Raw genomic sequence first — 144179 nt, 5'->3', positions numbered from 1 at the left:
ACTGCACCTCGATTGCTTCGTTACGTCACGCCGTCACTCTCTATAACCAGCGAATTGTGTGCGGCCGATAAATTTCGTGCGCACACTAAGTGACCTGATATGTTTGCACGAGGGAGGATAGGGGTTGCAGGAATGTTTGCAATACGGAAAACTGCTGAGAGGCTGCGTTCACCATGCGTTGTTATATATAACCGCTGCGCGAAATGCTCACGTATTTCGTCAAGAATCAGCATGGCTGCAGCAGCGATTTCGGCCCATCTTTTTTGTAAAAAAAAAAATAAAAATAATCTTGAAATATTTTTTAAACCACAATCGGCAGTTAATAAACACCAATCTGACGAAGGGGATTCGTTTTCTCTTTTAGAGGTGGCGCTTGTAACGACCGCCAAAAAACAACTAAGGCACACGCGAGGAAGACGTGATCGCACACGCGCAACCGGCGGAAACTTTGAGCGACTTCCGGTCAGCTATTTGAGCGCCATCTCTTATCCGTTGGTATTCTATTAAGAACTTCCGCTTTACGCCGGAAAATGTATTTAATTTGTTGCTGCTTACAGATTTCAAAAAATTATCCTGCTAAGGTGAAACCAATATTTTGGTTAGCTAAAGTTTCGCTCTCATACTTTGTTCTCATTGGTCGATCTTTTTTTTTTGTTTTTTTTTGTATGTAGAAAGTTGAGAACAGTTCCGCTGGTTCCACGTCGGCTGCCAAGGTTGCGGTTGCGTCGGCTGCTGGACGGCGTTTGTGCTATCGGTGCGGTGGTGGTTTTCGTTTGCGGCATCGGGCAGTGGCGTTGACCTGTTGGTTATTCGTCTATTTCGTCTACCACTACGCCGAGGGAATGACACCTTGCCTATTGCTCGACTCAGTGGTTCTCTAGTTCCGGTGGCAACAGCTCTGCCAAATTTTTTTGGGTTCTTCAGTGATGAAAGGTAAAGGCGGGCTGCTATAGTTTTGTTTATTCAGTTTCAGATTGCCGAAAAATTGCTGGTGCGTGTTTCATTATGGTAGAGTTATTGTCGAAGGTCAGACGAGAAAGCGCATTTATGTTAAGATGAGCGTTGTGGGGGGTATCGGTGTTAGAGCATCGCAGCTCCGTAGCACCTGCGTAGAGGAGCTCGCGCTGCAGAAGGAACCTGCGAGAGACCGAGGCGATCGAATCACTGTGGCTATATACTGCAAAGTTAAGTGTGTGATTGCAAGTCTGTGAATACTTGAATAGCAGTTTCGTGTAGATATTGTTACTTTGTTGTGCCATGAACGTTCTTTTTCTTTTTTCTATTTTTCTGTAAAAGAGCGTGCCTAATAAAAAGAGAACTTGCAAAAGAAGTTTGGACTTGTGCTCGGACTGGCGATGTGCACCCATCTAAGTCGCGAACCACCAGCGGCTGGGCGCACTTTTCATTCATTGATTGACGATCTAATGAGAAGTGGCTGTCACTGAACATGCACTGCTGCCGAGCCGATCTCAATCGAGCGACGCAGAGTCAAGTGCAATCGTTTCGGAAGCGTCGGACATCCGCAGAAAAAGGTAAACACGCTTTCTTTCGAAAAAAGACATTGCCATTACATTGTTTTGTAGAAGAACAAAACGACGGCATTGGGAGCAGTTTCCTCTTCTCTCAAGATCAGCGACAATAGGATGCAAATTCGTTCGGAGTTCGGAGGCTGCTCCGAACTCCGAATGAACTTGCATCTTTTGGTCGCTGAGGGTGAGAGAGAGGGAGAGGAAGAACAACACTTCTCACACCCTCTCTCATAACCAAGCGGTTGCCATGGCGACGGCGCGCGTATTGTTTTTTTTTTATTTTATAGGTTTCACGCGCATTATGGGCCGCGTGTGTAATAAGAGCTACGAGCAGTTACCAGAAGCATTGATTGTCTGCAAGCATCTCTGCCTCTCCGGCCGCTTTTCTCTTTGCCAAATGACGAACGACGCATGCGCGCTTACAGTCGGTCTGCTGAGGAAGCGTCCGCTATTAAATTGCAACGCCCACCAAGGTTTGAGTTGGTTCCTCTCTTATACACAAATGCTCTCTAGGGCAATGTTCCAAATCTTACCCGAGTAACCTGCCTCCTACGTCAGCGGGTAATACCACGTGACATCGCGAGTAAACTATCCGCGAGTCGATTTTGGAACGGCCGGGATAATAACCTGGATACTACGCGGATTGGCTTCGCCTTGGGCTACTGCAAAAAGAAAACACAGCAGCGGTGGATGAAAATAGCAGACGATACTTTTGATCACGAAGAAAGCACCCGAAGAAGCGATAATATTAATGACGACGCATTCTTTTTTTAGGTGGATCCACCAGCTCCTTTTACTCACCTTCCCTTTGAGCTGTATATTCAGATAAAAATTATTTACTCCTTACAGTTAGATATCAAAATTAATCAGCGCGATCGCCCTAATTGCATATTCCACGCATTGTAATTTGCACCGATTATGTTTTGCAGAAATTGATTCCACACGGTGTAGTGGTACAGCGCGAGGGTGCTTTCTCAAGAATGATATGAAACTGATGTTCGCTTTGACGCGAATATGATTATAATAAAATCATCGAAGCCTTCACAGCTTTACACGCGTTATCCTCTCATTATACACACTCGGGAGGAATCAAAAATACTACCTTATCATTTATTGCGTTCAAACATTTTCAGCCTTGAACGCCGAGGACGAGGATGCGAAGAAGCTCCTGTTTACGCTCGCACTCTGATAATAACAAGTATAATTCAACGGGGAAGGTGCACGGTCTGGATGTAATTCAGTCAATTCGTGCGTTGAAAACAGCAAATCGCAATAACCATGCATGCTGCACCTATTCTTTGTTATTTCCAACGACCGCCACCAAAAACAACGGAGCAAGCGAGCTTTGACGGCCGTCGGCGCAGAAAGCAGACGGCGAGCAGATCACGTGAGGTATTTACTCGCTTTGATCCGACGTTACCCCCCGATCGAGGAGGGTAGCTTGAGTAATCACTCCGGAGTAAACAACCCGCTTCTGCAACGTGAGTTCTGACGTCATCGAGTAAGCTCGAGTAAGTTTTCGAACGCCACGGTACGAAAACTTTACTCCGGAGCCGTGCTCCGGAGTCCGGAGTCGGATCGAGTAAATTTTGTAACACAGCCTAGATCGGAGGTTAGTTTGTGGCGGCCTCTGTCGGCCATTGGAGAACCCGCAGATTGTAGTCGGGCCGTGCAGAGCAGCACCACCTCGGTGCGTCCTCTAGAGATATGTTTAGAAGTTATCGCACAGCTCGATAGATGGCAGGACGAGCCCATGCTACCCATTTCACTCTCCTTTTTGTTCGTAAATTGTTTGTGGCACACCACTCGTTTCGAAATAATGTGCCTAACGAAATGTTTTTCGAGAGCGGAATTAGCGATGGTACATACGAACATAGGCGTAGACTAGGGGGGGGGGGGGGGGGCGGGGGGCAACGGTTCTCGTGCCCCCCTGGTGAAATCCGGGGGGGGGGGGGGGGGGGGTGGTGAAAGACCAGAGCACCCCACCGGGCCCGGGCCATGATCCTTACCAAGACGCTGTTTACGTGCCATGGAACGAGCTTCTAGGAGCAGCATGTGAACAAAATAACACCCACGTTGCCTTTATTGACAAAATACATAGGAAATAAAATTGCAGCGTGTTTTCGTTAGCTTCAATCTCCAGTTCTGGCAAAAAAGTAACGCGCAGCATCCCGTCCTCCCCCCCCCCCCCCCCCCCCCCCCCCCTTTCCCCCCCGGGAAAATGGAAAGTCTACGCCTCTGCATACGAAAAGAGATTTTCAAAATAGAATACTTTCAAAGTAGGATGAGGACAAGGTTGTTGAAGAGTGTGTCTTTCTGAGAGCACGAATTCGTCTATTTTTGTTTACTTTTTTTTTGCGATAAAATTGTTATTATTCATAAATAGAGACTCCCAAAGATAAACTCCCCGTATTTTTTTTTTCTTGCAGCCTCTTCGACCACAAATCACATCTCAGCATTATTTCAACGAAATACTGCCTCATTAGATTACGATACAAATTAAAAGGATGAGCTGGATCAACTTTGCAAAAACGGGTGTTCTTGACGAGAGTGAAATTATGGAACGACAAGTTAACCAGCAAGAATAGGATGTCACATGACTTATTATATCTTTAGATAAATATACACTTTTCAGCGGGATGAACACTCCCGAAACCCTTTTTCTCCCTGGTGTAACTAGATCTTGGTTACAACTTGTAGAAAGTGACGGCCTGACGTAACACCTATTAACCGAGGTGCAGCCGGGGAGAGCGGGGTTGGAGCGTGCTTGGGCCGCTGACGGAACGCTGCGAGGCGGTGTGTACGACTGGCCCAAGGTGGGTTAATATTTTTTAATGAGCAATCCCTGGATCGTCGCCTCGATGCAGCGTGAACGAGGGCGGGGGAGGGGGTGGGGGCTTAACTATACTCGGCGACAACTTTTGTTGGCAATGCAGTGGAAGTTGACGAGAACCCGCGCATAGCCTTATCCAGTGCTCAAAATGGGGACAGGAATCACGCGTATGCAACCTCCACTGCATTGCCAAGAAAAGTTGTCGCCGAGTATAGCGCCGCAGTGATACCCTTTTGTCTTCCTTTGCACGGCGCCGAAATTGGTGAAGGAGGACGTTGCCGGCGGTTTTCTGTTCACAGTGGGGATTTGGCGCCATCCTGGTGCGACGTTGCAAACTCTATAAACGTGTGATCCAACCATGTCCTAGGTCAGCGCATGTAGCAGGGAATTAATGCTAATACATTAATAGAAGTTACAGACCCCGTCCTTAAGTTCCCGCACCGCACTGTGTCAAGACCATATAAAGGTCAACACGCTGTTGTCATCTCCCACGGCTGTAACGGTGTTGAGGTTGGCAGCGTGCAAGCGCAGTCGCGTCTCCTCCCTCAAATCTGATTCCTGCGAACACGAAATGCCCACGCTTGGTATGGGAAAATTCATGATTGCCTGTACAGATCGTGTAGATGTTTACCGACGCGAATACCGGAGGGCACGAGAATGACGATACATATTTAGCAATGAGTCGTGCTTGCCCTTGCAACAGAGAACGACGCGCCGTACATTGTGCTACGGCGGCTAGGGGGCGACTGACAGCGTGTAGCGAACAATACAGCTCTCTTTCATTCTTATGGTCCAGAAGGTTCATGTCGGGAACGAGCGGCCACTTGGGCGATTGAACAGCAGCATACCGGCAGATGTAGTAAAAATTGCAAACAAAGCAGCAGGTAGTTGTAATAGTCCCTTTTCAAAAGTGCGCGCCGTCTAGTAGCTGCTTCGGCAATTATCAGAGTCCGCCATTGTTTGGGCATGCACTCGGAGCAGTTATTGGACATGAGCCCATTTAGCGTTCGGTTTGAACTCGGTTTAAACTCGTATCGTGAATGAGGGCTGCGTCAACGTTCGGCGACGAATTAACTGCACGAAGACGATTCGTGCGCAAGAAATGGCGACTGCCAATGCTGCTTGAAGGGGTATTTGAATAGGGCCTATATATCAATCCCTGCGCCGCCGCCGCCGCGTGACTGCCGCGTGTGCCGCCAACTCGCAACCACCCGCACGTAGCTTTTTTTTTTTTTTAACGTGAAAGGTTTTAATGCTATTTGCTCCGGATTTTGTAAAGCCGCGTTTTGTGACTCAGGTGCCTGTGACGCCAGATAACGTAACATTACTTCATGTCACGTGACGTGTACACAAATTGAGTTTACCCGCTAGTTTTAGCGGAAACGTTGAGGTCACGTGACCTAAACACAAATATGATTTTCCCGTTAAGTTTAGCGGAGAAAATAATGTCCCATGACTTCATGTTACGTGGCACACACAATATCAGTTTCCCCTTTAAATTTAGCCGAAAATTGACGTCCCGTTGTATGTTCATATGCACCATGCGCAAATTCAGTTCCTCGCTAGATTTAGCGGAGAAATTGTCATCAGATGACCTCAACACCAATTACTTTTTTCGCCTAATTCAGAGGAAAATAGGACGCGACACGACTTTGCTTCATGTGACTTATACACACGTTCAGTTTCCCCGCTAGGTCTAGAGGGGAAAATTGACGTCGCGTGACCGCAACACAAGTTCGGTTTCCCCGCTTAATTTCACGAGCAAAATGATGTGCTATGACCTCAGGTCAGGTCACCTATACAGAAATTCAGTCTCTCCGCTAAATGTAGCGGAAAAATTGACATCACGTGACACTAGGTCACGTGACCTATACGCAAATTCAGTTTCCCTTTATATTTAGCGGGAAAATCAAAGTTAAGTGACCTACACATAAATTCAATGTACCCTAACCCGTCATTCACCATACTCGGCGGGTACGGGTTGACCCAACGGGGAAAGTCAATGGGCCAGTGCATCAATGAGTCAATGGGGTGGAGAGCAGTGGGTTTAGTCAATGTGGTGGAGTCAATAGCGAGTAGACAAGCGGAAAAACCTGGAGGCACAGCTCGAGAAAAAATGCCAGGACGTTAATAGCGTATATGATCTCCGCCAGCCGTGGACTAACATGGGTAATGATGCCTGGTCGCCAGATAAAAATGATAACAATTCTTAAAAATATTATTACAAATACCAAAGCTCTAAAAATCGTCAAACTTGGTGTACATACTAAGTAGTTTATGAGCATTTCATTTCAAGAATAATATACCTGTTTAAGTTTCGTGCCCTGATCGACAGTCTAGCTAAGTATAAAGGACAACAACCTTAAATAAATACTAACATAAATAAAGAAATAGTAACATCATTACTGTTCCTTAGTGTCATAGCTCAGTTAAAACATAAATACTTTGTTATCCTTATTTTTCGTCACGAGTTTTTGACCGTGGTCTTTGTCGTCCGAAATTAAATCTTCGTGGTCATCGTTCTTTTTGTCACGATATCGTGGTCGCCTTCGTTGGTTGCCGCTCGTCGTAATGGTCAAAATTCAAGATTAAACTTGAACTTAAACTTGAACTTGATCTTCAACTTGAAATGCTACAAATAGCAGCAGCAAAAAGTTTGAGTACAGTACTGGGTGCCACAACGGAGCCCGCTGCGCCCGATATTATTCAACTGAAACATGAACAGGTTCGTCACCACTGAAGCCTAGAGCCTTTCGTCATGCGGACAACAGCGGTCTGATTTTACCCTATGAGTCACGTGAAATTGCTGTAGAGATAATGCACACAAATAGCAAAAAACGTATATCTAAAACTGGTTTTCCAACAACGTTACTACTGTGAAGGGTAGCAACACGAAACTGGTGTGTTTGAAATGTTCCCATAAACCGCATACTCTAAACCCTAAAATACATTTGTAGTCGCACCAACGCGTGCTATGTCAATGTATCCTACTGATATTTGACCCAGCTGTTAAATATCTTTAATGAAATAAGTTTACACTGGCTTAACACAACAGTAAAAAAATATAACAACCACACAGACGTCTCGCAACCTATCTTTGTTTCATTATCTGTATGAACTGGCCCGGTGGTGTGGAGAGTACAACCGGTCGACTCTAATCTAACAAGTCCCCGTTTACGGGGACTTGTTAGATTAGAGTCGACTTCGGTCTCCTTTCTTTCAACTTTAACTGTTTTTTTTTTTTTTTTTGTGTCGAATAGCTTTCCATTATTAGCCCTCTATTTGACAATCAGTGTTTTTGTTGGATATGTTTTGTTTTATTTACTTTGTCAAATATTGGTTTGTGTTATTTAGAGTATAATTGGTTGGCCAGAACGTCAATTGTCAGAATGAAATTATTTTTCTTGAATGGAATCATTTTCTTTTACGTTTGTTGCGTACGTTGCGCGCATCTGAATTACGCCCCCCTACAATCGTCGAAAAAGAGCAGCCGCCGCTTTTTTTTTTTTTGTTGTAAATAGGACAGAGCTTCAAACAAATGTTCAACAGCATGTGCACAAGCGGAGAAAACTAACAGCTCCAGCTAAAGTTGTTGTACTGATGAGGTGCTACATCTCTCGTGAAACAACTTCGACACGGGATAGCGAAGCATTGCTCGGTAGTAAATGTGCAATGTTACAATTGTGACATTGTCAAGCGCTGTACAAGTGAGGCCATCCAGTAGCAGAATGCCAATCATGTACCTATACATTTCTGATATAGAAGACATGTATCCAATCGATTCAAACAAGAACGGGAGTATTGTGGCATTTTATAAGCTCCTACGTTATCACAGATGATTTTTATTAATTCAGAAGCGCCTTCAAACTATTTCAAAGCTAAAGGTAAAAAAGTAGATAACAAAAAAAAGAGGACATTAAATCAACGACAAAAATAACGCAGGGGCACCGTCACACAACCAGGTCTTAAATAGGCTACGGCAAACTGAGTGCACCAGTTTCCTGAAACGGTATGGCGCTCGCGAGCCAGGTTATTTAATTACCTTCCACTTCGGGAGCGGTATTTTTTTCACCATCATAGAACTATCTGAAGTTTTTGTTCAAAGCTGAAGGGGCCGGTCAAAGGGCAAGATTGGTTGAATTGAAAGACACTGTTTATTTAATAAATGCAAATAATGAACATTGGGAATTGTGTATTCACCATATTGGACAGATAGCTTAATTAAAATTTCCTGGTGCACAATGACAACAGACATGAGCACCGAAAAAAAAATAAGAGTTAGTCTTTGGCGAAGTCAGGCTATTCGGACTAAAATATAAAGCGCTTGCATGTGCGGTCGCACAAGCGCAGGAATAAAGGGGAGCTCCGCCAATTTTGTATAGTCTTTGATTTTACTTGAAATTGGCAGACCGCATCAATATCTCTTTCTCAACGGATAGCCAAATATTTGACGCAACTAAAAGATTTTCTCAAAGCTATTGAATTTTCAAGTTACGCCGGCCGCGCGAGTTCCAGGAGTCGACTTTCTACTGACAACAATGAAAAGTCCATACTTACCTTTGCCCGTGTAGGTCATTGGCGGGCACGCGGACGAGCAAAACTGGGCAGCCGCGAAGCGTCGTTCCGGGCGCCAGCGACCGGGATTAATTTTTCACAGCTTCAATGTTGAAAGTTTCTTTGCAATGCAAAGCAATCTCTGCTCCGAGGTAGACTTGAATTTTTACTCTTGTTTTCGTGTGAGAAAAAAATAATGTGCTCCCTGGCAGCAGAAGAGGCCAGCCACATCAAAAGACATTTTCGCGGGCTATGTGCCGAGAGAACTAATGTCAGGTGGAACATTCTCACTTATGGTCGGAATACTTTCTAGCCGCGTGCTTCGAGTTTAGTATCCGTGGGGAGCTGGAACAGCTTTAAAAGCAGCAAGCCGAGACTCAAGCTGGCTGTGACCACTACGACATCCGTACAAACAGGAGCGCTAATAATATTTAAAAAAAGTTTGTGCTTAGTCTAGTACTACAGTCAACATTTAATGCAATCACATTTGTTGATCGCCACTGCTTCAGTGATTCTTTTTTTCATGAACATTCTATCTGTTTTGGACATCGTATTTAGCACGGGATACACACTTAGTTCCACTTACGTGGGCGATCAATTGAAGAGGAGAAGCGAAACGCCGAAATACACTTTAAGTTTAAGTTTAGACTTATCTTTCGACATGTTGCTTTTCGGTCTGGTATTGCGGAGGATTAAGGAAGAGGTGTTGAGCTCCATTAATATAAGACAAAGTCGTTGCCTGGGTTGCCAAATGATTGTCGTGCAATATTCTCTCACAGAAGGGGTGATGAAAAAGTGTCTATTTTGTCCTAGGGCGGAGAAGAGTTATATCGGACTAAAACGTTTTTAAAAGCATAAAATTATAAATGGCGTTGAGGGGAGGCATGCATATTTACAGCTGACGGAAGCTATGCAGAACCAGAACTTAAATTTAAAGAAATTTTATATAATTACCTCTTTCTCATTTGCACTTGTGGATGAGTTTATGAGCTAGCTGCATTGTACTCCGACAATAAAAGGAATAAAAAATATGGGTACACGTGTTTAAAAGCTTTTCTTTTTAACTTATTTTGAATTAAGGATTTTTTATGTATTTCTGTACACTACGCACTGTTGTATATCTTCCATCAAAAACATTTTTATTTGAAGATGAATAGTGTCGTTTTGTATTTTATACGCCTTATTGCGCCTTGTTGTTTGGCTTGGTGGTTGCGCAGTTTATCGATTTAAATTTTCTTGTGAGCACGATATTTAATTTATTTATTGTATGTGTTTCTTTAGCTACCCGAAAAGCCCTTATAGGCATTACATAGAGGGGGTGGGGGAGCGATGATACAAGTTCGGTACAATCGAGTCAGGTAGAAAAAAAACTATTACATAGTCATCATAAACCGCGTTAAAAAGCAATAAACAACATAAAATAACACTTGACAAAAACAACAGAAAGCGGCACTATATAAGTTTATACCTATTACTTAAAGAACTAATGAGCATATTATGGGAAGCAATTAATGTTGTTGTTGCTGAAAACGTTTTATTTAGGTATAGCAGAATAGACGCTGCCGGTTGCATACCTTGCCACGAAGGGGAAGAGGAGATGTATATGGCAGGGGTGAGGAGGTGGAAGAACTATATGAGGCCGGCTACACCAGCCGTTCTGATGTAACCGAACAGCGGGTCGAAGACAAGCTTCCTTGCTTCATTGGGGCCTGGTAGTGCCGTCCAAGCCTCGAGCGTCTTGGGTCGACTCGCTGGGCTGAGCTAGGCTAAGGCAGCCTCCCTCTCTTGTCGTCTTGCTGAGCACTCCCACAGAGGGTGATGCAGAGTGGCGAGAGGATCTAAAGGCTCGTCGTTAGAGGCTGTATCGCGGGGTGAGGCCTGCGGTCCGCTCGGCCTGAGGCGGCCTGAAGGGATTAACGCGAATTCTCGGGGCAGGTGGTACCATTCAGAGATGGCAAGAACTAAAGGGGAGTTTTTGAACAAGTTAGTGCGGAAAAAGACGGGCGATACTTTAAAGTGATGCTCTACGCGAGACGAAATACGATGAGCAGGCTGAATGAATGAGGTACTAAAGGGAGTTGATTCATGATAGTGCTTGTAGAAAAATGACATTTGAGCAATACCTCTTCTGCACTGCAGTTGCGTTAGGTTGAAGTTACGTTTTACGTTAGACAGACTGGAAGTACGGGAGAACTTGCGGGTTGTAAATTTTGCAGCTTTATTTTAAAGTGCCTCAGTATGGTAGGTTAAGTAGAGATGATGAAAGTGCCATATGATGAATGCATTTTTCAACTGCAACCCGACTAGTGTGGTGTAGGCCACGAGATTTGTTTCTTTGTTAGCTTGAAATGAAGAGCATTTAAGGAAACCAAGAGTTCTGGAGGCTTTGCGGGTTACATATTCATTATGGAGGTTCCATGTTAAGTTAGCTGTTGGGTGGACGCCAAGGTATTTAATTAACGTAACTTTTTCAATGCGGTTCTCTCCAATCATGTAAACGTGATGAGTGATTTGTAATTTCGGTGTAATAGTACAGCTTTAGTTTTGTTAGTGTTGATTTGCTTTAAACATGTGGTGCGCCATTGCTGGACTACGCCTAGATCCTGCTGGAGTATGCGAAAATGCCAGGGATCACAATCGCGCCCCCCCCCCCCCCCCCCCCCTAAAAAAAACAGTCATCCGCGAACAGACGTATGGCACATTGATGTTAGGGTGAAGGTCATTTACATACAAAGGAAATAATACTGTGAAACTACATGAACACTAAACTGTCTTATGGTTTACAGGAATAGAGTTCATTCCATTCTATAAATGGCACGAAAATTAAGCCTAAATGTGCTAGGTCACGACCCAGCAGGCGCATGTTCGCAGCTTTAAAATGAGTACAAAGCACGCGCCACACACACGTACGCTGAAAATGGCACCGATCAGAAGCGCTTTTCTGGAATGGCATAGAGATATTTAATAAATAAGTTGGGTACTGAGGAGCATATGCATTCAAGTGAGCGATATGAAGGTGAACAGCCCTCTTCTTGTTTTTGACGCTCTTGCGACTTTTAGAACAAGCTCTGTTCCAGAAGAGGGCTAGAACGCGAAGTTAAGACGCCTACGCCACGTACCATTTCAGACGTTGAGAGTTAATATATAGATTTATGGAGCCGTAAAACAGGCACGAAACCAGGTAGGGTGTTCACCTTCATATTGCTACGGGTGTGCTTACAAATTCTGGCATCTGCAGCAGTGACTTTTCTAAAATAAAAATCTGACACAAGTGTTTTGCAGATGTTCTTTAGAAACTTTAACATTCAAACCGCTCGTTTTACCTTCAGGTTAGACAAGCGGTGCGTGTTCGGCGCCTGTACCAACATTATGAGCATTCTCCGTGGTGCTTGTGTAATTTGTAAAAAAAATGTATTGTGTGACTCTTCGACCTTTCTTCGCCAACGTTACTACCAGGTTATGATTAAAAATGAGTATATTCGCAAGCTAGTTCTCGAAACTGGTGACCCGCGTACCAAGTTGAAAACGGTTTTCCTAAAATCCCACTTCCTTACCTTTTTTTTTTTTTCAACGCTATAACAAAAAAAGTTTGAGTGACAAAAAAAAAGAAAAAGAAAACCGGCGTCGGCGGCGTCACAGGAAAAACGTGATTGGACGACAGGGTCATGTCATCCCCGCCGCACGACCTTATGCGGAAATTTAAAGAACACACAACGCTTACGTGAAACGTGACGGCACACGTGGAATGAAAGCGCTTAAAACATGACATGTGATGCGCATTCAAGGTCTAAGTGATTTATTTGCCATAAAGAAAAAATTGAAGACGTTTAGGTGGGATTCGAATTCACGACCTTTCGATTGCAAGCCAGATACGCTACTGAACAAGCCACGCAAGGCTTTTTTTTTATTAATATTTACCAGGTTACGAAGGTGCGATTGCAAGGCGAATGAAAAGACTAAGCGAACGGGGCCCGATGACGCTATTGCGTTGCACTCTTAAAAGCGGAACTTAAACGTCCTCCAAGTTTTTTTTTTTTTTGGTGGGGGGGGGGGGGGGTTTATAGTTCAGTACGTAGGCCAAGGTCCTAGCTACTTTCTGCAATTGAAGGATATTATAAACTTAAAAAAGCACCAACGCTCTGTTTTCTCGGTGTTAAACGCAAGAAAGGTGGACCCGAGCGTCCTATTCCCGGCCGCGCGCCTTGCCGCTCGTCGCCGCCTGTGACGTCACGTTTAGATGCGGGGAAAACCGGGAAAAACTTGGGAGTACGATGTTTCGGTGACGGCAGCAAACGAAAAATATCACGTTTTTTAATTGACCATAGTGAACCGGGTGGTACGATATTGCATTTTGGAATCAGGCAGCCATCCGCATTCAGATGATGCGTTTGGATTAGGTAGCACCGAAAATTGGCAAAGTTCCCCTATAAAGGGGGAGTGCGACAATTTGATGATTAAAAAAATTTGCATCTCGTCATTTTTAGCTTGTTTATCGCGTCCCGGAGGATAGAGAGAACATCTCCGTAATTAATAAATGTCGCGATTCCTCTGCATAATCGCAAAGCAAAAGTCGAGCTTTTTTCCCCCACCTGCAGCCGGAAGTGGCAGCCGAAGGAACTACGGCGAAAAGCTTACGTGACTTCTCTCGGTTCTAAGCTGCAGCATAACTGCCGCTAATGTTAGCAGAGAGAGGAAGAGGAAGCGCCCTCCGAGCGACCACACGGGAACCTACGCAGCACTCTGAATGACGTCACTAGCAATGCGACCAGTAGTGACCCTGAAAGGGGGAGTGCAACGATTTCCGGACTTATTTGAAAAATTTGTGGCAGTTGCCTTCTGACACTTTTTTAACTAAGTAACAAAAAAGCGATTTCTCCTGCGTGTCCTAGTTGTTGCGTAAAAAAAAAAAAATATTGGCATTTCAGGCACCCCTCAACTCAATCCCAGTCTTCAGGGTCACACCTGGTCGCACTCCTAGTGACGTCATTCGGGGTGCCACGTAGGTTCCTGTTTGCTCTCTTGGAGGACGCTTCCTCTCCCTCTCGTTGCTGACATCAGCGGGCGTTATGCTTCAGCTTAGAGCCGAGCGAGGCCACGTAATCTTCTCGCCGTAGTTGCTTCGGCTGCCACTTGAGGCTAAAGTTAGGGGAAAGAGCTCGACTTTTGCTGTGCGATCATGCAGCGGAATCGCGACATTTTTAATGAAAGAGGTGGTGTTTCTATTCTCCGGGCACGATAAACAACGTAAAAATGACGAGATGCAAATCATTTTAATCATGAAACAGTTGCACCCCCCTTGAAGATTGGGAGTGAGTTGAGGGGTGCCCGAAATGCCAATATTTATATATTTTTTTTTTTTTTTACGCAACAACTAGGACACGCAGGCGAAAACGGGTTTCTGTTCTTTACTTCAGTAGTGTCCGAGGGCAACTTTCTCACATTTTTGACCTAAGTCCGGAAATCGTTGCACCCCCCCCCCCCCCCCCCCTTTAAGTGCTCGAAGTCTGGGTGTTTCCTTGCAATGGAATTTCTTTTGTCCTCCGTTCAAACCCTTAGTTGCTATTCGAAGTACAGACAGCAGGTAATCAAACTGGGGGAACGCGTGGCCATCCACGCAGGCTGCTCCACCTGGACGGCCCCTGAGAACTTGTGAAAATGCGCCGGGGTGCGGGGGTGCGGGTCCTACTAAGATGTGTCCGACCTTCGCGCGATGCGTCAAGGGCTTCAGCGTTTCAACGGTGGCGCGCTGTAAGCGCCGTCACACGGGGTGTTTTTGTGTCGCAGCACTGTCACCCGGTCGAAACCGGGCGACAGCCCGGTTTCGACCGGACGACAGGCGAACGGTTTCGTCCGAAGAAACAGGGCAAAACCGGCGGCCGCTTAACCTGGCTATAGCTCTGCTATAGGCCCTGCTCAGGCAGGGTGATGATTCGGTGGTTACCACAGAGAGAGTCAGCGAGCAATTCCCCGCTTTTTATTAGAATCGACTAATAACCTCGCACGAAAACATGCGCACTGCTTATAAAAACCGAGGCATCCGCGGCCGTCTGTTGCAGCATTTCTTTTTTCATTTTTTTTTTCTCATAAAGAGTAGACCTGCATTATGGCATTCGCAGCAAGGCATACGAGCCCGAAAAACAAGAGATGTTAATGAACGAGCTGTGGGAGTGGACGTATGGGTGTGCTTATATATTATATACTAAATATTTGTATAGTAGCAACCTTCAGTTTCGTGTTAGCACTCGTCATGTGTCCCAACTTGTTCTTCTCTCTCGTATGTCGCGCTGTTTTGCTATAAGAACAGCTATTTATAAAATTACAATACGTAAACCAAACAATAAGAACTGCACACGCCAGGAGAAGACACCATAAGCGTGCTCCGCTAGTGCACGCGCGCAAGCAGCATACTGCTGCTCCTAGCATCGACCTTCTAGCGCCGCACGCAAGCCGTAGGTGTCAACCGGACGACAGTGCGGCGACTCAAAGGCACCCCGAGTAACGGCGCTTACAGCGCGCCACCGGCGAAACGCGGAAGTACCAGACGCCCGGGCGAGGGTCGAACACATCCTAGTAGGACCCGCACCCTCCCACCCCGGCTCATTTTCATTAGTTCTCAAGGGCCCTCCAGGTTGAGCAGACTGTCGATGGCCACGTGTTCCGGCGTTCGAGTTTCAATGCGTGCTGACTGTACATATATTTTCTTGTTTTCGAGCTTCTCGGTAATTTTGTTTTGATAACAAATTTTTACATATAAACAGACAGAAATACATGTGCATAGTGAGATCGGTATCACGGAGTTTCCATGCACGTAACTTAAACAGCCTTCAGATGGCTCTGTTTTTTGCTGCGTAAAACATACTGCGTATGTGTCTCAAGTGTCGATAAATTGCGAATTTGGACGCGCGTGTCGATCCAAAGGTCCTTGGCAAGCTATTTCGCTTGCTCTACGCGTAAGCAGCTAGCATCCTATACGTATTGAATGATATCGTATATCTCTGTTTATTCTGATAAGTTATAGGTGTGCTCTTCTCCTCCGAAAAGAAAACTTAAACAGAACAATGTTTCAGCGTTAAGAGTCTGGCAAGAGCGCATTCCTTATCTGCGACGTTCATTTTTCCCAGAAGATTAATTTCTTAGGTGGAGTAGCTCATATCAAGACTGAAGGCCTTGCAGAGAAGAGGAATTTAGGTGGTGCCAGACGCATGCTGCAGAAGGTACGGGCATGAGAGCATGGACCGGAGCAATATCGGCTTATGTGACGTCAATGCACACCATGTATTATCACCATTGACATCCGCAAATATTACAGCTCGGGCCTCGTGAGGCAACGCTCATCGTGGGCGTTTGGCCTTGCTCCTACCCTTCGTGTAACAAAAGGGAAAATATAGTAAATAATACATGCATTCATACCAAAAATTCTTCTTGGGGCGTTCATTTTTTTTTCCAGTTCAGGGTCATGCTTGCGTGTTTTTTTTTTTACCTTCAGATTTTGTGTTTTGGCTATCCATGTGCTAATTTTTGGTGTCGGACAAAGCATCGGTGTATATAGCTATTTATTTGAAAAAAAAAGAAGGTTTGGCCCTGGCATTCCCAACCTCCGGGTAACATTCGAGAAAAACCCGGATACTTGGAAAACTCCCCGGTACCGATAAGAGAACGATATGAGATAGGGTTCGTGGTTCCCGATGGAAAAAACTGTCTCGCACGTAATGGACGGGAGGGCTGTGTGACGTATCAACTTAAAATAAACATGCAGATGAAGACCTTTCCATGAAGCCCCATTTTGTTTATTCGATGAAACTTTTAGTTTAGGCGTTTTAATTTTTTTTTTTTATCGTGGTACAACCAGTTCGGGGAAACATTTCTGGGTGTTATTCGTAGTGACCAAAACCACGAAGCCCAAGTTATACTTCCCATCTTTTGGAGTTATGGTACTTTTTCCTCCTACAAGTTGTGGGACAAGTTGTGGGACTCCTACAACCAGTAAGGGTTTTCCAGAAAACAAACAAGTAAAATGGGAACTCCACAGAAGAGCCAAATGGCATCGATTTGGGCACTATGTTTCCTCGCGGAACGTCGGAGCTCGAAGCTCCGAAAACATTCGGACATATGACGGCTGCAATAACGTAGCGTGTTTCCAGCAAAAAGTCAGGAAATGGGCGTTGTAGATGTTTACCTATATTTAGGACAGAACCATTGGGTCACCCGGGAACTTCATATGAACTAGTTATGATCGACGAACTGGTGTGAAAATGCGCGAACAATTTACCGGACGACCGCCATGGTTTGGGCCTTCTCTCTCAAAATGCCAGCGTGCCGCAAACTGGGAAAATTCTGGTCAATAAAACAGTGCTCAGAGGACTAGACTACATCTAAATATATATTTGGTTTATTTGCAGCGGTACACTTTCTGCTATCTCTTTTAGTAATACCAAGCAGGAATCGGACGTGGATTGTGTAAAGGGCTTTTTTTTTTTTTTGTCTACTGTCTTCATCACCTTTTTTTAGTGAGTTCGAGCGCGCGATTCAAAATAAAACTGGAATTGTTCGAATAAATAAAATAATTCGCACCCCCCGTTACTCACAAGCATATACTTACGCCCTTTCACCGGTTTTGGTCGAACATATATCTGACGTAATATCACTTTATCGCTCTGCTTTGAAACGGCTTTACGATGTGTGGCAGAAAAGTAACGAAGCTGGCAACACTGTGCACGAGCCGACAATGCTGATGCATTTCGCTTCATATGTTAGGTTACCCCCTGCTCTAGAATCCGTGAGAATTTGAACTTGCTATAGTTGCAACGCGATTGTTGAGAGCATCCCAAGTAAAGTTGCCTTTGCCAGGTGGGTTACAAAAATAGACCAGCCAAATGTTGAGCCACGTAGTACCATTTAATCAAAAATCAGACCAATGGTCACTTGTTTTTTGTTTTTATTTCGACAGCCAGGGGACCGCCCACAAAGCATTTTTTTTTTTGCCTCCAGAACAACCCGTCTATCAAACATTTGTTTTTCTTCTTTTTTATTGGGAAGTCTTTAAACGGCGCAGGATCAGGATTTCACGTGTGCGACAAGGCATTGCACGTACTTGGATGCTGCACCACGACCACGCCCTATGTCACACGGCAATCTTTATAAATTTATTTTTGGAAGGAAAAGGTATTCCTGTAGTTCTCAAAGCCCCATATTCGCCGGATCTCAGTCCTTATGAATTATTTTTCTTTCCCCGGCTCAAAGACCTGGAAAGAGCGACATTTTGGTACTTTGGATAATAGAGAGTTTTTGTAGATCGTACGCTGCGGAAAGCGGGCCCAGCGGGCGCGTTTTGAATCCCTGCTTCGACTTGACGGCACGAGCTCCCGTTAGCCAAGCCGAGTTCCAGCGTACGATCTACTAAGAGTACCAAATATCGAGAAGAGCGTGACCGACGAGCTGAAAGGCGTTCCAGTAGAAGCCTTCCAGCACTGCTACGAACAATGAAAACAGCGCCTCCGTCGGTGTGTAGCTGCCCCAGGGGACTACTTTGAAGGGGATAACCCTGTTTCGGAAAAAGAATAAAACACATAGCTAATAGAAAATCAGTATCATTACTGTTTTGCCATAATGCCCCTTGGGGCCTTGCGGGTAATTGTGAATAATAAATACACTTGTTGAATCGGACTCTGTGGCTCATCGCTAACGTGAGGCGCTTTTCTGGTTCTGCTTGTTCGATCATTAGACCACTCATTGAAGTATACAATACAACCAGATGAACGAGGAATGATAACTGAAATAAACATCTTTGCAACCATAGGATAGGAAACACTCACCAGTCACTATAACCCTTGCTGGCATGACACGCGGTCTAACATGACGGTCTGCACAGATGGGTCTCGTTTAAAGGGCAAGTCCGGTCAATTTCAGGAAATTTGAGTTAATGGTTGATTATATATGCTGAGGTAGTTATAAAATGTAATACTTATTTTTTTTTCCAAGAAAGTATAACAGATTTCGCTTAATCTTTTGGTTAAAGTTCGTCGTGAACCGAAACCGTAACCCTGACTGCGGGGGGAGAAACATTGCTCTTGTGTCGTCACCTACATTCCCTATTTCCGTGATGCAAACCGTGACGTCACCTACCAGGCACGCGGTAACGTTAGCTTGCTGGCGGGCTCAGCTCGGAGCAAGGGCGGAATTGTTATCTGCTACGATCGGCAGTCTGCTACACTTGACGACGCCGGCACAACCATGGTTGCGGCTTCTGTTTTTGCGTCGAAAAAGACAAGTTTCCGAAGGATTTGATTTTGAATCATTAGTAGAAATTGAAGTGTTGTAAACCACGCATAAATATGTCCGGAGGGGTTTGTAAAAGTGCCGTGCTGAACTGGCTCCCCCGTGCGTTACGGACGCAGCAGGCGATGACGCGTGCTCACACGCAAGCACAGAGGCGCATGGCTGTTCCGCTAACTACGGGGTGAACGACTAGCGCGCTGCTAGCGCCACCTGTAGAGAGAGAGAAAACCTTTATTTTCGCTCCAAGTCCGGAGCTCCGCCACCTGTAGGCTTTGCTTGAAAAGGTACAAAGCAAGCAAGCAAACCTTTCTGATAGCCATGAGCATAACGTAGGAAGCGGAGGGTGTAAGCAGGCTCAGACAGCACACGACCACACGACATCGGGCCAACATTGGTATTTAATTGTCAAACAATGGTGCAATGTTGGGCCAAAGTGAACATCGTACTACCAATTTTGGTGGTACACTGGCATATACTGGTTTACATTCGCCTGACTTGACCACTGGCTTACCAACTTTGGCAGTCGATTGGCTTAGGCTGGCCAACATCAGCTTATCTCAGCCAACCGCTTACCAATGTTGGCAATCGATTGTCCTAGACTGGCCAACATTAGTCAATCTCAGCCAATGGCTAACCGACGTTTGGCAATCGGTTGGCTTAGGCTGGCCAATATTGGCCTGTCTTACGCAATTGGTTACAAATATTGGTAATCCGCTGGTTTAGGCTGGCCAACATTAGTCTATGTGAGCCAATGAGTTGCCAGCATTGGTAATCGATTGGCTTAGGCTGGCCAACATTGACCTGTCTTAGCCAATGGGTTACCAACATTGGTAATCGATTGACTTAGACTGGGTAACATTGGCCTGTTTTAGCCAGTGGCTTACCAACCTTATAATTAATTGGCTTAGTTTTTTAATGTGCTGATCGCGCACGCTGAGAACAGACTTTAGCTATGACTCCGGGGGGAACGATTCTTATGTTTTCACACGCACAACAAGTTAGCAACTGAATTACAACGCTGTATGCATTGCGAGCTGTAGAAATTTTGAACGTCCACGAAGAAAAACGCCGTAGTCAGTGACAGGTTAAAAGTTAACGCTGGGGAGAAGGTCGCCTCCTCCCGATCCTTTGCTCTGCAAAAGTGGAGAGATATGGGGGGAGTTTTGCCACCTGTCACCGACTATGACTAACGCACGTCATCCCAAAACTGAGTTATGCTCAGTATACTCCACACCAGACTTGTACACGTTACTGAAAAATAGTAAGGAATTACATTTACAATTACTCAAGGCTAAATTGTAATTTATTACAATTACAATTACCCTCCCGTGAAAGTAACTGACCCTTACCCCAAAAAGTAATCCGTTACTTTCGTGGCGTTACTTTTAACATTATTGTCCTTAAGTAAGAGACAAAGGGAAGAGGGTTATTCAAGCTCTTATTGTTGCAACCTTTTCCATTTAATGACCTAGAGTATTTTGAGCAACAGCTGGCTCTCGAATGTCTCGTCAGACATTTTGCATTATCTCTTGCTCAATATGTCGACTGCTACGCTGAACACCATTTGAGCTGAGGCACTGGATGGGAGTGCCATATTGTTCCTCACGAATGCTTCATGCTCTGCATTGAGCTTTTTCAGCGAAGCAAGGAAAGTACTATTTACCCCGAGCGTAGAGCAAAGCTTCGTCGTTGCAGCCGTTGCCTGCTATTCGAGAGATTTAGTAGATCCTTCAGATACCTCCGATACGCGCGATAACGGTAGCCGATAATGATATGATACATACGCAAAGACGGCGGCGAAGTATCGGATATCGTTATCGGAGTCATCAGACCCATCTACTAAAATTCCCCATTCTCTAAATCGCGAAGCTGTAGAAGTCATCAATAGCAAAAAATAGTTGTAACAGTAAGCTGATAATTAAATAATAAATAAGGTTTGGCTCGATATTGTTCTTCCTTTGGTTCTGAACAGTTCGAGCCTCACTTGAGACGTTGGTGAATAAAAAAAAGTTTCCAGTATATAAATATAAGAAATAAAAGAAAAAAAGGACACTCATAACAACAATTAAGTAGAACGTCGGTTAAAACAGGGAAATGTAAACGCACGTTCGCCGTGTGTACCCTTCTTGGTGCCGTTCAAAAACGCACGGAGGACGAACTGACTGCAGTTTGCTCCGGTGTTCTCCAGATAGACGCCCACTGATGCCACAGGCAGCAAAGTGTAGAGTACTAAGTAAGCCGCGCTATGGCCCCACTCCCGAATTTCACTCTCTCCTCAAGCCCAGAATATCAAGTCTACGTCAGCCACCCTTATGTTCTATTTGTAAAAATATGTGCTTAAGCTAAGATGCGTCCTGCTGGGGCAAAACAGGAAGAATAAGAAAGGAAGAAAATTACCATTTTCTAAGTGCTCGCAAAAAGCTGACTCACAATAAGGGTAAAGTATGAAGGCACTATAGGGTAGGGAAGACGGAGCGTTGTCTCGTGTTGTGAACTTATGAAAATGGTCGTAGTCACTATATACGAGAAGGACATTGTTAATTCTTTTCAGTGCACTTACCGCCTCGAGCTTCTCGAGGAGGCGAACAATCACTTGGCATCCACCTCTCCCCGTCTTCGATCGCAAAAAAAACAAACAAAGGGACTAAAAAAAAGCGGATATAACTTGTTCCCCCCCCCCCCCCCCGTTTTTTTTTTTTCGTGAATTGTTCATTTGGATTTTTTGACATTGATGTTAGAGTCTTAAAAAAAATGATAGATCCAGGGGCTTGGTGATGCAAAAAAAGGCTTTGCGGAACTGAAGTGTGCCAAGCCTCCCTTTGCGCTGGTCGATTCGCGTGACAGTGTCACTGCGCTTGACTTAAAAAATGAAAAAAAAAGGAAAAAACCTTTATTTAGAATGGGGGCGGGGGGGGGGGAGGGTTGGTTCTGACAAAAAATGTAACGGATTACAAGGAATTCGGTACGTCAAAAATGTAAGGGAATTACTTTAAAATTACTCTAGAAAATATGTAATTAATCCGTTACAAAATTACTCATAAATGTAAGGGATTACAAGTAATTTCGTTACTTGTAACGGATTACGTACAAGTCTGCTCCACACCAAATACAAAATGCACGCTTCCTTCGATTTGTCTGTATGTTTACACGGCAAAAAGCATAGTGCCTCTTCTCTTATGCCAATTTTAGTGACGCAGCCGGGAAACCTTTCCAAGGGGGCGGGGGGGGGGGGGGAAATGAAGGGGGAGGCAGGGTTTAACCCCGAAATCTCTACCCGCCTTCCCAGTACCTACGACACCGGTGTATTGTCAGCTGTATGTGATCTTGAAAATCTCAAAGCAACCCGCTTTGCTGAGCCGCAAAACACGGCCCATAATTCAGATGAACCGGACAAAATAAAAATGAATAAAAAAAAGCACTAATATTTTTTAGCAAAAAATAAAAGCTTAAAACAAATATCCAGCGATTAATTAAGCAATTTCATGTCTTCACAAATAAAAAATCACGTTGAATTAACAACTCGCACAGCCTATGATGGAGGTAGGAGGTGACATAGGTTTATGCGCCTTTCAATCTGCAAAGAAAGGTTATCTCGCAACATATAACAGCAGAAGCTGGGGCATCATGTCTGCTTGCCCAAAAATGGCTTCAAAGTGCGTACAAAATACAACAACAGCAGTAATGACTACGGTAGTGACAACGCCCGCAGAAATATAAACTGTATTAGAGCCAATGGGTTACAAACTTTGGCAATCGATTGGTTGAAGCTGGCCATTTTGCCTGTCTTAGCCAGTGGCCTACCAACGCTGGTAATTAAGTGGCTTAGTCTGACCAACAGTGGCTTGTCTTAGCCAATGGGTTGCTAACATTGAAAATGTGTTGGCGCAAGGTATCAGAGTGCCTCGTTTTCGGGAACCGAGCTTTAGAAACGAATAAAGTACTCTACGCAATGAAAATCACTGTTCTAAGAAAGCAGAAGGCGTCTTGATAAAGAGGCTGCTAGGAAAACGCTGTATTTAAGTAAGTTATTCATGAATGAAAATCTAATTGGCAAACTTTATTAAATACTTATTTGAGGGCATAAGTGTCAATTAGAAAGCTGTATTTTGAATAGATTCTTGATCAAGGAGTTCACATGGTAAACCCCAGGCAGCACGCTTCCTTAGACTAGCTATGGGGCCAAGATTGGGCGTTGGCCGTACTAGACTGGACCGGGACTGCCCAGGGAACTCGGTGAACTGCCACCATGGCGTCTCACTGTATTTACCGGGCACCGGAATTACACGGAACTGCCAGGGAAGGAATTTTCTTGGCGCCTTTTGTCTCTTTTTGGTCCGAGCCGACCAGGGTAGACAGGCGGGCGGCCACCAACATTTAAACATTTTGTGGCGCGTCACTGCATTCACTCGCCCCAGGATTCCAGGGAACAACAACGGAGTGGTTTTGGGTGTAGTTTATTGGCTTTGCAGAATTCGGTGCGCCAAGAAACGAATGGCGTTGTCACGAAGCTCTCTAGAAAAGCGCAAGTCTCGAAAATCAAAAGATGAGTTCATTAGTGTCGAGTGCGAGCGCAATGAACGCAATGATAGTGCCAACAAATTGATCCCTCCATGACATTTACAACATTCATGTCTCAAATCGCCACATCTGAAACTGGAAAAAACCTGCGAAATAGTTTTTCTCTGTTTCTTTTTCAGCCTCACGCATTGTCGCAACGGTTCACGTACTTCGCGGATACTCTGCTTCAACTTAGAATGAACCGCAGCACATGCTACGGGCTCTCTTGGCCTATCAGGCGCCAAAAAGGTTGCGATTCTGCGCGGGAGATGTGCCAAGCGCTGGAACGGCTCCGCAGGCGTTTGCAAGGTCTCAACGACAAAGCAGCCTCTTGTAACACCAGTGAGATAACGGTGCTCGGAATTCCCACGCTCAGATTTCAGCAGAGCGAGCGCGGTCGGCGAGATCGAGGCGCAGTCGGTTCTCATGCCGCAATCGCTACGCATTGCTATGAGTCTATAGCGCGATATAGTGTAGTTACAACGTGTAAAAAGTAGTCCTCACCTTGACAGGGGCGCAAGCAGTGGCGCTACGTCCGTCGACGCCCAAGTCGAGAATGACGAAATATACGTTAAAACTCTTTTAACACCCGAAACAAATGTTTAATTACTTCATCGTGAATTTTGCACCACCTTAGGGACGTCCTATTACCTTACTGTTCCGCAAATTTCTCAAATACGCAGACCCTATTGGTGATATCTTTCTTTTTTGTTTATTCTGCGATATGATAAGTCGTTAGCCCTTTCGAGCGCAGAACGCCTACGTGTGTTGTCATAGTTTTGTTAGATCTGCGTTTTTTTTTTAACTTTAGCTTTGGGGATTTTTGCATCTGTGTTGCATATATGATTACACGGTTTAAGAAATGGCACAGTTTTTCTTACATGTACACAACCCTCGCGAAACAAAAAATCTGTTATTAGTGTGCTGCGAAATATGCGGCTCAGCTTATTTCTAAGTAATTTTTGTTTTTTGTAATTTCAGTTTATTTGGGGACATCGTGCGCAGAAAAAAGACGCGGTTATTTAAGCATTTTAGTTTAGAGTGTGGGTTTTACGGCGTAAAACATACCATCTTCATACCTCGCGTTATTGGTTAACATTTGGGAAAGGCAGTTCCTTTGGGACTCCAAAAACTATCTCGGCAAGAACTTTTCTTGGCAATGCAGTGGAAAGGAGGAGAGCCTGCACACAGCTTTATTCAGCGCTCAAAATGGGAGAGAAAGCGCGGGCCTGTACCTTCCACTGCATTGCCAAGAAAAGTTGTCGCCGAGTAGTTTTCGTGCTGCTGTCCTGTTCACTCGGTATTAAAAAAACCTATAACACGCCAGACAAAAAAAAAATTTCCTGCTAGGCGTTGAAGTGACATGTCAGGACATTACAAAAAAAATGGTTTCACTATAGAGTTGCGTAGTTGTTATATAAAAAATAGATATACGAGGCCCAATTCAAAGTTCCCGCCAGTGCACTGTGACGTAACAGTGTACCGCAAGGTGTCAGGACGCTCAGAAGGGAGGCATGGTCGTACGCCACTAAAGGTGGGTTCGCAGTAAGTCACGTGAGCTTCGCTCCTCGTGCTCTCCGCGACCGTGCCTAAAACTTTTTTTTTCTGCTCTTTGTACGAGCGAATGTAGGAAACAAAGTTTCAGTTCCACTAGCTCTTTATCGCTGCACCGTTGGTTTGTTTGCGGGCTGTAAAAGTTCAGGACGAAGAGTCAGTGAATCGACGTGATGGAGGTCAATGATGAAAGCGTTGCGAGTACAAGCCAGTGTACGAGTGCATGCCGCCAGTCCGATGATACAGAGCTATACTGGGCACTAAAGAAGCTATCAAGTTTTGAAAAAAAAACTTAGAACGCTCGCAGAAATTAGGATTGCTAGCGTACGACCCGCCCAATCACAGTGCTGAAGGTTCAGACACCGAGGTCGTCGAATCGTCGTATGCTCTCCAGGCTGAAGATGCCTGCCGTCTCTCGGAAATGCATGCAGTATGATCTCTTCTTCAGTTGCTGAAATACCGGGACAGTGCCTCACACAGCACCTTCTAGGCATTGTAGTTGATCATGTCAATTCACTGACTCCTCTCCTTTTACCTTTACAGGAACATTAAGCGATGAAAAGCAAATAAAAGAAACATTGTCTGCTTGGATCGCTCGTGGAGGTGCGGAGAATAACAAATATGTTTAAAAAAATATTACACCCGCTCGCGGTAAGCACGAGGAGGGATACAACTCTCGTGACTTCCGGCGATGCCTCCCTTTTGACCGCTCAGACACCTTGCGGTACACTGTTACGTCACAGTGTACTGGCGGGAACTTTGAATTGGGCCTCGTATTTATATTTTTTATAAAAAAACTACGCACCTCTATAGTAGAACAATTTTTTTAATGTCCTGATATGACATTTCAACGCCTAGCATGAACAAAAACATTTTTTTTTTGGCGTGTCAGAGGCCCTTTAACAGCAGAGTAGGCGCTATACGTATTTTAGGCTAAGCGTGTCTCCGGTTACGATCACGTGACTATAGTCTCCAAGCGGGTCACACGGCACCTGCCTGAAGGACACTGCTTGGTAGACCACTCACATAGCATCCACTGCATTATCGAATTTGGGACGAACTCACAAAAATAACCACTGACAAATCCTCTCGCTGTGTTCATTGCTGGGATGACCCTCGGAGGTAGTCCTTTTGTGGGCGCATCCGCCTGGGGACCTTGAAGAAGCAGGATGCAGGCGAAATGCTGGAAATGCTCCTGACCGCTCCAGCAACCCATCTGCTTCCCCCTTCTAGCATTCCTTTCCCTGGCCATGACTGAACTCTTAGCTGTGGCCTGTGTGGCTCAGTGTTTGAAAAGTCCTACACGTATATCAGCAACTAGCGATTTCTTCGAAGAAGTCACAGAAATTCTCGTGATGTGGTTTGGTTCGGCATATGACAGCTTGTACCGCATCGTGCTGAATCTTCACAGAGCCCTACCCTCTCGTTTGTGTGTGTACGTGGCTGTTCTCCAGTCCGCATATTGACAAATAACTTGGAATACATCTTTCAAGTCCGCTAACCCGCTTGTCGGGAACGAGTGGCCGCTCTTCTACGGGTACTCTTCCAGATTATCTATAGAATTAGGCAGTGTCTATTCTCCCGGCAGCCGGGACAATATTTTTTTTTTCGAAATTCTACGAAGAGTTGCCTCCCATTAGCTGCCTGAAATCATGCAACTCCCGGTAGAATACTGACGTGTTCTCCCGGCTGTTCGGGGAAACACGTTTCATAGACAACTTCTCATGGACACGTTTCGTCGACACTAACATATCACCAACACTCGCTACGCGAATTGCACGCTGCGGGGAAATTTTTTCGCGGAAGTGGATATTTTGCCGGCAGCCCGGGAAAAGGATGTCGCCAGTGTTCGCCTATTGGGTCTCGTATAAAACGAATTGTGAAAACGGCTATGTGAAGCTGTAGAATAGCTCACTGGTAAGGTGTCGGTCTCATACACACCGGGACCCTGATCCAATCCACCAGTGTCGGCTTATTTTTTTTCTCGAACATTTTTTAAGCATTTGACGATAATTAGAAGGTTTTTTTTTTTTTTTATTGACATTGAAAAAAAAAGCTAAAGTTGTGGACGAAACTTTGCTGAATTAAATGGTATGGGATTGCGCCCTTCCCCGGTGTGAATGAACGTCATAGCCCGGGGAAAACAAATTCCGCCAGTTTCGGACGGCGCGTGTATCACGCGAATGGCGCGTGTATCACACAGTCTGCGACTGCTCATTAGAAAATTATTAACCCAATTGTCCCACCTGTACACGCCGGTTCCCAGCGACCCGATGGCGGTCCAAGCTTCGCTGTCCTCCATTCACCCCCCGAAAGGGAGTCTCATACCATTTAATTCAGCGAAGCTTCGTTGACAGCATTAATTTTATTTTTTCAGTGTTAATCCTAAAAAAGAAATGCCGTAGGTATCGCCATATTATGATTCGAAAATAAAAAGTAATCCCACACTGACGATTACACCAGGGTCCCGCCGCATAAGAGAAGGACACCTTACCAGGGATTTAATCTATAGCTTCAAATAATTGTTTCCATAATTCGTTTTATACGAGAACCAATAGGGGTCAACTGCCGACATTTGTTTCCCCGGGCTATTTTGCCGGCGGAAGAATATCCACTTCCTTTTTTCGCGGGTGTGTCACCGTCCGGCAAACCCGTCCATGCAGCTTCGCGGCGACGTTCTGCGACGGCTCAATACAGGAATGTTACCCCCACGTCCCCCCCCCCCCCCCCCCTTTACATGCCAATTGCGGCGACAATTTGGAGTAACTTGTTACCAGAACAAAAAGAAAAAAAAAGAGCTAATCATATTATTTTGTGAAACAATCTGCTGATGAAACGGCGTGTCAATAAAACGATCTCCCAATGAAACGTCATTCGATTAACTCATTGCCACCGCCAATGAGAGGCGTCTGTCAGGAGAATTTTAAGGAAAATATTTTTCCAGTTGCCGGGAGAACAGACAATATGGCCTAGAATTACCCCGGTTCTGTTTGCTTCGTAATCTTTTCTGCAGTACAAAAGCTTTGCAATACTTCTTTACATTTGTACTTCTCGTTTACGTTTGTACTTCTCTACGGAACATGTTGTATGTAATAAACTTCTAGGAGATATGAAGAGAATATTTTGTGTCTGTTCTGCTTGTTTACAGACTCATGTGCAAGTACTTTTTCTTTACGCTTATCCTTCATGTATTAAATAGGCTAATTCAGTTCGGGACGTTTTAAATAAGTTTCATATATCCAACCTTCCAGACGATACCCATTCAGAGATAACAAATAATTCGCATGGGTGCCAGATGCTAGCTCGAGAGCGATTCATTTCAGTAAGCATTTGTCAGCGGATGGATGCCGCGGCTAGGCTTCTGCTAGAGCCAGTAAGCCTGCAGCGCCTTTCGTTTTCGTAGCTTGATCGCGTCTGTTAATTTGCTTGGGCATGATATATTCAGTTACATAGTTCAGAAAGAGCTAATGGTGGCCAGTCATGCTTGACTTTACGACGACTTGGTTGAGGTTCCGGAAAGACTTTCGATCCATTTTGAGCCAAGCTCTTCAGAACATCGCGATGCTGCAGAAACAAGTGAACTTATGTAGAGCCTTGGCCCATTAACAACGTGCTGCTTGGGAGTTTGCTTTACTAAGACCAATGTGGGTTTGAAAGCGTTGATGTTCGACCTTCGGATCTTTTCGTAAATGCCATCAGTGTGAAGCTAAAAATTGAAGAATCGGCAGCTTAAAAAATGGTGCTGAAGTGGCTGCCAGAGTCTTGCGACAGGGGAGGCGTCAGGAAGAGGCGTTCGGAAGCCGTAATGGCTCCCCAGCCCCAGGACTCGCCCCAGGACCCTCCCCAGAACCAGACATAGGCTCCCCGCTGAGCCTCCTTCCTAGCCCCTTTCAATAAAAGTTCCGGAAAAGTATTAATTGATCTTGAATTAGTTGCTTGATCACCAAATAAAATAGTGCATAGCCAAAGCATAGGAGGACCTTGCCATTTTGCCCAGAATGCTTGTTTTGTTGTGGGCTACCAAAACAAAACAAGCCAGGAGTTCTTAAAACGCAATGTTGGAATAACCAGGATTTAAACGCATTGTCATTATTGCATAGCCAGCATCAAAGACGTGGCATTAACATTGAGACATGCCAATGAATTAGCTTGAGTGCTAATAACGGCCTATTCAATGAATGAATTTGTGTGCCAATGATGGCATAGCTATTCAATTAGTGTGAAAGCCAAAATTGGCATAGCTAATGTCATAGTGTGGACGCCAATGATGTCTGAAGTATTGGTTTAACGATGGCCCAACAAAGGTGCTAATGATGGCTGAAAAGTTGGTTAAAGGAGGGCCTTACATTGGTCCCTATGGTGGCTGGAACACTGGTTGAACGATGGCCCAGGGTTCGCGCCAATGATGGCTGGAACATTGGTTGAACGATTGCCCAACGTTGGTGCCAGTGGCTGGACCAACATTAGAAGAAGTTGCTCTTGGCCAGAATGCCAAAGTTGGACCAACCTCTGAAGCCAGTGTTTGCCGTTGTTGTCCCAATGTAGGTCCAACATTGCTGTGCTGCCTGGGTGGTGGTCTGCGCCGACACGGTGATTTGACTGCACTGTTAGCTTGTACGCGCCTTGCCCTCTAGGATTATCAGGTTCTTGTAATTTCGCACACCTCAGTCTTTGCCAGTTTTATCCATCTTTATGCGAAATTAGATGGAAGTATATGGTGTCTGGTCTATCTAGACGACACTAAAGGAATCGCACTGTTTCCTTAATGTGTAAAAAGATCGGGAGGAATATTCAAAGAACACTAAAAGCTTTTGTACATTGGGAGTTTGTACATTGGGAGACTGGGAATGAAATTTGAAAGAAAACGTGTAAGAAGGCAGAAAGAAGGGGCAGGCCAACGCCTTAAACTCAGCTCTGGGAATGAAATTTGAAAAAAAAAGTGCAAGAAAACAGAAAAAAGGGGACAGGACAACGTCTCAGATTCAACTCAGCTGAGTTTGAGACGTTGTCTTGTAAATTTTTTTTTCTTTTTACACTATTTCTTGCGAATTTCATCATCAGTCTCGGGATTTTGCATCATGATCAACATACAACAGTTTGCCTGCACCTTGAAAATTTTTTTGTGTGTAATTGCTTTGGAGGTTTCTTTTCTGGGGCGGAAGAAACGCCGAGCATAAAGCACAGAAGCCCCCTCCCAGATATTTTGGACTGTTGAAGAAAACAATACGGGGAAAGAGGGCAATAATTCGAGCTTATTTTAGATCGGAAAGATCGGAAACAAGATAGGCATACAGATAGCCCCGTCGGACATTGACGTTATCCACCGAGTGCCAACACAGGATAAGAACAAACCTAATGTGATTGTGCGATTCACCACCCACAGCACTCGAAATAGGATCCTGATGGCAGCAAATACGACTGCGGCTGAGCCCTTCTGATTTCGGATTTGAGCATGCGAGTCCTATCTACGTGAATGAACACCTCTGTCCAGAAAGCAAAATTCTACTTGTAAAGGCAACAGAAAGAAAAAAGGCCAGCAACTGGAGGTTCTTGTGGGTAACACATGGGAAAATCCTCATGAGGAAAGCAGTAAACTCTGGCGTGGTTCCAATCTGCACAGAAACTGACCTTCACCTTATTGCATAAACGAGGACTTACACCGTCCTAAATTAGCCGAACAACAGATGTTCTCAATTAAATCGGTTAATTAAGCTCATAAAAATGAAATATTCTCTGTGTTACGTTTAATATACGGAGTTTAAACAAAACTATGGACGCGCTTTGAGCAATACTAAGTCAACATGAATTTCACTACGATGTTTTAACATTATCTGAGACATGGCTCAAAAATAATGAGCATATTAACTTTTCTGGGTATAACTGTATATCTCTTCCGAGGCCAACGACCACAAGAGGTGGAGGGGTTGCTCTACTAATCAAAACAGGACTGATGTTTAAGAAATGCAACGAATACAGCTATACACAAAGTGCTGAGTACGAAATTCTTTTCTCAAAAATTTCGAATAATATAATGATCGGAGTGGTATACAGGGCCCCGGGATCAAGTATGAATAGTTTTCTCGGAAAACTGGAAGACAATCTTGGGCACAAATGACGGTACGGTAGGGCAAGGTAATAATCTGTGGAGATTTCAATATAGACGTGTCAAGGTCATTAAATAACGAGTATCTACTCTTGTTGCAATCATTCAATTTTACAAACCCTAGAAATAATCCTACTCGATGGGGAAACGAAACTCCCTCGGTTATTGATCATATATAATGCAACTTTAGCGTGGAGGATTTTTTATAAGGGGTTCTACATGTTTCCTTGACTGATCATTCACCAATAATATTATTAACGAGAATACCTGTGGTTTCTAACCACAAACATTATAAAAGTTACACAATAAAAAAGATTATTTATAAAGAGCTAAGTAGCAGGGTACAGGCGCTCACGTTTGAGGACATTACGTCTGCAGACGTAAATGAAAATTATAGATGCTTTCATAACAGGCTCCGCCAATGTAAAACCCAGTCTACATCCAATGAACGGAAGGGCTACTATAGTGAACCAATCTGCCCATGGATGACAAAAAGTATATTGGAAATAGTTAAAACAAAAGACCATTTTTATAGGAAAATGAAACAACACAGAAATAATGCATATTACCCTAACCAATTTAAAGTATACCGAAATAAGGTAACTGCGCACATACGGCGACGGAAAAAAGAATACTATTGCTGTAAGATCAAAGAATGTGGAAATGATATGATGAAGGTGTGGCCACTTATAGATTCCGTCGTTCAACCTACTGTACAAAGTCCAATGATACCGGATCTTGCGGTTACTGGCTGTCAAAATCAATAGGACGTTGCGAATAAATTTAATGAACACTTTTGCACTGTAGGTACTATACTGGCTAGTAGCCTTGCAGAACCAACAGTAAGCCAGCCTTCTACCTCAGTTACGAACTCTTTCAGTTTTTATGATATAACAAGCGAGGAAATCATATCAATGGTAAAAGGAATGACGGGGTATAAGGCGCTTGGGAAAGATGGTATATCTACAAAAATGATTAAGGACAACATTCATATTCTTAGTAAGCCTCTGGAAAAAATATTTGACCAAGCGTTTTATAGTGGGACTTTTCCTGGCCTCCTGAAAATAGAAAGAGTAATACCAATATACAAGGATGGGGACATAAATCAACTGTCTAATTATCGACCAATTTCAGTATTGAATGCTATCAATACCATTTATGAAAAGCTAGTAGCAGCTAGAATGTTTGATTTTTTGACTCGAAATAAAATTATAACAGAGGAACAGCACGGATTCCAAAAAGATAGATCTACAAGTACTGCGGTCTAAAATGTAAGTCAATTTATTAACACAGCTTTAAATAATAATCAAATTTTAGAAGGCATTTGTTTAGATATAAAAAGGCATTTGATACCGTTAATCACGAAAAATTAATTACTAAGTTAGAAAGATATGGCTTCCGTGGTTTTTCTTTGGACTTTTTCAAGAGTTATTTATCGTCGCGCTCACAACAAGTAAACATCGGGGATCAATACTCTACCAATGAGATGGTGCTCGCAGGAGTACCACAAGGATCTGTGTTGGGGCCGATTCTTTTCTCTTTATATATAAATGACTTCCTAAAGCAGTTGGAAAATTAAACGTAACAATGTATGCGGACGATACACTATTGCTGGCATCTGGTAACTCCTGGGGTGAACTTGAAGGGGAGATTAATCAAAACCTCAAAGAGATGGAGAGTTGACTTTTGAATAATAAGTTAACTTTAAACTACCAAAAAACAAATTATATACTGTTTGCTTCCCCAGGTAAGGTCACTCCAACAAAGGCGCAAAATATAAAAATAGGTAATAGGTCCATTCAAAAGGTAGAACATATTAAATATCTAGGAGTGATTCTTGACTCTTGCTTTAACTGGAAACCGCACATCGAAACATTATGTAAAAAACTGGCCTATTCGGTTTACACGTTACTTAAAGCCAGAAAATACTTTAATCCTAAAACTTTAAGATTGATTTATTACAGTTTTTTTCATAGTCACATACACTATTGTGTAGTATCGTGGGGTTTTAAATAACAAAGCTATCTACAACCGATAGTAGCGCTACAAAAGCAGGCATTGAGAATACTAGAATATGCAAGTTACAACGCCCATTCAGCTCCCTTATTTCAAGAACAACAAATAATGCCATTTCATGTGTTAAGAGACTATAGAACTGTAATTCTGGTGCATAATATTGTATTAAATAATATACCACTCCCATCATGTATAATTGTACAATCAGGTAGAGTCACGAGGAATGTTCTTATAAATAACTTCAATACTCCGCCCTACAGCTATACTTATGATCAACGTCGAATACAGTATGTAGGTACAAACATTTGGAACTCATTAAGCACGAACATAAAAGAAAGTAAAACATTTGCACTGACTGTAAAAAATCATTACTTGGAAATGTTGTAAAACATGCATTTTATTTGCGAGGCACAAGCACGAGTGCCAGGTCCGACCCGCATGTCTTATATTGGTACCTTTGTATGGATCCAGAACTAGCCTTGTTGGCTAAGGATCCAGATGCAATATGCAGTGATTTCGGTGTATACAAATTATAAATAAAGAATAATATTATTATAAAACAAATCGGAAATTATTTATGCATATGTATAGTTACTGTCGCTCTTCACTGCATAACAGATCCCGTAGATGGTGATTATTAGAAACTCGTTGTCAGAAAGCACTACTCGTCACACGCTCGGTGACTCGGAAGTTCAAAGCTATGTCTTTTCGACCTCAATAACTGTGCCATTGGTAAAAAATAATCATAAAAAGCTGGAGAGGAAAAAAAAACTATCAGGAACCCGCCGGAAGTGTTGTATTCTTGCATATTCAGAGGCCCAGAACTATGAAACAAGTTTCTCCTACCGAAATGAGTACAGGCCAAAAGAAACCCGTCTCAAGAACATAAAATTAGAATTTTTTTTTATGACATGCTGAACTTGAACATTTTTAGAAATCTTCCCCCTTAAGTTAATTTATTCCTCAACGTGAAAAAAATAAATACATTTATTTGCATTCTGCAGATGGTAATGATATGTACTGTCTCTCGTGTAAATATAGATGCGATACCTCGAAAAATTACCAAAGTTTAGGTTATAATTGCCCGTAGGTGCATGTTTGGATATCTCTTTAAAACTCGTCTTGAACAAGAATAATCATATCGTGAGACGACACTTACTTAGGTTATACATAGATCATTCTTAAAAATTTTAACATCTCTACCATAAATAGTTTCGGCTATAGCGCGCTTCAAATATGGCACAAACGACAATTGTCAAAAACCAGTCGCCCTTCCCCGCTCCTTTGGGAATCTATTTCTTTAAAACCAAGCGTGCCAGATGATTGAAATAAACGGCATTGTCTTTCCCAAGGAATGCGGCTCCGCATGTGGGGAAAGACGAAAGGACATCAAGGAGTACCTCCGACGACCCCTGTCGGTAGGTATTTGATAGGTGAATAGCCATTGTTGGCCGTGCCTGCTAAGAGTGCTCTTGCACAGACTTCGCAGTTAGTTCATGCTGAGGCGAGACTAGGTGTAGCGCCATTTTCACATCCAAGACAGCAAAACCGTTAACATGTCGGCTCCAAGCGGCATGAGGATAATACCCTAAAGCTACTTCGTGTGTGGTCTATAAAACATATAGTGCCTGATGCCAAATCTGCGAATTGCTGAATAGTTTTGAGCCGAGATGGTGGACATGCCGCAAGGCACGCGCATGCGATTGCATCCACTTTGACAGGTGTAATGGGCTACCTTCCCACATCGCCATTATTTCACATCTGAAGGGCTGGCCCGTCACGCTCCTATTAACCAGGTCCTCGTCCTTGTAGAGGCACCGGGCCAAAAGGATAAGCAGCGCGAGTCGGACTTCGCCTTATCTATGGCCTAGTCGAATTTTTCTTCTGGAAGGGAAACCCCAGTCAGTGCTACATATCACAATGGCCTTCTTATCTGAAAGTCATTGTGGCCGTATCTCGAATCGTGTGAGTTCATATGACGGCAACATAACCAAAGCTGAATAAATCAACATTTGTCTATGATACATGTGGCTTCAGGAGAAACTGCGTATTACGCGGTGCTGTAGACGAGAGGTCCTTTTTTGTTTGTTTCCTTTTTTGTTTCGCTTTTTTTTTTTGACAATTAAGCAAATACTACAACAAAAATTGTCAGGATGCTTTTGTTTTTGAAACACTGTTTAAAATGTTTTTGTTTGCTTTTGAGGTCGAAGGCTGAGACGACAATATTGAGAAAGTATATATCTTAAAAGTAAAACGGTTCAACACTGGGATATTCCAGACGAACATCTAACACCCTTACATGTCGTGTACGCTTATGTTGGTAAGCTTGACGCGTGCTCCGTATTTTTTATTTTAATAGCAACACAGTATATATTTCAGGACTAATCGCCGAAACGGTTTGTGAGGAGAGCCTGCTAAAAGGTAGATCCCAGCAGACACCATAAAAAATTTCTCGTACGCTTTCTATGAATTTCTACATTCCCGTTATACTCCCAGCCTCTTGAGCCAGGTAGAACATTTCTTGCTTCAAAATTTTATATTCGCGTTGAAATTTCTGGCATTAGAAAGCCCGATAAAGCCATCGTAATGCCAAACTTGACCTTCTTTTTTCATATAATCTGGATATCTTGGCAATAATTCGCCAAACAAGTATCAAAGTTAGGCTTCACTTATGGTTGTTCGGTATTCATTTGGTGACTTTGTGCCTAAGTTGCCAAACAAGTGCCAGATTTAGGCTTTACTGCTCCTAATTTGGCTGCCATTGGCATCTTTAGCTCAAGTCTCTTTGCAAATTATTTGGCGAGCCACTGAAAAGCCATTTAAAAGCCACACAAAAAGTACTCTGGCGGTAACTAACGCCTTGGAGCAAACTCTCTTAGACCCAAGGCAGTCCACTAGGATTGCCAAGCCTGTGCCAAGTTTGGTGCTTCTTTTGTACACTACCTCGCTAACTATTTTAAAATTCTTTGCGCTTATAGCAACTATTGGGCTTTGGGATCATATGTGACAAAAAAGCAGACTGCTATTGTAAAGACCACCGCACGGTGTGATTTTTAGACGAATGTTTGGTAAGTGAAGTTCTCTACTTTCCTCTGATGTGTCCATACTCTACTTAACTTTCACATGCACGTAAGCTTGTCCAGTATCTCCAAAATTAATTAAATCATAATAAAATCTAATTTTACTGAATATAAATGTTTTATTGCGAAAATAGGTGAATTACCTTTCAAAATATCTTAAGAAGCAGCAATCCAGAATCGTATCTTCAATTCTCTTGTCAATCATATATATCAAGGCACCAATGTGCAAACCAAAATATATACGCGCTGGGGTCAACGCAGGGCGTTGAATTAACCGAAGTAATATAAGTAAATATTCGACACTGTTAAAGCAAAAAAGCAATCGCCGCATTTTTTTTTTTTTTTTTTATTTCTCATTGAATTTTAAGGTTATCATCATCAGCACAAGAGTGCGGAATAAAGTGCATGATTTGGGGCACGACATCCGATACTTTTTCGCGCTAACAGCATTCCGCAGTGCGCGTTGGAAATAATGTCGCCCTGGGTTATAAGCGCGATAAAACTGTTGCTTGCCCTTGATGCCTTGCGAGCAAAATAATTCATTAATTTCTATACTATTTAAAATTATATTTGATGTTGAATAAATTTGTGTTCAAGGCTGAGAAGGAAAAAACAATTTTTCTTATTCCGGAGAACAATAAGTAATATTTGGAGAAGGCCGTGCACTAAGCATGTTTTCTAAATGCTAAAAATAAAGGTGTGAATTGATGGAACTGTAAACGCTGACTGAAAAAAAGTATTACCAAACAAGGTAATGAAAACATGGGCGCACTCTTTTACACTGCTTGCATCTGTTTGATTAGAATCACTCGATCGGTATTTTGGATATTTCGACTTTGGACGTGACGTGCATGTCGTGGGAAGTTACAGGTACACAAAATGAAGCAAATGGTACATAACGGTGAATTATCCCTAAAATTGGCAGTGTGTCTGCAGAGATAGCTCTTATTTAATTATTCCGTAATGTGCTTATTGGTGTATTCGGCCGAGAGATATTTATCTCTGGTGAACACCGAGTACATCATATAGCAGCGAGAATGAAAGGACACGAGAAGGAGTAGGCCAGGGTGTAAGATAGACAGGTGGGGAAACGGCCCATAGAAGCCTACCGCGGCGCCGTGACCGGATTGTGTACTCGTCTGCTTGCGGGTACCCCCGATTTGCGATTGATGGTGCTGCGGCGAGAGGAAACAAAAATCGGAATTGGATTTGCGTGGAACTCTATGGGAGAGTGTGCAAAATAAACCGAGAGCACGAGAGTCCTCCATTGAAAATACACGAGAAGCCATCTCCGACAGTTTAGCCGATCGCCACCGGTCGCCCAACCGGAGTGAGAGTTCGCGGTGCTCCGCATAGATGGCGCCACAGAAAAAGAGAAAACCGAGGGGGACACAATCCGGTCGCTCATTTGGCTCTCGTTTCCCCTAGAGTGCCTTCATGTGCGCTTCGCATAGAGTGATGCCAACTGCCTGTTTCCCTTTCCCACACCCTCTTCCACCGCCATTTTGTTTCTCTCATTGTTTCCCCGTGCGCCGGAAAGTGGCCTTTGTGTCCATCGGTAATCCCATCCGAGGGGGAAAATGCTAATCCTCCCTCCGTGGGTTCCACAACGCTGCTCCGAACTTCTGAGATAAGGTACTTGTTTCCGGGGGGGGGGGGGGGGGGGGGGGTATAAGCCCTACGGATTATCGCCGAGGAACAAAATGACTGCTGGTTTGTCGGCGAGTTGTATTACAAAGCGTGGCATCACCCTAGCAAAGCGCACATAAAGGCTCCCTAGTTTCCCCACCTGTCTATGGCTACATTTACATGGATGCGACTGCAGCGCATCGGATCCAGTTAACGAATCGAATCGGTCCATGTAAACATGGACCGATTCGACCAGCGGATCGGATTGGATCCGATCCCAGCGGATCGGATCCAATCCGATCCGCTGGGACGGGGTGGTTTGAGATGGTCAATCCGAATCGAGACTCTCTATGTATACGCTAGCGGATCTAATCGAGTGCTCGAGCGAGGCATTACGGGAGCCTTGTTTAGCCTGCCGCTAGGCAAACCGGACACCTCGAAAACAATCTGAAGGTCACGAGATTTGCGTTGTGATCCTTTGACACGAGGTGCCGCTGCTGGTCGATCCGAATCCATGTAAACTTAGTGGTTGAAGTGGATCCGATTCGCTAACTGGATCCGATGCGCTGCTGTCGCATCCATGTAAACGTAGCCTATCTTACACACTGGAGTAGGCGGTGCAGGGAATCCAAGCGAGCATTCGCACGACAGAGTCGGAGTCTCTGGGGTCTTTCATTCGCGGCACGGCCGGCGTCCTTCGGGGACTAATCGAACAAAAGGCAGAAAAAAAAAAAGAGAAAGCACCTCACTCCTGAATGCCGTCAACTTTAATCCTTCCCCAAAAGCAGGCGAACAAAGGAGGGGGTCCTGTCGCTTCGGCGGGACGACGGATATTCTTTAAGCCTGTCACAGATTCTCCCGGGTTCCCTGTGAGCTCGGGAGATTAGCGATCATCGGAGCACGTGGCCTCAAAACTCGACGTTTAATCCTCTGCACGGGGCCACACTACGTCGTGCGAATACGCCCTTCACACGAAACTTTGTATTCGTAGAACCTGGATATGCTTCGCCAGAAGCCCTCTTATCTGTAGCGATTCATTTCACTGCTTGAACATCCTTTTAGAGGGCTAGAAGCTTTTACAGGACCTTCAAAAAGCGAGTTGCCTTACGGCTGCACTCAGGTAAAGGGCGACCTTGAAGTTGTCAATTTCGTTTGAAGGGCAACTCTGCTCAAAGCTCGGACCAAAGCAAATAAGTGTTATTGCTATAATAAAAAAAGTAATGAGCACAAGTAAAATATTACGTAGAATTGACGTGGTAATGCCAAGTCGAACTAAAAGCCGAGAGCCCTTCAAAGGGCGTACTACTGTTGAAACAACTTTGGCAAAATACTGTCATTTTCGTAAAGGCGGTGCTCTTCAGTGGCCGTCAGATCTGACAATTCGAGCCACGTTCTTTTGATAATCTTGTTCAGGGAAATTGAGACGCCGTGCCTCGAGTGTCTCGGACAATGATACGTATTCTTGCGAAAACGTTACATCACCGCCATCGTCGCAGCTTCTTATCATTTTATTGCCGCCCTCGAGTTTTTAATTTTGGTTTCACCGTACATCGCTCTGTCGAGAGTCCAGGTACAAAAAAAAACCGTTAATGGAACAAAAACAAAAAATATATATACACCTAATTTATTGGCGCAACATATTTGAGAAAAGGTTTAACACTAAAGTCTAGAAAAAACAAAAGAGCGAATTTTGTTCCTTAATTGAAATCTGTAATTAGAGTCACACATGTCCCACGTATCGATTCCACCGCTTCAAATCTTGGTGAATACCAGAAGTGAAACTACCTTTTTTTTTTTTTAAGATTCACGTTTGGGTATAAATGTACTGGGTCGCACTGTGCCTATACTTTGTTTCACCTTAAATTTAGACGCAGGAGACGCTACGAGCTGATGGAATCAATCATACAATCAAACGACGAATACCATGAGCAAACCCTCATGGTGTTTGTTGTGTTTGTGCACGTGTTTTATCATTGTTCAACCAATCATAAACGGAAAAGGTCCAGCGACTTGCACTTTTAACGCTGCTTGATTGGTCCCATTATTCCGTAGCGTCGGCTACCTCTGAGCTTAAGCTGAAACGAAGTTTAGAGTCACTGACTGCGTACCTTATCGCTTCCGTCTCCTCAATTCGTTTTTTATATTTTTTACTGTCAAATCGCGCAGGTCTATTAACCGTGGAGATATAGCAAGATGCCGGGGCCTCAACACGCTCTGCATTTTATAAGCTCTCAGTACTTATCGTGAGAAATCTCTGAACACAGTTCTGGCACAAGGGCCGGCGTTCACGTGACAGAAAAACCAAGGCAAAGTTCCAGTGCTATAAACACTGGTATTAGGGTTGACATAGATAGTTAACCTTTAGCTAGTAGCCATGACGGGAGGCTACCTATTTAGGCTCTTATGGGTTCGCTTCCTTTTTCTTTTCCTTTTTCTCCGATTGAAACCGTGGAACAGCCGTCATGCCATGCAGCCCTAATAATTTTTAAACGCAGTTTTTTTACACAGTATTTCGCAGTGTGTTGAGTTTATGTGCAGGAGCTAATACAAATGATCTCAAGGCATGGCCGACATGAACAAGCTTTGGCACACGAGTGAAATATACTTGAGCGACATTAAATGTCAAACTTCGATACCTAGGGTGAGTTCTTTAAAAAAATGTTTTTGAACTCTGCACCCAAGTGAAAAAGGGCGGGGTTGATACAATTAGGCATGTGTGCAGCCATGTAAAAAAACTGTTACATCATTATGTACAGCATACGTTTTTGAAAAAAAATATAACTTCGTCTTTTTTAAGCAAAAATACGGAACGTATTGCCAAACAGTCAGTACTAGCGGTCCGGTACACTGACCGCAATTTCAAAGCCTGCCGTTATCTTATAAAAAGAAATGCAGAATTTTTTTAAAAGCTTCAATGGTAAAGGTGCCGATTTCCGGTACCTGACGCCATTTGTTTCCACGTACCTCTGGTCGTTGTGGGCCACAATTTTCATCTTGACATTGGGTCATTCCACGCCAAAGGACCCAGGCTTAAATTTGACCCTCAAGAACTTGGTAAAAATGATATATTATTGGTGATGCAAAACTACATTTTCCAATTAAGTTTTGCTATAAACTTTCAACGACACTGAAACTGGCAAAAAACCGTTAAACATATATGTATTTTTTTTAATTTCAAATCAGTTTGCGAAAAAATAAAAACGTTTTTAGTAGGTAAATATATATATATATATATATATATATATATATATATATTAAATATTCACCATGCATTTTATGTAGTTCCGAATGTTTTTAAGGATTTAGATGTGTTTAGAAGTTTTCTAAATGATTATATTCGTTTTTTATGCAAGCAAACCACACGCTACTTGAAGGCTGAAACGTTTTGTGGTAGTAGTGAAGGAAAGAAAGTATATATAAAAACATTTTTACAAAAAGTTATTCTGTTTCCTCGAAGAAGTGTAAAAGATTAAACATATGGCAAAATATTGTTTTCAAACAATAAACTCCTAAAATTGGTACGTCTAAAAATATATAATGAACAGTTATGGATAGTATAGCATTCAAACAACAAAAAAGCAAAGTTAGAAAAAGTTTCTTTTTTTAAAGCGCCAACGGAATTTTTGAATTTTGGTTTTTACCAGTATTGAAATTATGGCAAAATATATAGCTTTCTAAATGAAAACCAAAAGGTGTTTGGTCCCAAACTACATACTTTACGCCTATATGTAGATTGTAACTAAGACAACAAGCAATCAAAGGTTGAATGAACTATTATTTTTTAAATCGAGAAAAATAGTTCATTCTTATTAATGGCCAAATGCCACCCCATTCAGCTATTAAGCGCATTGCAATAGAATGACTATATGTTGAATATTGTACATTTTGTTTAGGAAACACAGTACCCAGATTTTCACCACCCATTTTTTTTAAAGATGCTTTGTTTCCTTTTCTAATTACACAAGGAGTTTTAGGCCTACATATGGTAGCGTGTTTTTGAAAATAAAAGGTGAACATCAGCCTTTTATAAAGTTTTAACAGATCTAAATCCAAAAAACACTCAAAAATACGTCACAAAACATAGTGGATACTTTAGAATAACATGTTTACCAACTAAAACGGTGTTTATTTCGAAATATCGTTTTAAACTTTAAGAAAGTAAGTTTTTTTACCTCTTTGGACCGCTTTTCCGAAAAATCCACTGTCGCAAAAATAGTTATAGTAAAAATATGTTGAGAAAGGTACTCTTACATCGCCAATAGCACACTCAATTGGTTAATACCGAATCCGTTACGGTCAAATTTACACCTGGACGGCTTGACGTGGAATGACATATTTGGTATTAATATAAATCGCTTATTGCTTTTGAATGCGATCACTGCAAGCTCTAAAATTTCGGCATCTTATCCGGACCAGCTAAATTTGGGCGAAAACTCAGTGTTCGGCGATGCGCAGTTTACCTTTGCGGAGAGAAAAAAAAACCTGTGTTTTTATTTCACACATTGTAGTAATATTTGTACTATTATACTAATATTGTACGGTACCGGTTGTCGAGATTAAATAATCAGTGTCAGGCATGAACAGTTTTTTCTTGTCAAAATCAACTTTTATCTCTGTGTAAGCAAGATGTGGTTACTGCAGCTGTGGGACTTTGAGGATCTTGGATTAAACCAGGAGGGCACTGGCATTTTACTCTCTTGGTATGCAAAGTATTGGCCACGAGAACTATCGGGAAAACAGAGTTTCAGTATTATAAATGAGCAGAACGTAAGGGCACAAGTGAGCTGGTGTATATCAAACATTTTAGTGAAAAAGCAGAGACTGAGGTATAGACAAACGACGATAAGGAGGAAAAGGAGAACGTCTAAGCTAAAACTTTATTGAGAATAATATCTTTTATATAGGGGTGGAAAAAAATGAAGGAAAGGGAACCCTTCTTCACACCACCTCTCTTCACAGAAGACACGACACCACCTCCCTCCACAAAAGACACAACACCAGACCTCTAACAACGGCGTCAAACCAACAAAACAACTGGCAGCACCAAAACTAACACATCATTAAAAAAAAAACGCAGGGAAACCACAGATTGCACTGGCCTTTTTACTGAGAGAGTCAGCTATAAGACTACACAAAAAAACACAAACAAATAAAAAAAAAAGAGAAATGTTAACGATACCATTAAAGATTTAGAAATCGTTTCGATTCCGGATCTAAAGACCGAAGAGGGCATCTTCACTGCATTCCCATGCTTCGTTATCGCGATTGACTCTTTCAGCAGGCGCCTGTGGTCGTTGCTTTCTGTTACATTTCTGGTCGTCGAGTTCCATAATGGCACGCGATTCCTACCTCCCTGAGTATGCTTGGATACTTCGGAATATGTATCCTTGTTTTTGACACATCGTGTATGTTCGCGTAGTCTATCATTAAGGCAACGCTTCGGTTGACCTATATAGCACAGACCACAATCAAAACGGATCTTGTAGACTATACCTGAAACACATGTAACACACTTTTCCCTGTGTTTTTTTAAACAACCTTTCTGGGCGGAAGCGAACGGAGTTAACCGTTTCAAACTGCTATCTGTGCTAAACACCATGCGTAAACCAAACTTATCACCGACTCATCTTAAATTATGTGAAATTTTGTGGAAAAACGGTACGACTACAAACTTCAGACGTTCTCTTTTTTTAAAATATTGAGGTGGGCTAGTTGAATATGCATGATATAAAAACTAAATAGCGCGAAGTTTTCACATAACATAAAAACATTTGGCGTCTAGATATAACACCACTGTTATATTTTCAGCACCAAACAAGCTCAAGAAGCTGTGTCCAAAGGTAAATACTCCTCAAGATCGACAAGTTCAGTGCACCATCAAACACAAGAAAAAGTATGTACCTTGACAAAGCCAGGTAATTTATGAAATACCATTCACTTGTGGCAAGATATACGTCGGTCAGGCAGATCGCTGCGTCAACACCAGGTTGCGGGAATACGCCACCTCACTCAAGTCAACTCCAGCGGGGCATCTCGCTGTACATGTTCGAGACAGTAAATGCAAACCGATCCTGACAAAAACCAAAACCCTACAACGATTCCGAGATAAAACTTCACGAGAAATATACGAGGCCTTAACCATCAAGGAAAAGGAAGACGCTTGTGTGAGTGCACTATCGGTGGAATTAACTGAAAAAAGAATTATTTTACCTTCGGTGGCGCTTGAGGTTGATTGAGCGGGAATTCCTAGTCTTTTCAACATCTTCTTTCTTTAAGCTATAGTCTTTTTTTTTATTTCAATATATTCCCCGAAATTAATTTAGTTACGCTGTCCCCTTTCTTTCCTTTTCTTTCCTTCTTTTTTATACCTTTCAATTTTCTCCTTTTATTATAAATCTTCTTTCTTCCTTTTTTCGGTGTACTTTTTTGGCACTTACTTCTATTCTTTTATATTAAAACGCCAGTTGTGAGTTAGCGCTTGTCCTTTATACATGATCGGTGTCATGTCCTTTGTCTAACCTTTGCGCTATTTAATTTTTATATTAGTTTTCCTTCTCTTCCTTGGCGTCGTCTGGCAATACCTCAGTCTCGGGTTTTTCACTAAAATGGTTCAGTGGTATAATTTACCTAAATAAGATTATGTACGCCAGAGGTGGATCTTGAGGTTCACAAGTATAAATCGGCACAGCATATTTGTAGGTTTGAGGAAAGAGGTTTCGTAGACGCAAATACGGCATTACCGTTGCTCATTACTTTCAGAAAGAAATAACATTAGTATGCATTTGCATTATTATCTTTGAACGCTACACGACTTCAATGATGTTGGCTCGATAGGAGTGTTCTTATCAAGAATATAGCTGCGAATACGTTTGTCTCGACCTTCAGGATCCAATATATGCACACCGTATTGCCTTTGTCGTGCAATACAAATCAGAGGGTCAATTATTTTGGGCTGTTGATGCGTTTTTATTACTGCAGTTCCCAGGGAAGATGACATAGCCTAGGTAACAAGGCATAGAAACGCCTCACTTCGTACAAGTTGGGCAATTATTGGGCCCTGACTTGAGTCTAATATAGTTTTGCTCCAAGCATAGAGGTAAAAAGCTTCTGGAGGCGACATGATGCCACCAGAGGTGAAGCCGGAAGTGTGGAGTGACATGCCCCCAACGATGACCAAAGCCACTGTTGTTTTGGCCAGCCTCGGGCGCCACCCGGGGGTTGTTAAGAATGGAACCTTCGGCGACCTTCTTCCGAGTTTCAACGCTGCGGAAACGAGTCAAGACGAGTCCGGGACCGTCGCCCGCTTGTCGGGGCCTGCGCGAAACGAGTCCCGACGAGTCCGGGACCGTCGCCTGCGTGACGGGGCCTGCGGCAACAAGTCTCAACGCGCCCGTGACGTTAGCGGGACGTGTGTGTGTGCGTGGTGGTTGGTGCGCTCGGGAAAGGGAGAGAGGCATGGCCTAACTGCGGAGAACTTTGGCTACGTCGCACTGGACGGCGGACTTTGCTGCATCGCACTTGACGGCGGGTTGCTGCATCGCACTGGCTGCCCTGGCAGGGAGTGAGGGAGAAACGGACCCTATATAAGGCGGAGCGCGAGGCTGCTCCGTTGTTCTCTCGGATTTGACGACTGTATCGCAACCATGTAATTAAACCGTTCGTTACGTTACCAAGTCTCCCACCTCCACTGAACCCCTGGGTTCTTCGCTTCGGGGAATGGACGTCGTCACGAGACAGGAAGCCTCCGGACGTACGGCCTAAACCCCGCCTCGAACAACTGGTTGGCAGCAGTTGGGATCGGACCATGCGACATCGTGCTACATCTGTGGGTGAGCGTTTGGACTTTGCTTTGAGATTCGCCAGGCTTCAGATTATGGGTAATTAATTTTGAACTGCTGGGAATCCTTAGTGTTTGACTCGTGCGCTAGGTTTTTGTACAACCTCGAGACAAGTTTTATAGCAAAGCCAAAGCTAAAGAGCAGCGATCATGGATCTAATGAGGTTACTGAGAACAGATTTACTCTGTTTATGTGAAGAATTGGGTGTGGAGGTGGAGCAAAAGATGAAGAAATCTGAGATCAGTAAAGCAATTTCAGAGAGCGCGGAAGCAGAGGATATTAAAATTGCGTGGGAATTACTTTAGAACGCTAAAAGTGAGGCTGCGGCAAGAGAGGAACGAGCGCAGGCTGCAGCAAGAGAGGAACGAGCGCAGGCTGCAGCGAAAGAGGAACGAGAACAGGAGCAGGCTGCAGCAAGAGAGGAACGAGCGCAGGCTGCAGCGAAAGAGGAACGAGAACAGGAGCAGGCTGCAGCAAGAGAGGAACGAGCGCTAAAAAGGCTAGAGCTCGAAATTGAACAACAGCGATTAAACTCGCAGAACAGTAGAGTTGGGGCTCCGTTACGAGCAAGTGAGGCCGAGTCGTATCAAATGAAGAAGCTCCTGCAGCCGTTTAAAGTTGGGGAAGACGTGGGCCTATTCTTAGTTAACTTTGAGAGGACATGTGAGAAGTTGAGCTTCGCCCCAGAAACGTGGCCGCAACGGCTTTTGACTTTGTTGCCCTGTGAGGCTGCAGAGGTTGTCGCGCGCCTTAGTACTAGAGACGCGGACGACTACGACAAGGTGAAGTCGAGCCTTTTGAAGCGGTATCGCCTTTCTGCCGAGGCATTCCGTCAAAGGTTTAGAAACGCATCCAAAAAGATCAAGCAGCTGCTCGAGAAGCACAGTGTCTGTCTGCCTATGGCGAGAGTAAGGATAACTGGCCCGTTCGGAGAGCTAGTGACAGAGGCGGCTGTCTCGCAAACAGTCCCGTTGGGGTATCCCTATTTGTTTTCTAACCGGTCAGATTTCCTGCTGCGCGAAAGGGGTCAACAACTGGGAGAAGGACTCGTTCAGTCGTGTACGAGGTCCAAATCGCGTCAGCTCACCCCTTTGTTGACGAGTGATCCAGAGCGAAAGGCAGCTGACGGGGAGCAAGCACTCCCAGAGTTGGAGGCAGAGAAACGGGATGAGGGAGTCCAGGTTGTAGAACAGCCCGACCTCGTAGCACTAGAAAGCGTACGCCGTCCCAACGCGCCGGCGAAAAAGGCGGAGGAAGACGGGATCATTAAAGGATCTCTCGTAGCTCCGACGTCACGAAATTTTGATCGTCTGTTGCGAGCAGACAGAGTGTCTCTGACAGTCGAGCAGAAGAGCGACCCTAGTGTGTCAGGGTTTCGCGGTACTGCTCCGGAGATTGCTAGGACCAATGTGACGGGGCATGAAAAAGGCGGATTGTTTTATCGGCGCTATAAGGACCGCATTTTCACGTCTAGAAATCACGTGAAAATCGATCACTATGACTTCAGCGTAAGGAAGAGGAAAGGCAAATTTAACAGCAATGCCGATGGGTTGAGCAGATTTTTCTGATATCACCAAAAAGAGTAGGGATGATCTCAGAGGTTTTCGTCATCCACGGGAATGAGGATCCAAGTGGGGGCGCTTTGCCCAAAATGACCTCACAAATTGCGAAGAGTTTTTGTCTTTTTGTATATTGTTCATAGTGACCTCTTTGGAAAAATGAGTTTTGCTTTGGCGACAGCGGGTCTCGATACCCGAAATTGTCCTAAGGTTTTAAATTGCATTGTTTTGGCAAATTTTGGTAATCCGTAATCCAGTCTGGCGGGTCTCTGGCGGATTCCGAGCATTTGACTGCGGTGTGGCGTGGTGTTGTGGGGGACGTTTCCGCTGATGCCTCCGTTGTGAGAGGTTTGGGAGTTTGCTTAGTGCTTGCAGCATCTTCTCAAGGCCTACTCCAAGCCCACCTCTTCAGGCCAGCGATAGTATCACCGGCCATTCGAGGTTTCCCTGGCCCCGGAGGGGCTGTTAAGAATGGAACCTTCGGCGACCTTCTTCCGAGTTTCAACGCTGCGGAAACGAGTCAAGACGAGTCCGGGACCGTCGCCCGCTTGTCGGGGCCTGCGCGAAACGAGTCCCGACGAGTCCGGGACCGTCGCCTGCGTGACGGGGCCTGCGGCAACAAGTCTCAACGCGCCCGTGACGTTAGCGGGACGTGTGTGTGTGCGTGGTGGTTGGTGCGCTCGGGAAAGGGAGAGAGGCATGGCCTAACTGCGGAGAACTTTGGCTACGTCGCACTGGACGGCGGACTTTGCTGCATCGCACTTGACGGCGGGTTGCTGCATCGCACTGGCTGCCCTGGCGGGGAGTGAGGGAGAAACGGACCCTATATAAGGCGGAGCGCGAGGCTGCTCCGTTGTTCTCTCGGATTTGACGACTGTATCGCAACCATGTAATTAAACCGTTCGTTACGTTACCAAGTCTCCCACCTCCACTGAACCCCTGGGTTCTTCACTTCGGGGAATGGACGTCGTCACGAGACAGGAAGCCTCCGGACGTACGGCCTAAACCTCGCCTCGAACAGGGTGACCACAACAGCTTGGGGGCCTGTCCCTCCACACTTCTGACTTCTCCTCTCGTGGCGTCTGCCGCCTCCCGAAGCTTCCTAGTTCTATGCTCCAAAGCGTTATTTTATAGACTACTGTCCATGTATCTTTTGGGTTTTATTGTGACTATTCGTTTGGCTCGCCGAATAATTGCCGAAGTGCCATACTTGGGCCAAAAAATCCAGGTATGAATTGACCAGCCAGCACTGAAGCCTGATTCTGGCATTTGGTTAGCAATTTGGGCTAAAGATATCAAGCTAGCAACAGCGAAGCTTATTTGGGCCATTGCTTGAAAAATTGGAGACGAAATATCTAGGTTCGGGGCAAAGAAGGTCAAGTTTGACTCTACCTTGGATTCTTCGGAAATTTAAGGCTCCAAATTCTGAATCAAAAAGTAGATATAGGCCCCAAACATTCTGTGCTACGTGGAAATAGTGATGATAAATAAAGAAATAACATAACTCGCTCGGTCGATGCCTTGGTGCAGACTCGACATTTTCCAAGCTCCAGAATCTAGGAGCAGAGTATGAGGTGTACAATAACAACATTTTCGCCAGTTAGTCATTTTCGAAAATTAAGCTGTTCATCATCGTCCTCATAAACCCACGGAAGACAAAATACGTCGTGCGTGCATTATGCCTGAGTTTTAATTTGCTATTCTAGGTCAGAGGAAGGTTTGGTATGTTTTAGATGCGCTGAACAGACAGCACTCTTGTGTTCTCCATGTATATCAAAATAATCGAGACCACATTAAATGTATGCAGGAGTGAGGTGTGCCGCGAGAATGCTTGAACAAGAAGTGTTTGATCTGTCCTCCTTCTTCTGTGAGGAGTGTAGGGCCTTATTCTTAGTGTTCTTGAATTGCGAGGAATTCTTTCGGAGGTTTATCACGACCATTACTTTATCTCTTGACTGTCGGCCGAAGTTGCCATGTGATACGCCCTCTGTGCTATCCATAAGTACGTTACGATCTACCCTGTCATGTCGTGAGGCAACCTTGGGAGCTGCACATCATTCGAGAGCCATCTTTGCGCGCCGAATGTCGCCAGCGAACTAAGTATGCTGAACTAAGTATGACTCTCCGCTCACGGTCGTCTGCGGACTTTTAACACTAGACTAAGTATAAGTCATCACGTATGGTCGCCTGCGGACTACGTTAGGTGGATTAGATATGATTCGCTGCCGACACGCGCCTGTGGAATAATTAGGCTTGGCAAAGTATTATCCATTGCCAACGTTCGCCTGCTGAAGAGGTTTGCTGTATAAAGTGTAATTTGCCTCCGATGGTCGCCTGCGTACCAAGTGTTCTGGACTGAGCATCACTCGCTGCGAACAGTCGCGTGCTATCGCAGGCCCGTCGATGTAGGAAGCTTGTGGAGGCGACCTGACGCGGGGAGACTTCCGGTGTGCAGGGACACCCATAACGATGACCAACAGCGAACAACACCAAAAGACGCTATTGGACGGAAAGGACACCCTTGGACACCTTTGGAGGCGTTCCCACAAACCGCGACCTCTACCTCGGGCTTCACTTGGGATTTTCTCGTTTGGCTGGCTTGAGCCAGTATGTCGCCTCCTCTTCTTTATACCTACATGCGTAAAATCCCCACCCCTTTCAACTCCTTGTGGCGCCGTGAAAGGACGTCGGACTGGAGATCGCAAGGTCAGGGGATCAATCCCGGCTGAGCCCCTTGCTTATGGTAATCTAAAAATTATGAAGACTAAGTACGAGTTTCATGTGCTTTGGATACTTCTGCCTGCCTGCTATAGACTATGCATTCTTTATTTTCGTCATACTCAAACGCAATACTTATCGCCAAAAATCCAGCCCACAAACATAGTCTTTGCTAAAACTAAGCTCAAGCGTGACAAAATGATGACGAAAGTAATTTTATTTGTAAATAAGATCCTATTATTATCTAGCCTAGAGGGTGACTAATACCCCTGTCAGACTGCGTTCTTAAGCTCCTTTTCATTAAGTTCCGTAATAAAAACGGCCAGTCAGCTCGCGATGTTGAGTGCGCACGTGCCTTACGGCGAGCGCTGGTCGACGATTTTATAAAGGAGCTTGTTCTAAAGGCCTCTAAAATGCCCTTCTGACAGGCGTATTAGTTAAAATTACATATAGGATTATTCGAAAGAATTAGGTTTAAACACGTCAGAGCTTACATAAATTACATTTATTTATTTATTTATTTTAGTACATACTGCGTACCTCAAGGTGCAAGCAGGATGGGCGGAAGAACAGATCACGCTACACAAACAATAATTAAATTTAAGATAAAAGTAGAAGAAATAAAGAAAACTGCGGCATAGAATCACACACATCCAAATTATACATATATCAATACTCACTATATCACATCCCGATCACATAGCATAACAATAACACATGTTCTTTTTTTTTTTTTTGCGAATATGGAAGCTATACATATAAGAGAGCTATACTAAACTGCATACCTACGAGGCTCACTCGGAAAGGAACGATTCTAAGGATGAAGCCAAATCAGGGGAAAAAGACTCAAAAGGAAAATGATTTGCAGTCGTTTTTTTCTGTTTAAAGTATGAAGACTTAAATATATCAGTATGCGCGAAATAGGATGTTAAAGGGATACTGCAACAAAAATCTCTAGTTTATTTTTTGGTCTATGCATGTTCATACGTGCAGTATCACATCGAACACACCAATATCTCGCTAAACAGTACAAAAACAAAATTAGAAGAAATAAACTATTTCCAAAGAACACCTGGTGCATGTCGCTAGAGCCTTGTTTGTAATAACAGTCTAGGAAACCTTAACTGGTGGTGAGGATAACTTTTCCACCTAGACCTTTACATGCTTTGAACCTGATGTCATCCAAACAGCTGTACGGCGAGCACAAGAGAAGAGGGGGATAGAGGAAACTCAATTTTGTGTCACTCAGGCGTCGCTATTCTCTCTCTAGAAGATTATAGAAGATTAACTGGTCACTGTAAATTCACAAAAACGCAGCTTTGTGGTGAGTTGCGGAGGCCCGATCGCTGGCTTGCTTGGACCGCTTCGGTGGCTGGAACGGCCAGGGCATCCAGATGATGTCAGCCTCGCTGTAGCTTTGCTCCGTCCCAGACAGACTACGGCACGATTGCGCCGTATCTGACGTGCTCTCCGCTGGCTTCTTCCGAACGCATGCCAGAGTGGGCCGTTTCTAACGAAAAATACAACCATGAGGCTCAAAATACAAAGGTGCGATTGTCATTTATAGATCTTGTGGATCATATTCAGGCTATTTCTAAACACGACATGTATATTTCAAATTCTTGAAGTATACCTTTAAGGAGTCGCGGTGGTTGTTTCTTGCCGATTTGGGTGAAAGCTGACTAACGTATAAACAAGGATAAGGGAAACCTTACAACTGACTAGCTGATGAAGAAAATCTAAGCGAACAATTTTACGCCGGGGCTGGTGGGTCGGTATTTTATTTGTCTGCATTAGCAGTGATGGGGAATCTGTGCGTATGAATTTTTCTAGGATATATGAATCTTTTCTTGTAAATAGGTCCCAGACTACGGAACAATATTAGAGCTTGGGCCGAATGAGGGAAGTGTAGGCCAACAATTTAACGCTGAGAAGGGGGGGGGGGGGGAGGGGTTCCCAAGTTTATGCCGTACAAGACAGCTTTGACAAGGCTCCTGAGGAAATGTTATTCACATCGTCAGACCAACTCAAATTTACATGTTCCTATATCATCTTGCTTGTTCTCATATGTTAATTGAACACAATACAGTATTAAATGGGGGGGGGGGGGGGCGAGTGCTCAGAAATGGAATGGGACTAAAGAAATTGATTTTCCGAAGGTGAACTAACACGCCGTGTTCTTACGGAAGATGTGCCCCGCGTAATGACCGTACATTTTATCTGGACATCGCATAAATAAACACCGTAAAATATTGTAAAGCGGGGGGGAGGGGGGGGGGGGGGAGAGGGGAGAGGAGAGGAACGAAGACGGGCGAAAATTCACAAAAAATTTAGCTCTCGCTTTATGCAACCCATAACGTCCCACGTCAATTGCTGTCGTAACATTCAGAAGTGTTCTCGCACTTGTTTCAGGAGGAAAAGACAAAAGGAAAGGAGGGCGAGGGTGTGGACGTTTCCGATAATTAAGGATCAAAGTTCCCCTCACTTATCGCCAAGCGAAAGGCGCTGTTGGAGAAATGGTGGCATTGTGAGATCACATATATCCCATGGGGCACCAGATAAAGCACCATGTGTATAGATAGGTAACCGGCGGCTCAGGTGTCGTCAGAGCGATCTTCCGAGCAGACGCTTTCAGTCGCGTCAGGATGCGCACCTTGACAGTGTGCGTGTTCTTAGTGGCTCTGAGCCTTCCGAACTCCACATCATCTAATGAGGAAGGTGAGTCTTCTGGTGTTCAAAAAAATTTGCTTTGCAGACATCAGACATATAGATGCAGGGTGTTTGCTCCTAATTCGAACAAATCTATTAAAATAAGCCTTAAAATGTAAACTAATGTGGTCTGTGCACGTGAATAATAAGGCAAGGGGGATATAATTTAAGGGACTCAGCGTCACAATAAGTTTAAAAAATGAGCTGATATTGTTTACATTAGTTTCTAATTAGTAAAATACTGGCATGTTTCCGTCACATTCCAGATAGTCTTTAACGTTAAAATATCGTTCTTAATGTTGCATTTATAATCATGTGCGTTGCATGGCCTCCTTAACGTTACATATAATTTTAAAATACCTTCACCCCAAATAAACAACACACATTATTCTACGTTAAAACAGAATATGTAAAACAAGAGCCGGCCAACACAAAGAGAGCCAGTCGATGGCTTTGCATGAGCTAATGGTACAGGCGCCTAATATGTGAGATGCCAGTGTGGAACGCCGACCAGAGTGGAGGAACACCTGAATGATGCCCTGAGGGTGACAACAGATTGGGAGCTCGGTTACCATGCCGTTATCAAAACTTCGGATGCCTTTTTTTTTCTCGCCGTTCCAGCATGTTATGCCTGACTCTGCAGCGTGACTGAATGTCTGCGCTTCTCGGAATAGAACAAACATATAAGTGGAATGAATCTTAATTAAAAAAATAAGGTCGGGACGCATAGCATTTGCAGCTGAAGGGTGGGCCTGTATATTTGGTTTCGTAGAATTATCTAATTATCAAAATATATATATATAATTATCTTGGAAGAAAGTCAGCAAAATAAGAGCCATGTGACGTTTTATAATTTTTACTCACATTTCTAACGTTATCACCGCCTCGTGAAAAGAAGCCTCTGTCTCTTGTAATCAAATAATCAAATTTTACATAATAATAGTAATATTTTCTTTAACAAAATATTGTTTATAAAGACAAGTGGAAAAAAGCTTTCTAAAACAACCTGACTGAGCTCCAAGCCATCACTACGCAACAGTTGAGCACGCATCAAGATAGTACCATACATTTCCGTGTAACCAACGTAAAAACGATAAATCTAGGGAATAGTCAAGTGCACACAATACACGCACTTGTCAAAAAGGAAAAAAAATAGATAACTTGTGGCATTACAATCTTGTGTTGAAGCTAGGCGACTGGGCTATATATAATTATAAACGTAAGATGTGTATGGATATAACGCACGTTTCACCATTTGTTGGGGTAAACTAGTTTACGATGGTCGGAGGGATTTAGGTTATTGTACATCGGACTCCATCGAGTTACATTTTATGCGGAAGTATGTACCACATGTCGCACGGCACTGCATTGTGACACCCAAGGGCAGGTATTGGGATTCTCCGCACTCTTGAATCCGGGCTGCAGAATGTTGGAGGGCAGATAATATCTGTGCGGCAAACCCTTCGGAAAAAAGAAGAGAGAAAAGGTCAGTTTGGATTGCCTGGTTCATAAAACGCACCCCCGCGATATTTCTTCGATTTCAATCGTCGTTCCGCTGGGATAGCTCACATGTTCGGCTGCTACAAGCGGTCGGTTTTTCCCCACAGAGAATCACGTGAGCGTCAGTTGTTCATGCCATTAGATCTGTGCGAGGAGTAGCGGGAATTTGTTACGAAGCCATTGCCGCTGTATCTTCAGTGGATGTGAAGTTAATACATTTAAATCATTTATATGCATTTATTTGTTAACTCCACGAAAATCACAACAAAACCTCTGATATATTTTTTTTTTGTTTTACATTTAAAAGAAGATGATCGAGCACCCTGGCGAATACTCGTCTTGCATCCCAGAGCAAGACATAATAGTGGCGGGTATTGGTGCAAAGCGCTTTGGTTTTGATTATGGGTTGTAACTTGTGAAAATATTCGCTCTGGAATCCAAAGAAACTCCTAATTTGTTATGCACACAAGGCTGTCCTAAGATAGGCGAAATATGAGAAATCTAAATCACACCCACTTCCATAATTAAACAAACAAAGCAAATATTATACATTCTGCTTTCAGAGCACTGTCACGTATAGTTATCAATGAAAGTTCTCTTTGTCTAGTGCACACAACATATTGTGAGAATTGCGCATTTGGTGGTCTACGTAGGTTTAAATACTATCATATCCGCTCTTCCATTTTTTTATTTCCATGCGGTATAATACCCTCCGATATTCGTCCAATATTTTTTTCTATAAATTTTGTAACTTTACAGTGCAAAGGAAGCCTACTTTGGGGTTCTTACGTTAAGATAATTTTTTTAGGTGCATCCATCAAAAGGTTATCAATTTAGAAGCCAATAATGCACTTTGATTATTCTAAACTTTCACTTTTTTCTCAGGCCCCTTCTGAGTCAGAACGCCAGACTCCTAAAAATATCCAACCAAACTAAAAAGCGCGACCAAAATTGACTAAAGATTTCCACGGTTTCACGTCCAACTGTCCATGCACATATGTTCGAGTTATGGTACTATGCCATTCTCAAGATATCGACGGAACAGCATTGTGCTTTATTTGACGTTGAACTAGCCAAATAAAGCACTTGGCGGTCAAGTTGTCCACCAAGAAATACTTGCGGTTTAGACATGTGCAAGTTAGTTCGACTCTCCAGGGATATTTGCCTCAGCATAACTATTAGGTGAGGTTAGATCATAAAAGACTACATGCCCACTGAAGAGCAACAATCACTGATTTAGGTAAATGTTCCGGCACAAAAGGAACCACAGCATATCCAATGCCCGCTAATCTAGGATCCGATCAAAAGCTCAAGTCGCTTAGAGTATCGCATACCTTTGCAGTACTGAAGTGCATCTCAGGCGCGAGCAACCCGTATTGATTTGTTACCGTGGTATTTCTCGGGACGTTTCTGTTGCGGCAAAAATTGTGACGTGTGTCTGGACTAAAACATGCGCTGCCGAAACTAAAACACCCCGGGTTTTCAACAATTCTTCGTGTTTCAAAACGTTTTCTGAAATAGGTTGTTCCTCACTATTTTTGTTTAAAGTTATGCGAAGAAAGCCGCCAATGTCAACCCAATACAGATCATCATCTATCCCATATGGCAAGAAAATTGAGTTTTGAACAAAAAGTTCGAACCCCGAGGTTTTCTTTTAAAAATATTGGGGTTTGGGAAGTCCACAGTCAAAATCAAGAGTAAAAGTACATAATTTTCGTTTTACATTCCTTGAAAAAAAAAAAAAAAAATCATTCTAAAGTATATTGAAACTAGAATTTTATTTTCTGAACAGTACATTGAATATATATCCTTCTCGTTGCACAACTTGTTGTCCTTACATATGTAAAAAAAGAAATGCTTCCATCTGAAGCGGAGTGCAGCTCGCGCCCTCTAGGCTACTCACTGCTTGCTGCTTAACAAACCTGGCTGGTCCTTGGTTCAATCTCGGTGCCTCTTCAATACTAGCGGAGCACTCTACCAACTGAGCTAACCAGCAGCTGGCACTCAGCGGAGTAACCGGTTGTTGAGAGTTAGCATCAGTATCAATCTTAGCGGCCAAAAAGGAAGAAATCAGTCGTATAATGATTTGTTGCAATGAGTTTTAAGAGAAGTATTCAATGTGAAGATGATCTGGTTAGGAATACATTGCCTTTCACCTGAAATGGGTCTAGCTCTGGCCCTCTACACTCGTATTCACCCAAGAACCGCAGTAAATGTAGTCCGGCTCCTTACCGAACGTTACTTATTTCTTCCTTAATATTGTTACAGTGAAAACGATGATGATTTATTTATAGCTGGGTAATTGCGGTAGACAGAGGATTGAATCCCTTGCTGCGAGCGCGCTGGCGGTCCTCTACCTCCTCTTCTCTAGGCATCTCATGAGGTCTGTAATATTACCCCCCCCCTCCAAAAAGCCACGACGTCTCGTCGTTGAGCTACGTGGTCGTTGGGAGGATATATGGCTTGAGCCGAAGCACGTGCACTGTGTCCCTTTCCCTGCGACGTCTGTCATTCTGTTGCTCGAGGGGTTCAATGACATATGTAACGTCGCTCAACTCGTGATGTATCCGGTATGGTCCTGTATAGCGGTGAAGTTTGTCAGCAAGTCCGACATAAGGTTGCAGTGTCCACAGCAATACAAGGTCACCAGGAGAGTATTGGATGTGTCGATGAGAGCTATCGTAGCGGGCACACTGGCGTTCTTGTGAGTCAAGCGTGCGTATGCGAGCTAATTGACGAGCTTCTTCAGCCCGACTTATGGCATCGAATGTAAATTCAGTGAGGGAAGCGTCTGGTTGGGGTGGAAGGAGGGAGTCAAGCATTAATGGTGGTTCACGGCCGAAGAGGAGAAAAAAAGGTGTGAAACCATGTAGTATCGTGGTGGGATGTATTATATGCAAAAGTGACGTATGGGAGTGCATCATCCCAATTTCTGTGATTTGACGACACGTACATTGACAGCATGTCGGATAACGTTCGGTTCAGCCGCTCAATGAGCCCATTGGGTTGTGGGTGGTAAGCGGTCGTCATTTGATGGTGGACCGAGCAGGCCTGCAGTACTTCAGACACAACGCGTGACAGAAAGGAGCGTCCACAGTCACTAAGAAGTTCTCGCGGTGCGCCATATTTTAATATGACGTCCTCCAAAAGAAACTGGGCCAGGTCGACAGCAGTACTGGTTGGGAGAGCGCGTGTGACTGCATAACGAGTGGTGTGGTCAATTGCTACTGCAATCCAGCGGTTTTCAGAGCGTGATGAAGGGAATGGTCTAAGAAGTCAATCCCTAGACGATCAAACGGGCTGATCGGAGGGCGGAGTGGTTGAAGGACCCCTGATGGCCTGATGGCTTGTTTCTTCTGACGTTGACAAAGGTCACATGAAGAGACATACCTTTTTAGAGTTCGATACATGTCCGGCCAGTAAAAATGTTCCTTAACCTTTCCGTAAGTGCGAAGGATACCCAGGTGACCTGATGAAGGCGCGTCGTGTATTTCGTGAATAACTGTGGCCTGTAGGTGTTTAGGAATCACGAGAAGCCATGGTAATCCTTCGGGTCTGAAATTCTGGCGGTATAGAATGTTGTCGCGGATACGAAAGAGTCCCGAGGACGGCTGGTTTGCATCAGTTGAGAGGCGTCTCATAAGAAGCTTCAGAGCTGGATCACGACGCTGTTCGTGAGCGAGGTTGAGGAGCTCTGATATCGGCAGAACTGGGAGTTCAGTTGAATCGGTGTTGAAGTTAGCTGGACTTACCGGGTAACGAGACAAACAGTCAGCGTTCTGGTGCATCTTTCCTGATTTATATACGATGGTGAAATCATATTCTTGAAGGCGGAGAGACCAGCGTCCAAGACGACCAATGGGATATTTTAATGACGAAAGCCAAAAAAGGGCATGGTGATCAGTGATGACACGGAAGCGACGTCCAAAAAGGTATGGTCGAAATTTGGAGACCGACCACACCACTGCAAGGCATTCTTTCTCGGAAATAGTGTAATTCCGCTCAGCCGGTGAAAGTAGTCGACTAGCGCAAGCGATTACCGTTTCCTTTCCGAACTGATGTTGTGCGAGAACTGCTGCAATACCGTGACCACTGACGTCAGTGCGAATTTCAGTGGGCGCCGTGTCATCGAAATGGCCGAGAATGGGGCTGGAGGCCAAAGCATCTTTCAGATGGGCAAAAGAAATCTGATGAGGATCCTCCCACTCCAAAACCTGATTTTTTTTTCAGGAGAGATGTCAGTGGGAGTGCTATGTGTGCGAAGTCTCTGATAAAGCGGTGGAAGTAGGAGCAAAGCCCTAAAAAGCTCTTTACGTCTTTTGAAGAAAGAGGCGTGGGGAAATCTTTGACAGCCTTAATTTTTTCAGGGTCGGATTGAACACCGTGTTTGTCTACGAGATGTCCGAGAACTTTAATTTGTTGACTACCAAACCGATATTTAGCTGAATTTAGTTGTAGCCCAGCTTGTTGAAAGACTGCAAGCGCTTGGGTCAAACGCTCAAGATGTTTTGGGAAGGTGTCAGAGAAGATGATGACGTCGTCAAGATAGCACAAGAAAGTGACCGATTTCAGTCCCTTGAGTAGGCGGTCCATCATTCTTTCGAACGTTGCGGGTGCGTTACACAGGCCAAAGGGCATGACCTTGAATTCAAAGAGTCCGTCGGGCGTAATGAATGCCGTTTTCTCACGGTCGGCTTCATCAACGTTAATCTGCCAGTAGCCGGCGCGAAGATCAATGCATGAGAAATATTCCACTCCCTGTAGGCAATCGAGAGTGTCGTCGATGCGTGGCAGAGGATATACATCTTTTTTTTGTGCTCGTATTTAACCTAGGATAATCGACGCAAAAACGCCATGAGCCGTCCCTCTTTTTTACTAGAACAACAGGAGAGGACCAGGGGCTGGACGAGGATAGGACAATGTTTTGCGACAGCATCTTGTCAACTTCCTGTTGAATAGCGCGCCGTTCGCTTTATGACACCCTGTAGGGACGATGGTGGATGGGAGGTTCGGAGCCGGTGTTGATTCGATGAGTAACTTCAGTTGTCTGGCCGAGAGGGCGGCTTGTAAGGTCAAATATAGTATGGTACTTGCAAAGTACGCTGTGGAGTTGCTGTGCTTCGTCTCTGTTCAAAGTTGGATCAATCATGGTGGAAATATAGGCAAGGTCAGTATCCGAGAGTGGTTGAGGAGGTTTGGGTTGCAGAACTTTTTCAGCAATGATGGCGACGGTGGAGTCAAGAGTCGGGAAGCTGCGCGCAATTGTCATAACTTTGGGGAGAATTTGTGGACTGCGAGTGATATTAAGCACCCATATATCGGTGTCACCATTCTGGATGTCTGCAATGCAGTGTGGTACAGCGAGCTGTTTTTCAAGCAATCTGTTCACAATAGGTGAGATGATGTAGTCACCGTCCTGGATCGATTGAGTGGTTGTGACATTGATCGCTACAGCCGACAATGGCGATATGCGTGATGTTTCAAGACAGCACAGCTTTGCTCCAATGGGGTCTGAAACATCGCAGGCCTCTGTAGCATCGAGTTCAATTTCGCCTTTAGCGCAGTCAATGAGAGCAGAGTGAGTGGCCAGAAAGTCCCAACCAAGGATCATTTCGTGAGGACAGCTGCAAAGGACTGTAAAAAGAACAAATTCGGTCTTGTGATGAAGGGTTATGCGAGCACCGCACATACCATGAGGAGAGATTACGCCGCCGTCAGCACCGCGCAGAATTTTTGTATCAGGTGGCGTCAGAACTTTTCGTAAGCGTCATCTGAGGTCTTCGCGCATGATGGAAATAGCGGCTCCGGTATCAACAAGAGCAAATGTGCTAATACCGTCAATGTCAATCAGCAGTCAATTCTTGGCTATAGCGGCGATGCTTCGTTGAGGATTTTGGGCTGGGGACTCTGATGCAGCCTCACCTCTTGAAGCTGCATTGGTTAGTTTTCCGAAGGTCGAAGGTCATGGGACGGCGACAGTTGGCGGCGGATGACTGGAGATAGCGACTGGCGACGGCACGGCGATGGCGAACGATTGTTGCGTGACGAGCGATAATATACTTTTTCATTCGCGGGGAGCCCGGGAGATGGAGAGAAGCTTCCCCTGTAAGGGCGACTGGAGCTGGAAAATGGAAATCTGGGCTGCTGGTTGCTCCATGGGTTGCGGGTATAGCGGGCGACATGACCAACCACGTTGCAACGGAAACAAATTGGCCGATTTTCGGGTGTTCTCCATGCGGCTGGGTACCGACGTTGGGGCGGTCTGAAGACTGTCGCTGCAGTTGGAGGTTCACAGGGGCAGCGATCAGAAATATGATGGTCAGCGGCGGGTTGGAAGCGGGGGCATGAAGAAGCACAGAGCTTCTCCATTTCCTTCCTGACGACACTTTGAACAGCAGCTATCGATACTGTCACGTCCGGCGACTCGGAACAACGAGAGGAACCCTCACTAGGTATCATTGCTTCCACCTCTCGGCGGACGATTTTGGTAATCTGTACCGGACCAGGCAGATTTTTTCGGTCGCTCACCAGTCCCCTATAGCTGTGTTTGGAGATTTATGTTTGTCCTTTGTCCCTCTTGTTCCCCTTCTCCAGGGATTATTTTCATCATTCTTGTTCAGCTCGCTTGCACCTTTGCATTTAATTGCAATATAATTATGCCCATAAGGCCTGTCGGCATGTGCACAGGCCTTTTGTTGAGTAAACACCGAGCGTGGAAAAAACAAACGGGTCAGAGCGCCCACTATAGTTTGATCTCCTGCCCAATAGGCGCAGCCTGCGTAGGCGCAGTTTCAAACGCTACTGGCGGCTAAATTCTCGTCTTCTCCCACTGTATTTTGTGCTTCATGGTACATGTAGTTACCCGAGGACATTGAGAAAGCATTGTACCACATTTATAAAAAAAAAGCAAAAAAAAACAAAACAGTAAACTATTTTTGTTGGGTACATGCGCGACAGAAAGAATGTGAGTGGAATGTATAGTTCTAGTTATTTGTGTTTTTTTCTTACGATATGTTTTGACGGCACCGCGGGATTCGCCGCATGTGAAACGACAAAGCGCGTTGCTGTCAAAAATAAATTGCAAGAGAAGAGGGCCGAAAGGCATGCATTTTTCAAGCTCACAAATAACGTGTTTACCGATGGACAGGACACGGACATGCAATTGAGGAAGTGTTAACATTCGAACAATATATCGTACGTACCACACGATGCAACGTTATCCGAAAAGAATTTATTTGAGAAAGATCTCAAATAACACAGTCACAGCCGACTACAGTCACATCTTGACGATCGGACGAAATCCGAGATGACCTCGTTTTGAAGCACGTTTTGGGGAGAGCTTCCTTTTTTCACAACCGCACCAAGGCAAAGGAACGAACGCGACTGACACGTTTCCCAACTCAACCCGGACAACTATTTTTTGAGACGACGGAGGATTCTACGCGCATTACCTGTAAGAGGGGGGAGAACAATGTTCGCAAAATCGCGTCGAGGGTCGTTCGACGTCCTTCACCTCCTTCGTTTCCCGTGAATGTAAAGCAGAAAAACTTGAATGGCAGGCACTTACCAGCCCTATTTCTCACAATGAAAGGTACACAAAACATGTACGCAGCACGTATAAAAAAAATTAAGTGGAAACTTTCAAGAGGGGCGAGAAAACGTCAGATGCAAAACCGCAAAATATAGGTAGAGAACCGCGCCGAGCTGGTCTTCACAGTCCAAGAGAGTGGCAAATATTTTCTAACGGATAGAGGGCGCGAGAGTCGCGCCAGCCGCATCAGCATCAGCAACATGGCGGCCGCCTAAGCGTTTTTTGGAAAGGTGTATATGCCTGGCTGGGGCTTTGCTTGCGTGCGAAGTCGAAGAAATCGGAGGGGCGTTTTGAAGGTCCATGTCTCTTTTTTCGCTGCCTGAAACTCGTAATGCGTGCGAACAGCCCAAAGCAAAATCTTTATAGTGTCGCAATAGCGAAATTTTGGCTTTGGATCGTGTATTAAACTGGATTTGGATCGTAAAACAGGACTACCGAACGTAAGTCTCAAAATACCACGTGTGATCGCAGAGAAACCATCAAGCACGTCTCAGGTTGCCTGAACAGAGTCGTTCGTGAACCGTATTCGCAACCTCTTCGTAAACGCACCTCAACCGCCAGTGTCAATCCGCCATAAGACTAGCAGAGCGATCCGCCGGCTGAACTAACCAGGAGCTCGCAGTCGGTAGAACAATCGTATTCTACACTTGGTTTCAGCTGAGGTACAGATGCCTCCGACGTTACGAGATAAGGGAACCACTCAAACAACGTGAACAGCGCGAGTCTCTGGGCTTTTTTCTGTTTCCGATTGCTTTTATGCGTTAAAAGAACACATACAGAAACATGACGCATGATGGTAGGCTGATTGATTGGACCCATCAGCTTGTAGCGTTGGCTGCGTCGCGACTTAAAGTATAATAATTGATCCAGCCTTAAGCATAAACCGCCGCAAAAATGAGATGAGTCGTTAATGATTTGATATAATGAAGCAGGCGCGGGATCGAATTAACGCCAGGCAGTTTTCTTTCTCGTTTTTACCAGTCTGCAGTCGCCTAGAGGGCGCGAGTTGCATTCTATTTCAGCGGAAGTCAATTTATTCTGAAATTGTCTCTACCTTGACACTTTCTAAAAGTCATCATATCAAATAGTATCAAACCGGGTTGTCCTGCAGATCGCACAGCTGTAATATAAAGTAGGTTAAAAATGTACATTAAAAGTGTCCTACAGGCATAAAATATCAGACATGTAAAAGTTACTCCAAAGAGTAATTAAGTTAAATTACTGAGTATTGACGTGAAAAGTAATTTGTGTAAAGTAGAAATTACTCAAAAAGAAAGTAATTGAGAAAATTACTAATTACCGTAAAAAAGTAGTGAATTACTTTTGAAGTTACTTTTTTATATATTTTTATGGTAAAAAAGAAAGTGCAGAAGTTTTGATCCGTTAGCGAAATGGTGCTAGCCGAATATGAATCAGCTTGTTTTTTTTTTGTTTTTTTTCACAGAAATGCTTCAGTAGCCGGTTTTGCTTCTGCGTGCCTAATTGTTTTTTACTTTCTTGTTTGTTTGGTCAATGATGTACTGCGAATGTGTCATTTCAACTTTGAGGTTTAGCATTGTCTGAGCTCGCTTTTTTGGACAGTGTTAGCTTGTTTACAGTGTTGCGTAAAGTATATCTAAAAAGTACTTGAAGTAAAGTACAAAGTAAACTAGAGGTATTGTACTTGATGTAGAGTCGTAAGTACACCGGCTACAATGTACCCGAAGTAACTTATATAAATATAATATATTACAAGGTAAAGTACAAGCACATTTAACATAATTTTTCATGATGCCCTTTCATTCCCTACACAGTGTTCTTTTTTAAACTGGCAAGCATTGCTACAGGGGTAATCGGAGCTGCATCAGTTTTTTACGGAAATGGCAGCAAATACTGTATAAGGTCAAGTCGCCGCAGAGTAGCTGTTTTACTATCACTGACGAGCTATTTGACACAATCAGCGTATAGGGCACTTATTTCCTTCGGTCTCACGGCCGCCGTTACTAAACTCAGAAAAATGACCAGATGACGTCTCGAAAGAGCGCGTTTTCACACAACGATACCGCCATTTTTTTTCGAGCTCGCGGAATGCATATTAAAGTCTGGAGTTTTACTTTCCTCGGAAAATACAAGTACATGTTCAGAGAATTTACATCAATAAAGTACAACTTTTCTCAACAGTAGTACTTGAAGTGCCATGTACAGAAAGTACTTCCCAACACTGCTTGCTTAATATTTTTATATAAAACGTCGGGGGAATTACTACAAGTTCCTTGAACGATCTTCTAATCTTTGAAGATCTGCATATATTGAGCTTTGGGAGGAAAGGCAACGCAAAAATGTAATCTTTGCATTGCCCTTTAGCAAGCGATTCTTTGAGTGCAGCAAAAACCAAGGCAGCACCGCATGAGTTTCAGAGCAGGTGCTCCATTTTCTTGCCTCCTTTGAGTGAGGATGCAGTGTGGGCACCTCCCGTAGTTGGAGAGAGTTTCTACCAGGTTGTAAGATAGACAGGTGGGGAAACGGCCCATAGGAGCCTACCGCAGCGCCGTGAGCGGATTGTGTACTGGTCTGCTAGCGGGTACCCCCGATTTGCGACAGAAGGCGCTGTGGCGAGAGAAAAAAAAAGTCGGAATTGGATTTGCGTGGAACTCTATGGGAAAGTGCATAAAATAAACCGAGAGCACGACAGTCCTCCATTGATGATCTACGAGAAACCATCTCCCTCAGTTTAGGCGGTCAACACCGGTCGCCCACCCGGAATGAGAGTTCGTTGTGCTCCACATAGATGGCGCCACAAAAAAAGAGAAAACCGAGGGGGACACAATTCGGTCGCTCATTTGGCTCTCGTTTCCCCACCTGTCTATAGTACACCATCGTTTCTGCGTTTTGAGAAGCGGGGACCAGCCCTTTCCTCAAATGGGTCAAGTCTCCTTGAGCTTCGGGACACAGAGAAACGCGTTCGGCGCTAATCCCGCAGTTAAGCGCGAAACACATGCGTGTCAAAACTGTCCAATCCGACGTGAGAACTGCCGGAACGACGTTCGGGGGCGAGTGTTTTCGTCGCACCGGAGAACGTCGAAAACCCTCGCCTCCAAACGTCGTTCCGGCAGTTCGCACGTCGGATCGGACAGTTTTGACGTTCACGTGTTTCGCTCTTTACTCGGCCTCTCTTGCGTCGTGTCTGTTCGCTCCCAGCGCCTGGTAGTAGTGTTCTTGCAGAAAAAAAAAAAGCTTGTAAAAAAAAAAAAAAAAAAAAAAAAAAATTTTTTTTTTGGGAGGGACGGGAGGGGTGGGGTTCTGGACTTTCCAAACCAATTTCTCCCCCCCCCCCTTACCTACGCCACATGCTTCCCCTCATTGCAAATATCAGTTGATCTTCCAACATCTTATCTCCTTTATGTAGGAATGTTTGTTGATAGGCAAAACAACCACTAAAATTGGAATGTAGTTTCTAACTTGAGTACAAGTTAGTCAAAAAGTAATTAAGGTAAACTACTAACTACCGAAATAAAAATGTAACTGAAAGTTACTAAACTACTCGGAAAAGTAGTTACTACAGTAACTTGAGTAGAGTAGTTGAACTACGTACAAATCATTCAAATATACACTAAAAGTATACTTAAAAAGTTACACTTAGCGTAATAAAAGCACTAGATTAGTACAATGTTTCGTATTCATGTTTACAAATGGTAAGTATACTCCCCGATCAGTTCTAACAAGTTTCTAAAATTATGCTTCCATTTTCTCTCGCATATCGCTTCATTGCAGTCAAGTCCAAGAGTGTACAAAAGTTTCTCGAGGAGCCCGAAGACACCGAGGTGAACCCAGGCGAGGATGTCACGCTTCGGTGCGTGGTGGAGAACCGTCGAGGCAACTGCGCCTGGCTCATGGACGGAGTCGCAGTCGGGCGCATCCCGGACAAGTACGTTTACGAGCGGAGCCCGAAGAACGGCGACTGTTCCCTGCAGATCCTCAATACAACGCTCGAGGAAGACAACGGCTCGTGGCAGTGCCAAGTGACCCAGGCCTCTCTCGACGAGAAACCCCTAGCCTCCACGAATATCAAGCTCGTTGTGCTAGGTAATTATGTTCTCAGAAATAATGTGGGGCCCTAAAAGGTTTGACTGCACGGCATTATGGTTTAAAGTCACAACTTCGAATATTATGAAAACCCTGTAACTCGCTGCATCCTGCGTTGTTTCTAACGCCTACATTATTTCTTGCGTTGCTCCGTGGCGATTTCAAATTTAATTCCTTCAGCCTGGGAGAGTTTAATTCGTGAATTGACACTGTGCTGAAGACCGACATTCCATAAACCGCTCCAAGCATCTAGATTTAGGATGTTAAATTTTCAAGGAAAATTTGTTCTCCATTTAATCAATAAATATATGAACTATAATGCGCATCTGTAGAACTTCAGTAAACCTTCCATCATTTTTCTATTACTCTTCGGTCATTTTTTTAACTAGGTTTCTACAGCAAAGCTGCTTTACAGCCGATCCTCCTTTACAAACGATACCTAAATCCAGAATAGACCCTTTTCAAAGTCAGAGTCCTTTTGTGGCAGTCCAAAAAGCTCCAATATTGCCGCTCTAATGGCGGCGATAGGATATCATGCGCGGCTAAATCAAGCACCCTCGATTTCGTGCATCGAATGTGACGTGAAACGACCAATATCTTTTCCTTTTTCTGCTCTATGCTTTCGAAGACGTCTATTTTTCTGGAGTGGAGAAACAATGTAGTTCTGCCATTAGAGCGTCGGGTCTGGCTCTGCACAAAATGGGTAGACGGACTTTCGGAAAGGGTCTATTGGTAATGGGATTGATAAAAATATTAATGACAGTCCTTCTAGTCCAGTTGTTTAGTCAGCTTCACAGTGTTCGCGTGCTATGTTTTCGTTTATGAACGTCACAAATGTTCTTTTTTTTTTATGAATCCCTTACAAAATCTAAGTCGCTTTATTAACTTCTACGCTTCGTGGGCTCAGGCATCTGTTTAATTCATGGTTGATGTCGGAAAGATTTGTAGATCGTACCTGCACACCTACAAGAATACCCTATAAGGTTAACATTCAATTATTTCGAAGTATCGTTCTAGACTTTAAGCAGATACCTATGCTGGTGTACCCTGCCGAAATATGCAGCAGCGTTTCTTGACGTTCGCACTCCGAGTGTTCCAAAATAATAATACACAGTGGTACCACAATCTAGCAGTAAAGAAATTATTAAGCAATAAACAGGCTATCGAGATACAAGCTGTCGCTATAAAAATTGCAGGAATAAAGTCAGGGCAATACACGGCGTCTTCATATTCCGCGATCGTCTACTGATATCGTAAGAAAAAATTAGAAGTTTACAAATCTCTGTAACGCGAAATTATAGTGCAGCTCTTGAGGAGGAGGAGGGGAAGACACGGGCGGAAGGGTGCGTATGCCCCTCCTTCTCCTTCGTACCGTCTCCTTCTCTCCTCTCCTCCTCCTCCTCCTCCGCCTCCTCTTCCCTCCTCATCCTCCTCATCTTCCATTTACCTTCTCCTACCCTCCTCCTCTCTTCCTCCTCTGTACCTTCCCCTCGTCCTCCGTAGCCTCCCCTCCTCCTCCTCAATACCGTCGCCTCTTCCAACAAATTAAGTTTCTCCGCTAAATCTACCAGAGAAACTGAATTTGTCCATAGGTGTCGTGACACCAAGTCATGTTACGTAATTTCCCCGCTAAATTTAGCAGGGAAACTGAATTGGTGGTGCGGGTGACGTGAAGCCACTTTTCCCACTAAATCTAGCGGAGAAACTGAATTCATTAGTAGGTGACGACAGAAAGTCCTGTGTCGTCATTTTCGCCGCTAAATTTAGCGAGGAAACTGAACTGGTGTTGAGGTCACGTGACGTCAATTTTTCCGCTAAATCTAGCGGATAAATTGATTTTGTAGCGTTAGGTACACTGGCTGAGGTTGAGCAGTTTCGCGTGGCCCTCATAATGAGCCGTGCTCATTATGCGGAGCGCGCGGCGGCGGCGGCGGAGCTCCGCATAATGAGCACGGCTCCTAACGAGAGCCACGCGAAGCCGTCGCCGCGCGCTCCGCCACCGCCGCGCCCACCTCGCCCGCCTCGCCGGTCTGCGCATTCCAGAGGAGTGACGTCATAGTCGCGGCAGACGCACTGGCGCCACCACGTGCCCAGCTTTGCGCCTTCGTTGCGCAGTAGCCAAGTCTGACGCTGCACCGTAGCCGCTTGATAGCGCCTCTCATAGTGGGCGCATAAGCTCACGCTACATATATCCTGGCATAGCCGAGCTAAGCCACCGCAATTTTTTTTCATAGGTGACGTGACACCAAATCATGTGATGTCATTTTCCCGCTAAATTTAACGGGGAAAGTGAATTGGTGTTCAAGTCACACGACGCCAATTTTCCCGCTAAATTTAGCGGACAAACTGAATTTGTTCATTTGTGACGTCTCACCAAATCATATGACGTCATTTTCTCCGCCAAATTTAGCGGAGAATGAAATTGGTGTTGAGATAACCTGATGTCAATTTTCCATTAAATTTAGCGCGGTTACGCCGACGCTGACGCCAACTCCACAAAAGTCGAAAACAGGCGCCTAAAAAACCTTCTGTTTACAGACCATGTTGAATAAACACTGGGGCAGAAATGAACATTTAAGTCGGAGGAACAGAAAAGGACAGGACGACATCTCAAACTCAGCTACCAGGTTTATTTAGTCCGCCTCCTTATATAGCCCACAATCAGCCACCACCAACACAAAGGGGCAACCTCTAGCCAGTTCAAACGCCAAACCCTCCAATCAGCCACCGCCAACACAAAGGGACCACCTCTGAACAGTCCAAACGCCAAACCCTCCAATACACAAAGTAGTACTATGGGCGGCCTTCATGCCGATTCACAAAGCTAACTGTACCTTCCTTCGACTTATATGTTCATTTCTGCCCTAGTCTCAAATTTATTCAGCATGGTTAGCATTCACCAGCTCCCGCCTGCACCCTTACTATATTATCTCCGTTTACATACCTTTGTGAAAATCGCTTTCTGCGCGCTGCCATTGTTTCCTGCTGGGCTGTGGAAGGTCTTCTGAGCCTGTGCCGTTGCTCTGCTCTGCAGTATATCAGACCCTGCGCGTCCGTCCACAGCTCACTGACTCAGCATTTTTCGCCCGGGGGATAAGCGATGCAAAGGTGTCTAGATTCTCATGCGTAATGACCCCGCCAAAAATGGGGGTATTGGTAACACAGTGCAAAAACGATCTAATGCAAAGGTCCGAATGCCATTGCAGTTTCTTTCGTTGCTTGTCTCTCTCGCTCTTTGCTTCTTTTTGTTAATATTTTTTATTAAGTAGTCGGAAGTTATTTTTTTAATATTGCCAATTCTGACAAATGTGTGTAATATCTATATCACAAATTACTTTGTTTTCCCTCGCAGAGTCACCACACCCTCCTAGCATCCAAAACGGCTCGCGCCTTCTGACCCCTAGTAGCAACTTCACCACAAAGGCGGGGGACTCTCTGAACTTTCAGTGCGTGTCCGGCAAGGGGAACCCACCAGCGTTTCTACGTTGGTTCCTGGACTCTCAAGACGTCTCCCACCTGGCCACGCAAACCAACGAAACAGACAAAGAGAAGCCTTATACATGGAAGGCACTGTCCGTGTTGAACTATACCTTTAACAACACCGACAACGGCAAGCAGCTCAAGTGCGGCGCTTACCATGTCACTTACGGGAAGGTTGTCGAGGACCCCGAAGCCCGAGGACTCGGACATCGAGATGTGGCTGTCGCGCTAAACGTCAAGTGTGAGTATGGCATCGAAACGCTTTTACAGCGGCACCGGTTGTTACCCTTTTTGGTAAGATTCGGTAGCGTCCGTACGCGAAAACCCTCGTGATTGCGGGACTCGTATCGCCTCATTACCGCCGCGTTATCTTTCTCATCTCATCGTCTACTCCCCGCGCACAACCACGTCACCTATAGCATGACGCACTATTGCATCCCCTTTCTTTCCTTCACCCCTGGCCACTGCAGTCGTTTCGGGATTCTGGAAAGTATTCCGGCGTGTATGTGAAAATTAATTAACTAAAACCGTATTCTACAAGACTATTTTAACCAAACAGCATGCCTCAGTGTCTGTTTTTCTACAAAAGAATATGTCGTGAAAGAATTCCGCAAAATGCCCATATATGCTAAAGGATTTTTCTTAGAGCTATTGTAGTGAAAGCAAAGCTTCTGAACCAAGTATCCTAAAGCACATCGACTAAAGGTAAATCTCATAAAACACATCTTGCAACAACACAAACGCCAATCGCAGCACACTCTGTATGGTCAATTGCGATATTTGTCAATGCGAAAGTATTAACTATTTCATGGAGAGGAGCTGGCAGCACCTGTAACCGCAAAACAAACGCGAAAGAAATGGCCATTCTTCCATTGGCTGTGCAATACGGATCCTAAATAGCCATTGGCGTTCGCTTCACGAGAGCACGCGCTCGGCCGCCGCTCTTGTGTGAGCCGTTGCCGGAGGGGGGGGGGGGGGGGGGGGGGGGGAGTATTTCGGCTGCTTTTGGGCCGGTTTGTTAGAACAGCGTCTCAGCTGAGACTCGGTAAGGAAACAAAGCAAAAGCTGGGCGCGCCAACGTCTCAGCTCGTGCGCTGTCTTCGGCCGTGCTTTCTGTACCCCAGTCTCAGTTGAGATGCTGTTTCCAACAATTCAGATCTGCTCCTCTCGGCGCCGAGGAACATGGCGCCGCCTGAGGCATCTACATCGTCGGAGGCCGCAGCCTCGGCAGTACCGAAACGTGGCCCTCTACACCAGTACACCGCAGACGACCTAAGGGAGCCGTGGATTCATGCGCTCGCATTCGTGCGTTCGCATGTTCGCGTTCGCATGGGGCGCTAGTGGACATCGTGCACTAGCGCCATCTTGCTTAAGATACCGTAAAAATTTCCATGTAAAAATGTCAATGATGAAGTTTGCTTTCTAATCATAAAATAAAAATGAAGACATAGTTATCAAAGCGCTCAAAGACATAAGTTCTTGATGGCCGTTGACATCGCCTCCACACAACAAAGAGAGCCTAAAAAAGAGTGGAAGGTGGTTCAAAATGCGATTGATATTCTGCTCAGTTTGTATGGGAAATCTCGCAAAAGAGACACATTTTGCGGTATCAAATTAATCTAGGCAGGCCCTTCAGAAAAGTGAGCGTTGATTAAGGTAGCTGGGACTATGCGCGACTCGTTTAGCAAGTTAGATTGAGGGTAGTACCTTGCAAGAAAATTTCTGAGCGCATTTGGTGCGACACACCTCCATGAGCAGCACTGAGTGACCAGACTAAGGGCCATACGCAAGCTTTATGGTCCTCAAGCTGTCTGCGGTGTGGCGCGGCGGTTATAGCACCGCTGCTAAATACCGCTGTTTCAAAAAATAAAATAAGTTGTGGCGCGTTACCAAAAGCTTTGGTTATAAAGGGGGCGACATTCTTTTTATACTGTAATAAAAATGACGACCAACACTGGCATGCAAAGCAATAGTGCGCGTGACATGCACAGTAGCCCAGCGCTATTAGCACTTGATGAGCAGAAGTAAAGTGAAGGTTCGAATAGCTGACTTGCTTTGGGTTTCGCCACACCGTCTCTGCCAGCCGAAAACCGGCACATAATAATGTGGTTTGTTTTTGGTTCGGGTTCATTACCTACCGTTCGATTTAGGATTTGGTTTTGCTCCGGTTTGGTCAACACGACGGTTTTAATTCGGTTTTCGGCTCGGTTTGCGTTCGGATCGGTAGCTTGGTAAAAACGTCAAGTTAGCTGCTCTAGTATACGGAAGACCGCCCAACTATGTCTGTTCTGTCGATATTCAACTGCTAAATGATTGCGGAACAAGCTCGAACTTCAGCCATAACAACAATCAACTCGAGTTTTCAATTTTCTAGCACGTAAAGCATTAGCTAACGCACGCCAGGAAGACTTCGTTGTACTATTGCTGAACCCCGGTAGAGGTCTCGAGGAAATAACCAAATTGGATATAATAAAACAATGATCAGAGAAATAAGAACTTTAAAGAATGAAAACAAAATAATATAACATGGCCAAAAAACCACGAACTATCGAATATAAGGCTACGTTAATTCTGTCTAAGTCTAATAATGTATTATTTTATGCTCGCACATTAGCCTTATCCGGTGCGCTGAATCCATTTCGCCTCTCAGTATCCATTTCTATTTTTGCTCTAAAAGCACACGGGAGAAACGCAGAGAAGTAAGTTTGTGGAGAGACAATGAAGGAGGATGGATGGTGAGAAGTGGACAATTTAGTGCCAGGACAGGGCGCGAACACAAAGCGTAGCCCTACGACTGAATATTCTCAGCGATTGATTTCGAATGTTTATCTTTTAGTATCTTCCTTACGGGGTTATAGGCAACCTGCAATACTATTTGGCTTGGCGCTATGTGGCGACAGAAGAAAGAAACATTAGGTATGCCTGAGACTGGGAGTGGCGGCTGCATTGTTCAAACGTGGCGCCGCTTAGCTTCGTGTCTGAAGCAAGAAATACTGGGTAGACCAGGAAGCCGTCATCGCATAACATGCCAGTACGGCGGAAGCGACGGTCCTGGCGGGCAACGTGACTACGAATCACCGGAGTGCGCTATACTACGAAGAAGTATCCGGCTTTTCACTGCGTCATGCTCCCATATGTCTGCGTTGCGATCGTATACGTAGCGGATATGGAAGCCGTCGGCACGTACGCAATGTGGGGCTTATCCAACGAGGTAGAGGGGCTTAGAGCGATAAACCGGGGTTCCGGTCTGCACTCGAAAGTGACCCCCATAAGGCGGCTGCCATTGTACGCAAATTTGACCACACGTCACATGACCAAACGAAATACGTGACGTCACAGGAAAGATGGCAGCGCCCATGCAGCGGCTGGCCCCAGCTGGGCCGGAGCTTTTCGGATGCTTTGTTGGTTGTCGTTCGTCTCGGCGAGTTGATTTCAGACGCGGAAACCGTCATATGAGGCCGGTCGAAAGCGAGTTCAGAGTTCAGCGTGGTGTTTGACGTTGGTATAACGTGAAAATACGGAGGAACGGTGTGCATTTCGCTGGTGACCGACCGGGATATTGCCACGGAAGAGACAATCTGACCTACGTTGCTCGGACCTCGGATTGATTCAGATACCGCTAGGATAAAATTTAAGGCGACGTTTCCGTGCTCTCGTTGACCATCGGAATCTTCGAGGTTTGCAGTGAAGCGTGTGCAATATATTTGGATACACAGTTTAGCGACGGAAATTGCGTGAGTCGTGCTTGGCGGTGTGCAATCGTGGTGCAGCTTCGATCAAATGACCGAGGATTCACTTCGGTTGTGCGGCGCACCGGAAGGCTGCCTTGAAGCTGGTAGTTCCCGTGCCGTGCTGAATGATGCTGTGCTGCTTACAAATTGTTCCGGCGTGGAAGTGCACTTTAACGGAGCACAGGTGTGCGGCGCACCGAAGAGCTGCCTTCAAGCTGGTAGTTACTGTGCCATGCTTTAGGTGATGCTGCGCTGCTTCCGAAATTGTTCCGGCGTAGACGTGCACTTTCACGGAGCACAGATATTCCAGTTGGTATTGATCCCGCTGGTCTGTCGCACGTTTCGTCAACACAAACGTTTCATCCAGACTCGCTACTCGAATGGACCATTTGCAGAAACATCGGTTCGAGAGTAACTGGTTCCAGTACCCTCTCTTTCTTCCTTCTGGCCGAGCAGAGAGGGAATATGGTTTCGTTGTGTCGACTTCGGGGCGGAAGATTAAGCACGATGGAGACAAAGGCGAGTTTGGGGGAGCCGTAACTAGGTCACAGCGCCTCAATGAGTGAACAGGATGTAGCTGACGTTTTGAGTGTGCAGCGGGTGGGAGAGGCCTCGCGCGCGCGTTGTTTTCTCGCCAGTTAGCCTCGACCCCAGTCGCGTGTCTAGGTGGCAGCACATATTCGCCAAGAGGTCCATTGTAAGCTGTCCGGACATTTCATCGAGCGTGTTACGTACCCAGCTCACGCTGCTTTGTGGCAACAGTCTGCAGTGGCTCATTACCAGAAAAGTGGTCCGACATTCATTTCAGTTCAGTTCGTCCACGGCAGTCGCCAAACCTCGAAGGAGAGGATTTATTCGGACAGAATGCCATTAAAGCAATGCAGCTTCTTCAATGGTCAGGATAGATTCTCTTCTGCGAGTTTTGTTATACTGTCACGGATCCTTGTTCCAGTCCTATTTTCTATCAATATTCACTATTCTGGGACACTGCAGGTCATGCTCAGCTGTAATCGTATGTTCTGGTGGAGGTGCTGGGCACCCATAGCCCTTCACTCTGTGTGAACCCGGCGGCTCTTCAGCCGAGTTACCCGATAATGGGACACGGCTGGCGGACTATCCTGCGGCTTATACCCCCGTCGAGCCGTAAGCAAAGTCCTGACCCGAGCCTGGCAGAACAACCGCAAGACGACCGAATACCACAAGGAGTAACCTCGGAAATACACCACGAAGCACCTGAAATTCGAGCCAGTTGCTGCTACCAGGAAAAACCACCGGAATTCGGTCTCCTGTCAGAAAATCCGAAGCTGACTAAGCCAACAATGACAAACCTGTAGCAGCAAACCGTGTCCCCTCCAACCATTGTTTGCATGCCCGTCGCAAATCACACTCCGACGCTTTTTCACGCAAGCTGTATGAAGACGTCAAGGACTGGATTGAACAATATGACAGTGTCGCCCGCCACATTGGGTGGACAGACAACCAGCTCCTGCAGAACCTATACTTCTCGTGGAGGAAACTGCCGGCGCTGGTCTGAGAACCGTGGATCCTCCTTAACGTCATGGGAAGTTTGCAAGATCGAGCTGAAGCGCACATTCGTCAGCCAACATCAACGAGAGAGAGCCGCATTCTTGATTCTGTCCAGGACACTGCCCCAACGAGAGCGCCACCGCACTCGTGGAGGATGTTTTGCGCTTGATCGAGCGCCCACGCCCACGCCGACCTTGATGCTTCAGAAGACAAGAACCTAAGAATCCCATGCCCCTCACGTGAGGGACAACACCTTCGGCAGCCTTGTCCGCAACCCCCAACAACAGTCGAAGTGTTCATATCACCGAGGCTTCCAACATGGAATGTGCACTGCATGCCTGAGCCTGCCACAATGAATAACTTCCCGCCGTCTCGACACTCGAGTTGTCCAGCTACTACTTCGAGGCCAGCCTCCCAGGCACCCACGACATCATCCACGACGTTGTCTGGGAGGAGATCAGGAAGCTGCTTCCTGCCATCAGTCGCCCGGCTTTTATTTTGATTGCCGAGATTGTTTCGGAACAAGTTTGACAGGTATTTCAGCCGAGACTTCTGCGAGCGAAGCGGCATCTGACAAACCAAGGGCAACTTACGCCACAATGGCACGACGACCGCCACCGGCTGCCCCTTAGTATTCAATGCCAATTCAATGAGACACTCTAATGCCGAAGCATTCCCGACATCGTGTGTAGGTCTGTGCTCAACAATGTACACCGAGGAAAACTTAGGTGATGCGAATGTGCGACCGAAAACCACTTTGCTAGCACTGCATGAAGCCGACCATGTCTACCAAAGCAGCCCGTACCAATGAATTGGTCTGCGAGGGTTCGTGCCAAATGACCCTCGATTACGTCTCGAGGAGCGACCACGGGAGATTAAGGATTACCTTCGGCGACCTTTGTCCCTGATGCCGAAGGTGCTGAATCGAAGATTCTGAATCCCTGATTACCCCGAAGCTTTTCATGTTCATCACCTCAACAAGAGGTAAGCACGACAAAGCAGGTGAGCGGCGATGCAGTGACAGTGGATTTGGTGTCGGCTGTCGTCCAAGGACAATACCTAAAAATTTGCTGACACCAATTTTCTGTGTCCACTCCACGAAGCACACAATTTCCAACTTTGAGGGAGAATGCCCCTGAGTGACTTGAAGGAATAGAATGGTTGGTTGCTCTCAAAAGTGAACTGCAAGCATCACCAGACTTGGATAGCAAACAAAAATTGTTGCCAGCTATCAAGTCAACGGTACAGCAAAAGGCGCAGCCACGTAAGCAATACATGCCCGAGCTTGCTGCATTGCTGCCGAAAACTACGAGGAAAATTTTCGGATTAGAAGCCAGCCCTGCAGCTTCAGTGCATCAGACGTCAGTGGCCGCACATGACGTCTGATTACAAGACAGCATCAGTCGGACAAAGTTGCCACTCGACCAAACTGAACACCGACGTGCCAGGAGCGTCATCCGACAGCACGGTCCACAGGTACTACGACTAAACGCCTGACACGAGACTGTCGCAGAAAGAACTCGTTATGGAACCATTTCCTAAGAATCAATAATTATGTAATCAAGTGGAAATAAACATATTTGATACACTAACCAGATAAACATATTTCCGCTTGCCTTCATGCCTTGAGAGTCTACACACCGAGAATTGTGTCCACTGCACGCTCTGGACCTTGCGAGGACACTCGCATCTCTGACCCTTCAATATTAATTAAGGGGTCATACCAAACTGGCAGATTTCTTGCAAGGGGCTGCACTAGTTCAACCTTTCCTGAACATGTGGTGCATCCGAAAACCAACTCCAGTGATGTGAAAATGTTATTTATTAATTTATTCCTTCCAGGGGCCTTCGTAGACATTGCAGACTACACACATGATAATAGCATTAAAGCACACTGCTGTAACTTGTTAATTGGAAAAACAAACACACCTCTGAGCATATAGTTTAATAGTGTGTGTTGATGCATTGTTATATAGCATGACACTTCCTATATGTATGACACAATAGACCCTTTGCAGAACCTTATCAAGCAACACAACTGTCACCATTTTTTTCGGCGTAAAGCACACGAATGGGCCCCAGTTCACGTCGAACGCCAATGCAGCATTCGAGTCCAATAGGTGCTGAGCCGAATTCACAGGGATGGCGGACATAACATTCTTGTCGAACAAATGTTCAAAGTCTGAAAACCTGGGGTAATTACAGTAGTAGCTACTGTAATTTGTTTCATCAGAATTTGGCAGACGGCAAAGGCTACGGTCTCGGTGAGTCAATACACACATTGGAGAGCGGCACATGACAACATATCACCAGAGTGCTCGTCTGCACAGATTTGTCACACGCCTTCGCTCCGTCTCTCTGATTGGCTCGAGGGGGCTGTGGCGGTTGGCCTTTTCCAAGTTACGGTGATGCGAAGTATAGACAGCCCACACTTAAAAAGTCTATTGAAGAGACCGAAAGGAATGGTAGTCAACATTTTTCAACAAGACTGCTCTCCAGGCAAGGGATGAACACAAATGTGAATCTTCTTATCCAGGTAATTAGAACAATTAAATAATTGACCGACTAATACAATGCACTCTTGATGGAAAAAGTATAGCTGCAATAAATCCTACAAAACAAAAAATGCGCAGTTAATCTATGCATGCACCAAAACACTTGTTCTTATAGCAAGCCGAATAGCTTTGAAGCAGGTGCCTGCAACGATTTATTTTTCCCCGTACTCAATAAAACGCCATCCTCGTAGCTGAAAATAAGGGTGCACTTCGCACTCACACACACAAAAAAAAAAAAGGAAGAAAAGCGATCGAATGTAGAATCGTGGATTAGCACAAAAGAATCGCAGGAGCTTCCTCGCTAAAAGTTGCTATGGTTGTTCGGTGACGGAGGGCTGAAACAACTTCCCTTAGGCCCTAACGCGACGTATACATTTCGCGTAGATTCTCAGATATTTCAACGTTCAAACAAAGCTAAGAGAATGCGAAAATTTCATGTTAAAAGCACTCAAAGTTCTATCGGTCCTCGGACACATCCCGGAATCCGAGCACCGGTACGGCGATGCAGAGCTGATGCTGTCTCACAGGCGTTAATATCCAGATGATCCAGAGCGATCTTGCGCAAAAAACGGTATAAAGTCTCATTCTTTTATATTTTCACATTATACCTGCGTCAGCGAGCACGAAGAAGCCCGAAGTCGTCGGAAAGCAGCTGCACATCACGGCTACCGCGCACCGAACAAACTCGCATCCGCCAGCTCTGGGCGCTGCCATCTTACCTGTGACGTCACGGCTCTTGGGAGGTCACGTGACGAGTGGTCACATTTGCGTAAAATATGGCGGCAACCGGGGGGGTGCCACTTCCGAACTTCCGGTTTATCACTCTAAGCCCCTCTACCTCGTTGGGCTTATCGTTCACCCTTTGCCAAATCACAACGAGACAAAGTATAATCGTGTGCTCTCACTCTGGCGCCGCCACCTGGCTGTTGCCGGCTGGCTATACACAACTGTGAAATAGGCTTTTAAAACGAAAATGGTTTCTCAGGGAAGTTTTGTTCTTCCTGTCGTCGCCTTTCCCCTTCCTGTTATGTTCCACGATGTCAGGGCCTATTGTAGCGATTAGCGGGTTCTGTTCTGCCTTTTTTGTCGCTTCAACGCTACTCGCACATGGCGCATTACGCGGCCGCGGAAGCAGACGGACGCCGAGAGGAGAGGGCACCGCCGGCCCTTAGCACGACGGTGAGTGGAGGGACGATAAAGGAGGGCGGGATTGTGATCGAGGCGCGAAGCTAGGCTTCAGTAATGCTTGAAGGACGATACGCCACGTCTCACGAAACTCTGGAACTAAACCGCCATGCCCCCAAAGTTAGTATTGTGAAATTTTCATTCACAATTTCCCAGAAAAGAGTCCGAAGTATGCTTCTATTTTGTTTTTCTTTTTTTCTTTCTTTTTTTTTGAGGAGGTACTTTTTTTTGTCATTCTTCAAGAGATTGTAAGATTGTGAAATTTCAATCTAGTATTTTCGCACACAGGTACACATGATTCAGCATAATGGCTGTTTCAAGAAAAGCTGGTCATATCGATCCGGCTAAAAGTAGGCATCACTCACGTAAGAAACACTGATGTCCTCTTGGTCTCTGCCTATGCTCATTTTTGCGAATCCTAGGGACGGTGTGTATAAAGACGGTGTATATTGGGTCTCAAAGTTTAAAAAGGTGAGGCTCCCTTGAGTAAACAAAAATAACTTAATACCGTGACTTTGCTACCTACGGCGTTCGCCCACTGAAAAAACACGTCTGCTTGGCGCAGTTCTCGACAGATGGAGACATGTAAAAGTGAGGGCGGAGACGCTGACCACCAATAACAAACTGTATTTTTTGACGAAATGCGACACGTGTTTGTTCGGTATAATGCATGATGTAGATACTTCTCCTCATATATCCGACTGAATAAATGCGAATCCAACTAGAACGTTTTTTTGGGTCTATATCGACCACACATATTAGCAACTAACGACATCTCTAGGTTACTGCGACACTCGAATGTCTTTCCTTTGCAGAAGGCCGCCGCAGGTGGCAACGTCACGCTCTTAATTGTTTACTGTTTGCTAGAATAAGCTCAATTTTCTAAAACAAAAATTGGTACGAAAATTGCATTATATTCGACATCCTCCACAGAAATCCTTAACTCGATAAGTTGACAAACCAAATTACGCGGTCCATTCAATGTGTCGACGATTAGTTTAACTTAAGCGGTACTCTCGATTCGTCAAAAGGAAGACGACAGACTAAATGCTAGCCGATGCGCTGACTTTAAAATAACACTTTGGCAGATCTTTTTGAGTTTTTTTTTTTGTTTTTTTTTTTTCATAGTCAAGGGCCGGGAACAGAATACTTCCGTTTTTGTTTTTATTTTAGTACGGACACTCTAATTTTTTTTTTTCTTTTATACAATAATGATTCTTGGTCCTGTTGCTCAAGGGTAGAATGGCTCACGAGATGCGACAATCCAGTGCTTCGGACCACGCCGCGAGTTTGGTGAAATATTTTTTTTTTGAAGCTATATCTTTTTTTGCGTAATAGGACGCTTAATGACGGGCGCTAAACGTTTTTGCTTTCAAAGCTCATGTGGGTCAATTTGACGTGAACGGCTTGTGAATTACAGCCAGTCAGAAAGCGACCAGCGTGTTCCTTAATAAATTTCTACATAAACTAGACTCGTCCTGTAAACGACAGCGCGCTGTTCACAAAACAAACCCGCTTTTTCTCACACCAGGTGTGGGCAGTGCGCATGCACGGGATCGAGATTCATGTGAAGTGAAGCGTGTGCGTATGCGCTCCACAGCCATATATGTAGAGAGTTTAGCCATTTGTTGGGTAGTAAAAGAGAGAAATTAGGAGGCGCCATTGGCTGAAAGCGGGCTGGGCGTGTGCCAGGGCGTCTTCGCAAATTCGAATCTGGCCAACCAGAAGCCGGAAATAATCCCCTGGTAGTGGTCACGAGAAACAAATATGATAATTGCGTCGGAGTAACTCTCGGCGACTGAAAATATGGTGCACGTGATGTTTTAATTACGGTCGTCCAAAATGAGGGTGGAAGGGTGCGACTTACGAAACGATTCACATAAGCCGTGCGCCAAGCGCCGGGGGCCGGGAATCTGCCGTCCGAGCGGTCACACACTGTCCGAGCAAAACATAGCTGAACGGCGCATTCGTTTCTTACATCCCTCTGCATGTTCAGGATCGAAATATCACGTGCACCGTATTTTCAACAGCTAAGGGTTACTACACTTTACTGTTAGGCGCTTATTAAAACCATGTACCAACATATACCTTTGATCAAAACAGTTTCTCGCTACCACCCCTAGAGGATTTCTTTAGGCTTCTGGTCGGCCAAGAGAGCATGCCAAGTCGACTTTCTGCGTCTGGTGCACGCCCTGTTTCTGCCCGCGCCTGCCATTGACCAAACTCTCTGTATACACGGCTCTGATGCGCCCTGCCGACAGCAGCGCCACCGCAGTGATGGGACGTCAGGGCCGTGCTAATGCTTATTAGTGATGCGCCAAACTTTTGCCGAGTCGAAAATTCGGCGCCGAACCTTTGGAATCGGTAAAGCCGAACTTTTGACGAACTTTTCTAAAGATTCGGCAGTGGTTCGTCAAAAGTACATTGCTACCAACCTTAAAGTTGATATTTAATTTTTTTCTGGCCAAACTTTTTTTATTTAAATGCAACATATCATGCATATTGACAGAGTTATTACTAAAGAAGGTGATATACTACAAGAAAATTCTATCGGTGTTGTAATTTGCGTGTTTACTAAAAATTTAGTGACTTCTTGCAGAAGTGGGGTGACAAAGAGGTTGGGTCATAGCGGACGCAGTCACGAATACCGTTAAGAGAGTTTCGGCTTTGAGTCCTCATCAGCGCAAGCCTGCAAGTGTGTGTGGTGTACATGATTAGTGCAAAGGCAATACTACTGCGTTCTTACTTTATCTGGAAGTCACAGTTTCGTGCGCGAAAAGAAAAACAACGGTTACTGAGCCTTGGCCAGAAAAGATAACTATATTGCTGTAAGTATGTATGTTTTTTTTTTTTTTTCGATTTGAGTAAGTTGACGTCAGTTTTGTATGAAAGTCTGTGTCCCACATTCGCAACGACTCCTTTGTAACCTTTAAAAATGCCGGTTTCTGGGTTCTGGGCAAAATGCCAGATTTGGTCCATCCCTATGCATAGCAAAGGTATTAGATCAATTCAGTTACGGAACTGCTTTGTGAATCTGCTTTCACAAGCAGTATGCCCCCCTCATGCAGCGGTCCCCCTGCATGAGGTGGGTAGCATCGCAACTTGATAGAATACACTTTTTTTTTTTAAGCAGGGCGGATAGATGGCGCTTTATCAAAATCTATGGAATGCACACTTTTGAAACAGACCTCTTGACTGCGGTGCCTTAAGCGACGGGAGGCGGACTGGAGGGAGTGAGGAAGGCATCCTCTCCGCGAGACTTCCCCAACCGAGCTCATCTAATAGCGTAGGTATATAATGCCAAATGAGGGATGTGTTCCAAATCTTACTCGAATGGATCCGAGGGACTCCGGCGTATAATGTCGCGTGACAAGACAAACAGAGCAGCTGTCGACCCGTGTAAAGGTTTTCGAACGCCAAGGTACAGAACCTTGAACCTAGAGTGAGATCGAATAAATTTTGAAACACGGTAAAGGTGATAACTGCAGAGAGGAGCGTCCATTTTTCTGCCACCAGCGCGAACTTCCTACTTTCGACAGCGCCTCGACGTCTCCTGCATCCTGACAGAGCGTGCGCTAGAAGCCGGTCGTTCAAGCGACTGCTTGAACGACCGGTTTATTATGAAGGAAGCTCCGTACAATGGGGTGATGTTAGTTCACATTACATCTTAATTACATTGCGCCACCTCTGCTGCCGTGCATCGTTAGAGTCTTTCCGCAAGCGCGGCAACGCCGCTGACGGTCTGCGCGAGTAGAGCACGAGGTGGCACGAAGTGTCTTCGTGAACTGGCGCTGCCTTTTATAGACCACAATTATGGTGGCGTCTCGTATGCGTGGAACGCATAGTGAGATCGGTCTCTTGGTGATCAGTTTGTAATAACACGCTCAGTGCAAGAACACAAAACACAAACCTGTGATTTGTTTCTCGATGTTTTGTATCTGCGCTGAACACGCTTTAACCATATAACTGCGGTTTTATTTGCTTGCTGTTCAGGTATGCTCGATCTACTACGTACAATTCGACGCCATTACACCGCGTCATTTTTAAGATTTCGATTGAGGTATTACAAGGCGGCTCAGAAATGTAGCTCGGAAATGTTGGAGCTCCGGGATCCCTGAGTGACGCTAGAATTTCCTCATCCGTCCAGGGCTAGAGCAATAAAATGTGGCGTGAGGATACCGGCCAATGAATGACGTCGTCACTGCCCCGTGGCCTCTGTTCTCGCAGATCTCCCGGAGATCAAGTACGACGGAAACCCTCCGGAGGAAGTGGCGGAAGGCGACTCGTTGAAGCTAAGTTGTGCCGTGACGGACGCTAACCCGCCGGCCAGTGTCGCCTGGCGCAAGACCGGACAGTCGAGCATCTATGCAAAAGGGAGCAGCCTCGAATTTACCTCCATCCGCCGCACAAACTCTAGTGTTTACAGTTGCTTCGCCGAAAATGACGTCGGAAAAAGCCCCGAGATCCCTGTCAGAGTTGACGTCAAATGTGAGTGGCTGGAGTTGGTGGCGTAAAAAAAGCGCCCATGTTGTTTTCGCACTCGTTGTGCGGCGTGCAATATACCGGATGCTTATACCTAATAATTGTTTTACAGCGAAGCGGTTTATCGTCAGGGTTGCGTGGATTTGTTTTGTGCAGTGACTGAAACCTCTATGCACGCACCGCTACACGCGCTGCACGCGCACGCCTTCCCTGTATAAAGGATTCGAAGTAAATTACGAAAGTAAAGCGTTAAACAACGCGCGTGCAAGATGACATTTGTTTTAGGCTTTATCTTCAGAACAGTTACTAATGCAGACGCCGACGCCACACGCGCACGCCTTTCCCGTATATAGGATTCGATGTAAATACCCTAAATAAAACCTTGATGAACGCGCGTGCACGATGCCATTTGTTTTAGGCTTTTCCTTTAGAACAGCTATTGTTGCAGCAAAAGCCGGCACGTGCGGCGCGTGGAACACCGTTCTGGTTGATGCTTGTGCAAAAATAGGTATAGGAAGTATTCACTGGTGGCCATATCTGTGTGCGTGGTTGCTGAGCGCGTGCTGACGGCGAGCTTCCACAGTTCTTTTGCAACGCGCATTTCGCACCATCAAGATTGCCGGTATTATCAGGCTATTAATGTAAGCTCGTTCTGAGCATGCGTCCTAAACATCGCCCTCAAACACGGCGTCAAGTGAATGCACCCTATGTTCGTTAGATTAGTTATCAATAGGCACCATTTTCAAGGTGAGTAGGCTCTCAGGTAGATAATAAAGGTTTTTAAACATTTGCCGCTGTGCAACCCGAGTAGGCCATGTCTAGCCTTGCACCACCCTCTCTTCGTCACCGTTCTAAGCGCTTGCGTTCCTAGTTTCCTTTACTTCCGCTCTCCCGCGGTGGCGGTCCCGTCTTGCGTGTCTAGTTTCCTCCGGCTCCTTGAGAGATGTCTGTGTCATGTGCTAAACGGATGTGCTAGCCATCCACTTTCACGGCTCACGTTTTCTCTGCAATCCGCAGTTCCTGCGAAGATTATTCGGGTGGAGCCGCCGACGACCACCTTCACTCTCAATGAGGACATCACTCTCCACTGTTACGCTGAAGGAAATCCCGCCCCAGAGTGAGTGGTCGTTTTCATAGTCGGATTTGCAGGAGAGGCTGAAATCAGCACTACTGCGAACGGGTGGACTTGAAGTGTCTTAACTTTTTCGAGCGCAGCTCTTAGGGGCCCGTTTCCAGCCTGAGCGGCGTCGGCGTCGGCGTCGGCGTCGGCGTAACCGGGGGGGGGGGGGTCACATGACCCCCCCCCCCCCCCCGAGGTTACGTTATCCCCCCCGAGGTCACGTGACCCCCTTTCCCCCGAGATCACGACCCCCCCCCCCCCCGGGGTCACATGACTACCCGCAGATGACGTGACTCCCCTCAGTACCCTTCCCTACTCCTCCTCAAGAGCTGCGCTCCGATTCGGCGTTACAGGGATTTGTAAACGGCTTTCATTTTTTTTCTTTCCTTTTATGGTAGACAGAGTTGTACGCGCATACATACATATGTACATACTTTATTCTTCGATGCACCGGAAGAACCGAAGATTTGATTTGGGGCACATACCTCCGTGCAATGTGAACAACACATATATAGAAGAAGCGATACCGTCGTAAGGTGAAAATCAATGTTTCTAGTTCCCATTTAACAGACAAATAGTCGATAAAAGCATCCAAGGAAGTAGTTGAGGATATGGCATTAAAATGGGAGTTGAATGTGTTATATTGGACAAAGTTTCTCCTGAGAGCCATGATTAAACAAACGGGCGTGTCTACTGGAACCTAGGGGCACGTGAAAGTTAACTCTTTCCTGATCATGCCATCCGGTGATCGATGGGGCATATATGCCATCGATCAACGGTGTGCGATGGTTTCCAAGCGCCGCTAAGAAAAAGATGGTGCGCAGAGAATTGTATTCCACACTCTCGTGGATAGCCAAGAACGTTAGTTTTGGTTTCAAGGTAGGTTCAAGCTTAATCACAACGCGGTGTTCTGTCAAAGCTAGTCCTGGAAACGGTAGTTGCACTTGTCTAATATGGCCAACTGCTTGCATCCGTTTTGGTAACAAAGATGGTAGTAGTTACATAATTTAACTGCATTATGGCATATTGTTTTCGACCTCAAGCGCTCTGGAGACAGTTTAAATTGTTACAGGCGTCGCTTAACAGATGGATACAATTCCCGATATTAATAAAAATAAGAAACATCAGTGGTCTCAAGTTTGTCAGGTGAGGGCCGCCGGACCAAAAAAACTAAGGTATAAAAAAATTATTTAAAATTTGCACACTACTTTTACGGTCGGTAAGATAACACTGAAACCATCTGGTGAGTGAAGGAGAAACACCATAGAAAGATAGCTTATGCAGAAGCAATTTGTGATTTACTCTGTCGAACGCCTTCGACTTGTCGAAATGAACTGTTTCAACTTTATCGCGATTTAAGAGAAACGGCACGGTGTAGTGAAGGATCGAACGGAGGTTCGTTTCCACTGAACGGCTCTTCAGGAAACCATGCTGTAAATCAATTAGCGTGTGCCGGAAGTAGTTAGACATAGGGGAAAACAAGAATCTCGAAAACCTTCGAAAAGGCACATAACAAAATAGGTCTATAGGCTCCTTGCACTGACGTCACATCGCACCCATTTGAACACCAAGTAAAAGGAGGAGATCCGGGGAAGCTGCTTTTGTAAGAATTTTGAGTGACAGGTTAATCTTCTCTAATCTTCTGGGAGGAGAATGGCGACGCCTGTGCAAATCCGGGAGGCACAAAGGAGGATCCTGATGAGAGGGGAGCTCCTTCCTCTCCTCTTCTCTGGAGGGCAACGGAAATGACGTCCTGTGCAAGCCACGTATATTTTGTCGCCATTCAACCATCACCACTATTCTGCACAGGAACCACAACTGACCTTTTCCACGGGAAAGGGAATGAACTCAATGGGAAAAAAAGGATTAAACATTTGCTCTTAAGCAGGTACGAAAAATTCGGAACAGCCCTTGATGATGAAGCCGGGTATCTGAACAATGCCCACAAAAATCATTGCCTTTAGTTGTTTTATCGCTTCCGAGATTTTAGATGTTTCGACACTAGTAATATTCAAAGTGTAATGAAAGTTAGAAGTATCAGACGTTAGACATCCGTATCTATCGGAAGGGTAGCACTCTCGGAAATGATTCTCAAAGCCATTCGCTATATCTTGGGGCGAGGAGGCATATACCCCAGGCTACATGTCAAAATTTTAAACATGTTGAAAAAGTGCATAACTTTCTCTTTACGTTAGCTGTTCAGAGATATAGTAGCTATAATTATGTTTAGTGTTGATTGGTGAGAAAGAACACCTTACATAACAAAAAGAAAATATTGTGCTTTGTCGTTACCTTTGCATTTAGTGCAACTGGTGGCTGACATGATGCAAATTGCTTATTGGACCACTGAACAGACCTCCCTAAGTTACTCGTTTAGACAAAATGTTTGGCAATGCTCACTGTTTTAATAAAAGCGACAAACTAAAGGCGTAATTAAGCAAAGTTCAAGTGAATAATATTGGTCCTTACAGTTTATTCGGTCCCTTTGGGTAATAAAAGCGGCACGATCAGGCAATTGAATGTCGACATCTGTAAGAAGTTCTACAACGTTCACATTTGATAAATGAATTTTAATATGAAAATTTGAGAATTCTAATTACTATGCGAATTGTGGTTAAGCTTACGGGTGTATACATAAGCGCAGTTAGAACTTCATTACCGCGGACCATAGGAGCGGAATCACCCCGTCTTGCATTTTTCTTTGTCCGCGGTACCCACAAGCTCTATTATTTATTATTTTGGTCAAATTTTTACAAATATAAAACCCAACCTTCGCATACCATTCCTAGTTCAGTCCACGCCTTTCTCAAAGGCGGAGAGGTACAAAAACAAAAACAAACAAACAAACAAAAAAAAAACGAAAAGGAAAACGAAGGTCTGTTTAAGCTCATGTTCTCTGCAATAGTACAGCTTCGTGCAGGCCGGCTCTCGTTCGTCTCTCTGCTTTTCTGGAACGTGACGTTTTTGCTGGTGGACGCCAATCATCTTCGTGTATTGTCGGGCTTCGTCGGCCTAATTTTCATTCCTAGAAATCGTCACAATCACCTACCCTAGTGAAAAAGCCATTTGTATCAGAAATTTATTGTGTCCAATAAACATATTTTAATTATACAATATATATATGAACATATAAGAACCAAATAAGAAACTTCTCCCAAGTTCCTTTATATGGTTCTTATATGTTCTTATATATCTAAAATAGTTCTTATATATACATTCAGGACGGAGTTTGGCCAAGCAATGACCAATGGCTGGTGATGGTATTTTGGCCAATGACCAAAGAGTGGCCATTCATTGGCCAATGCTTGGCCGAAGGCTGATGGCCAGTGGACCTAGGCCAATGGTTAGAGAAATACGAATCACCACTCAATGGCTGGCCAGTGTTTGGCCACTTGCCAAAGGACGATTTCCAGCCATTGGCCAATGATTGGCCAAATCTGTGCTGATTGGGTAGTTGTTATATGGTTTTTCTATGTTCTTATATATCTTGTATGATTCATATGTGTCTATTGGACACATAATAAATTTCTCATACAAATGAGATTTTTCAATGGGGTATAACCTCCGAATGAGTTAATGGCAAGCTTTGAAACTTTTCATTTCGTCCGAACCGCTAGAGCTACATTTTCTGGAAACATCATTCGGTGTTTTGTTTTGCTTTGCTCTGTCCTGCAGATAAAAATTCTGGAGCCCATCCACTTCACGTGACGATGGAGCACCAGCGAAGTTGTTATCTTTTTCGACAACTTTAGGACAACTATACGACATCTATACGATTTACATATGATTGAAATGGTGACACGTACACGACTTCGTTTTTTAATAGACCCTTATCGAAATACTGCCCTTTGTTAGTAGCCGTGGAATCCCTGAATAATGGCGGACTAAAACCTCGACGTCACGCCACGCTGGAAAAGAACACACCGATCGAAAGAGCTGATGAGCGCAGTGACGTTGAGATTTCGCTTCTGTTTGAGTGGCTTGTCGGCTCGTAGTGTTGGTCACGCTCCGACGTTCGCTATCTTATCAAATGACTTTCATGTTCCTCGCTGCAGTTGTTCCGCCATCGTGAAGTGCTTCCAACCTTTTAGTAATCGGCCGGTGACTTTCGAAAGCGGTTTATTGTGTTTATTTAATTGTTTGCGACTAAAGTAATCTGTGTATTATGGCCACTATAGTAAACCGCCATTCGTTGAATTTTGACTTCGAATACGTTCTTACTAAACATGAGGTCAATACATGTTCTATCGCTGGTCGTTGGTATATGTATGTGTGTGTGTATACGACTAGTTTAGGTTTTACAGCTACTTGGGTTCTTTGTAAGCATCGCGGAAGCGAAAGAACATAAGGTTAGATCGGCGCGTTCTGCCCTCAGACTCGTCACAGCGCACTCTTAGTTGAAATAAGTCGGTGACCGTAAATGATAACACGGGTTCAGGACCTCACGATCTAATAATGCCAGTGAAGACTGACTCACACGGGTTGCCCTCTTTTTTATAAATTTATACTTGACACGACCAATCGGAACGAAGGACAGCCGAGTAAACCGGAGTTTGTTTTTTTGTTAACATCCACGGAAGTATTTTTTACACATCGTAGCACAACACAGTTTCGCCGTAAAAACTTCGGCCATCATTTATGGTCACGACATAGATACGAGGGCGAATTTCGTTTATATTAAGAAAAAACAACAAGACAACATAAGACCTTTCCTTTAATTATCGTTTTATTTTGTCATCTCGCAGGATTACTTGGTTGAAGCAAAACGAGGAAGACCCAGAGAAGTGGGACATCCAAAGCCAGAACAGGACGCTCACAATCGAGAACGCATCGTACAGCAACAGCGGCGTCTACCGCTGCGACGCCAGAAACATGATTCGAACCAAGCAGCACATGGCGAAATCGCGAGAGATACGCCTTGCCATCAAAGGTGGGCTGAGCCAATCTCACTTCCTCTCGTCGACGCCAATCTCATTTTTTCAATAAATGTAGAGCATCTTACTGGAAAGTCTGCCGTAGAAAATAACCTCTCTGATTGGTAACGCTTTCTAAGCTAAATGTGGAAGGACTGCTATACAGTCAGACCGAGCAATGCATATTCGGTTAGACGCAGAGTACTACAGCCTACTTTAAGTCTGTGTGTACAAGTAATTTCTAATAAAACCGCTCCTTTTGAAGCGCGGCATTCTAAGTGCTATTTAGTTTAAATTGTTACTAAAAACAAATTCACGAAATCTGTCCTGGCCTGCTTTACCTGACATCTTCCACTCCGGTCACAGGCAAGCCAACTCTGAGAACGAACATAGAGTGGAAAAGAAATACTGATGGCAGTCACAGTGCAGAACTTGTTTGCACGGTAGACAGCGTAACTCGAAGTCACACAAAGTGGCTGGGCAACGACGGGTCCCCGCTGCTCCAAGGCGCATCCATCCAACTCTCCGTTGTCGGAAATGACCACAGGGCCAAGATCAACAATGCAAGCGAACTGAACTACGGCAACTACACCTGCGTCTCAAAGAACAAATACGGCATTGCCAACAGCACTGTAGAGATCTCGGGTGAGTCAGGATAACCGTACATTTGCAGACCTGAAAACGGTAGAAATACGGTAAATTGGAATGCATTTCAGCGTTTATATTGCGAAGTGTTCATTGTACCTGTCTGGTAGTTTTGTTCATATATGAACAAAATGAAGAAGGCTGTCTTCCAGTGCTACATCGCTGACTGGAGAAAGATGTTTATGCTTCTCGATTATTGTAGACCAGAATTGAACTTTGACGATTCTCAGTCTATTCAGATTCTCATCGCAAGCGTTGTCAACAGAGGAAATATACATCCATGTATATTTCCTCTGTGGCGGCATCGCGGATATTCTGTATTTTAAAGTTGTTCCAAACAAAACGCCACCTTAGACGCGTGCATAAATTCGTGTTTCGCTAATTGGAGCTTATAAGGAAAGAAATAGTATATACCCTCTCGCCACTAAGCTGGCTATACAGCTAAAGTATCGGAAGTCCGTTCCTCTATCTTCAACAGTGCGCAAATTCTATTTTTCCAAGAGAAGTGCATTCAGTAAATCATTTTGAACTCCTCCCTCACACGGTACGACAACTCCCTTCCTCTGCCAAACGTTCAACTTTTTCGGAAACACCGAGCCGTGAAATAAATTGGAAGCTGAGAGCTGACGGAGAAATTATGTTGGTTTTCCCTGGGGCATCCAAAATTGAAACATTTCTTCAAGAAACAATAGTGAAATGGACATATGTTTGGTATTGATTTGTATTGCGTGCTCTGGGCGGCCACATTTTTTTGTCCTGTCAACTACACAAAACCTACTGTTCTCATTTGAACAATTCAAAGTTTTTGATGTCACTGAAAATTCCGGTGAGTTTCCAAAAAGAAGAAAGCGGGAGGTTCCTTTCTTGGAAATAGGAGCGCATTGCTCCTTATTTTATGTGCGTTGTTTATTTACCCATATTCTCATAAGAAAAGATGCCCAAATACTGCGACATTTCTTACCTACCTCTAATTTTTTTATGCATTCCGTCGTCCGTCATAAATCGGCTCCGATATTTTGCTTGAGATATGTTGTCAATCATACAGGTTTGAGTTTGAGACCCCGGCAATGGAGTCTTGTCTTTTGAAATATTGTAATGCACACACGTTTTTCATAGCTATCCGACTTCGAGTTCCGGCAGCTTATTTTGTAGCATTTGATTATTTCTAGAAATATTAGTTAATGTCACAGTGATAATTGTTGAATGTGTGTTTTGAACTCCCGGCCTTGAGGATGCGCTTCAACCCTTCCGCCGTGTTTTTCCTGCAGGAGAGCGCTCGAATATCACGACACACCAGAGCCTTGTCAAATATTAAAGCTCGCGGCGGAGGCTCCTCAATGCCAATCTCGCATTTTCAGTAAATATAGAGCATATTACTGCACAGTCTGCCGCTGAAAATAACCTCTCTGTGTTGTAACGCTTTCTAAACAGAGTCTGGCAGGAAAGACGTAGCATATAAATACAGACTGCTATACAATCAGACCGAAGAATGCTTATTTGGTTAGAGGCAGAGTACTACAGTGCTCCTTTAGTTTGTGTGTTAAAATAATTTCGATTAAATCCTGTTCCTTTTGAACATACTAGGAGTCCTTGTGGTTGACCATTTTTGTTCAACGTTACTTTGTCTTTCCGTAGAGGACTTATCTTAAGAAAAACATTGCTGTGTTTAAGAAATGTTTCGTGCAATCAAGCTTAAAATAAGGAAGGTTTAAGCGATATATCGAAGAAAAATTATAAACGCGGGGCACCTCACCGGATATTACAAAGCGTTTAATGTGGTATCGTTTAGTTACAAAGTGCCCCTTTCAAACACGTTACCGCCACTTCATAACCTAGGGTCTTCCTTCTCGGTCGCAGGCAAACCAACGTTGAAAACAACAATGCAATGGACACGCGTTGTGGACGGCAACCGCATGGTTGAACTTGTTTGCGAGGTATTTGGCGCCAATGCAAGTCGCACAGATTGGCTTCGAAGTGACGGATACCCGCTGGTTCACAGCGAGTTTGTGCATCTCTTCGTCGACGGCAATAAACACACGGCTCAGCTCAACATTGTGAGCTCATTGGACTACGGCAATTACACCTGCGTATCCGAGAACAAATACGGCATTGCAACCAGCGCTGTCCAGGTCTCAGGTGGGTAAAAGGTCATAACATTGACATTTGTGACTGACATAAAAAAGTACTAAATTCCGTTTACATTGCTAAACAAGTACGCCTTTCAGAATATATATTTCATAAAAAAAACAATTTTAAAAATACGTATTTTCTACGCACACCTTGGTGATTAAATACACGACTTGATAATGTTGTTACAAATGTACTCACGGCAAACCATTTAAAGTTTCCGAGGTTATGCCTTTCCAATATCCATGAATCCAGTTACCCATCTCCGCCAACCGATTTGATCATTCAATTTATTTTTCTGTCGTTACGTTTATCTCGTGGCATTTCTGCCGTGTTCGGCATTCCTTCCTAAAAGGGCACCATATTAGAAGTTATAGTGTGTGATTTACTCACCTCGATCTCTGGAGTTTGCAGGAGAAAGTGAATCACACACCCCAATTGGTGAAGTACCACTCTTTAGAAAAAATGTGTGACACGTACACTGCAAAACTATTTTCATATAGTCTGCAGGCTCAGAGCGTAAGTTACTTCTTGTGCACTCTAAAGAAAGTCTTCGCATCCACTTTCACGCACAAAGCTCGGAAAGCCAATCAGCGCAACCTACGGAGTCAGCTCAGCGAATGACAATGCCGAAACATATGTTTAGACCAAAAAACGCAGTCTGAGTTGTGACATTAGCTATGCAAAACGTCCCGCTTGAATTGCTTAATGTCACAACTCAGACTGCATTTTTTGGTTTAAACATACTGTTTCCGCATCGTCATTCGCTGAGCTGCCTCCGTAAGTTACGTTGATTGGCTCTCCGAGTGTTGTGCGTGAAAGTAGACGCACAGACGTTTTTTAGAGTGTGTGAGATGTCTCAATCCAAATATGCGTCTTTATTATATGTGAGTCTCTGTAATGCATAAACTATGCAACCTCCACTTCCAAAGTATCGTTTGACGGGCCTATATTTAACAGCAATCATAACACTCAATATAGAGGCCTTCTTTTAATACTTTTACAATCGCTCAGAGCTAGCACGCTTTCCGGCCAAGACGGTGGTATGTATGAAGAGTGACACTCAAAGAAAGTGGTCCCTTTACACTTTGTGACATTAGAATAACCGATTGATGTCTAAAGTGCAGAAGATTGCTACAGACCAATTCGTGTTCTCTTTGTTTCTGAGAGGTTGCGTCTGTTGCTTGTTGTTTTTTTTTTCTAAAATCGTCTTGCTTTTTATATATTTATTCTAAAAAACTAGATGATTTGCTGGCAGTATTTATTTCTAAAGATATTTTGACAAACGTATAAAGAACTTAACGATCACTATTCATCCCAAGCTATAAGTAAAAACGTGACCGCCTAAGCAATATCTATTCTAATATTCCACTAAAACAAATTCAGGAAAAGTACGTGTTACTGACTTCGCAATTCGACGTTTTGCATTTCACTCACAGGCGAGCCAACTCTCAGAACGACCGTCCACTGGACACGCAATCTTGATGGCACTCGCGATGCAGAACTTGTTTGCACGGTATACAGCGTGAATCCAAGTCGCACAAAGTGGCTGGGCAATGACGGGTCTCCGTTGCGCCCAGACGAATACTTACAACTCTCCGTCGACAAAAATAACCACAGGGTCCAGTTGAACAATGCAAGCGAACTGAACTACGGCAACTACACTTGCATCTCCCAGAACAAATACGGCACTGCTATGAGCACTGTAGAGATGTCAGGTGAGTAAGAGAAACTAAAATTGGGAGACATTAACTATAAAAAAACTAGGTACATCCTGTATTATTGCTTAAACTAACGCACCTTTATGAACCAAGACAATTTTGTATAATTTGTACCTGTATTGTTTTATTATTCATAAGAGAATGTAAAAAAAAAGTTCCTTATCGCATTTTGCTGATGAAATTTAGGTGTTGACATTGTTTTTATACTACTAATCGTGGCAAAACTTGAAAGCTTCTGACCTTCGGAGGGCAGCGAATTCCCAAGCATGTTTTTTCTATCGCCAACAAAACATTGGATCATTAAATTTGTTTTCAGTCCTGGCCTTCTTTTGGTTACAAATCCGCCGTGCTCAGCAGCTCAACCTAGAAAAGACGTCATATAATAGCTTTTTTTGTCATTTACCCACATCGCTTTTTGAAATTATCAGGAAATAGTGAATCGCACACACAATTGGTGAAGTAGCATAACTTCTAGAAAACATTTGTGAACCGTAGACTGAAATTTTTTTTACTCCATACATATGCTGAAGGCTCAAAAAGAGTTATTTTTAATTTAGATGCATTAATGAAGGCTCCCTTTTGCAAGTATCTTTTAAAAAGCCGTTTTAACAGCAACGCGAGTATTGACTATAGAAGATGTTTTTTTAATACTTTCGGTCTGTCGGATTGCTAGCAGACCTTTCGCCAAGACTGTGGTACGCTAGTGGTAGAGTAATCTACAAAGGTGGACCCCGGAAACTCTATTAGAGTAGAAAAGCTGTATTGGTGTCTAAAATGCAACGCAATATTACAGAGAAATTCATTGTGGCTTTGTGACAACGTGTTTGTCTAGTGTTTCTTTCTTATCAAACGAATAGTCATTCGTATCACATAATATAGCTTTAGCAAACTAGACTCTTTTCTGGCAGTATCAATAGATGAAGCATTTTTTTTCAACCCGAACATAGAAATAAAGCTATGTATTGTTATTCACATTCATTTTAATACTTTCGAAATTAAATCCATTTTAACGAAAAAAGTGGAAGCTTTCACAATTTCTCATATGCAAAACGCAGAAACGTAACATTTCAAGTGATATTTAGTTTAAACTTTTACTAAAAACAAATTCATCAAATCTGTCCTGACCTTCTTGACCTAAGGTATTCCATTCCGGTCGCAGGCAAGCCAACTCTGAGAACGAACATAGAGTGGACAAGAAATACTGATGGCAGTCGCAGTGCAGAACTTGTTTGCACGGTAGACAGCGTCACTCAAAGTCGCACAAAGTGGTTGGGCAATGACGGGTCCCTGCTGCTACAAGGCGAATCCATCCGATTCTCCGTTGTCGGAAATGACCACAGGGCCAAGATCAACAATGCAAGCGAACTGAACTATGGCAACTACACCTGCGTCTCAGAGAACAAATACGGCATTGTCAACAGCACTGTAGAGATCTCGGGTGAGTCAGAATGACCGTATATTTGCAGACCTAAAAACGGTAGAAGTACGGTAAACTGTAGTATATTTTAACGTTAATATTTCGAAATGTCCATTGTACCTGTCTGGTAGTTTTGTTCATGTATGAAAAAGTTGAAGAAGGCTGTCTTCCAGTGCTACTTCGGTGACTGGAGAAAGATGTTTATGCTTCTCGATTATTGTAGACCAGAATTGAACTTTGACGATTCTCAGTCTATTCAGATTCTCATCGCAAGCGTTGTCAACAGAGGAAATATACATCCATGTATATTTCCTCTGTTGCGGCATCGCGGATATTCTGTATTTTAAAGTTGTTCCAAACAAAACGCCACCTTAGACGCGTGCATGAAATCGTGTTTCGCTAATTGGAGCTTATAAGGAAAGATATAGTATATACCCTCTCGCCACTAAGCTGGCTATACAGCCAAAGTATCGGAAGTCCGTTCCTCGATCTTCAACAGTGCGCAAATTCTATTTTTCCTAGAGAAGTGTATTCAGTAAAGCATTTTGAACTCCTCCCTCACACGGTACGACAATTCCCTTCCTCTGCCAATCATTCAACTTTTTCGGAAACACCTAGACGTGAAATAAATTGGAAGCTGAGAGCTGACGGAGAAATAATGTTCGTTTTCCTGGGGCATCCAAAATTGAAACATTTCTTCAAGAAACAATAGTGAAATGGACATATGTTCTGTATTGATTTGTATTGCGTGCTCTGGGCGGCCACATTTTTTCGTCCTGTCAACTATACAAAACCTACTGTTCTCATTTGAACAATTCAAAGTTTGTGATGTCACTGGAAATTCCGGTGAGTTTCCAAAAAGAAGAAAGCGGGAGGTTCCTTTCCTGGAAATAGGAGCGCATTGCTCCTTATTTTATGTGCGTTGTTTATTTACCCATATTCTCATAAGAAGGGATGCCCAAATACTGCGACATTTCTTACCTACTTCTAATTTTTTTAGGCATTCCGTCGTCCGTCATAAATCGGCTCCGATATTTTACTTGTGACATGTTGTCAATCATACAGGTTTGAGTTTGAGACCCCGGCAATGGAGTCTTGTCTTCTGAAATATTGTAATGCAGACACGTTTTTCATAGCTATCCGACTTCGAGTTACGGCAGCTTATTTGTCGCATTTTAATATTGCCACAAATATTAGTTAATATCACAGCGATAATTGTTGAATGTCTGTTTTGAACTCCCGGCCTTGAGTATGCGCTTTAAGCTTTTCGCCGTGTTTTTCCTGCGGGAGAGCGCTCGAATATCAGACCCTCGTCAAATATTAAAGCTGGCGGTGGAGGCTCCTCGACGCCAATCTCGCTTTTCGAATAAATATAGAGCATATTACTGCAAAGTGTGCCGTTGAAAATAACCTCTCTGTGTTGCAACGCTTTCTAAACAGAATGTGGTAGGATAGATGCAGCAAATAAATACAGACTGCTATACAGTCATACCGAGCAATGCTTATTCGGTTAGAGACAGTGTACTACAGTGCTGCTTTTAGTCTGTGTGCACAAATAATTTCGATTAAAATCTGTTCCTATTGAACTTAGTAGGTGTCGTTGTGGTTGACCTTTTTCTTTTTCAACGTTACTTTGTTGTTTGCGTATAGGACTTATCTTTTTTTTAAAAAACACATTGCTGTCTTCAAAATATTTTTCGTGCATTTAAGCTAAAAATAAAGAAGGTTGTTGCGACATATAAAAAAAAAATAAAAGCACGTGGAATCTCACCGGATATTAGAAAGCGTTTAATGTCTATGAATTAGTTACAAAGTGCCCCTTTCAAACGGGTGATTCCCGTTTTGATTCATTCCCAGTTCAACCTTCCCGTTTCTTCGCCCTTTCCCATTTCGCCCTATCCCGAAACAACCTTCCCGCTTGGGCCATGGCTCGTTATCAATTCGTTATCAATCGTTATCAGGCCATGCTGGTTATCGTTTGAACTGTTCCCTAACAGTTGATTAAGTTCATGTGTCCAATGCCAGTCCTTCTAGCTATCCTCACTTTTCCCTCACTTGAAACTACCTCGGAGGCATTGCGGTGCCATCCCGAACATTAAAGCTTCACCCGAACATTAGCAGCTTCATCGGTCCGATCAAACGGGATGAGGCCTTGAGAAGACATAAGGGTCATTCTATGTGAAACGTCCCAGACGTTGCGCTCGACCGCCTTCGATTTCTAACAAAAAAAAATTCATGGCCTTTTGCCGTAACGTCCGTAGCCATGCCCTAAAATGTTGTTTACAAAAAAAAAAATATTTTGATGGCCTGAGCGCGGTTTTTACCCTTACAAATAGCATGAAACTAGGTATCAATTCATAATTGACGGAAAATCAAAGTTTTTATGAAACACCCAGTAATATTTTCTTCTTAAATCTGCACGGCTTTCGACTCGCAATGTGGTTGCGCTTGTTCAATTTTGTTTATATTAAACTATTTTTAAAAACACGATGTTGTTTTGAGAATTTAAGACATTTGCTATTTGCTTAAAATATTTACTTGCTCCAGGCATTTAATAGAAATTTTTACCGACTGGCCTGCAGGTATATAATCTATTAAGATGTTTAAACCCTTCAATTAAATATCACGCTGTAAAAAAACAACCTGAAGTTGCGAAAAAAAATGCGTTTTGACGGATAAGCCGCGGTTTATTTTATCCTTAGGTGGTCCAAGTAAAAATGCAATACATGGTGGGATTGAGAAAACAATCGGTTGTCTTTTGAATGTGAAAGTTCAATCGAAGTGCTTTTTTTTTAAGCGAGAAAACATTTTTTGAAGTTGAACTCTCGCACAACAACCCGGCGTCGCTTCTTAACGCCTCTTCGCCGCACAGCACGTCACCGGCGACGATTGCGGACACGATTTGGTCCAAAGAAAGAACGAAGTTTACCGCCACTTCCCCTTCTCCGTCTTTTCAGCTGCAAGGGAAAAACGGCGGGCATCGTGTTGATACTCGGAGGTGCCACCCGTGCGTAGCCATAGCAGGCTCGTTGTGCCCTATGTATCCGAGGGCGGATCCTCACACTCCGAAAAAAGATGCCTAATCGACCGGCGGCATCAGCTGACGTGGACTTCTCCTACAAGGAAACGCAACGGTATCGCCGCGAAATCTAGCCGTCACGTGTACAGCAGTTAAAAGCGGAACTATTCAGCAACTCAAGACTTTGCAGTTTCAAAGCCGTTTTAAACCTCAACGAGGCGTGAGCCTCGTTTGAGTTTGAATCGGCTGTGAAACGGCAAACGTTCGTTAACACCACATCACATCGTTGATTGAGACTGCCCGTTCAGGGGCTTTTATGTTGCTGTTTAAGTAGTGTTCTGACGTTGACAATAGAGAGTGATTGCGATGTGTACGTGATCAACAGCTAGCTTACTAGTGGATGTTCTGACCCGGCAGCGCTAAGAGACTTATGATATGAAGACAGTGGAAGACCAATGGAGGACACCGCCGCGCAAAACAATCGAAAAAAAAATCCATAAAGCAACAAGAGTGGAAAAAAGCTCCCCACCAAGATGTACCCGACAACTCCAGGTCATGGTGTCCATCTGCGTGCGCACACTGTGACACCATCGCATGCTTTGGCAGGCTCTACGTTAGCCTGCTGTGCAGAGAAGAGGCGCAAGGAGCGACGCCAGGTTGCGGCGTGAGGGCTCAACTTCAAAATGTTTTTTTTTTCCCTCTTTAGAACGAAATTATATTATTTAAACTTTCACGGACAAAAGGCAATAAACAATTTTGTAAACGACACCGTATATTCGTATTTTTCTTTGGGCCACCTCAAGGCAGAATCGACGGCTCTTAAAACGGCAAAACGCAATTTGGCAAAAATTTAGTTGTTTTTGTGCGTGATATTTAATTGTACGGCCTGAAACCTTTTTTTTTTCTTGTTATCAGTATACTTCCAGGGCTTTCAATAAGAAGTTTTACAGGCACCTGTAGCAACGAGATAGTTCGTAACAAAACTACCAAAAATGCTAAAAGTCTCAAATATTTTTTTTTTTTTTTTGTAAATTGCTTCAAGCCAACATTCATGATGCTTATCACATAGCAATTTGAATTCCGTGTGGTTTTTAGGCAAAAATACTCTACCGTTCCATAAATATATCTTACTTCTCATGGAGAACTAAAATATCTTACTTCTCATGGAGAACTAAGATATATTTATGGAGAAGTCCACGTCACCTGACGCATTGAGAAGTCCAAGTCACCTGATGTCGCCCGTCGTTTTTAGCGTCACGTTTCGGAGTTTGAGGGGCCGCCCTCGGTTACAAAGGGCACACCGGGCCTGCTATGGCTACGCACTGGCGGCACTTGCGATTATTGCACAATACCCGCCGTTCCTTCTTTTGCAGCAGGGAAGGCGGGCAAAGGGAAGCGCTAGCGAGCTCCGTTCTTTCTTTGGACCTAATTGTGTCAGCTATCGTCGCCGGTGGCGTGCTGTGCGGTGAAGAGGCGTTAGGAACCAACGCCGGGTTGTGTTGCGAGAGTTCAAATTCAAACATTCTTCTCTCGCTTTAAACAAAAATTACATTGATTAATTTTTCAAAAAGCAAAGGGCAATAGATTGTTCTTCCAAACCCACAATATATTGTATTTTTACTTGGAACGCCTCAGGGTGAAATAAACAGATGTTTATGCGTAAAAACGCACGTATTTTCAAATTCCGATTTTTTTTTACTGCAAGATTTTTATTTGAGCGGTTTTAAAATTTGTTTGTGGGTTATATACCTACAGGGAAGCCGGTAAAAAGTTAATTTATGTCCCGGAAGTAATTATATATATACATATTAATAAAAATAACAAAACATATTTAAATTTGAAGAAAATTATTTTTTAATAACTTAAATTAAACAAAATTGCACAAGCCCAACCACATTGGTAGTCGAAAGCCGTGCAGCTATACGGAAAATATATTGTTGGATTGGTAAAGGCGAGAGGATAGAACATGTATACATAAAATTAAAAAGAATAAAACACGGAGGACCACCACAGGACAACCACGTTTTGTCATTTAGCAAAGACGTTTATTTTGGGCAGAAAAGTTGCAACCCTGAACGAGACCCCGATTAAGATAAGGTAATAAGGGGGAAGGAAAACTGGGAGATGGAAAGGGTGATAAGGAGGAAGGAAAACTGGGAGATGGAAAGGGAGGACCACGAAGTACGGACAGAACTACCTGATGAACTCTAATTGCCGTTTCGATAAGTTTACTGAGGCCGATGAAACGTTGTTTTCTGCGTTCTGGATGAGAAAAGATTCAATAATTTTACATCCATGGTGATTTCGGTGTCCCCTTTTTTTTTGGCTCCTGCGAAAACTGGCGCGCATTAATGCATTCGTTCGCGTGAACCGTGATCGGATGAATGGGGTTGTCAGTTCTTGAAGTGGCTTCGTTTTCGTGCTCTCGTAAGCGGTTATTGATACATCGACCGGTTTTTCCTATGTAATCAGCTCCGCATTTGAGAGGGATGGAGTAAACGTTTTCTGTGCAGCAGGCCCGGAAAATCTTTGCGTGCTTTTATTCGCAAGCCGGCTTGGCTTCTTGTCGGTTGACCATGTTGCACATGCTTGCCAATTTGAATCTACTGGAAAAGACAACTTTCGAGCCCTAGCGTGAAGCAATGGATCGAATACGATGGGAAGCATTATCAATGTATGGTATGCTGACTATCCTTCGACGAAGAGGCGTTTTTGTAGTTGTTTTGGGGTTAATAAGCTTGTGGAGAACGGACACGAGGCGCTCCACCGGATAACCGGAACTCAGGAGTCGTCGAGTTTCAATCTTGATGCTAAATGTTGCCGAATGTGGACAGGATTTTGTTTTAGCTGATGTAATTAACGTCTTGATGATACCTATAATAACCGACTTTGAATGAGCACTCTCGAAAGGAAGCACAGGCTTTTCTGAACACTGACTAAACGCCCAGCAAACGCCTTCGTTGTATTTTTTTTTTTCCTCAAACGCAGGTTTAGAAATTGGAGCCCTTTCGAGGATGGATCTTCCTTTTTGAATTTTAGTTTGCCTTCTGCAATTTCGAACGAGGCCACGATCACCTCGACTTTATTGGCTACAGGGTGAATAATCAAGTAGTCATCAACGTAGCGGACTACTGTGCATTCTGGGCTAGTGTTCTTGAGCTTTACTTGTATGGTTCTATTGCCATAAGACAGGTAGATTTCACTTAACATGGGTGCAAGGCAAGACCTTATACACCCAAGGCACTTGTCAACATTCGGTCGGCAGCAGCGGAAATTCGAGAAGAAAACCTCAAGCACCTCCAGGCGGATAAAACAGGAGGCTTCGTAGTAATTGATGACGAAATGTGTAAAATGAAAGCCAAAGCCGCGGTTGAAAAGAACCTCACAACCATTAAAAAGAGGCCTTCAGCATCTCTCCGCAGCAAATTGAAAGAACTATGCGCTCAGCTAAACCTACCGAAAAGGAAGAATTTTGTAACAGCTCCAGCCAACCAGTATCTGCAAGTATTCTTCGCCGCTAAAACGCATAAGCCGGACGTCCCCCTCCGCGCAATAGTATCTGAGAGAGGATGCTGGCAGAAGCAACTCGCCATGTTTCTCCCGAAACACCTTTCCGGCGTGCATCCCTCACAACCTTGTCGAATCAAAAACTCTCAGGAGCGCATCAACAACCTAGAACCGGTGCATACTGGTGCTTCTAAGTTAGACTTCTTTTCGCTAGACATAGAAATTATGTACTATAACCTGGACATTCCAATTCTTCTCGAATTCGAAAAGAAGCCACAACCGAACACGAAATCTGTAGCTTCCAAAACTCATCCGGAGTGTCACTTTCCGGTGTCCTCGAGCTTCTGCAACTCTTCCTAAAATCACCAATGATCGAGCACGAAGGAAAAATCTGGATACAGAAATCCGGCGTGTGTATAGCATGTTGCCTTGCACCCATATTGAGTGAAATCTACCTGTCTTATGACGATAGAACCATACAAGTAAAGCTCAAGAACACTAGCCCGGAATGCAACGCAGTCCGCTACGTTGATGACTACTTGATTATTTACCCTGTAGCCAATAAAGTCGAGGTGATCGTGGCCTTGTTCGAACGCGCAGGAGGCAAACTAAAATAAAAAAAAGGAAGGTCCATCCTCGGAAGGGCTACAATTTTTAAACCTGCGATTGAAAATAAAACAAAAAACAAAAAACAAAGGCGTTTGCTGGGCGTTTAGTCAGGTTTCAGAAAAGCCTGTGCTCCCTTTTGAGAGTGCTCATTCAAAGTCGGTTAAGACAGGTATCATCAAGACGCTACTCACATCAGCTAAAACGAATTCCCGTACACATTAGGCAACAGAGAGCATAAAGAGCCCTGCTCGACGACTCCTGAGTTCCGGATATCCAATGAAACGCCTCGTGTCCGTTTTTCACCAGGTTATTAAACAAAAAGCAACTACAAAAACGATTTTCAGTTGAAGGATAGCCAGCAAACCATGCATTCATAATGCTCCCCGTCAAATCCGATCCATTGCTTCACGCTATGACACGAAAGTTGTCTCTTACAGTAGATTCAAATTCGCAAGCATGTGCAATATGATCAACCGAGAAGAAGCCAAACCCGCTTGCGAAAAATTCACGCCATGGTTTTCCGGGCCTGCTGCACAGAAAAAGTTTACTCCATCCCTATCAAATGCGTAGCTGAGGACATAGGACAAACCAGGCGATGTATCAATGACCGCTTACGAGAGCACGAAAACGAAGCCACTTCAAGAACTGACAACCCCATTCATCCGATCACAGTTCACGCGAACGAATGCATTGGACGCGCGCCTGACTTCGCAGGAACCAAGACAGAAGGGGGCACCGCGATCGCCACGGACGGCAAATCATCGAGTCCTTTCACATCCAGAACGCAGAAAACAATGTTTCATCGGCCTCAGTATCCTTATCAAGAGGGGAATTAGAATTCATCAGGCCCCAACTTGAAAAAAATCGCAAGTCCCTGTAAATACAAATCATCACGGTAGTTCTGCCCGTGCCTCGTGGTTCTCCCCTTCCATCTCCAAGTTTTCCTTCCCTTTTATCACCCTTTCCATCTCCCAGATTTCCTTTTCCTTCCCCCTGATCACTCTTTCCATCTCCCAACTTGCCATCCCCTTTAACGGTTTCTCGTTCAGCGTCGCAATATTTCTGCCCAAAATAAACGGCGCTGCCAAATGAAATAACGTGGTTGTCCTGTGCTTATCCTCCGTGTTTTATTCTTTCAATTTTATGTATATTGTTGGATGTTTCATAAGAAACTCATTTTTCATCATTTATTGAGTGACGCCTAGTTTCACGCTGTTTTTAGAAATTAAAACCGTGCTCACGTCATCAAAACAATTTTTTTCGACAAATATATTTAAGGGAATGACTACGGACATTGCGGCGAAAGGGCACGTTCTTTTTTTTTCTTCTTTTTTTTTTAGAAATCGGAGATGGCCGATTACAACGTCTGGGGCGTTTGACATGGACTTGGTCAAATGAACAACAAAAGACAGACGCTGCTCCCAGTAACGCAAGACACTCCATATGGCAGGAACCTCATGTTTCTGTGTTCACATAAGGGTCATTCTATGTCAAACATCCCAGTCGTTGCAATCGACCATCTTAAATTTCTTATCAAAAAAAGTTTTTTTTGCAATGTTTGTACTCAGTTCTAGAATACTTTTGTCGAAAAAATTTTTTTGATGACGTGTGCTCGAGTTTAACTTATAAAAACAGCGTGAAACTATGCATCACTAAATAATTGATAAAAAATTAGTTTTTTTTTATTAAATGTCCCACAATATATCTTGCTTATATTTTCACGGCTTTCGACTTACATCGTGGTTGGGCTTGTGCAATTTTGTTTTATTTAAACTATAAAAACACCATCTTTTGGAAATTTTATTATTTTTGTTATTTTATTAAATAATATATATAATTGCTGCCGCGACTTATATTAACTTCTTACCAGCTTATCTGTAGGTATATAACTTATAAAAAATGATTTAAACCGCTCAATTCAGTATCTTATAGTAAAAAAAATCCAGCAGCTGAAAAAACTGCGTTTTGACGCATAAACAACCATTTATTTTACCCTGAGGTGTTTCAAGTAATAATAAAATATATGGTGGGTTTAGAAGCACAATTTATTGCCTTTTGATTCTGAAAGATTAATCAATGTGATTTTTGTTTAAAGCGAGAAAACAATTTGTGAATTTGAACTCTCGCACCACAACCCGGCGTCGCTTCTTAACGCCTCTTCGCCGCACAGCAGGCCACCGGCGACGATAGCTGACGCGATTAGGTCCAAAGAAAAAACGGAGCTCGCTGCCGCTTCCTGTCGTCCGTCTTCCCGGCTGCAAGGGAAGAAACGGCGTGTATCGTGTAATAATCGCTGGTGCCGCCACTGCGTAGCCATAGCAGGCCAGTTGTGCCTCTTGTACCCGAGGGCGGTCCCTCAAACACCGAAACGTGACACCAAACACGACGGGCGGGATCAGCTCGCGCGGACGTCCCTTCGGTGGCTCAAAGAAACATAAGAAACATGGTGACTTTTACTGAAGATGTTGATGCCTTTTGTTCTTGAAAGTTTAAATGCAATAATTTTGTTCTAAAGAGGGGAAAAAAAAACATTTTGAAGTTGAGCTCTCGCGCCGCAGCCTGGCGTCGTTTATTGCACCTCTTCTTTGCACAACACGCCACCGTCGAGCCTGGCAAAGCGTGCGGCGGTGTCACGGTGTGCGCAATCAAGTAGGCAGCAGGACCTCGAGTTGTCGGGTACATCCTGATGGGAAAAAGCGTTTTTCCACTGTTGTTGCTTAATAGATTTTCCTATTTCGACCATTTTTCATGGCGGCGTCCTCCTGTGGTCTTCCACTGTCTTGATATCAGCAAATGTTTACCGCAGCCGGGCAGAGCATCCACTAGTAAGGTAGCCGTTTCTTACGTACACATCGCAATTACTCTTTATTGTCAACTTCAGGACACTATTTAAACTGCAACACAAAAGCCCCCTGAACGGGCAATCTCAAGCGACGAGGCGATGTGGTGTTAACGAGTGCGCGCCGTTGGAGCCTCACGCCTCGTTTGCGTTTAAATCGGCTTTGAAGCGGCAAATTCTTGCGTCGCTGAATAGTTCCGTTTTTTACCGCAGTATGCGTGGCGGCTAGATTTCCCGGCGATATTATCGCGTTTCCCTTTTAGGAGAAGTCTACGTCAGGTGATCCCGCCCGTCGATTAGGCATCGCGTTTCGGAGTGTGAGGAGCCGCCCTCGGATACAAAGGGCACAACGGGCCTGCTATGGCTACGCACTGGCGGCACCTCTGATTGTCAACACGATGCCCGCCGTTTCTTCCCTTGCATCTGAAAAGACGGACAAGGGGAAGGGGCAGTAAACTCCGTTCCTTTCCTTCTTTAGACCTAATCCTGTCAGCTATCGTCGCCGGTGGCGTGCTGTGCGGCGAAGAGGTGTTAAGGAGCGACGCCGGTTTTTTGTTCGAGAGTTCAAATTCAAAATTGTTTTCTCGCTTTAAACAAAAATTACTTCAATTAAATTTTCAGAATTAAATGACAATCGACCGGTCTTCCAATCCTATCATATATTGAATTTTTACTTGGACACCATAGGGTAAAATAAACGGCTGCTTATGCGTCAAAACGCACTTTTTTTTTTTTTTGCAAATTCAGGATTTATTTTTACTGCGAGATATTTCGTTATGCGGTCTAAACAATTTTTTTAGATTATATACCTACCGGACAGCCGGTAAAAAGTTGTATTAAGTACCCCAATAAATTTGATATTTTTTATTAAAAATTTTAAATGTTTCAATTAAACAAAACTGCAGAAGATTTCGGCTTGCAAAACATTGCAAGCCGAAATCCGAGCAGATTTAAAAAAATATATATATTGTTGGGTGTTTCATAAAAAATCAAATTTTTTTATAAATTATAGAGTGATACCTAGTTTCACGCTATTTTTAAAAGTTAAAACGGTGCTCATGCTATCAAAATAAGTTTTTCGTGAAACATATTTTAGGGCTTGCTACGGACAATGCAGCAAAATGAAATGAATATTTTTTTGGAAATTGAAGGTGGTCGCGCGCAACGTCTGGGACGTTGCCATGGAATGACCTATAATTAAAAACAAAAACAACGCAAAGATGAGAACAAAGTAAAACGTAACTCACAGGATATAGCGCTGCGTCTTGTCGGTTAGTTTTTACTTTGTTTATCGTATTCGCGCTGTTTTGTTTTCAATTATGTCTGCATTCCAACTAGCCCAAACTTCTACGTAATTAACCTTGACAAGGATATCTTTGCAGAAGCTTGCAAATGGTGGTGCCGCTCGGGTCAGGGGACAGCCGCGAAATATCAAAATCGAAGTGTCACCTTTCTGATATTGGGATTTTCCTGCTCGATTTGCTGAACAAAGGCGACAGCATTTTCTATGTTATCAATTTTTCCTGTGAGCGTGAGGTTCTGCGCTTGAACTCGCAAGAAAATGAAGTAGCAATCATATGGCTGTCAACGTGTTGATTTCTCACTCTTCAATATATCCCATTTACTATAAGAAATTTTTGGAATAAAGCACATAAGCGCTTTGGGTAACCTGGAAATAACCTTGTGATATAAAACCGAAAGCAACGCTAATTTTTGCTTACTCAAAGTGATTGCCTACTCTATTCTGAGACTTTATTATTGCACAAAGCGCGACAGTGTTAGCCCGAACAAGCGATTGCTGGTTTTCGCTGTTTGCCTCAAAACAAATTGAAAAAAAAACTGCCGCCAATATCATTAGTGTCTTTGAAAGTGCTCATCTGGGCCAATAACCTAAGCGGTAAAATTTAGTACCTTCTAACACCATTTCGAAGCAACGTTTAAAAGTCGTCAACATCGTGTTCGTGGTAACGTTGTCGCGTAGTGTACATAGTTCGCTTCGTAGTTCCACATTTTTGGGGACCATCTTGAAAGAAACATTTCAAGTGGGTCAAGTTGAAATATATTTCGTTTGAGCTTATTTTAATGTGATGTAAAGTTTAAGAATACGTTGACGGTAAAAAACTAATTCACAACATAACTATAGTCCGTTGCAACCTAAGAACGAAGGGCGAGGGTAAGAGGTTCCGGGGAGGAGGAAGCAGACGGAACGCTAAAGACAGGGGGAGGTTTCCTCCTCTCTTCTCCAGCGTTCCGTCTGCTTCCTCCTCCCCGGCCCGTCTTACCTTCGCCCTTCGTTCTTAGGTTGTAACGGACTATAAGTAGCTCGCCGGAACCTTTGCATTAATTGCTTCAAAAAAACTTCGGAACATATTCTTAAAGGGAAAATGTGATCAAACCACGGTTGGAACAATAGAGACTTTCCGCGAAGAGGGTGAGACGTGTGGGGCTTTCTACAAATAGGTTTAAAAGGGACGGGCTCAAACATAAAGTGTGTTTCGGCTACGGGTTTATGTAAAAAGGGCGTTTCGGGAACGGGGGCAAGCGGGGCAGTTTCAAACGGGACGGGCGATTCGGGAATGGGTCGAAACGGGACGGGTTCACACAGGAAGGTCGTTTTGGTAATGGGTCAAAACAGGACGAGTTCAAAAGGGAATGGGTTGTTACGGGCTACGCCACACCCTTTCAGACACGTTACTGCAACTTCATAATCTAGGGTCTTTGCTCTCGGTCACAGGCAAACCAACGTTGGAAACAACAGTGCAATGGGCACGCGGTGTGGACGGCAGCCGCATGGTTGAACTTGTCTGCGAGGTACTCAGCGCCAACGCAAGACGCACAGATTGGCTCCGAAGTGACGGATCCCCGCTGGTTCAGGGCGAGTTTGTGCATCTCTTTCTCGACGGCAATAAACACACGGCCAAGCTCAAGAATCTGGGCCAATTAAGTTACGACAACTACACCTGCGTATCCCAGAACAAATACGGCATTGCCAAGAGCACTGTCGAGATCTCAGGTGAGTAAGACGTGATAACATTGGCATATGTGATTGACATAAAAAGGTACAAAACTCTGTGTATATTGCTAAAAAAGTACGCCTTTCAGAACATAGAGTTCATAATAAGAGAAAATCCAAAATACGTATTTTCTACTCACACGTTGGTGATTCAATATACGGGTTGATAATGTTTTTACAAAAATACTCGTGGCAATACTTTTAAAGTTTACGAGGTAATGCTTTTCTGATATCGATGAATCCAGTTTCCCGTCCCCACCAATTGATTTGATACTCCAATTTTTTTTCAGTCGTTATTATTAAACCCGTATATTATTAAATAAACGGGTTGATAATGTTTTTATAAATGTACTCACGGCAAACCATTTAAAGTTTCCGAGGTTATGCCTCTCCGATATCCATGCATCGAGTTACCCATCTCCGTCAGTTGATTTGATTGTTCAATTTCATTTTTTGTCGTACCGTTTATCTGGTGGCATTTCGGTCGTGTGCGGCATTTCTTCCAAAAAGGGCATTATATTAGAAGTTATAGTGTGTGATTTACTCACCTAGATCTCCGTAGTTTGCAGGACAAAGTGAATCACACATCCCAATTGGTGAAGTACCATTCCTTGAAAAAAAACTGTGTGACACGTACACTGTAGAACTATTTTCATATAGACTAGAGGCTCTGAGCGTAAGTTACTTATTGTGTGAGATGTTTCAATACAAATATGCGTCTTTATAATAGCGAGTCTCTATAATGCATAAACTATGCAACCTCCACTTCGAAAGTATCGTTTGACCGGCCTATATTTAACAGCGAACAAAACATTCAATATAGAGGCCTTGTTTTAACTTTTACTATTACTCAGAGCTAGCACGCTTTCCGGCCAAGACGGTGGTATGTTTGAAGAATGATAGTCAAAGAAAGTGGTCCCTTTCAACTTTGTGACATTAGAAAAACAGCATTGATGTCTAAAGTAAAAAAGACTACTACAGACGAAATCGTCGTCTCTTTGTTTCAGAGAGCTTGCGTCTGATGCTTGTTTTTTTTTTCTAAAATAGTCTTGTTTTTTATATATTTATTCTAGCTAACTAGTTGATTTGCAGGCAGTATTCATTTCTGAAGATATTTTTGACAAGCTTATATACAGATGGACCATCGCTATTCATCCCAAGCTATAACTAAAAACGTGACCGTCTAAGCGATATTCATTCTAATATTCCACTAAAGCAAATTCAAGAAAAGTGTCACTGACTTTGCAATTCGACGCTTTGCATTTCGCTCACAGGCAAGCCAACTCTCAGAACGACCGTACACTGGACACACAATCTTGATGGCAGTCGCGATGCAGAACTTGTTTGCACGGTAGACAGCGTCACTCCAAGCCGCACAAAGTGGCTGGGCAATGACGGGTCTCCGTTGCGCTCAGACGAATACTTACAACTCTCCGTCGACAAAAATAACCACAGGGTCAAATTCAACAATGCAAGCGAACTGAACTACGGCAACTACACCTGCGTCGCCAAGAATAATTACGGCATTGCCATGAGCACTGTAGAGATGTCAGGTGAGTAAGAGGAACTAACATTGGGAGACAATAAATATAAAAAACTCAGTACATCCCGTGTTAGTGCTTAAACCAATGCGCCCTTCTAAACCCTGCCTAGTTTGTGTAATTTGTACCTGTCTTGTGGTATTATTTATGATAAAATGTTAAAGAAAACTTTTCTTATCGCACCTTGTTGATGAAAGTTGAGCGTTGATGTTGTTTTATACTACTAATCGTGGCAAAACTTGAAAGCTCCTGAAGTCGTAGCGTTGCGAATTCCCAGGCGTGCTTTTTTCTATCCCCAAAAAATCCTTAGATGATTAAATCTGTTTTCATTTCTGGCCTTCTTTTGGTTCCAAATCTGCCGTGCGCAGCCATCTACACCTATAAATGTCACAATATAAGAGGTTTTATAGTGTCATTTACGCACCTCGCTATGTGTAATTTACAGAAAATAGTGAATCGCACACCCCAATTGTGAAGTAGCATAACTTCTACAAAACAGTTGGGAAACGTTCTGTGTAATTTGTTTACTCCATATATATGCTGAAGGCCCAGAGAAAGAGAGTTATTTTTAATTGAGATGCATTAATGAAGCCTACAGCTTTCAAGTATTTTTTTAAAGGCCTAGTTTAAACATCAGCCCAAATACTGAATATAGAAGACTTTTTTTTAATGCTTTCGCTGTGTCGGATTGCTAGCAGACTTTTCGCCAAGACTTTGGTACGTTAGTGGTAGAGTAATCTACAAATGTGGGCCTCACAATTTTCGCTATAGTAGAAAAACCTATTCGTGACTAAAGTGCGACAAAATATGACAGAGAAATTCATTGTGGCTTTGTGACAACGTGTTTGTCTAGTGTTTTCTTTTTTTTGTTTCAACTTAATAGTCAGTTGTATCACATAATTTAGCTTTAACGCACTAGACTATTTACTGTTAGTATCAATGCATGAAGCAATTTTTCTCCACACCAGTAAAGAGATGAAGCAATGTATTTTTATTGGGATTTAATTTAATACTTTCGAAATTAAGTCTATTCTAGTGAAGAAAGTGCAATCTTTCGCAATTTCTCATACGCCAAACGTAGAAACGTGGCATTCTAAGTGATATTTAATTTAAATTTTAACTAAACTAAACACCTTGACCTGACGTCTTCCATTCCGGTCACAGGCAAGCCAACTCTGAGAACGAACATAGAGTGGACAAGAAATACTGATGGCAGTCACAGTGCAGAACTTGTTTGCACGGTAGACAGCGTCACTCAAAGTCGCACAGAGTGGCTGGGCAATGACGGGTCCCGGCTGCTCCAAGGCGCATCCATCCAACTGTCCGTTGTCGGAAATGACCACAGGGCCAAGATCACCAATGCAAGCGAACTGAACTACGGCAACTACACCTGTGTCTCCCAGAACAAATACGGCATTGCCACGAGCACTGTAGACATCCCGGGTGAGTCAAAATGGCCCTACATTTGCAGACCTAAAAACGGTAGAAGTAGGGTAAATTGTAATACATTTTAACGTTTATATTTTGAATTGTTCAGTGTACCTGTCGGGTAGTTTTGTTCATACATGAAAAAGTTGAAGAAGGCTGTTTTCCAATGCTACTTCGGTGACTGGAAAAAGATGTTTATGCTTCTCGATTGCAGTGTTGGATTGTTCTAGAACAGAATTGAACCTTTGCGATTCTCAATCTCAACAGATTGTCATCGCAAGCATTGTATTTCCTCCTTTGCTGCCTTACGGATATCTTGCATTTTATAGTAGTTCCTAAGAGAACGTCACCTTAGACGCGTACATGAATGCGTGTATCCTTAATTGGACCTTATAAGGAAAGAAACAGTATATCCTCTCGTCACTGAGTTAGCTACGCCTGAAGTATCAGAAGTCCGTTCCTCGATATTCGTCTTGGCGCACATAATATTTTTCTTAGATTAGGGTGTTCAGCGAATGATTTTGAACTTTTCCTTCACATAGTACAACTCCCTTCCTCTGCCAAACGTTCAACGGTTTCGGAAAACACTGAGAACTGAAAAAAATTGGAAATTGATAGCGGACAGAGAAAGAATGTTCGTTTTCCCCGGGGCTTGTTGGATTGGAACATTTCTTTATAAAAAAAAAAAATAGTGAAATGGACAAATGTTTTGTATTGATTTCTATCGCGCGCTCTGGGTGGCCTCATCTTTCATCCTGTCATCTATAGACCGACACGCTGTTTACGAAGAAGGCCGCGCAGTGCCCACACCTGGTGTGGGCACTGCACGTGCGCAGAAACCGAATTTGCGTGGAGGAAAGCGTGCGTGCATGAGCAGTACCGTCGACAGCGCCACCGCAGTGGCGTGACGTCAAGGCCGCGTGATGGTCTATACAAAACATACTGTGGCCATTTACACAAATTTGATGTTAGAGACGTCACTGGAAAATTCAGTGAGTTTCCAATCGAAGGAAGATAGAGCTTCCTCTCCAGGAAATTTACGGCGCCTTGTTTCTTATTTCATGTTCGTTATTTATTTACCTTTATCCTTATGTGAAGGGATGCCCAAATACTGCTACCTCTCTTACCTACCTCAAATTGGTTTATATCTTCTCTCGTCCGTCATAAATCGCGCCCCATATTGTGAGTGAGATTTTTTTTTTGTCAGTCCAACAGGTTTGAGTTTGAGACTCCGGCAATTGAGTCTCCTCTTCTGAAATTTTGTATTGCACACATATTTTTGATAGCTATCCGACTTCAAGTTACGGCAGGTTATTTCTAGCATTTCATTATTGTTAGAAATTTTATTTAATGTGACAGCGAGGATAGTTGAATATGTCTTTCGAACTCCCGGCCTCCAGGATGCGCTTCAAGCTTTTCGCCGTGCTTTTCCTACAGGGGAGAGTTCGAATTGCACGAGACACCAGAGCCTTGTCAAATATTGAAGCCCACGCTGGAGGCTCCTCGACGCCAATCTCGGTTTAAAAAAAAATGAAGCATTTCACTGCAAAATGTGCCGTTGTATATACACTCCGTGCGGGAACTATAGGGGGCGCTTTGAAAAACGCGCGCAGCGCCGCTAGCGGAGTAGCTGGCGTTCGACAGTGAGGCGCGTTCAGCTGCAGCCTGCGGCGCCTTTTCGCATGCGAAGCTGTGGCGGCGGAAGCGCGTACGGACGAAACTTTTGCTTTTTGAGCCGATACGTTGTGGGTGACGTTGCATGAGTGCTGGGACAGAAGGGCATTTAGCTGTTCTCCACTTCTTGTATATTGAGCTTGAGTCGTTATTAGGGGTAATTTCTCTAGTTGCGGCCGAAAAAGGAGTTGCAGCAATTTTCCCAAAAGCAAGACGGCCGCCACCGTAAATGCTCCGAGTGGGAAATTTATTTCGCTCGTCGCTGTAAACGTAGGACTGCTGGAACGATGATATCGGAGGCGAGTGAGATGTTCACTAAGTTTGTGCACGAAGTGTGCCAAGTTTCATTAAGACAGCTGGTATGAAAGTTAGGTTTCTAACGAATAAATTATTGTACCTAAAATGTTGTGTTATAGCGGGCTGTGCAAAGTGCAGATTTGGGCACGCAGGTGCTTGGACTTGACAATAACATGACACAGCCCTTAATATAAAAAAAAAGGTGGCATAGGGAAACCAGGTGAACATTCGGTGTGGGTGGCGTAACTCAATGGGAACCGGTTTTGACCATGAAAAGGCTGTCAAGAGAATACCACTGGTCGTGGGATGTGGAGACTTTACAGGTAGGAAGTGACTAGTGGACTGTACTTCGAATTGAAACAACTTTACGAAAGGTGGTTTCAAAACCGAGAAAACAAAGTTGTCGGCCGAACACACGTTATGACCGTCAAGGGCTTTTGCGGTCAGCTGTTGTGTAATAACCTGTTGTGCGAGGTGCTGATTTTCGGCGCACCGGTACTTTGACATGACCGTAACTTGAGACAACACTTATTATACCAAAAAGAGTCGGCATAACGAAACCAGGTGGAAATTTAGATTGGGCGGCGTAACTAAATGGGAACTGGCGTTGACCGTCAAAGGCTGTCAAGAAAATACCACTCATTATGGGAGGTGCACACTTTACAGGTAGGAAGGGACCAGTGGACGGTGCTTCCAGTTCGAACCACTTTGCGATAGGTGGCTCTAAAGCCGAGAAAAAAAAATGTTGTCGAGAAAACTCGGGGTGTCAGCGTTTCCACATCCAAAAGGAAGCTGATCAAGAAAGAAAGCACACCACATAAATTTCCATACTCAAACGTCGATTCTCCAGTGATTACGAGTTTCATTGTTGTTTTCTTTAGATTTATATTTGTCACATTTTTTTACCGTTCGAATCTTTCTTCATGAAGTACAGATTGCGTGCCATACTTGTCCGGAAATATCATCGACACGTACGATGGGGACGAAACTTCTTTGGAGGGCATTCCTCCAACGAAAGTGGCACTGCACACCCGCGAGTGTGAGATGGCATTTCATGTCGTCCCATCGGCGCTGAAACATGTAGGCGCTACTGGTACGAAAACGAACGCAGACCGCAAAGCGGCAGTGTAGAATATGTCAGCCGAGCCGACACAGTGGCAGACATGATCGGGAGATCAAATTTCTCGCGTCGTACGGCACGGCTCCATCGTTGTCTCGCTGTCCCACAAAAAATCGGTGAGGTGAAAAACTGTCAAACTTTATCCCTACGAGATACGACGCATAACTATTGAAGCACTTAATGACGTAGCACAGGCAGCACTTCATGCTGTGAACCCAGCGCAACCGCACCGCTCCGACTTCAATGCGTACCAACGTACGCGGCGGGGTTTCGGTTTCGTTTTCTCTGGGGTTCTCACTGCCTACTTTCGGTACCGGCCGCGCGGCGGCGCGCCAGTCGCGTCGCACGGAGTGTATAACCTCTCTGCGTTGTAAGCTTTTTAAACAGAATGTGGCAGGACAAACGCCGCCTATAAATACCGACTGCTATACAGTCATACCGAGCAATGCTTATTCGGTTTGACGCAGTGCACCACAGTGCTGCTTTTAGTCTGTGTGTACAAATAATTTCTATTAAAACATGTTCGTCATAAAAATACTAGGTGTCCTCGTAGTTGACCTTGTTTTTCGATGTCACTTTGTTTTTTTATATAGGACTAATCTTAAAAAAACATTGTTGTGTCCAAAATGTTTTCTTGCATTCAAGCTAAAAGCAAATAAGGAAAGTTGTTGCTATATATAAAAAAAAAAAATATATAAACGCGTCGCAGCTCACCGGATATTACAAAGCGTTCAATGTCGTATTATTTAGTTACAAAGAGCCCATTTCAAACACGTTACCTGCACTTCATAATCTAGGGTCTTCACTCTCGGTCACAGGCAAACCAACGTTGAAAACAACAATGCATTGGACACGCGGTGCAGATGGCAGCGGTATGGTTGAACTTCTTTGCGAGGTACTCAGCGCCCATGCAAGACGCACAGTTTGGCTTCGAAGTGACAGATCCCCGCTGGTTCACGGCGAGTTTGTGCATCTCTCCGTCGACGGCAATAAACACATGGCCAGGCTCAAGAATGTGAGCGAATTGGAATACGACAACTACACCTGCGTATCCGAGAACAAATACGGCATTGCTATGAGCACTGTCGAGATCTCAGGTGAGTGACAGGTCATAACATTTTCATATGTGAATGACATAAAATGTACTAAATTCCGTTTACATTGCCAAACATGTACGGCTTTCAGAACATATATATTCATAATAAAACAATTTCAAAAATGCCTATTTTGTAGTCAGACCTTGGTGATTAAGTATAGCAGCTGATAATGTTTATATAAAAGTACTCGTGGCAATTCCTTCAAAGGGTCCGAAGTTATGCCTTTCCGATATTCATTCAGTAGCTGCCCATCCCCAACAATAGCTTTGCTAATTCAATTTATTTTCAGTCGCTACATATATTTGGTGGCATTTCTGCTGTGTTCAACACCCCTACCAATACGGACACCATAATAGAGGTTTCACCTCGCTCTCTGGACTATGGAGGAAAATGTGAATCACAGACCCCAATTGGTGAAACACCATTCATATCTAAAACTGTATAACATATACACTGTAAAACTCTTTTCATATATTCTGAAGGTTAAGAATGTAAGTTACTTCTGGAGCGAGATGTATCAATACAAATATGTAACTTTATTTATGTGGGTCTCTAAAAAAGAATAATCTATGCAACCTGCAGTTAGGAAGTATCGTTTGACCGGCCTATGTTTAACAGCGATCATAACATTGAATATGGAGATCTTCTTTTATAACTTTTACTATAGTTCAGAGCTAGCACACTTTACGGCCCACACTGTGGGTTGTTTGAAGAATGACCATCTAATAAAGTGGTCTCTTTACACCTCGTGACATGAGAAAAACCGCATTGATGTCTAAAGTGCGACAGACCAATTCATCGTCTCTTTGTTTCAAAATTTTACTTCGCATTTTTTTTTATCAAATAGTCTTGTTTTTTAATATATTTATTCTAAAAAAAACTCGATGATTCGCCGGCAGTATTCATTTGAGTAGATATCTTTTGACGAACGAATATAGAGATGAAACAATGTACTTTTTTTAGGTTGAGTCCACCTTTCATACCTTCAAAATTAAAGCGATTTATGAATAACAATGAGCTTTCACTATTCATCCAAAGCAATCAGTAAAAACATGAAAGCCTAAGTGATATTTAGTTTAATACTTCACTAAGAACAAATTTAACAAAAATGTCCCTGACTTCAAAATTTAACGTTTTGCATTTCGCTCACAGGCAAGCCAAGTCTGAGAACGACCATACACTGGACACGCAATCTTGATGGAAGTCGCGATGCAGAACTTGTTTGCGCGGTAGACAGCGTCACTCCAAGTCGCACGAAGTGGCTCGGCAATGACGGGTCTCCGTTGCTCCCAGACGAATACTTGCATTTCTCCGTTGTCGGAAATGACCACTGGGTCAAGTTCAACAATGCAAGCGGACTGAACTATGGCTACTACACCTGCGTCTCCCACAACAAATACGGTATTGCCATGAGCACTGTAGAGATGTCAGGTGAGTAAGGGGAAGTAACATTGGCTGACATTATTTAAATTAAGCCGCCACAATCCGTCCTATTTCTTAAAACATTGCTCCCTTCAGAATCAAAATAATTATTTATAATTTGTATCTGCCTTGTAGTATCATTCATAATAAAAAGTGTTAATCAAAACTTTATTCCTTATTGCACTCTGCTGATGAAATCTATGTGTTGACATTGTTTTTTTAATAGTAGTCGTTGCAAAACTTGAAAGGTTCATAAGTCCTAGACTTGCTAACTCCCACGCTTGCAGTTTCCTATGCCCAACAAACCTTTGGATCATTACATTTTCTTCAGTCCTGGCCTTCAATTGGTGGCAGATCTGTCATGCTCGGCATCTCAACCTAAAAAGGCACCATATAAGGCGCCTTTTTATAACTGCTACATACTATAACTACCATATAACTACTAAAATATATTTTAAAAAATGCCCTCTTTTTTTCACATATATGTTGAAAGCTCCAATAGAGGGCTATTCTTAATTGAGATGTATTAAAGCAGTGTCCAGTTTTTGAGTCTGTCCTAAAAGGCCTAGTTTTAACAGCAATCTTACTATTAAATATAAAGACTTTCTTTAACACTTTCGCAATGTTTTATAGCCAGCACACTTTCCGCCAAGACTGTGGTACGTTAGCGGAATAGTAATCTACAAATGTGGACCCCTAAGACTCTGTTAGAGGAGAAAAACCTCATTGGTGTCTAAAGTGCGACAAAATGTGACGGAGAAATTCATCTTTGCTTCGTGGCAACGTGTTCGTCTAGTGCCTTTTTCTTTTCAAACAAATAGCTGTTTGTATCACATAATTTACTTATAACACACTACAGAATTTACTGGCAGTATCAATGCAGGAAGTTACTTTTCTGCTCACGAATATGCAGACGGAGTGTTTTTTTTTTTTTTTGCGAATAAGACTTATATTAATACTTTCGAAATAAAATTCATTTTACCGAAAAGAAGGGGGAGCTTTCCCAATTTACCCTCCGCAAAACGTAAAAAAGTGACACTTTAAGTGATATTTAGTTCAAACGTTTACTAAAAACAAATTCGTCAAAAGTGTACTTACCTCCTCGATCTCACGTCGTTCATTCCTGTCGCAGGCAAGCCAATTCTGAAAACGAACATAGAATGGACACGCCATTCCGATGGCAGTCGAAGTGCAGAACTTGTGTGCACGGTAGACAGTGCCAATCCGAGCCACACGGCTTGGCTGCACAATGACGGGACCCCGCTGCTCCAAGGCGAATCCATAAACCTCTTCGTTGTTGGAAGTGAACACAGGGCCAAGATCAACAATGCGAGTGAACAAAACTACGGCAACTACACCTGCGCCTCCCAGAACAAATACGGCATTGCCATGAGCACTGTAGAGTTCTCAGGTGAGTCAAAATGACCCCATATTTGCAGACTTAAAAACGGCAGAAGTACGGTAAATTTTGATTCATTTTACGGATTATATTTGAAGGTGTTCATAGTACCTGTCTGGTAGTTGTGTTCATATCTGAACTAGTTTAAGTATACTCTTTTCCAATGTGAATTCGGTGGCTGGACAAATTTGTTTATGCACCTCGATGGGAGTCTTGGGTTCTTTTAGACTAGAGTTGAACCTTGTCGATTCTCAGCCCCTTCAGATTCACATGGCAAGCGTTGTCTTGGATATATCCATTAGTATTTCCCCTGTTACGCCCTCGCGGATATTCTGCAGTGTTTTGTAGTTCCGAACAGAACGCCACCTGCGACGCGTGCATGAATGCGTGCTTCCCTAATTAAAGATTATATTCAAAATACATAGTATACCTTCTCGTCACTGAGTCAGCTACGCCTAAAATATCGAAACTCCGTTCCTCGAGATTCGTCTGAGCGCAACTATTATCCTTCTTCAAGGAGGGTGAACAATTTTAAACTCCTCCCTTACACGGTACAACAAACCCTTCCTTTGCCAAACGTTCAACGGTTTCGGAAAACACCAAGACGTGAAATGAATCGTAGCTGAGAGCTAGCAAAGAAGGAATGTCTGTTTTCCCTGGGGCTTGCTGAATTGGAACATTTCCTAAGAAAACAAAAATGAACTGAACATATATTTGCTTTGATTTGTATCGCGTGCTCTGGGTGGGCACCCTTTCCATCCTGTCATCTATGCAAATCCCACTGTAATCATTTAAACAATTCAAGGTTTGAGATGTCACTGGCAAAAAACGATGAATTTCCAAAGAGAAGGAAGCGAGATATTCCTTTCCTGAAAATATATGGCGCGTTGCTCAATGTTTCTAATGCGTTAGTTATTTACCCATATCCTTATAGGAATAGTGAATGCTTCAAGCATGTACTCCACGATTTTTTTCGAATCTAGCTTTCGAAAAGGAAATAACCCTACCCACATCGTCAAGTGGTCGGTTACCATGAACAAGTACTGATTGCCGCGGGGACTAGGTCTGAAAGGGCACATGACGTAACAAACCTATCTGCCAAGGACTCTGGCTTACGATAGGTTGCATTAGAGCGGGGGGCTGACCACCACGTGGTTTTGCCTTCTGTCACACCGAGCTGCTAAGAGCGTATTGGAGCACATCGTGCCTCATGCCTGGCCAGGCAGCAATGCGGGATAAACTTTCGTAAGTTTCGCTCCCACTGCTGTGTCCTGCCAAGGCATTGTCATGCATGTATCGAATGAAAAGCTTACGTAGTTTGCGGTGTATCACGGTCCGTAACGCGGAGCCATCCCGATCGCCGTTGACCAGGGGGATATAGCGCAGCAGGAGGCCGCCGTCGCTCATCAAGTAGAAGTCGAATGCCTTGTGACATGGGCTGTCGATTGGACCTCTTGTTGCCAGCCAAGTGGACACGCGTTGGCAGAGTCCGTCATCCAGCTGCGCCTTGCGAAGCTCCTTGCGGCTCATCAATGTACCCACCGTAAGTCTGGGGATCCTCATGCCGTGGCCGCGACGGTCTACAAGCCACGGGTATCCTGCGAGTGCTCCTCGGGCAGTGGAGCACGAGAGAGTGTATCAGCAACTTTGTTGGCTGACCCCGGGTGGTACACGTAGGAGTAGTCCTACTGTTACAGCGTAAGCGCCCAACGAGCAAGACGTCTAGAGGTATTCTTAAGTCCTCTTAGCCATGAGAGCGCTAAGTGATCAAATTGAATCAAGAACGCTGCGACATCTAGGTACATGTTGCACCTCTTCAAAGCATGAATAATGGCGAGACATTCACGTTTTGCGACACTGTATTGACGCTTGGCTGGAGTTAGCGTGCGGCTCGTGAAAGCAATTGGCCGAAGCATACCGTCACACTCCCACTGCGAAACAGCACCCAGGCCAGAGTCGCTTGCATCTGTCTGCAGAACGAACGGCTTGTTCAAGTCTGGGAACTGTAAAAAATCGTTGTCAGACGTTCTCAAAGGGCTGCGAATGCGCATTGTTGTTGTTCTGCTCAACGTCACATGACACCTTTTTTAGAAGGTTTCATGAACGGTTGGAATATCTCGGGACAGTGCGGAATGAAATCCCTGTAGAATGCAATCATTTCGAGGTATCTTTGTAGGCTATTTACGTCATGTTGAGCTGGGCATTCCGTTAGCGCGCGCAAGTTATCTTCGTTGGAGCGGAGCGTGTCGATATCCACAACGAATTCAAGGAGGTTTTTCTTGGGCGCGGACAACTGAACTTTTCTAGGAAGAATCGTAAAGCCAGCATTACGCATTCGCTCAAATTCGATGCGAAGGTGTTCGACATCCTCCTCAATAATTCTCGAGAAAACAACCACATCTTCCGTGTATGCCATGGCCAATTCGTGAGTTCCCAAGAACAACATCCATCAGGCGTTGAAAACTGGCTGGAGAGTTAGACGAGCCAAACGGGAGTCGGGTGAACTAAACAACCCCCATGTGGCAAACTAAATCAGCTTTTGGAACCACTGATGGGTGAATCTCGATCCGAAGAAACCCGCGACTGCAATCCAGAGTTGTTAACACGGTCGCGCTACCGAGCGCGTACATCATGGAGGAAATGATGGGGAAAGGGTATCCGTCTCGTACGGACGCATCGTTCGGCCGTCTGTAATCCACACAGAGTCTGGCTGTTCCGTTTTTTTTTTTTTTTGGAGCGATAACAACGGGCAACGCCCAAGGACTCTTCAACTCACGTACGGAACCGGTGGCGATCATCTCCTCGAGTGCCGCATCTAGGAGTGCAATTTTGTGGTCACTGATCGCTCGAGGGTCGCACCTCCGAGGCGGCGCGTCAGCCGTTTAAATACGTCGCGCAGGATGTCAGTTTTTCTAGGCGTTTCCCTAAACATCGGTGAGAAAACCCCAGGACGGCTTGCAACTCCTGCTTCTGCTGGCTGCTTGCGGGGCACTTTTGCAACGATTTTCGAACGTTGGCAGTCAAGACGTCCAGCACCACGGTGAAGTGGGCTCCAGTGGGCGGGTTACCGATGAAGTCCTCCCGACTGGTAAACGGAGTCCACTCCGGTTGTTGTCCCAGTCGGTATTCGCTACCAAAAAAAAGTCAAGTGTCATGTTTTCGCCTGTAATAAAATCTCGGCCAAAGATCATGGGTACCACGAGTCCTCGCAGATAAAGAAATCGCTGACGCCGGTTCTTTACATTAAACCGAGTATGTAGCCCCACGGATCCCCTAGCTGTTATCGTGTGCCAGAGGCTAGCTCCAAACGGGTTTCGCACTTCGGGAGGCGTATCTTTTTTGCCTTGCAGAGTTCGAAAACCAAATCTCCTATAAGCGATATAGCGGCCCCATAATCCAAAAGTGCATCAATGGGAAAATCGGGCAGTGAATTCGTCATGCGCGTTAAATGATGTTAGGCTCGGGCTGGATTGGACGTACCGATGGAATCTTTGCCCCGGCCTCCCTGCCCCCAAGGACTCTAAAGGCCGTTGGCGAGTGGCTGCCTGGTTTCAGCGTTGCCGGCCGTAGAAGTTTCCCTGGTTCTGGTTCCAGCCCTTTGCAACCGTCTCGTGGCACCTCTTGTTTGTAGTGTCCAGAAGTCTTCGACACTAGTTTCGGTGATGGTGGGGCTGCTCGCACTCATAGCAGCAGTCCGACGACAGTTGCCTACTGAGGACACCCGTACCGAGGTGACCGTCGGACCACCTTCAGTGATCGGGTAAAGAACCACTATTGGAGGGCTTCCACCAGGCTTGCGACCGGCTGTTGTGGGAGAGCTTGTTCCGCTACGATGGGGGTCAATGCTGCATAGCTGCGGGATTGCGACCGCAGCGTGCCAATTTTCATCAGCATTTGCAGGAGCAGGCTGATTAAGATGGTTCGCTGTCGTGGCGACCCCAAAGCCGGGACCCGCACGAGCCCCGATGTGACCTCCGGGGACCTCTTGATGAGAGCTATACGAACATTCGCTTATTTCGCACGGGAGAACTCCATGCATGCCATGCATACTCTCCTGGTTGACATGGTAGGGAAGGGAGGTCTCGTTCGGACAGTCCACTAGTGTGGAGGCCTCGGGGCCCCGCCTTGCGCATGCCGGTTGGAGCGCGTACTTGGTTGGTGGTGGCCGCATGTAGTTCCGTTCGGCCTGAAGAGCTTCCTCGATGGGGCGGGCGCCCCGGGCTGGCTCCTCTAGGGTCTCAAAGGTGCGGTTGATCTGGTAGATGTGGTTTCTTGGGTGGAACTGTTTTCTGACCCGAGCTGCTCCTCTGTCTGACTCCGGTGTATTTGGCTCTGCCCTCTTGAAGAGCTCTTGCATGACCGGAACGTACCGGACCAGACTTCCGTCCGGGTGCTGCGTTTTTGCCTCGAGCTCTCGGAGAATCTGCGTTGCATAGCCCGTAGGCAGGAACTCTTCTCGAAGCCTTGTCTGGAAGTTTGCCATGCTGGTGAAGGGACCTGCAACCCCCAACCAGCACCTGGCGCTGGCTTGCAACGCCAGCGGGGCAATCCGGTCCACGTTGAAGGCTTCCGAGGCACCGAAGGCAAGGTGGTACGCCTGCAGGTCGCCCATGACGTCTGCCACGGACTTGACGTCGTCGTGCCCCGTGTAGACTGAAACAGTTAGGGGTGGTCGGAGCACTCGCGGCGGGGTCTTCTGCTGGCCAGGCGTGTGGGTCAGGTGCTGCATCAAGGAATCGCACATCTCCATGACCTTCGTGAGCAGGTTCATTTGTGCCGCCGTGGCCATCGCAGCTTCCTGCTCCCGTGTGAGCAAGCCTGCAAAAACAAAAAAAAAAACGCCCCCAAAAAACTAGCACAAGTGCGCAAAACGATTGCCGTGGTCACAAAAACACAGCCAGAAACACGTGAATACAACAAACGCGGACATGACGGAAGCACGGAACGACGGTAGGAAACACGGGGGGTGGGGAAAAGGCTTACCGAAAGAAGAAACCAAGCTCGTAAAAATCCTGTGGGTGGGTAGCATACCACGCTTGGGCGCCATTGTGGTCGGTTTGCCATGCTGCATACCCGCGCCGGAGAAATAACACGGAGCCAACGACTTCAAGAACAAGAAACTACGTTTAATTGGACATAGACAAGACAATTAACATTGTTACCACCGGCGCCTGAGTCCAAGCAGCGACTGCCTGCGTGCCATCTCTGACCCGCCTTATGAAGGCCGCGCCCACGATGTGAGCGTAGCCGGCTTGATTCCGCCGCCACGTGGGAAAGTTCGCCACCTGCGCCCCGCGGTGGGGCGACTGGGCCGAAGAGCTGCCAGGGTGCCGAGAGTACTCAAAACCTTTTGTCTGCCGTAAAGTAACAATTTGTTCCCTTTCAACAAAGTCTGTGGTGTACATCTTGCGGAAAGCTATAAGTTCCAGTGTAATAAAAAAGCATTACACGCATTCGAAGGCTACATAAAGCATACACAGTCTACAGCAGGCAATAGACAGCTTCTTAAAAGAACGTCTTCTTTGTTATAGATAATCATGCGGATACCTAATTAGGCGTAAACAATAGTAAAATACGATACTCAACAAGCCAATAAGTGAGAACTAACCCCTGATCGCGCGGTCCTTAGCTCAAATTTTTTTTTCTCGGCACTATATGGAGGTGAAAGAAAGCACACGCAGCAGGACCAAGTATTGCTCATTGGGAGCCTGCGGGAATATGCTACCGTCGTCGCGCGCAGCTGGCTCCCGAATGACTAGGCGTGGCACCCATCATGACCCGATGACCTCAAGGGGTAGCTCATAACCCATCAATACATATCGCAGCGGACGTATAACGTCACGTCTAAGCAGAGCAGCCAAGATTGGATAGCGTCCGAAGTGCCTTCTTCCACTAGCGATTGCATTAGTAACCTCAATGGACGACTCGTTGCAATCCAAGAGCACTAACAACTCCAAGCGTTGAATGGACTCCCGGAATATGCAGAACCCATGTGAACTGCTGATTAAATAATACTCCTCACAAACTACCCTCCTGAATAAACTTGAACTTGCGTGATCATTCTCAAACACCAAAGTATAACCGTACCATTACAAAAGTATAACGAAGCAACGCATGCATAGCGCATACATGAAACCTTCTCTGCTTCAGCGATGTGCCAAAATGAACAAAATGTGTTCAAATTTTGATTATACCAAAACAAAAAAGCTACTATATTAACGAACTTCATGCGTCATTTTATCTATCTCGCTCCCTTGCCTTTACCAGGACTGGCAACTGTACATCCCAGTTGGTAGAATGTATTACCTAAATCAGATACTTTGTTTAGACGTTTTCCTAACATATTTTCATTTACACCATACGTGCGGCGCAAATGCTATATTTGTTTTTAAATGTTCAAGTATAAAGACATTTTTTTTAAGATTAATAGATTTCTTTAGAACAAAGCCCTGGAAAGCTACATTAATGCAGTTTGTGTAAGTTAATGACCAGGAGAATATAGTATCGGGGCGAAGCGTAAATATCAGTCGCTAATTAACTAAAATACGTAAATTATTTTAGTTAATAACAATTAACATAGGGTTATAGTTATAAACATTCTAAGCGTCATCAAAAGCCATTAAATCAGTTAATATTAGAAAGACTTGGAACACCTGGGAATCACAGTGGAGTGCTAAAGTTGCCACATGGACAGCATGAGCAAGGCTACCAGTGCGATAATGTGCCCGCGTGTTTTTTCTATTTCAATTTTCGCCCGCGTTTTCTCAACGCAGCCCTGAGTCTGTTGCGCGAGTGGCAACCTTAGCGCACTACTGCGTTTCCTTCCCGCACCAAGTCTTTCTAAAAATAAGGGGTGGGTTGAACTTTTGCCGAATCGAAAATTCGGTGCCGGAGCTTGGGGTTCGGCAAAGCCCAACGTTTGCCGAACTTTTCTCAAGAATCGGCTAAAATTCGGCAAAAATGCCTTGTTCCCAGGCTTAACGTCGATATTTGTTTTGTTTTTTTTTTTCTGACGAAAAACGGATTTCTTTTTTCTCAATTTGAATGCAACATGTAATACATATTGACGCACTAATTACTTAATAATGTGATGTTCTACAAGATAATTGTATCGGTGTCGTTTTTGTGTATTTACTGACAATTTAAGAACGACTCCTTGCAGAAGTGGCATGACAACGTGGTTGGGTAGTAGCGGCCGCAGTCACGAATCACGCTACGAGAGTTTTGGTATTGAGTCCTCATCAGTGCAAGTCTACAAGTGTGTGTACATTGTTAAAGTAAAGGCCATAACACAGAGTTCTTACTTTCTCGTAAAGTCACCGTTTCGTGCGCGAAAACGAATATAACGGTTCCTGAGCCTTCACGAGAAGAGATAAGAATCTTATTGTAAATATGCCTGTTTTTGATTTGAGTCACTTGACGTCAGCTTTGCATAAAGGTGTGTGTCCCATATTCGCTACGCCTCGATTTTACCCTTTAAAACGCCGCTTTCTGGTGTCAGGAAACACACGGAATTCAGGAAGATAGGAAAAGTCAGGAATGTCGGATATGCCACATCGAGAATGATAGTTCGCATATGCATGAAAACTGCAAAATAACGCTAATTAAAACGGAATATCATTCTTTTTGCCACAAACTGCTCGTGAGCCGAAAAGAGGAGCGCCATAATTGCGAGGAGTGCTTTAAAGTAATTGTCCGTCAATGTTTCAACTACTTATGGTGAATTCCGCTCGCAGATCTCGAGCGCTCCAAAAGCGCTCCATTTGGAGCGCGCATATTCCACTCGCAGATCTGGCTCGAGCTGGTCATCTTCCGCTCGTAGATCTCTGGCAGCGCCCGCTCCACGGAGCGCCCCAAACCCTGCCGAACTTGCTCTGCGGGTTTTCACGGATCTCTCCGGAAGCTGACAGAGCGGCCCACGTGATTTCCGTCTAAATCGGCGGTGCGCATGCGCGGCGAGGTTGGAGAGATCGGCGGGCCGGTCGGGTCGTGGAGTTGGATCTGTTCGGGTGCGTCGGATGTTTACTCTGGATTGTGACGGCTCGAACGCTTCTACCTCGCGTAGATCAGGGATAAAAAGCCGGGAATGTGGAGCGTGGCAAATCGTAAGCGTTGACGTCTGTGATCGTAAGAGGAAGAACGAGAAGAACGACAGAAAAGCCGGAGGCAGACGCAAGGTTAGGCCTATTCATTTCGCAGCCAGTGATTGTTTACCTTTTTACACTGCATTCTTTCGGCGTTTTCCCGTGAAATAAAGCAAGAAGTGGTTAGGCAACGACCGAGCAAGTGATGGTTTGTTACCTGTGTTTATTAAAGTCGTACTACAAATCTGAACTCCACCGCTGGCAATCGCTGCATGTCCGTGCCCCGCCGCTTCGAGGCGGCCGAAAGGTATGTGACGGTGCCGAACGCGGACGTCTTCGTTATTTGTGACATGGGCGCCGTGGTGCGTATAATTTCGCCCGGCCTGTGTCGCGTGTTACTTCTGCAGCTAAGCAGTGACAGTCGTCACTGGTCGTCGGAAAGATCAGCCGGCTGAGGCGTTGGTGGGCTTATCAAGTTCGAGCAGCGGCCATTTTGTACGGCGAAAGGAAGAGAGGGGTGGGGAGGGAGAAGGGGTGGGGAGGGGTGTGGGGGAGGTCGCTCCAAAAATGCAAGTTTCTCTTCCCCTCGTCGATTCGGAGCGGGTCCCACGGAGCGGAATTTCGCCTCCCTCGCGGATTTTGGGAAGCGCTCCGGATCTACGAGTGGAATTCACCATTAGTTGCATCAATGGAAAAGTCAAATGAAAATAACGTCATCCAGAATGTACCGCATAATTTTCAATTCCGCAGTAGACTCCGTAAATTACTGGTCGACCTTGTTCTTGAGGCAGAAAATATTGAAGAAAACCACACTTGCAGAATTGCTCGCAAACGCACAGTTACCATATTGCCTACTGCACAGCTCACCGTAACCGGTGGTTGTACTACACTCCGATGGTAACCGCACGACTGCACGGCGACCTTTTGCAATCCATGACCCAGTCGTGTTCTTGCGCGTGCAGAGGCATTTGCCGAATTTTAGCAGAATCTTTGCCAAACTTTGCCGAATCTGAAGTTAGTCAGATTAGGTCCATCACGCTAAATATGACTAACCTCGCTTTTTTTTTGTTGACGCAGAGCAACTTATGGTGTGAGTCATGTTTATTTAAACCCCTTAGAATACTTACTTACTTTTTAGTTACTTATTGGGCTTACTGTGTCAATTAGACCCCTACATTGTGTTCCCTTGGCCTTATAGCTCGCTTGCAGGAACCGAATTAGAAAAACTTTAACGCAGTTTTTCTTTTTAGACAAATATGTTACACTTACGCAAAAGCACCCAGCATTTGTTTTGAACATTTCAAGACTCCCAATAGCTTGAAAACCGAAAAAAAGGTTATATGTTTTGTTATAATGATAAACGTTATAACAACAACCAGATTACTTTTGATATTGTTAATTTGTTTAAACTTTCAACAACATTGGGATCTAGCAAAAGTATCCCGTGTACTTCAGGAAAAGCAATGTAAAAAAATATCTGAACAATATGCGACAGGGCACACACTATCTCCTATTTAAAGAGTGCTATATATTCAGACAAAACAGTGCACAGACGCCTTGTCGGAATGTACTCCTAGATCTTGTTAACGTAGCGGCTTGTTGCGCACTCCTAGATCTTTTTCTTGATACTTGAATCATCGTACAAACTCCGAAACATTACATGTTTTACAGCAGTATTTCTGTATGCTCCTCCAGGTGAAATATTGATCTAAGGTCATATGTACCATCACTCGACAACAGAATTCAAAAAAAGACTCTACGATACGTCAAATTAAAAAACAAAATCTTAACTCGCGACCATCCGTCACAGATTGAACGCGGTATATAATTGTATGATGTGGTCATAAATAACACTTAAGGTTGCTTCGATCATCTTCGTCTGAGTTTGAGTCACGGCGTTACGACTGCCTCTGTTCTGATACAACGCCTTGTGGAAACTAGAGATCCACAGGAACAACCGCATCGTAAGAGGTCATGACCGGGCATGACAAAGACTGTCGATCTCCAAGGTAAATTTTTAAACGAGAAGGTACCAAACACGTGACCCTAACCATATAATCTGAACTCTTCTCTTCCTGTCCCAGGCAAGCCAACCGTGGAAACGACCCTACGGTGGACACGGGGTTTCCATGGCAGACCCATTGCAGAACTTCTTTGCACTGTTGACAGCGCCCATCCAAGTCACACAGATTGGTTGCGCAGTGGCCTTTCCCCACAGGTCCCCGGCGAGTCCCTGCGGCTCGCCGTTGCAGGTAACAACCACACAGTCAAGTTCCACAATGTAAAGGAAAGGGACTACGGCAACTACACCTGCGTCTCCAAGAACAAATACGGCATTGCTATGAGCACTGTCGAGATCTCAGGTGAGTCAGTAATACCGGACTAATTTGCTAGCGTGACTTCGCAAAAAAAAAAAAAACGGTACAATTAGATTAGTTTCTGAGAATAATCATCACTCTTTTGCCACCACTGCTCTACCTGGTTGGTACTTTTACACATGTTAAAGTAAATTTGACAGCTCTTTTCCGCTCTTATTTAGCGGATTGTGAGTGCCGATGCGTTTCTGCGAAGGCAGTGGCAATCGTTTCAGTGATCCGGAATGGAAACGTAGTGCTTCTGGATGTGGGCGAATTTTGTTCCCACCGAAAACTCCGATACTTCTGCGGGTGTTTGTTGTAGCTGTCTTACTGTAATTCTTACATGTATCACTATTCTAATACAAACAGGCACCATAATATCAGCCTATTTACGTTATTCTGCGCGTCCTGCTCTCTTACCCTTATAAGAACAGAGTGTTACGCATTCGTTGATCAATTTTACTTTTTTATTTCAAATGCTTTGCTGACATCATACGATAGTTGTATTTTCAGATAGGGTTAAGGCTCAATGTGAATATTACAGTTGTTTCCGTGAGATGTCCCCCAAGATATTTTTTTACCTCTTTGATGCTCCTAATAGCAGCAAAATATTAGTGCCTTGTTCAGTCGTTGTTTTATGCAGAGCGTGTATTGTCAAGAATGTTCCGAACCGGAACGCCCGATGACAGCCGAGAATGAGCTGGAACTTTCCGAAAAGTGCAGAGTTACAAAAAGGGATCTGGGCCAGGCGGGCTTCGATACCCTGTCCCTCGTATGTGTTGGAAACTTCACCACGCGCGCGGCATTACACGCCCTCTAAGACGCAGAGGCCCGCTGCTTACCGAAAGGCTGACAAAATGAAAACCTATTGAACTATATAACGAAATGACTTTGCATTATCGCAGTTTATCAAGGTCACATCTCCGTCAATTACTTCATCGTTGTCATCTTTTTTGTGAGTAGTACTGGCACTCATTTGCCCATTCGTTGAAGTGCCGGTCATCGTCATAGGTTGTCGTCGTAAGTTCTCGTCTCAGGCTGTCGTCTTATGATGTCGTCTTAGGTCATTGTGATCGCTCGTCATCATAGTTCGTCGTCGTCGTCGTCGGTCGCCGTCGTCAAAGGTCGTCTTTGTCGTAGGTGGGCGGAGGGCTCCGTCGTCATTGTGGGTCGTCGTCGTAGGTCGTCTTCGTCATCGTAAATCGTTGTCGGGTGTCGTCGTCGTCGTATGTCGACGTCGTAATCATGCGTCGTCGTCGTGATCGTATAGGTCAGCGTAGAAATCGTAGGTGGTCATCGCCATCGTAGGTCGTCGTCGTCGTAAGTCGTCGTCGTGGACGTCGTACGTCGCCGTAGCAGATCGTCGTCGCAGGTCGTCGCCGCCGATCGTAGTCGCAGGTCGTCGTCGTAGTTTGGCTTCATTCGGTGCGACTCGCCATCGTTTAACGCGACACGTCGTGGTCGTTGATCATCGTTGGTCATTCTCGTCTATGTTGTCCTTACCAAAAGCGTTCCATGTCTACTACATGGAATGGTTGAGCGAGGATGAACGTCTCCTCTCACATGCACCAAGGTGTCAGGAATAAAAATGAGCAGATGCGTGTGCAACTTAAATACTTAATGAGGCGAAATTTTGACTTCAAACGTAAAAATAAGTAGCGCGTTACCGGCGCTTTCATACACGCGTTGTGTTCAAGAGTGTTCCAAACCAGAACGATGACAGTGGAGAATACACTGGAACTTTCCCAAAGAGTGCAGAGTTATAAATGAAACACCTGGGCCTAGCGGGGTTGGAATCGCGTTCCTCCGGATGTCATTAGCGTGTCTTTCAATCTTCGCCACGCATGCGGCAATATTAGAGTGCCGTTCGAGCACTAGCTGTATGCAGGTATTTAATACGTTTGCCGACGCTCACAGCTACCAAACTTTATGGCTAAAACTGGAGCATGTTCCAGCAAGATGAATTTATGTTTCTCTACAAGGTTAGAGCGAATAGAACTTCGGCGCTGTTTCGTATACTAGTTTGAAGGGTATTGGTGGGTAGCGAATTTCGGAGCTTAGATTAGTGCTACAAATGATCACTTTAAACAACACGAGAAGGTTTGATGATTGTCTGTCAATCCTACTAGAAAAGAAGCAAAAGAATGGTGATTGTTTGATTGCGCTAACAGTTTCGCGCAGTGAACAGTTAATATAGTTTTATTAACATAATATTAAAATAATGAAATACCATCTACGTGCCGTGCGCGACAGAGCTACCCCATCAATGCATCGTCGCTTCGCAATTTTCATTTCTAGGTGTTTCAATCGAAGACCTGGTATATACAACATATGTTTCTGCAACACATGCTTACCCGCAAAGCACTACATGTTTTTGCCCGCAATATTTTAGAGTATTGTCATACTTCTTGCACGCGATTCTCGAAGGATGTATTGTGCATAAAGAAACGAATTCAACGCCTGGCAAAGCAGGCGTTTTGGATTAATTAGATGGAAATTGTAATCACGTAATATTCTATTTGAGATATAAAACCCATTTATACTAACACGTGCTACTCATAAGTATACCTCACCATACACGTGGACTTACGTACAAAATATGATGCCTTTACATCCGTTCACAGGCAAGCCAACGGTGAACACAACGTTGCAGTGGACACGAAAATGTGACGGCAACATGAGTGCAGAACTTGTTTGCGTGGTATTCTCTCCCGGTCTAACCTTTACGCACTGGCAGCGGGATGACGGGACCTTGTTATTCCATGGCGAGTCCGTGCATCTCTCCAGCGTCGGCTACAACACCACAGCCAAGTTCAACAATGTCAGCGAACGCGACTACGGCAACTACACATGCGTCTCCAAGAACAAATACGGCATTGCCATGGGCACAGTCGAGATCTCGGGTGAGTTTGGCAAGCATGATATATTTGAGAAGTAGCTTACATTCTCATTCATTTTATTAACTACTTCTCACGTAACAACCTACTCTATCCACGTTTATACATGTCTGAACATTATTTCGTCAAAGAACTTTGATACAAAACTGGAACTCTTCAGTGTGATTTTGATTTCGTGCTTAAGTTTTAAATATACTTCTCCAGCAATATGTTAATTTTACTGCCTACCTATTAAAATATAACTGATTAATCTATAGAAACAACTTTATGTAAATATTCTGCTGTAATGGTTCTTCTCTGTAAATATTGTGCTATAATGGTTCTGCGTGAAAATGTAAACAGCCGAGGCAAAAAAGAAAACATGTTTTAGGCTGCCTTCGGGGGTGTTTAGACGTTTTTCGTGCACTCTCATCTCTATGCACCTAAACGGCGTATCCGGTAGAGGCGACGAAAAGGTAATTAAACAATTAACCTGTAAATAGTAAAAACTAGAGGGGAGGCAAAACTAGAATGCCTAACGGTTACGCTTATATCCAAAATGCAATTTCGGCCCTACTGGAAGTGACGACAACTCAAGATAGCGGCGCCCTGGTGAAAAAGGTTTATATTCTCTTGCTTCATACAAACACTGCAAGATGGATGCTGTCGACTTTGTTCAGATGTTTTATCTTTTCTTCTTTTGGGAAACTCTGCTGTATTGCGAGGATCTGTTTTAGAGCAATGCATTTTGTTATGAATAAAGTTTCTATAATAAAGGTAAACTTTAGGTTCCCCACAGAAGAACGTAAATTTTCAAAATAAAGATGTTGTGCTTTTCTTCTTCTAGGTTCTTTGAAAATCACGAACCAAAAGGAATTTTGTTTTTTGTACTGGACCGGAATAATTTTTTGTAAACATTCTAAAAAAGTAATATTATTTTTAAAAAAAATGTAACTAACCTTTTCTTGATACCATAAACTAACACACTTGAAGTTTAGATTGGTTTTGCACAAAGAAATAAGATATTCAGTTTTATTAAAATATATAAAACATTGAAATGACAAACTGTCATTTCCAGAATAAGGTCACTGTAGCATTTGCCGTAAGATGTTCGCACACCGCAGTCACCTACCATTAGGAATTTTGCCTAAACAGCTCTTTGACAAATGATACTCAAAATATTTTTATGACTTACATACAGAAGTCCAATTTAATGTGTGTATGCTACTCTGAAAAAGCTAAATAAAAATGCGAAACCATCAGGTAACCGAAGTTTCAATCCAAAGTAAGATATGATTTATACGTCCATAAAGGTACAAGCACAATGTGCACCACTCTTCACTTGCAGCGTTGTTTAGACTTCTGGTAGAATTGCAGGTTGATTATGTAGAGAAAAAGCGAAGCTATTGTAAATGACCAACACGCACGCACACACACACACACACACACACACACACACACATATATATGTATATATACATACCGGGTGTTTTTTTCCCTTGTTCCTGCAGATTTGTTAAAAAGCAAAAAAAAAAAAAAAAAAAAAAACATGAAAGCTATAATTATGCGGTTTGTGTGAGTGAGTTATACGCCCAGAAGACATTACGTAGGTGGTGGTGGTTAATCCTTCCGATAAGTCGGTTAACTAATTAAAATTCACTAATTAACTTTTCATTTACTCAAAATAGACATATGTTCTAATTAGAAACTTAGATACGCCCAGAAGACATTATGTGGGTGGTGGTGGTTAATCCTTCCAATAAGTCGGTTAACTAATTAAAATTCACTAATTAACTTTTCATTTACTCAAAATAGACATATGTTCTAATTAGAAACTTGCTGCGCGTCCTCCAAAACCCCTAAATCAGTAATTTCTAGAAAGGGGGAGCGCGTGAGAAGCGCAGTAGTGCGCTTCTCACGCGGGGGCTAAATAAGGGTCAGAAAAATTGTGCGGGCGCCTTACCGAAACCGCTAGCCTTGTTCCTGCTCCACGAGTGGTAACTTTAGTGCACTACTACGCTTTTCAAGCGCTGTACGTCTTTCTGAAAATGACTGATCTAGTGGTTTTCGATAACGCTCAGCAAGTTTCTAATTGGAATCATATGTCTATTTTCACTAATAATAAGTTAATTTGTGAGTTTTAATTAATTAGTCGACTTATCTCAAAGATTAGCCACCCACATATTGTCCCCCTTGGCGCATAACTCACTCCTACAAACCGCATAAATGCAGCTTTCATGGCTTTTTAAAACAAATCTGCAAGAATAAAAGGCAAAAAAACAACAACCCGGTATATATATATATATATATATATATATATATATATATATATATATATATATATATAACTTAGTACTGGCATACTCGATGACATTTTTGTTTTGACAGTATAATGAGATACTTAATAATTTTGCCTGAGCGAAGCACCGTAATTATTCTTTGCAAAAGAATGCAGAAGGGGGACTGCGTTTCTTGGGTGGAAAATGCTATATAACTGTAAGAAAGTTTTGAGTGGCCTTTCACTGGTCGCGCATCGATAATTAGAAAATATAGAAACTTGAGGGACGATGAAGTTTCGCCTTTAAAAGTCGAACGGGATAGCGTTCGCGTTTCCCGTTCGCAAAGACTTCTCATTTAAACACGCGTTCGCTGACAAGCCGTGCAAGCGTATGTGCCTGGTCTAGTCGGTAGCGTCACGTGTCAAGTGACGTCACACATGGCTGTAACGTCGAGACCCTATTGATTCGCTAAATTTAGCGAGAAGATTTTAGGATAAATTTGGCGGAAAAATGTTTCGCTAAATTTGGCGGGATTATTTTGGTCGTCAAATTTAGCAATTAAATCTTATAAATCAATGCGCGCAGCATCGTGCACGTGGCTGGGCGCGTCGCATTATGGGATTTTTTGGTTCCACCGACGTCGACCACGACACCGGATTTTCTCCGACACGAGCTCCTAAACGCTATTCCGCTAAAACGTAAGAACGTTATTGAATCAATAGTGACTAACTTCCAATTTTGAATCGATGATTAAAAACCGGGACGTTGGTGGGCGCTGCGTATTCAAACTGCTCACATGTATTTTTTTTATCAACAAGAAATTCGAACGAAGTGAACGTATTGCCGTTATTAACAATATCGCCCACGTCTTATAGTCTTTAAGAGGATGCAGCGATGCGGGGCGTTTTTCGTACATTTATTTTTCTTTGCCACTCTATTTTTGTCTATTTTTATTCCATTTCTTTATGGCAACATCATCGCATTCACGATCTTTTGCAGATAAATCAGCCGAAACTCAAGATCTTCACCCGACGTTCCCGACATCCACAGAAGACTCCGAAATGACCAATGAATTGACCTTGTTGCCCGGAGATTACCACACAACAAAGGAAAAGACTGAGAAAGCATCTAGAAACAGTTCAACAGCCAGAACTCCATAAGGGTCAACACCAATAAATCCAATCAATCAGTCGAGCATATTTATGACAGCAGAAAAGCATGCATACATTAAACAATTGAAACTCAGATTGTAGAAAACGGAACGAGTTGCTAAGGAGCCGTGTTTTCAACAATGTGATAAATAAAAATTGCTGACACATGCTCTTGCAAGCTGTTTTAGAAAGGGTGTTTAAAAGTATGACCGTATCGTACGTAATTAAAAATGCTGCACATTTTGTTTGTAAGCGTGGAATAATTATTTATTAACAGTAAGGAAAATTCTGTACAAATCCTTGTGTGATCAAGCTAGCAGTTTATTGCTGCTAGCTTGATCGGTGGCCGAGAGCATATTAGCTAACCGCACCTCTGCTCGCTTCACTCTGGATGAGCACCGTACCGGCGTGCAGTTGATTATCACTACTACGTGATAAACTTTAATAGCCCCAAACTATGGCAGCCGTATTGCGCATTGGCCAAATTGTTCATCTACGGCGTAAACTAGTGTTAACACACCTCAAAGGTAGACCGACCTTACGCTGTTTGAACACGGATGTCTAATTTGTGTCCTGCTGCCACTGGAACACGCGGTATTCCGTCTCAGTACAAGGAATAGGTCTGCAAGTCATAGAACTAAGGTGCGAGTGCCCTTCCTGACGCCGGCAACAGGGTGCGCACTCAAGCAGAGATGCCTGGCCACCGTCTTTCCTTGGCTGACACAGTATGTTTAATCGTAGAGTGACTAGGACTCTCCTTCTTGCACAAACCAGATTCTGTTCTTAGAAGGGTGCACTGTCATAAATATCAGTGGGTCATTCCATCTCAAGCGTCGCAAGTGTTGCGCTCGACGACCTTTGATTTCTAAAAAAAAATTAGCCGCATTGTTCGTAGCCATGACCTAAAATATTTTTGACGGAAAATATTTTTGTTGGCGTGAGCGCGGTTTTAACTTTAAAAAAATAGCGTGAAACTAAGTATCACTCTAACAAATGAAAAATCAACTGTTTTTATGAAACACCCAACAATCTATTTTTCTTATATCTGCACGACTTTTGACTTGCAATGTGGTTGGGCTTGTGCAGTTTTGTTTAATTTAAGTATACTCTTTTAAACACAATTTTTTTTTTAATTTTTAAAATTAAAAATATAATTGCTCCGGGGACTTCATAAACCATTTTATCGGCTGTCCTGCAGGTATTTGATCTATAAAAAAAATAATCAAGCCACTCAATTAAATATGTCGGAGTAAAACAAAAATCCTGAATTTGCCAAAAAGTGCGTATTCACGCATAAACAGCCGTTTATTTCACCCCGAGGTTCTCCAAGTACAAATACAAAATATTATGGGTTTCCAAGGACAATCGATAATCTTTTGATGCTGAAAGTCTAACCAAGGCAATTTTGGTTTAAAGCGAGAAAACAATTTTTGAAGTTGAACTCTCGCACCACAACCCGGCGTCGCTTCTTAAAGCCTCTTCGCCGCACAGCACGCCACCGGTGACGATAGCTGACTCGATTAGGTCCAAAGGAAGAACGGAGTTTACTGCCACTTCCCCTTGTCCGTCTTTTCAGCTGCAAGGGAAGAAGCGGCATGCATCCTGTTGATAATCGGAGGTGCCGCTAGTACGTTGCCATAGCAGGCCCGTTGTGCGCTTTGTATCCCAGGGCGGCTCCTCACACTCCGAAACTCAATGCTATTCTTGCTTTAAGAAAAACTTACTTTGATTAAACTTTCAGAATCGAAAGACAATCAGTCGTTTTTTCGAACCCACCATATTTTGTATTTTTACTTGGACCACCTCAGGGTGAAATAAACCGCTGTTCATTCGTCAAAACGCACTTTTTGCCAACGTCAGAATATTTGACTGCGAGATATTTATTTGTTCGGTTAAAACATCTTTTTATAGATTATATACTGGTAAGGGGGGCAGCCGATAAAAAGTTCTTTTAAGTCCCTGGGACAATTAGATATTTTTAATGATAATAAATATGATAACATTTTCAAAACAAATGGTGTTTATAAAAAATATTTAAATTAAACCAAACTGCACAAGCCCAATCACATTGCAAGTCGAAAGTTGTGCAGCTTCAAGAAAAAAATATTGTTAGGTGCTTTATTAAAAAAGCAGATTTTTCTTAAATTATAAAGCGATACCTAAGTTTCACACTATTTTTAAAAGTTAAGACCGCGCTCACGCCATGAATTTTTTTTTTGTCACAGGTATTTTAGGGCATGGATACGTACAATGCGGCAAAAGGCCATGAATATTTTTTTAGAAATCGAACGTGGTTGAGCGCAACGTCTGGGACGTTTAACATGGAATGACCCCCAGTGTAAAACACGGAAAAGGCTTGCCAAACTTCTTACCATTATTTTTCTTATTCCTTTCGTTTTTTTTCCTTCAAGAATTTCCGTAAAAGTAGTATTTTTGTTCCTATTACTTTTACACAAATACATACTTTTTATTTTAATTTTTTTCAAAGCAGTTCCAAGTCCTGTAAACATGCAGAAAGTGGGCTTTTACCTAAACGACACTGAGCTTCTCTTCTAGAATCTTCAAGGAACAGAGTTGGCCTTTTTTGCATTCTGAGTGTCCAATTTGTGGGTCAAGAGATCCGCCAAATGGACACCACCAAGTGCTGGCCACGAAAACCATATCGTTCTGCGGACCATCCCCTATAAAGATGGCCATCGCCACTTGAAGTATGTATTATCGCCATATGGTGATAGGTGTCTTTATGCATTCGATCAGCTAGCTATAGATGCTAATCGTCGTTTAGACGTCATCCTATTGACCTACGTAGCCATTTCGCCACTGTCAACCCTTCGCCACTCTATAAGCTATCGCCAATGAATCGCCAGTGTATCAGCATACTAATGTCAATGGGAGAAAATAAAGACTATAAATTTTATAACCTTTTGATCGCCTACATAGGCATATTGAAATTAGTAGGTCAATACACTGGCGATACAATGGCGGAAGTTTGATGGCAGCAAAATGGCTACGGAGGTCGATAGGATGGTGTCTAAACGAAGATTAGCGTCCATTGACGGCCGTGGATGGTATTGTAAGACGTCATTTGGTCGACTTTCATAGCCATTTCGCCAATGTCAATGTTTCGTTAACTTTCAGCTGGCCAGCCAAAAAACTGTGATAAGAATAGCATCCATGACATTACCAATGTCTTTGGCAGTGCCCTCTACGTCCTCGTGGGATTTCATGGTCTGATGCACATAGTGCTTGCTAGCAATATCGGAGGAAAACGAAAATTGCAGGACAGTTTAATGAACCAAAATTTTTATATCACAATGTTATCAAAATGATTAGTGATTTAAGAAACGGAGTTAATTGCCCAATCGTAAACGATGAATGAAAAAATTGCCTTCCCTTGCTTCCAGAACTGTCTGTAAGTTATGAGCTGAAAGAAAAAAAAATATTCCAGTTTAAACGGGCATATGAGGAGCATATATATTCTTGTAGCACATTCGCTAACATGCACAGAGGAGCCCTGTTCGTATGTTTTCTGGGCTGATATGTTCACGGACGCCGGTGCTGTCGAACGTCCATAAGTATATATGTTTTTGAATTACAGGCTTTATGCACTGCATTCCCGGTTCTTATGCCCCAAAACTGCCAAGAAAGGTGGCCGGAATGACTACTAGGGACACACGGCTACCCTGTTTCTGTTGCTTTACTCCTTTTATTTAACCTCCTTGCCTCTCTGCATTGTGTTTCTCGCTTGGTCCTGTATGACACGGCACGAGACTCAGGCTCTCTTGACAGCCCATATTTCTTTGCCTCCTCCATGCCTCCATGTTCAAGCATTGTTATTTGCATCAAGCTCCACTGCTTTGATCTGGAATGCAGGGTGCAGTGATTTGTGTGAGGGAGCTATAGTTTAGCTCGATGGGCTCAGAACTTTTGCATCCTTATATTTCAATACCTCTTAAATACAACTATTGAGAAACAGGTGACTCTGATGCAGAGATGCCAATAATGAAATTACTGTAATCGAGTTATAGTAATTAAATTACTTTTTGAAGTAATGAGTATGTAATAAAATATTTCTCTAGGCTAGTAATTATGCAATGTAATGAATTACTTTCAGGCAGTAATTTCGAGAAAATTACTCATTACTTTTCAAATCGCTTTTGTCCTAAATTAGAAATTTTCTTTCCAAGCTTTAAAAATAGAGAAAATTGTTTTGTATGGTGAAATTTTGTGCAAGAGCATCGGAGGAAATTTACGACGGCCACCTGAGCGCAAAGCCTTGTGCGAGGAGCTGGACAGACGCAGAAAGGAGGGTTAGGAAGGCGAAGGAGGAAAGCTTACGTGTAGACATCGTTGGAAGGCCACGGATTATCAACTCTAGGCACGACAGAGTCACGGTGTCGCGTCATTAGGACGATACTATACTTTGTTTATTCCTAAGCTGACAGTGAGGTGGGAGCAGCAAGATTACCTAACAAGAGCTGCAGCTTTTTGACGTCACATAACTGCGGTGGCACTGCTGCCGGCACTGCGGATGCGCAGTGCCTCGCTTTTTCTGGATCTGGTTCCTGCACACGCGCTGCCTGGGCAAACAAGGGCTTGTCTTGTAAACACTGTGTTGATGTAGACGGTAAATAAAATGAGCCCCAATTCCTTCCTCCAATTATTCAAAAGTGATGTAAAAGTAATTTAAAAGTAATTTAATCAGTTTTGGAAAGTAATTGTGATGTGATGTCATTACATATGATCTGCGGTAATTTGTAATGTATTTTACATTTTGTCAGGTTTCAAAAAGTAATTATTACAGTAATTTAATTACTTTTTGAATGTAATTTTGCCATCTCTGCTCTGATGTCGGACCACTGCGGTGTTGCGGATGTCGGCACAGCACATGCGCAGTCATGTCTGCTCACACAAATTTGGTTTCTGTGCACGCAGTGCCCAGAGCTGCTGTGGGAAAATGCAAGCTTGTTTGTCAACAGTGCGTTACTTATAGTTCAGACGCAATTTTAGAAATTGTAGAGAAAATTGTCACCTCATAAAATAAGGCAATTTGTTTACAGCCCTGAAAGTTGATGAAATAAACTGAGATAATATATAGCTTCCTGGAACTTCTATAGCTATCCCAAGGGCATTATCAGTTCTTATATTTTCTCTCATCTGACGATCCTTAATTGTGAGTGCCTAAAAACGCACCAGCAGGGTTCTCCAGTATTTCTGAAAACGTTTCAATGTTCAATAGCTTTAAGTTCCACAACACAAATCCGCATACCATAGGTTGTAAAAATCTGAAGCCCACAACAATGCAATAGGTATGAATACAATAATAATACCTGGAAAAGGGGTACAAGGGGGACAAAGGACAAGCACAAATCTGCTTTGTCCCCCTTGCTCCCCATCTTCAGGGATTATTATCGTCATTCTTGTCTTGAAAAAGGGGTCTACTTCTGTCTCTTAAATGCCCGTTCACATATATGCGGTCGAGTAAGACCGAGAGAGACCAGAACGGTTTTTAAGCTTCTTGCGACGTCTTAGTACCGGATGTGCCGCTGCGGAGCTGGTTCTAAGACTTCGTAAGAGGCTTAAAAAGCGGTCTTGTCTCTATCGGTCGTACTCGGTTGCAAGAGTGTGAACGGGTCTTAAGAGAATGAAGCGGCTTACATGAAAGAGCATATTATCCCTGGGACAGAAATCGTGAGAGGCTGGCCTTGACTCACTTCTCCCCATTACCGTACTCCATGAAGGTGTGAGCTGAGAAAGCAGATCAGAATTGCAATTTAAAATGACAATAGCCTCTAGAAAGCTACACTCAAGTATCGGTACTCTTTTCACAATTGTCCAGAAGTGCCAAGACGGTCATTCATCCATTCGCATTGTGACATTCATTCACGTGCATGCAGCTTGTAGGCAAACATGTTGTCATTACATCCTTACTTGAATTTCACGATAGACAAAGATTTATGTATTACTTTAGATAAAATATTAAGACCCGTGGTAATATTAAAATTAACTTGAGGAGGGGGGGGGGCGTCCTTTGGGGAGTGCGTCTTTAAAGGGAAACGGACACCCCCATTGCTTTGTTTTTGGTTAGGCGGGTTATTATGGTGTCGGAATGCTACCCAATTAATATTTTGCTACAGAGTCACGTATTCTTTTAATAAAGCCAAAAAACTGCTCGGAACCGAAACCGAAACCTCCGCACCGCACGGAGAACTGGAGAGGAGAGTACAGGGGTGGCGGAAGTCACGTGGCTACACCCGACCGTGCGATTGTTTTTTTCGCACGCAGCAGACGAATTGCGTTGCGGGATTCGTTCGCCGTGCGATTCCTTTGCAGTTATGTTTGTTCCGTTCGCTGTTCTGTACTTCAAGATGAGTCGTTTTGTACATTTAAGTGTTGATAATTAGTAGTGAGTGCCCTTGGTGAATTCCTGTGATCGGCTCCGAAAAGAATACTCCCAAGATGTTGCTTGAAGAACTGCCTTACATATCCAGCATCTGAAAGTGGCATTGTACGACAGACTGCACAAGTTTCCCAAAGATTAACGGGTCGGAATCAATGGCCTGCTGCAATTCCTGTGGAACAGTTACGCGAAGCCCGGAAAGCGGAGGCTACACGATTCATATACTCCTTGCATTTTGTGGAAACTGGGTACATTGAGTTCGCATGTCTCAAAAACGGCATTCCATACCATTTAGTTCAGCGACGTATCATCCGCAACAACTGCTTTTTCAGTGAGAATTGAAAAAAAGAATTGTACACACCGCAAAATGTTTGACAAAAAAAAAATGGTACGCCCATACTATGGATCTAACCTGTGCTTGCTGGGTGTCAAGCGGACGTCTTTCCACAGAGCTACTGAAGGAACTCTTTTGTTCGTAGTAATGCAGGTGGTCGACTGTATGTCGGAAGGTTTAGTGCCGATTTCTCTCCAGTACATGCACTGCCGGCTTAAAGTCGGGCAGCACCATGCATAGGCCACATCCGCATTTAGTAAAGAAACCGTACGCGAGCGTATTCAACTCCAAGTACGCACTTCGTGCTTGACGTTTGTGCGAGCGATGTCTTCAGCCACGAGAAGCGACAACGGCCCGGTGACGTCTTCATGCGATCGGCCTGCTGGTCGGGCGTGTCGTACATGATGAATATCAATTCTTTTGATCGGTCTAAAATTTCTCTTTCGAAGGAAGATAGATTTCGCCGTTACCGTTACCGACAGCTTTGAAGTAGAGGTCCAACGCCCGTCGTCCGCTGCAATCAGCTAGTCCCTCGAGACGGGAGACGACGCCATGTTGAGAATTATGCAGTGAACGCACAGAATGCTTCTGGTTGTCTGTGCAACCTTCTTTTTTTCAGTCAACGTACTTGCAGCTTTTTGGAAGCCACAAAAACGGGTTTCATATTTCTATTTTTAATACTGACTGTGGCGCCTGCAATGACCCACGACTTTTATTTAATTTGGTGGTTGTGCCTAAACCTTAGAAAACACCCTGTAACCACGAAAAAGAGAATGAGCGTGACTTAAACCCGCCAGTTCTCGATGGACAGTTTTCGGGCGGAAAGAAACCGAATTTCAAGCCGTAAATTCTTTCCTGGGTAGTTTGGCTCTCATATGTCACGTACAACTAAAAACCAGGGCAAGCATAAATATCCTGTCAGTGTCCCTCTAGATGCTCGCTCTTTTATCGTACGGGAGGAAGTACCATCTTTTCCCTAACGTCGGAAATCATTTTTAGCCTCCATTTCTTTAAGGCTAAATGAGCTTAAAATATTTTTGGTTATCCTTTGGAGATGGCAGCGTTGTTAGGTCGTTAGGAGCAATTACACAGCAAAACTATTTGTAGTGTTGGGCGGTTCGTGGAGCGCTATCAGAGCACGACTATCGCGGGCAGAGTCTCGTGAGGAACTGATTTATTCGGACCGAACAGAGAAGAGGAAAAGAAAGAAGATGTATTGAAGAATAACGCCATAGATCGGACAACACAAAGAAGAAGAGGTGAAAGATAAACACAGTAGGACACAACACTATTAGTATTGCCTTCCTTGCAGGCTGCTTCTGCGTTGCACTACCATCCACAATCCCAGGAATTGGGTACCGCTTGAGTTGCACCTTCTTCAGGAAATCATCAAGACTCGCTGTAAAAAAGATTTTTAAATAGCAACCTTGTTTTATTGACATGAGTATAAGAAGTTCTACACACGTACTGACACGAAGGGAGGTCAGTTTGGAGTTACTGCCCCAGTCCCATCCTGCCCAAACAGGTATTTGCTGTGGTCACGCCAGAATGTTGAAAAAAGCTGCCATATCTCAACAAGCTGCGAAAGACAGGCGTTTCATTTGTTGTATGGGCCAAGCTCGTTGATACACCCTCCGCAAGTGCACGAATTCATGAAATTGGCTGACTTTTTAAACTGCAAAGGTGTTCTGCATGAAGCAAACAGATATTCAGACAAACTTTAAGCACTCACTGGACGCCATTGACAGTAGAATCAATTTAATAATTTCGTCATTTTGAAACCATGCAGTTGACAATAGCCAAACCTCAAGAAAATAAGCCAGCTGTGTAAACGAAGGATTTTCTTTCTTGCCTTGAAGTAATGAATGATGCGAGTTGAGAAAGTGGCCCGGCCGAGCGCACGGTGGCAGATTACAACAATCAAAAGTCACGTTACGCTTTAAGTGGCTTGAAGCCAGCTTTTGCATTTGAAGGCTGTTTTTAATCCACAAAAGCATGGAAGATTATTTTAACCTCTAATAAATTAGACTTACCGCCCAGACGGATAGCGCTGGCGTTGTGGAAGTCCTCATCTTCGCCGGGATTTGAAACCCAGTAGGCCATGCACAGCCGGGTCGCGTCGAAACCGGCAGCATCGCGAGGCGAGAACTTCTTTTCCAGAGATGTGGGCAAAATAAATTGCCAACCATCCGTGAACTTAGCATAAGCATGCATTTCGCATGGATCTATTGCGTGACACCAATGTTGCGTGACACCAAAATCCCAAGACACGCAAGAGAACAACAAAGCCTACGCACGCTACAGTCAGGTACTATAGGAAGTACGACGGACTGTTGCCAGACGGAGAAAACGAAAAGTCAGCAGATTGATCCCCAGAAAGATGGTAGACTTGCACAAAAATCAGCAGATTTTAAGAACTTTGTGCTTTGCCATGTTTTGCTCTTTCCATTAAACTGCACTTCGAAGAAATAGTATAGAGTAACAAATAACATGGTAATAAATACACACAAAAAAACAAGACCAGTTCTTGTGTAATTATTTATGAAGGATAAAGTAAAATAACACCACGAATGTTTTTTTCTTTGTTTTAGCATTGACTATTTTTGCGATTTCAAAGATTATTCTTTGAAGTCGAGACAGAGCCACTGTTGGGATCAACAGAGGGGGGCAACAGTGCGACATTCACCCGTCTTTATTATTGAAACGAATCCAAAACAAGACGT

At 44.0% G+C, this 144179-nt stretch overlaps 1 protein-coding gene across 2 annotated transcripts; it reads left to right on the top strand.

The window, feature by feature from the left end:
* Positions 1–52847: 52847 nt before the first annotated feature.
* LOC8053519 (hemicentin-1) lies at positions 52848–134891 on the top strand. 2 transcript variants are annotated; one of them, XM_029991996.3, is made up of 19 exons: positions 52848–52963; positions 65796–66107; positions 69460–69828; positions 82813–83073; positions 84085–84184; positions 88933–89117; positions 89467–89745; positions 91603–91881; positions 93312–93590; positions 94753–95031; positions 107719–107997; positions 109272–109550; positions 110703–110981; positions 114876–115154; positions 116307–116585; positions 117709–117987; positions 128144–128422; positions 131041–131319; positions 134571–134891. In XM_029991996.3, the coding sequence occupies exons 1-19, from the start codon at positions 52891–52893 to the stop codon at positions 134729–134731; spliced, it is 4809 nt and encodes a 1602-aa protein (XP_029847856.2). In that variant the 5' UTR covers positions 52848–52890; the 3' UTR covers positions 134732–134891. The 2 variants fall into 2 exon arrangements, with proteins under 2 accessions (XP_029847856.2, XP_040071050.1); XM_040215116.2 differs by lacking the exons at positions 89467–89745; positions 91603–91881; positions 93312–93590.
* The last annotated feature ends 9288 nt before the right edge of the window (positions 134892–144179 follow it).

This window comes from Ixodes scapularis, unplaced genomic scaffold (genome assembly GCF_016920785.2).
Source record: "Ixodes scapularis isolate PalLabHiFi unplaced genomic scaffold, ASM1692078v2 PGA_scaffold0__279_contigs__length_252992795, whole genome shotgun sequence".
NCBI lineage: Eukaryota > Metazoa > Arthropoda > Arachnida > Ixodida > Ixodidae > Ixodes > Ixodes scapularis.
The sequence above is the reverse complement of the archived record's forward strand: the minus strand, read 5'-3'. Positions and strand labels throughout refer to the sequence as shown.

Coding starts and splice junctions, on each gene's coding strand:
- LOC8053519 (XM_029991996.3), top strand. CDS start 52,891: ATGCGCACCTTGACAGTGTGCGTGTTCTTAGTGGCTCTGAGCCTTCCG. Junction 83,074..84,084: donor TGTCAGAGTTGACGTCAAAT/GTGAGTGGCTGG, acceptor TGCAATCCGCAG/TTCCTGCGAAGATTATTCGG. Junction 93,591..94,752: donor GAGCACTGTAGAGATGTCAG/GTGAGTAAGAGA, acceptor TTCCGGTCGCAG/GCAAGCCAACTCTGAGAACG.